The sequence below is a fragment of the Pleurodeles waltl genome, chromosome 6 (genome assembly GCF_031143425.1).
Source record: "Pleurodeles waltl isolate 20211129_DDA chromosome 6, aPleWal1.hap1.20221129, whole genome shotgun sequence".
NCBI lineage: Eukaryota > Metazoa > Chordata > Amphibia > Caudata > Salamandridae > Pleurodeles > Pleurodeles waltl.
Window position 1 is genome coordinate 1,470,576,691 of NC_090445.1, and position 144,179 is coordinate 1,470,720,869.

Consider the following 144,179-nt stretch of genomic DNA (forward strand, 5'->3'; position numbering starts at 1 on the left):
ATCTAAAATCCTTTGTGGAGGTGAATGCATCTTTGATCTATTGGAGCGCAATATATATGTGACAGTGACAAGTGGGTTCTTTGCTTGTCCTTACCGGGTGAGAGCAGAGTCCGTGGTTCTCCATTCAAATTGCTATGAGTGTGCAAATGTGCAAATCACATTGGAAAATGTGGAAGCTCCGCCTGCTTGGCCCTGCACTGCCTTGTCCAAAGGAACCCCCAGTGTGTTTCTTGCCGATTTTGGTGGCGCGTTCTTGAAGACGAGGAATATGAGAATATCCCCACCAAACAAAGAAGCACTTTCGTCATCTAGCTAAGAGGAAAGACCCTTGTTTGGTGAAGATTTACTTCTTTGTAGTCTTGTTGGCTTCTCTTTAAGAGGATTCATGTTATCACAGAATCCATTGGAAAGATGCACGAGGAACAATCACCTTGTTGCAGACCTTCACACTGAGCTATGGGGATTTGAGTCCAGTTGGACTCATTTCCATTTTTTTTAATAATAAAAAGAATTATATTTAAAAAAAACAAATACATTTTCTATTTTAAATTGGAGACAGATAACACATTCTAAGTATATTAGACTTCAAAGCCAAAAAATCTCTATCCCTCTCCCTCTCACTTTCCTTCTCTCTCTTTGTGTATCTTTCAATCAATTCTCCCACTCACACACTCACTCAGACACATATGCACCCACTTACAGACCCACTCAGACACTCACGCACCCACACACAGACCCACTCAGACCCTCATGCACTCACTCACTCACAGCCTCAGTCAGATCCTCATGCACCCAGTCAGATCCACTCAGTTACGCACTCACTCACACACCCACTCAGACGTCATACACCCACTCACACACCCACTGACACCCTGATGCACCCACTCACAGACCCACGCACATACTGACGCACCCACTAAAACACTGATGTACGCACCCTCACACCCAGACACTCTGACAGTCAGTCTTACACCCAGATACAGCCTCTCACACCTATTTTCACATCCACAGACACTGCGGCTAACTCCCACAGTGCATGAGCAAAGTGATATGCACAAAATTGGGTTGGGTAGTTGGGGGGGTTGGCTGCAGGGATTGGCTGCAGGCCAGCACTTGTGGGCAACCCCTACTGCACATGGGAAAGGCAGTGCACGGTTTGGAGCTTTTAGGGTGTTGGCCTCAGGGACGGGCCACAGGCCAGGCCCTGTTGCCAACCGCTGGCCTGCATGGTTGGATACACGTACAGCACTTAGAATTACCAAATGTTAAAAAAAACCAATGTAATTCACTGAAAAAAACTAAGGTTGCAGTGACGTCATAGTTCAGCAGCTAATTACTCCACATATTGTATCATTGATGACATATTCTTTGCCGTCTTTCATATTCTCACTGCAACATTTGCAATAAAATTATTGATGAAACAACTGTACATGGCAAGGGCGCGAGTTATGGTTACCTTGGGGTACTATATATTTTATATACTGTATTGTATACCTTAAGGAATATATGTTGTTAGAAATGGGGTCTATGTTGGCAGTCAGTTTGCACTCTGTCCAAGTAGGGACCCTCACTCTAGTCAGGATAAGGGAGATACACACCTAGAATAACCCCTGCTCATCCGCTTGGTAGCTTGGCACAAGCAGTCAGGTGTATCTCAGAAACAATGTGTAAAGTATTTATACCATCACACACAGTAACACAGTAAATATGTATCTAAATCAAACAAGACCAAAACAACAAAAATCCAACATACACCAGTCAGGATATGAATTTTTAAAGGAAAAAGACTCTTACTCCATAGAAAACAATAGATCAGCTGCTTTTACACAAAGTACCTGTTTTGCATCACAAATAAAGCCACATGGGCAAGCGTGCGTCAGAACTGTCAGCAATGCCTCGATTCCTTACTCGCAAGTGAGGCTGTGGGTCATTATTTCTCAAGTCAGTTAGGCAATGCAACATCTTTCTCTCCCGCAGAAGACTGATGCATTGATTTCCAGATGGGCAACATCAAATCCACACAGGTTCACGATGATTTTATGACAATATGCCACAAGTATCTCAGTGAGTACCCTCAGTAAGAAGGTAAGTAATATACACAAGTTATATGTACACAAATCCAAAACAGGTAAGTAAGAGTCAGAAAAGTAATGCAAACAGTGTAGAATTACAATAGGTTGCAATAGGTGAAAATAGGTCTAGGGGCAACACAAACCATATACTCCAAAAGCGGAATGCGAATCGCAAATGGACCCCAGACCTATGGGAACTTGTAGAGGGTTGCTGGGACTGTCAGAAAACAGTCAGGGTGTCCAAGATATCCCACCCCAAGACCCTGAAAAGTAGGAGTAAAGTACACCTACTACCCCAAAAGAGAACACTGGTCGTGATAGGGGGATTCTGCAAGAACAACAAACACCAGCAAGGCACTGAAGGTAGGTTCCTGGACCTGAGGACCTGCAAGGCAAGGGGACCAAGTCCAAGAGTCGCAATAGTGTCTGGGGGGGGGCAGGAGCCCAGAAAACCCCAGATGAAGGTGCAAGGAAGCTGCCTCTGGGTGGTAGAAGCTTGGAGTTCTGCAACAATGAAGAGGACTAGGAACTTCTCCTTAGAATGGAAGATGTCCAACGTCACAATGAAGGTTGCAGAAGTGTTCCCACACAGAAATACCGCAAACAAGCCTTGCTAGCTGCAAGGGTCGCAGTGGAGGTTTTTGGGTGCTGCTGGGGACCAGGAAGGACCAGGATGTCACCCCTTGGAGGAGGAGACAGAGGGGGTTCTCAACAACTCAGAGAGCCCTCACAGAAGCAGGCAGCACCCACAGAAGTACCCAAACAGGCACTTGGAAGATTTGTGAACCAGAGCTGGCTCAGAGTCACAAAGGAGGGTCCCACGACGCCAGAGGCCAACTCAGAGGGTTGGTACTGCAGGACGGAGTGCCGGGGACCCAGGCTAGACTGTGCATAAAGGAAATCCTGGAAGAATACAGAGGAGCCGGAGCAGCTGCAAATCACGCAGTACACAGGTTTGCAGTCTAGCGTGGGGAGGCAAGGACTTACCTCCACCAAACTTGGACTGAAGGATCACTGGACTGTGGGAGTCACTTGGATAGAGTTCCTGTGTTCCAGGGACCACGCTCGTCAGGATGAGAGGGGACCCAGAGGACTGGTGATGCAGTCTTTTGGTGCCTGCGTTAGCAGGGGGAAGATTCCGTAGACCCACAGGAGATTTCTTCTTGGCTTCCAGTGCAGAGTAAAGGTAGGTGACCCCCAGAGCATGCACCACCAGGAAACAGTCGAGAAAGCCGGCAGGATGCTACAATGTTGCTGGTAGTCGTCTTGCTACTTTGTTGCGGTTTTGTAGGCGTCCTGGAGCAGTCAGTGGTCGATCCTTGGTAGAAGTCGAAGAGGGAGATGCAGAGGAACTCTGGTGAGCTCTTGCATTCGTTATCTGAAGAATTCCCCAGAGGAGAGACCCTAAATAGCCAGAAAAGGAGGGTTGGCTACCAAGAAAGGAGGATTGGCTACCAAGAAAGGTAAGAGCCTATCAGAGGGGGTCTCTGACATCACCTGCTGGCACTGGGCACTCAGAGCAGTCCAGTGTGCCCCCAACACCTCTGTTTCCAAGATGGCAGAGGTCTGGGACACACTGGGGGAACTCTGGGCGCCTCCCCTGGGAGGTACTGGTCAGGGGAGTGCTCACTCCCCTTTCCTTTGTCCAGTTTCACGCCAGAGCAGGGCTGGGGGATCCCTGAACCGGCGTAGACTGGCTTATGCAGAGATGGGCACCATCTGTGCCCATCATAGCATTTCCAGAGGCAGGGGAGGCTACTCCTCCCCAGCCCTTCACACCTATTTCCAAAGGGAGAGGGTGTAATACCCTCTCTCAGAGGAAATCCTTTGTTCTGCCTTCCTGGGCCAGGGCTGCCTGGACCCCAGGAGGGCAGAATCCTGTCTGAGGGGTTGGCAGCAGCAGCAGCTGCAGTGGAAACCCCGGAAAGGCAGTTTGGCAGTACCCGGGTTCTGTGCTAGAGACCCGGGAGATCATGGAATTGTCCCCCCAATACCAGAATGGTATTGGGGGGACTATTCCATGATCTTAGACATGTTACATGGCCATGTTCGGAGCTACCATTGTGACACTACATATAGGTATTGACCTATATGTAGTGCACGCGTGTAATGGTGTCCCCTCACTCATAAAGTCCTGGGAATTTGCCCTGAACGATGTTGGGCACCTTGGCTAGTGCCAGGGTGCCCACACACTAAGTAACTTGGCACCCAACCTTCACCAGGTGAAGGTTAGACATATAGGTGACTTATAAGTTACTTATGTGCAGTGTAAAATGGCTGTGAAATAACGTGGACGTTATTTCACGCAGGCTAAAGTGGCAGGCCTGTGTAAGAATTGTCAGAGCTCCCTATGGGTGGCAAAAGAAATGCTGCGGCCCACAGGGATCTCCTGGAACCCCTATACCCTGGGCACCTAAGTACCATATACAAGGGAATGATATGGGTGTACCAGTGTGCTAATGAGAATTGGTAAATTTAGTCACTAGCCTTCAGTGACAAATTTAGAAAGCAGAGAGAGCATAAACACTGAGGTTCTGGTTAGCAGAGCCTCAGTGATACAGTTAGGGACCACACAGGGAACACATACAGGGCACATACTATGAGCACGGGGGTCCTGCCTGGCAGGATCCTGGAGACACAAGGGCTAAAACAACATACATACAGTGAAATATGGGGGTAACATGCCAGGCAAGATGATACTTTCCTACACACTCCAGTTGAAAGTCTGCCAAAAATGAGAATCTGCAGAAGGAATCGGACTTTGGGCATATTTAGAAGCCCATATCTCCATTTTAAAAGCACATTAGCGTCATTTTTTAATGAGAATGTAACGTTAGAAGGCCAAAAATGCCACAGCATATTTACAAATTGGTGCAATGCATGCATTGCGCCACTTTGTAACCATTTGCGCTACATTATGCCTGCGGCAGGCATAATGTATGTAAAGGGGGCGTTCCCCCATTAGGGGGGTGTAGGAAAGTACCATCTTTCTTGGCATGTTACCCCCAATTTTACATGTATATCAGTATGTTTTTGCCTGTCTCACTGGGATCCTGCTAGCCAGGACCCTAGTGCTCATAGTGTGTGGCCTAAATGTGTATGCCTGTGTGTGCCTAACTGTATCACCGTGGCTCTGCTAATGCTCTCTCTGATTTTAAATTTGTCACTATAGGCCAGTGACTACATTTACCAATTTCAATTGACATACTGGAACACCCTAATAATTCCCTAGTATATAGTACCTAGGTACCCAGGGTATTGGGGTTCCAGGAGATCCATATGGGCTGCAACATTCCTTTTGCCACCCATAGGGAGCTCAGACAAACCTTTACACAGGACTGCCATTGCAGCCTGAGTGAAATAATGCCCACATTATTTCATAGCCATTTTCACTGCACTTAAGTAACTTATAATTCACCTATGTGTCTAACCTTCACTTGCTGAAGGTTAGGTGCAAAGTTACTAAGTGTGAGGGCACCCTTGCACTAGCTAAGGTGCCCCCACATAGTTCAGGGCCATTTCCCTGGACTTTGTGAGTGTGGGGACACCATTACACGTGTGCACTACATATAGGTCAATACCTATATGTAGCTTCACAATGATAACTCACAATATGGCCATGTAACACGTCTAAGATCATGGAATTGTCTCCCCATTCCAAATCTGGAATTGGGAAACTAATTCCATGCATCCTGGGGAATCCACTATGGACCCCCAGTACTGCCAAACCAGCTCTCTGGGGTTTTCTCTGCTGCTACAGTTGCTGCCAACACAAAGACAGGGTTCTGCCCTCCTGTGGTCTGGGCAGCCCAGTCCCAGGAAGGCAGAACAAAGCATTTCCTCTGAGAGCAGGGTCTTACACCCTCTCTCTTTCGAAATAGGTGTTAAAGGCTGGGGAGAGGTAGCCTCTCCCAGCCTCTGGAAATGCTTTGAAGGGCACTGATGGTGCCCTCCTTGCATAAGCCAGTCTACGCCAGTTTAGGGAACCCCCAGTCCCTTATCTGGCACGAAACTGGACAAAGGAAAGGGGAGTGACCAATCCCCTGTCCATCACCACCCCAGGGGCGGTGCCCAGAGCTCCTCAAGTGTGTCTCAGAATCTGCCATCTTGTTTCCAGAGGTGTGGGGGCACTCTGGAGGCCTCTGAGTGGTCAGTGCCAGCAGGTGACATCAGGGACCCCTCCTGATAGGTGCATACCTGACTAGGTAGCCAATCCTCCTCTGAGAGCTATTTAGGGTCTCTCCAGTGGGCTTTTCCTCAGATTATGACTTGCAAGAATTTATCATGGTTCCTCTGCACTTCTCTCTTCGACTTCTGCCAAGACTCGACGGCTGACTGCTCCATGACGCCTGCAAAACTGCAACAAAGTAGCCAGAAGACTACCAGCGACATTGTAGTGCCTAATCCTGCCGGCTTTCTTGACTGTTTCCTGGTGGTGCATGCTCTGGGGGCTGCCTGCCTTCACCCTGCACTGGTAGCCACAAAGAAATCTTCAGTGGGTAGACTTAATCTTCCTCCACTCCAGCTGGCACCAAACTTCAGCTTCACCGGTACTCTGGGTCCCCTCTCATCTTGACGAGCATGGCCCCTGGAACACAGGTGGTGTATCCAAGTGACCCAGTCTATCCAGTGGTCCAACTGTCCAAATTTGGAGGAGGTAAGTCCTTGCCTCCCCTCCCCAGATAGTAATCCTGTGCACCATGTGATCTGCAGCTACAAGGGCTTCTGTGCACATTTCCAAGAAATCCTGCTTGCACAGCTGAGCCTAGTTCCTGAGCACTACGTCCTGCGTTGCTCAGCTCCCTGAGTTGATTTCCAGCGTCGTGGGACCTCTCTTTGCAGTGTTGAGATGACCACCATGTTCAGTCTTCTTGCCACATGCGCATAAATTTAAATTGAGGATTGATATGCTTTGGTGTCCTCTTAACTTGTTGAAATTTGGTAAAGTTTTAATCATTTTTTAGCTTAGGGCATTTTTAGCTTCGACTTAAACCACTTTCTACCGACAAGGGGAGGGTGTCATGTAGCCATTTTTATTGTAGCTTTTTGTGTGTTTGCTTAATGTATTAGGCCTCTGTGCACTTTGTCCTAGATGCATTTTATTTAGCCTTGCACTGTTATTTTACATTAACCAGTTTCACAGTCTTGTTTTATTTCCTTCTATCACACTGTTTAGCTTACTTCAGCACTGTGTTCTCAAACAATACATTCTTGCTCGCTCTGTGCTTCAGTCAAGGATACAGTCTGGTACATTGCCGATAGGCGTGGTAGAAGTTTAGTCTTTGTGGTTCGTAGACAGTACACATACTTACATAGAGAAGTTTTTTAGAACACCGGCGTGTTAGTTATAAAAACACTTTCTAGTCCTGATACACGTAAGAGGGAGATTCCGACCAGGAACCCACAACTAGATGGTGACTGCCCAGTTGCAGATGCTGATCCAGATCACAGGCCTTTGCTCAGGTATGAGGGTTGATGTCCTCCCGGAGGAACCAGAAAGGCAGGCTTAGAGCTTCACATGCTGTGCTCAGAATATAACTTAGAGAGAACATAATTTAGTTGCAATATGATAGCCTTATTCTTATGTTTCACTCTCCTCATTACTATTTCAATGCTACTGTGTTGTATGGTTCTGGTTATTGCGGCTCACGCCTTGTTATCTAAAATGCAGTTGTTTTATTAAACCAATCTTTAAAACTCAAACTGCCTTTGTCATTTATGTATGAGACCGCACTTTGTACGAGAGAACTGGTTGTGACCTGAGTGACCACGACTTCCCTGGGAAGCACTAAGATGTCATGCGCTCGGCTGCCCAATTGTCTCTTCCCTTTGGGAGAGATGAGGCACTGCTAGTTAGCCAGAGAATAACCCGGATTTGGGTTGACAAGAGTCCTTTACCGTGGGTCAGACTTTGTCCCCCACACTGCGAACGATCCTGTCGCCCAAAAATCCAGTAGTCTCATTAAGATAATGAGAGCCTACGTGACAAACCCATGTTCTAGGACTTCTATGGGTGCTTCCATCCTGTCCAAGGGCTCTCGACATTACTGAGGGCCCCCTCTGTCTACTCTCCCAAGTGGTGACATCCTAGTCCTTCCTGGGCCCAGGCAGCACACTTTTTCTCCACTGTGACGCTTGCAGCAAGCAAGGCTTGTTTGCAGTATTTTGCCAAGGAAACAACTCTGCAACCTCCAGCACGCAGTGGGACATCTTCTGCATGAAGAAGAACTTCCTACCTCCTTTTGTTGTTGCAAAACCTGTAGCTTCTTCCAACCAGAGGCAGCCATTTGCACCTTCATCCGGGGTTTAGTGGGCTCCTGCCCCCCCCCCCGGACACATTAGCGACTCTTGGACTTGGTCCCCTTCCTTTGCAGGTCTTCAGGTCCAGGAATTTATCTTCAGTGCTTTGCAGTCTGTTGTGGTCCTTGCAAAATCCTTTATGATGACTTTAGTATGTTTCTGGGGAAATAGTAGTACTTTACTCCTACTTTCCAGGGTCTTGGGGTGGGGTCTCCTTTACACCCTTAGTGTTTTCTCACACTCCAAGTGACCATCAACACACTACACTTGCCTAGGGGTCCATTCGTGGTTCGATTCCACTTTCTTAGTATATTGTTTGTGTTGACCCTAGGCCTATTGCATCCTATTGTGTTTTACAGTGTTTGCACTACTTTCTGACTGTTTTACTTACCTGATTTGGTTAGTTGTGTATATTTTGTGAATGTTACTTACCTCCTAAGGGAGTATATCCTCTTAGATATTTTTTGGCACATTGTCACTAAAGTAAAGCACCTTTATTTTTAGTAACTATGAGTATTGGCTTTCTTATGATATAGTACCTATGTGATATACGTGGTATTGCACGAGCTTTGCATGTCTCCTAGTTCAGCCTTGGCTGCTCTGCTATAGCTACCTCTATCAGCCTAAGCTACTAGAACACTACTACACTCTACTAAGAAGGGATAACTGGACCTGGCATAAGGTGTAAGTACCATTGGTACCCACTACAAGCCAGGCCAGCCTCGTACAGGGGGCCAAAAATATGGAGCAAGGAAATCTAAGAGATTTCCTTTCCTCATTTTTTGTGGCACTTTTAATGCCTGCTTGAACAGGCGTTAGAAGGAGGCTTTCATTGGTTACAGTGGGCCTCTGGGTGCTTTGCACGATTAGCGTCAGAATTTTTGGCTAATCCTTCAAAGCGCCAATCTAGCGTACAAAATTCTGATGCTAGTCCCCTAACTACCCCCATGGTGTGCCGCATTTTAAATATAGCCACCCATGGTGGTGTTAGTGGTGGCTAAGTGGTGTTCCACTGTGTTTAGCACCATTTTTCGCAAATATGACTTCTTGAATTACTGATACCCCCATTTATTCCTCTTTCCTTAGTCGGCCCTTGTGATCCAACATCTAATTGAGGTGAGTTTCTTACCCAAGGAGATATAGGTATCCCTCGTATTTGGATCTCTAGGGATGGGAAAAACCAAGCCCAATTCATGGAACACTCGTAATGAAGACCTAATCATATTTATATTAACTGTGATGCTTTATTGTGGTAGTCGATATTTTGGAGTCCCTATGTGGGCAGGTCGATATTCCTGTAGTTGATATTTTGGCATACAACTAATTCAGGGCCCAGAGGTCTAGGTTGCCTTGCCTATCTAAGGCAGAAAATTATCTGGCAGAACATAGGAATCTGTGCTAACACTATTATCACAAATACCCTAATGCGAATGAGCCAGGGTACTCACTGCAAATGAGGGCAGAGCAGCCTTTCCTTACTTGGAGGAACTCATGAAAAACAATCTTTCAAAGATCTCTGGAGAGACATGCCTTAATGTCATCCTACTCAAAAGCACATTAAGTAGAAAAAACTATGCCTTTCTGTTAAATGTAATGAGGTGCTTATGGGGAAAAAGGTATTTCTACTACCAGTATTTCTAAGGAATCAGAAGGAAACATTTTCTACAATATCTCACCTCAATCAGGGCACACAACTAACTTGCATCCAGGCTGCATGTTATGGCCTAACTGTTTAGGCCGTTGACCTTTGCCTTACAGCCTGTATAATCTTTGGGGCATGTCTAAGAGCTGCTAGCGCCACTAGAGAATCACTTTTCTGGACACTCCAGTGGCACAATGCCCTGCGCTGTATTTATGAGGTGGCATTAAGCCACTTTTTTGTGGCTTAATGCCACCTTGTAACTAAGGCCCCTTCACATGCAGCCATTTGCGTTGAAGGGGTGTGCAATGGATGTTGCTGTGGGAGTGCCACAGCAACACCCATTGCATTTTGATGCTGCCTCAGATTTACGAGTAATCGTAAACCTGAGGCAGTGCCAAAATCTAACTCCACCGCAGGGGTGGCGTTAGCAAGGTGCAAGGTGCAACGAGGAGGAATACTGTTATTTCTTCCAGTTTTTTGCTTTTTCTACGTGTGCTGCATTCTGCAGCATGCACAGAAAGAGCAAAATGCCATAAATGATTGTTCATGTGTGGGAAGGTGCAGCACACAAGGAAGTGCCAAATCGCCATTAGTGATTGTTTATGTGCAGGAAGGGACACCTTCCCACACATAAACAATCAACCCCCTCAACACAGACATCCTTGCACGATGGTGCAAGAATGCCTGCATTGGTGCTAGGCAGCTCAAGTTTGCTCCACCTCAGGAGGAAACACAGGGGTGCGCCTCATTCTAATAAATACTGCTCAAACATGCGTTTTTAAATTGACAGTGGGACGCTGCCGCTTTTAGTAAATCTGGACCTTCGAGTCTCATCTACTGACCTAATAATCTAATTCCCTTAAATTGTTGAGTCCTAAGCTGTAACGCACTGTGGCTTTGGTTTCAGCAAGCTCTCGTTTAGTGCTGTATAATGTCCATGTGTTGGCCTGTTTTATGGTAAGTAAATTGATAAATTGCTTTGTGTCATGTAAGCACTCACGCAAAATGTTACTAAAAATATACCTCTCCATACAGAGTCCTCAAGCTGTGACCAATAAGCCCTCTTTCATAACAATCTCTTCTTCATTCCTAGAACATGGACTCCGAGCCCAGTTTAATCCTGACAAGAACATTGGATTTAGGACTGGGAAGCCTGGGGCATACTAAAAAGATTTCTGGGAAAACTCATGTTTCTCTACACATTCATTCAAAACCTCCTTTAACTGTAGTATCTTCATTGTCTTTATCGTTGGCCGACTCTTTTCAGCTGCTGGCTTCGGGATTAGAGATTGTGGTTTTAAACACATTGCATCAGCAGAAATGATTCCTCACCTAATGGTCCCCTCACTTAATATCTCTGCTACAGCACTATTCAAAATTGTTAAGAGGGCAACTTTTGAACTGGCGAGGCACACAGTCTCATGATGATGTTGCAACTTTCTGTTCCAATGCCAGGTACAAGCGAGCAAGTCATTATCAAAAGGTTGCAGCCAGTATTATTTAATGCAATATAATCCATTTTTTGTGACAGAATGACTAATTGTAAGCAATCACAAAATTAATCCTGTTAATGTGGCATGTCGCCATTTTAAATTAGAGTGTAAAGAATTCAACAGGAATGTATCAATCTAGTTATAAAATAGGAAAGGGTTACTAATTGCGTCATCAACAAAAGAAAAAGAGTCTAGAATCATTTACTGCTGTAAAGAAACCCTATTCTAAGATAATGGAAGTTAATCAGACATACTTGGGCCCATATTTATACTTTTTAGCGCCGCATTTGCGTAAATTTTTGACGCAAATCGGAGCAAATTTACAAAATACAATTATATTTTGTAAATTTGCGCCACTCTTGCGTCAAAAAATGACGCAAATGCGGTGCTAAAAAAGTATAAATATGGGCCTTGGTGAGACAGCTTGTAAAGTAGCATGCAGCATACTCAGGCGAAAGTGTGCAATCCAGTGTCAGTGACAAAAATTAAGCAAATATTTGTCATGAGAAGAATGGCAGAAAACCGACAATTGTCTCCTAATATTATTTAAAGGCTCAAAGGGTTGTCGATATGAAAAATTACCGTGCAATATTTGATTGCAATTGTTCACAATAACAGGTACACTAGAATGTATTAGTTGAATGTTTTATGTGCTTCTGTCCAAAATAATTTTTACTACCCTGAACTTTGTCACATTATTTGCAGGCTGATGTTTTAAAATTAGCTGCTAGTTTGGGCGTTGAGGTGGGAAGGGAAGGAAGTGCTAACGAGAAGGAGGTGAATTTCACAAAAAATGAAGAATTGCTATGCCAACACAGGCGGCATGGTGTTTATTCTAAGTGGACGGTGTCTTGCTGAAAACAGGTGTTCGCTAAATAAAATGATAGGACCAAGGGACGTATGATGTAATTTGAGCTAGTGCCACGCAATTTCATACTCCTTCCAGTAACTTCTGCATTGGCTTTGACATGGCACACCAATGCGGATATTACATTTTGCAATGAATGATCTGTGCAGAAACTACATTTACTTCAGTTGCTCAGGAAGCCAATAGAAAGTTTGCTGCATGTGCCTTGTACATTCCTTCCAGGTGCTGATATTCAAAAAGTGAAGAGACTTTATAGGACTTTCATTTAACTTATATCAATCACACAAAAATTGATGGGAGGTGTAAGAAATTGGGTTGTTGGTTTTCTGGGGTGTGAGCCCTGGTCATGCAGCAATTGCAATCCTAGAGAGGATAAGGCACAAGCAAACCCCAAATTAACTTGTGCTCATCCCCCACCCCCACCCCCACCCCTGTTAGCTTGCTACAGGGCACTCAACCTTACCCTAGAGGCAATATGTAAAGTATTTGTGCAAAATATCAAACAGAAACACAGTGAGAACACTTCACAAAAGGAGGCCACAACAAAGTTAGAAAAATTGAGAAGATTTTAATGAATAAAACCAGACCAAAGCAACAAATATGCATAGTAGAACCAGAGATAGCACAAAGTGCTATTAGGGATATCTGGTCACTCTGGACAGGGGCAAAGTCACAAGTTCAGGCCAACCACAATGGAGGATGGGCAAATTACGGGGACCCATTTAGGCCCGCTGAATAAAGTACCTTAAATCCTGGTAGTGGAGAGTTGAATGGATCCACGCCGAAGAAGGGTTGTGCAGCTCAGGGGATGAATCAGTACTGAGATGCGGTGAGTATGCGGTACAAAGTCCTGTTGCATCGGCATTGAGGATCCCATCGCCAGGGCTTGTGATGTGAAAGCTGCTGCCACGAGCCATTGTGCAGTTGAGGCAATACATCAATTTGTAAGAGTGGTGAAGCTCAGATGTGGACATTCAGGCCCGTATTTATACTTTTTGACGCAAAACTGCGCTAATGCAGTTTTGCGTCGAAAAAAATTAGCGCCGGCTAACGCCATTCTGAAGCGCCATGCGGGCGCCGTATTTAATCAATGACGTTAGCCGGCGTTAGCCGCCGGCGCTGCCTGGTGTGCGTGGAAAAAAACGACGTACACCAGGCAGCGCCGGCGTAGGGGAAAATGGAGTTTGGGCGTCAAAAAATGGGGCAAGTCAGGCTGAGGCAAATTTTTCACCTCAACCCGATTTGCGTCATTTTTTTTCACTCCCAACCCCCATTGAAATGACTCCTGTCTTAGCAAAGACAGGAGTCATGCCCCCTTGCCCAATGGCCATGCCCAGGGAACTTATGTCCCCTGGGCATGTGTCATTGGGCATAATGGCATGTAGGGGGGCACAAATCAGGCCCCCCATGCCACCCAAAAAAAAAATATATATATACCTACCTGAACTTACCTTAAGTTCCCTGGGATGGGTCCCTCCATCCTTGGGTGTCCTCCTGGGGTGGGCAAGGGTGGCAGGGGTGTCCCTGGGGGCATGGGAGGGCACCTCTGGGCTCCTTCCGAGCCCAGAGGTCCCTTAACGCCTGCCCTGAGCAGGCGTTAAAAAATGACGCTAACGAGGGTAGACGTCATTTTTTTTGACCCGCCCACTCCCGGGCGTGAATTTTGCCCGGGAGTATAAATACGACGCACATGCTTCTGAGTCAATTTTTTAGACGTGAACGCCTACCTTGCATCTCATTAACGCAAAGTAGGTGTCCACGCAAAAAAATGACGCAAACTCCATGGACTTTGGTGCTAGACGCGTCTAACGCCAAAGTATAAATATGGAGTTAGTTTTGTGTCGGAATTGCGTCAAAAAAATGACGCAACTCCAGCGCAAACGGAGTATAAATATGCCCCTCAGTGTCATCGTTCAGGCTGCGGTCAACAAGAGCTGTGAGGCCCTTCGCCCGGGAAGCATTGCGCAGTGGTGGTTCTGAAGGTGATGCGGCAGACCCAAGTTCCGAGATACAGCAAATATGCAAGTCTTTTGCGATGGGTCCAATCAATGCAACAGCGGCAATGCATTGGTTCTGCTTGAGGATACACCACTCAGCCAAGGAGATGCATCAGTTCTGTTAGGGGCTGTATCGCTCAGCAGAGAGGATGTGTCGGTTTGACTGGCAGGTATTTTAGGCCCATTTCCAATGGTAAAAGACTTGGGTGGCACCACTTGGCAGGGTGGATTCACAGATGGAGGAGTCTAGGTGCAGAAGCAGGGTGGTTTGTAGTCTGTCATGTCTATGAGACTGCACGTCAAGAGTCCAACCAATTAGTCCTTGGAATCACTCTGGGTTCAAGAGATGCAGGTCCAATCCTCCTCATGCAGGCAAGAGGGCAGCAGGCAGCAGGTAAGCACAGCAAAGCAGGAGTCCAGCAGAGTGCAGTCCAGCAGAGTGGCAGTTCTTCATCAGCACAGCAGTCTTTTTTCCTGCCACAGTATCCACAGGTCCAGACTTGAAATTGTGGTGTCTGATGTCCAGTATTTACACATTGGTGCCCTGATTCTAGAAGTTGGGAGAAACTTTTATCCATTTGTTGGAAATGGCCTTTCTGCAGGGTCACCCCAAGCTTTTTGGCTTCCTACTTCTCCTTTGCTGACCTCATTTTTGATGACTTTAGGACTCTGCACACTTAACCACTGCTAATCAGTGCTAAAGTGCATATGTTCTCTCCTTAAAACATGCTGACATTGGCTCATACCTGATTGTCATATTTAATTTACTTGTAAGTCCCTAGCAAAGTGCACTAGATGTGCCCAGGGCCTGTAAATTAAATACTGCTAGTGGGCTACAGCACCGGTTGTGCCACCCACATAAGAAGCCCTCTAACCATGTCTCAGGCCTGCCATTATGGGGCCTGTGTGTGCAGTTTGACTGCCACTTAGACTTGGCATTTAAAGGTAATTGCCAAGCCTTAAACTTCCATTTTTCTACATATGGGTCACCCCCAAGGGTATGTTCTATATGTCCTGGTGTAAAACTCCAAAATTCGTTTTACACTCCTGTGAGGCCTTCTCCTTTCATCGGATAGCATTAGAGCTACCCTCATATACTGTTTGAGTGGTAGGTTCTGAGCTGAAAGGTGTAACCAGGTCTTATTTAGTATGGCCAGAATGGTAATGGAAAATCCTGCTTATTGGTGAAGTTGGATTTATTATTACAATTCTAGAAATGCCACTTTTAGAAAGTGAGCATTTCTCTATACTTAATTTCTTCTGTGCCTTCCAATCCACATCTGGGTGAGTTAGTTGACAGTTCCCTTGTGCATTGCACTCAGAAAACCCCAAACACAGGATGCTCAGTCACACCTGCATACATCTGCATACTGAATGGGTCTTCCTGGATTAGGAGAGTGGAGGGCCTGACACTTACATGTCACAGGACAGTGGCCTGCCCTGCCAGTAGTGGCCATCCCATACTGGAACCCTGGCACACAGGATAGAACTGAAAGGGGACCTTGTGCACTTCTAAGCCACTCTTTGAAGTCTCCCCCACTTCAAAGGCACATTTGGGTATTTAAACAGGGCCTCTGACCCTACCAACTAAGACACTTCTAAATAAACTTCTGCAGACAATTCTGCAGACACTTCTGGACAAGATACATACTGGGGAAGAAACTCTGAACCAGAACCTGCAACCTGCCAAGAGAAGCTGTCTGGCTGCCAAAAGGACTCACCTGACTGCTTGGCTGAAAATGACTGCTGCATTGCTGTTGTTCTGCTGCCTTGCAGACCTCAGGATCTGCTGAGAAGTGCTTTCCAAGGGCTTGTATTGAGCTTGCCTCTTGTCTCAGGGACAAAAAGACTTCAGCTCTGCAAAGAACTTCTTGTTTGGCTAAAAATAGACGAACAGCCTGCCGGAATTGACACACTGCCTTCATCGTGGTTAGAAAATCACTGCACGCCAAACCAGAATGACGCAGCCCGGCTCCCTGAGTGGAGATCAATGTAGCACCATTGTTGCAACCGCATGGCCCACTGGATCGATGCATAGCCGAGCTGGAACGACGCAGCCCAACTTCCTGCAAGATGAATCCACGCAGCGCCTGCTGTGCGACAAAAATGTCCCCGCATCGCCCACTGGATCAACGCAGCTCCTGTGACTTCATTCTTTACGCCCAGGATTTCTCTGCATCACCCGGGGTGTCCAAATATCCCCCATCCCGAAGAGGATCAAAGTCTGCACGCCAGAAATCGATGGAAAGCCCTTGTTGCATGGAAAAGCATCCACACATCGCCTATGTGCTCCCGGAGAAACTGACGCACACTTCTCCGTTTTTCACACATCTCCTCCTCTGAGGTCCCTTGCGGATAATTTCAATGCAAACCAGGTACTTTGTGCTTGCAAGAGTCACTTAGGGGCAGATTTCTACTTTTTCATTCAAAACTGGGTTAGCGCAGTTTTGCGTGAAAAAGTATCGCACCAACTAGCGCCATTCCAAAACGCCAGCTGGGAGCCCTATTTATCGAATGGTGCTAGCCGGCGCTAATGCCCTGTTAGCGTCCTTGGAAAGGACGCTAACAGGGCTGGGGAGGCATAGGGGGAACAGGGGCTTGTGCGCAGAATTATTGCACTCCACTGTTTAGAGACAAAAAAAAATTGCCTCTAAGCAGTGTAGTGCCATTTTCTGGCGCACAACCCCCATGGACATGGCTCCTGTCTTAGTAAAGACAGGAGCCATGCCCACCACCCCAATGGCCATGCCCAGGGGACAAATGTCCCCTGAGCATGGCCATTGGGGCCAGCGCCTGTGCAGGGGGCCCCAAGTCAGGAACCCTGAGCGGTGTTGGGGGAAAAAAAATACTTACTCGGACTTACCTGGGATGGGTTCCCTATCCTTAGGTGCCCTCCTGGTGAGGGTGCAGTGGGTATGTAGTGTTCCTGGGGCCAGGGAAAGGGCACCTGTGGGCAATTTCCAGGGTCTCTGACCATGGAAATATGCCTACAGGTCCCCTTATGCCTGCCCATACCCAGGCGTTCAATAATGGCGCTAAGCAAGCTCAGCGCCATTATTTAAGGCCCCCACCCCCCTTGCTGGATTTTAGCACGGGGGGATTAATATGGCACAAAGGCGATATTGTCTTTTTCTGGAGGGGAACGCCTACCTTGCATTTCATTGACGCAAGGTAGGTTTTCCCCTCCAGAATACAACATTAACTCCATAATTTAAAGTATAAACTGTAAAACTTCATACTTGTATAGTGCACTACTCACCCGTTAGGGTCTCAAGGCGCTGTACGCATACCACTGTGGAACCCCTCCTGGCATCCCAGCGCTGTTGTGGAGATTAAGGAAGCTATTGCACAGAGTGGCACCCATGAATTAGATTAGGCACCAATGCGAGGATTATCAGGTCCGAGGAAATTGAACCCAAGACCCACCGAGGTGGGAATTGCACCCTGGTCCCAGGCAAGATTCTGCATCAGGGTCTGCCGCTCTAACCATTGAGCCACACTTCTCCACTGTATAGTAAAGTATAAGTATGGAGTTCGTTTTTTTGCTGAATTAGCGTAAAATAATTATGCTAATTCAGCACAAACCAAGTATAAATATGGGCCTTATTGCTTTTTAAGAACTAAAGATTATTTTTCTCATCACCAAAGTTATATTTAAACTTTTACTTATCAAATCTTGATCGTTTTGACCTCCATTTAATCAGATAAATATTCTGTATTTTTTAAAACCTGCGTGGTGTATTTTTGTGGTGTTTATACTGTGTTATTGCCTGATTTATTGCACAAATACTTTACACATTGCCTTTTAAGTTAAGCCTGACTGCTCAGTGCCAAACTACCAGAGGGTGGGTACAGGATAATTTGGCTTTTGTGTTCCTTACCCTTAATGGAGTGAGGGTCCTTGCTTGGTCAGGGGGTAACCTGACTGCCAACCAAAAGACCCCATTTCTAACACCATTGGCTTTGAAATGCAAGCAATTCCCTGTCTCTCCTACCCCTGCTCCAAGGTGGCTGGAGTGACAATTCTGAGGCGTTAGGCCCTTAATGCATGGACAGGGCTCAGCTTATTGTGTAAGGGAGACTATGTCCAGCTCCTCCCTTCTATCCTGCCCTAGACGGCCCATCAAGTGACATCTAAGATCCCTGTGTGTGTGGCTGTCTTTAAGGAATATACGAAGTTCAACTGCCAACTACCCCCAGTCATGTGACCAGAGACAGGCTGCAGGCATGAAATGGGTAAGGCCAGAAAATGGCAACATTCAAAAAGTGGTATTTTCAAAATTGCAATTTAAAATCCGACTTCACCATTAGTTATGATTTTATATTGTGATTCCAGAGATCAAAGGAATTATCTACTCCCATTTTGGAAATTACACTTATAAGATATAATAAGCCAACTCCAAAGTTGTGATTACAGTGCAGCTGCTGCCTCCAGTCCTGTGCTTGGAAACATTCCTCCTAACGATGGGATGGCTGGAGGCCCGATCCCCCCAGGTTTCTTTTAGGTAAGAATCAACATTTTCTGAAAACTTCCAATTCATATTTCTTCACTTGCAAGGTTTTGGTGTGCTGCATGTTAGCTTTAGGCCCTCATTACAACCCTGGCGGTCGGTGATAAAGTGGCGGTAATACCGCCAACAGGCTGGCGGTAAAAAAAATGGAATAATGACCAAAGCACAAACCTCTCACACAGACAGCTACTTTAACACACCGACCGTCATTGCGGTAGAAACAAGCACTGCGGCGGTAACCACCAACAGCCAGGCGGAAGACAATGTATCACCCACCCTATTACAACGAGCCAATCTGCCACCTTTTCTGCCAACGCCATCAAAAGAACGGCAGAAACAGTGCACAAAAGGGAAACGACTCACCTCTGGACACTCAAGGAAGAACCACGACGCCATGGAGCCCGAACTACAGGTGTTACCCATTCTAGTATACCTTTTCTTACACCAGGAACACGAACAGCGGAGAAGACAACCACGGTGAGTACCGCACCTAGCACACATGGAAGGGTGGGAGGAAAAAGAGAGTGACACACACACAACACGCATCACCCCCACCACCATACACACAAACAGATGCAACAACATTACATATCCACCCTGAACCCATCAGGGGTAATGCAAGGACAAAAGGAAGTGAGTAAAATCAGTGTAATTATATAAATTTCGAGAAAAACATCCTCAAACGCAAAAACAGTATCTACAATATATATCAATGGAGGGACACTGCCCAGTCCAAAATGTCCGTGGCCCACAGGGTCATATCACATAGGCCAAGGCCCCACTTGACTCCTGCCTCAATACGGAGAGAACACTGCTGGGTCAAAAATACACAGGCACCTCGGTGGGAACGGGAAGGGGGGTCACCTCTGCCGGAAGATGGTACAACGCCACTGCTCCTGGAGAAGGCTACATGCCCTCTGAGATGTCCTGGGGAGTGCAAAGCCACAGTCTTGCAAGTGGGTGGTTTGCCCACTGCTTGGTCCTGGGGAGTGCAAAGCCACAGTCTCTCAAGTGGGTGGGTTGTCCACTGCGATGTCTTGGGGAGTGCAAAGCCACAGTCTCTCAAGTGGGTGGGTTGCCCACTGCTTGGTCCTGGGGAGTGCAAAGCCACAGTCTCTCAAGTGGGTGGTTTGTCCACTGCTTGGTCCTGGGGAGTGGAAAGCCACAGTCTCTCAAGTGGGTGGTGTGCCCACTGCTTGGTCCTGGGAAGTGCAAGGTCACAGTCTCTCTAGTGGATGGTTTCTCCACTGGTTCTGGAGTGGGCCGGTACCCTGTGTGCTTCATCTTGGCAAGGAGGGGGTGAGTGGATGCCTTCTTCCACTGGTTCTGGAGGGGGCCTTGTGCCCAGCGTGCTTCATCCTGGCAAGGAGGGGGTGAGTGGATACCTTCTTCCACTGATTCTGGAGAGGGCCTTGTGCCCAGCGTGCTTCATCCTGGCAAGGAGGGGGTGAGTGGATGCCTTCTTCCACTGGTTCTGGAGGGGGTGCTTGTGCCCAGCATGCTTCATCCTGGCAAGGAGGGGGTGAGTGGATACCTTCTTCCACTGATTCTGGAGAGGGCCTTGTGCCCAGCGTGCTTCATCCTGGCAAGGAGGGGGTGAGTGGGTGCCTTCTTTCACTGGTTCTGGAGGGGGCATTGTGCCCAGCATGCTTCATCCTGGCAAGGAGGGGGTGAGTGGATGCCTTCTTCCACTGGTTCTGTAGGAGTCCTTGTGCCCAGTTTGCTTCATCCTGGCAAGGCGAGGGTGAGTGGATGCCTTCTTCCACTGGTTCTGGAGGGGGCTTTGTGCCCTGTGATGCAGATCTTGGGGGGTGCAAGGTCACAGCCTCTCATCTGGGTGTCACACCTGCAGTTTTTGCAGGGGCCAGGACGCACTACAGCCCATGGAGGCATGACTACACACTGCCCGCTGGCAGTGACCGTTGCTCAGTGGTGGCAGTGGCGGGGCTGGTGGCCGTGCTGCCAGTAGTGGGGGGAGGCTCCAGCCCTTTCCCCGCTGCCTCGGACAGCTGCCCACTGGGGCTGCTGCTACTGGCGGTGGTGCTTGCAGTGGTGCTGGTTGTGGTGTAGGTGGCGGTGCTGGCAGGGGTGCTGCCTATGGTGGGGGGAGGCTCCAGCCCTTTCCCTGCAGCCTTGGATGGCTGAAGTGCCATGGCTGGTGTTGTTTGCCCAGATGCTGCTCCAACACCAGGCTCCATATCCATCCTGCCTGCAGCGTCTGTTCCTTTTACATTGGACTTGGCAGTTGTTGTCCCATTCCTGCCCTTGGCAGCTGGTGGTGCCTCCTTGCTTCTGCCAGCTGGTGATGCCTCCTTGCTTCTGCCAGCTGGTGGTGCCTCCTTGCGCCTGCCAGCTGGTGGTGCCCCCTTGCTTCTGCCAGCTGGTGGTGCCTCCTTGCATTTGCCAGCTGGTGGTGCCTACTTGTATTTGCCATCTGGTGCTCCCTTTTTGTCCTTGGCAGCTGGTGCAGGCACACTGGCTGTGTGGACGGGTGTCTTCACGGTGCCTCTCACAACTGCGGTGGCTGCAGAAACGACAGTGGCCGTGGACTGGGTGGCTGAGGTGCTAGCCTGGGTCCTGACCACCATTGCCTGAAGTGAAGGACAGGGGAGGGGTAGGGAATAGGTCAATGGTGAGAGGAAAAGCTCTTTAGGGACACTGGGGCTGGAAGAGGGTGAAGGTTTGGGAGTGGAGGAAGAGGAAGTGGTAAGTAAGTAAGTGGTGTCTTTCTGCTGTGTTTGGGTGCAGGTGCATGGGCTGGATGCTGGATGCTGTCGTGAGGTAGATGGCTGTTCGGTGTCTGAATGCTTGCATTTGTGTACTTTGGGAGGAGGGGGCACAGACACAGTGGGAGAGGACACAGGGGATATGTGCATGGATGTGGGGGTGGTGTCTGCCAGTGAGGGGCGTGTAGTGATAGGCGTGATGGTGATGGAGGTAGTGGATGAGGATGTAGTGCATGCAGGTGTGAGTGGAGACTCTACTGGGAGGGAGGTGGGTGATGAGGAGGAGGGGGATAATGGAAACTTTGGATGTTGGCTTGTCTGCATCTGGATGGTGCTTTTGTGAGTGCCTATGGGATGCCGTGTGGTGCTTGTGTTTGCCTGAGCCACTTCTGTGTGTTGATTTGGGTGCATGCTGGTCTGAAGGTGTGCTTGGGATAGGCTGGGGTTGAGGGGAATGGGACTGGGTAGAGGAAGTTGGAAGGGGGAGGCTAGAGACAGGGACAATGGCTGTCATCAGGGAGTTGGCCAGAGCCTGAAATTATCTGTGTTGGGCCGCCACGTCAAGGTGAATGCCCTCCAGAAATGCATTTGTTTGTTGCAAATGCCCTGCTAGACCCTGGATGGCATTCACTATGGTTGACTGCCCAACAGAGAAGGATCGCAGGAGGTCAATAGACTCCTCACTGAGGGCAGCAGGGCTGACTGGGGCAGGGCCTGAGGTGCCTGAGGCGAAGGAGATGCCCACCCTCCTGGGTGAGCGGGCACAGGAAACACACTGAGGGGCTGCTGGGAGGACGGTGCTGGTACGGGAGGTAGCGGTTGTACCTGTAGGTGGAGTGGCCACAGAGGTGTCTGCCACCACCAGGGAGCTTCCATCAGGAGGAGTTGTTGCTGTCCGAACTGTCCCCTCCAGTCTCCGCCGTGGTACTCCCCTCACCCTCCGTCCCACTGGTGCCCTCACCGTCGGTGGATTCGGCCTCATGGGCCATGTGGGATGCAGATCCCTCCTTCGCCGGTGCCTCTACTCCTCCGCCAGATGATGCTAATGCACACAAGGACAGGGTGACAAAACAAAAAGGGGTGGAAGAGAGAGAGGATACACTTGGTCAATGCCTGCAACAACAGCACTGTTGGGGTACACAACACACAGGGAACAGCCCTATGCACTAGGCCATGCACTACAGTTACAATGCTAGTCACCAGGCCATGGAGTACAATGCCTATTGCCAATAGCAGCACAGCTGAAACCCACAGGACCCTGCCCAGTAGTAGATGCCCACTAGCATATTTGAAGTTGGAGTGCATCAGACCCTGTCAATCATGGAACCTACCCTGCCATGTTCGCTCTGGCCTAGGGGCACCCACAGACCCACATCCCCCACCCAGATAACACCTCAACATGCGCAATTTTCTGATTCTGAAACTGTACTTACCCCCTTGTGGCTGCTGTGATGCCTTCAAGGGCCCATCCAACTCCGGATAGGCCACCGCCAGAATGCGGAACATCAGGGGGGTCAGGTTACGACGGGCACCCCTTCCTCATTGAGAGGCCATCCCCAGCTGGACCTCTGCCGTCTTCCTTGTCCAGCGGCGCAGGTCCTCCCACCGTTTATGACAGTGGGTGCTCTGCCTGTCAAAGATCCCCAGGGTCCGCACGTCCTTGGCAATGGCACGCCAAATACCCATTTTCTGATTGGCGCTGACCTGCAGAAAAAGATACACAGAAAAAGGTATTAGTCATACCATCCGGCCTGTTACACACATGGCCCACCACATCCCTCCCATCCCCTTACGCACAGACATTGACTACCATACATGCAGCACTCTGCCTAGGACCCCTCAGCCACCCCCTACACAAGGCTTACACACACAGCACTCCATGCATTCATGACCCATGCATCGTGCTCACAGTGTACTCACCTGTTCGTCTGGAGGACCATGAAGTACACGGTACTGGGGTGGGACCCCATCCACCAGTCTCTCCAACTCCTCTGAAGTGAAGGCAGGGGCCCTTTCCCCAGACACTCGAGCCATGGTCGCTTCCAGGCACAGATCACAGCAGCACTTGCAGTGTAGGTCCTCTCCTGTTGAAGGTCAGGTGGCAAGTGAGTGAACAGAAAATAGCAGTCACGTCCGTAGCGGTGCGTATCGTCACCGCCAACGTACATCACCATTGGCTACTGGAACCCATAGGGCCCAATGATAACCAAAGAGGTGTTGCACGGTGGTAGTCGACCGCCTCCTGCAACGGCGCACAACGTCAGCGGAATTACCTCATTTCCACTTGTCCCTCCACACATGTCAGGCGGCGGCCATTTCAGGGGGAAAAAGGCCATGGCACCTAACTGCGTCACAGCAGACATAGGCACATTTACGGAACTACACATTCACATGCTGTTTCTGTCACAACATGCAAGGAATTTTACTCTGAGGATATGTTTGAATATGACCATCTGCTCACTGTTTTTCACCCTAGAGTTCAACCGCTGAGGATGAATAGGACATGGAGACATAGCCCTGTGTACAGACCTCTGGTGGACCTGCCAACAATGAAGGACAGGCACATTGTCCTCACCTACAGACTTGATAAGGCCACAATCCAAGAGCTGTGTGCCCAATTGAAGCTGACCTGATCTCAGCTATCCATCACCCCACTGGGGTCCCCCCTGTTATGCAAGTCCTATCAGTGCTCAATTTCTTGGCAAGTGGCTCCTTTCAAGCGAACGTGGCCATGGCAGCAGGAATGTCACAGCCTATGTTCTCAAACGGGCTGACCAGAGTGTTGTCTGCCCTGATGAAACACATGTGCAGCTACATAGTCTTCCCCCAGGTGGAGGATTTGGCCACAGTGAAGGCTATGCACTGGGACATATCCCCAACACCATTGGTGCTATTGATGGTAAACATATTGCCTTTGTCCCCCACTGGAGAAATGGACAAGTGTACAGAAATCAAAAGAGCTTTCCCTCTATGAATGTGCAGATAGTGTGCCTGGCTGACCATTACATCCCCCTTGTCAATGCAAAGTATCCTGGGTCTGTGCATAATGCCTTTCTCCTGAGAAATAGCAGAATCCATATGTAATGGCTCAACTCCAGAGGCACAGGGTGTGGCTAATAGGTGAGCCCATGGTCCCCACCCAGTGTCTGTTGGTATAAGGGTGTGGGGTTGGCCCTAAGGGTGAGTGTCTGGCTAACAGGTATCCGTCGATATTTACAGGTGATTCTGGTTACCCTAACCTCCAGAGGCACCGGGTGTGGGTAATAGGTGAGCCCAAGGTCCCCACACAGTATAAGTTGGTGTCTGGGTATGGGGTTGTCCCTAAGGGTTAGTTTGTGTCTAACAGTTGTCCCTCGATATTTTCAGGTGACTCTGGTTACCCCAACCTCTCATGGCTACTGACCCCAGTGAGGAATCCAAGGACAGGTGCAGAGGAACTTTACAATGAGGCACATGGGCGAACAAGGAAGATCATTGAACACACCTTTGGCCTCCCGAAGGCCAGACTCAGGTGCCTCCATCTGACAGGTATCCCTGTGCTACTCATCCCAGAAGGTCTGCCAGATCATTGTTGCATGTTGCATGTTGCATGTTGCACAACCTAGCCTTGAGACGCCAAGTGCCTTTTCTGCAGGAGGATGAGGCTGGAGATGGTCTTGTGGCAGTGGTGGAGCCTGTGGACAGTGATGAAGAGGAGGCAGTGGAAGAGGATGTGGATAACAGAACATCTATAATACAACAGTACTTCCAGGGACACACAGGTAAGACACTGTAACCTCAATTTCCATTGCTGTTTCAAGTTCCTCTGGCTGGCTGCTGTTCCCACTACAAAGGCCACATATTGTACCCTTTAACATGTCCATTTGCAGATATTTGTGCCCTCCTGTGGCTCCTGGTATATTAACTGTAGCACATTACAGGTCATAACTATGTATACATCACTGTATAGTCTATTTGCAATGTCTACTGATTGTTAAACAACTACATCCTTAAATCATTTGACCGACTCCATTCTTGTTTTTTCCAAGGGTGTTTATTTCAGTGCTGAGAAGTAAATGGGGATATGCAATGGGCTTGGGTGATGGTGGAGGAAAGTCCAGGATATGGTCCAGTCTATTGGTATCACAGGTGCATTGTCCAAAGGGGCATGGGAAGGGGAGCAATGTCAGTTCAAGGTGGACAGGGTGACAGAGTGGGACACAAGGGTGACAATCAGGGGAGTCTTATTTCCTTGTGGGGATCCTTGCACTGTTCTCTGGCTTCTGCCTGGTTCGCATGGACAATTTGTGGGGTGGTTCTCCTTCTGCAGGGGGTGGGGTGCTGGTGGCCTGTTGTTCCTGTGGCGGGGCCTCCTGTCCACTAGCGTCAGCAGAGGTGGAAGGCTGTTCATCTGTGTGGCTAGTGTCAGGGGCCTGTTGGTGTGCCACTGCCTCCCTCATGGTGTTGACCATGTCACCCAGCACCCCTGCAGTGGTGACCAGGGTGGTGTGGATGTCCTTCAGGTCCACCCTGATCCTTAGGTACTGTCCCTCCTGCAGCTGCTGGGTCTCCTGCAACTTGACCAGCATATGGCCCAGGGTCTCCTGGGAATAGTGGTATGCTCCCAGGATATTGGTGAGTGTCTTGTGGAGAGTGGGTTCCCTAGGCCTGTCCTCCCCCTGTCGCACAGCAGTCCTCCCAGCTTCCCTTTTGTCCTGTGCCTCTGTCCCCTGAACCGTGTGCCAACTGCCACTGACCCCAGGTCTCTGAAAGTCCTGTTTTTGTGGGGTTGCCTGGGGTCCCTGTAGTGGTGGACACACTGCTGATTGACATGTCCTGGGGACAGTGGTATGGGCCCACTGGAGGGGTGCAGTGCTGGTGTGTCCTGAGTGGGGAAGCTCTGTGGTAGGATGGGACTGTGTCTGGGTAACCAACTGTCCAGAGGTCCCTGATGGGCCAGATTGGTCATCCATATCCAGGCGTGCAGAGCTGCTGTCATCACTGTGGGCCTCTTCTGAGGGGGGACTGGATGGTGCTGGCACCTCCTCTCCAGTGATGTTGTGTGGGTGGCCTGTAGGGATCTAAATGCAGTGTTATTGTTACTGTGTGTGACATCTTGTGCATGGGTATGTTTCCCTCTATGGTTGTTATTACCAAGGCAGCGTTGGCTTGTGTGAGTTGTAATTTGGTTGGCTAAGTGATTGTCATTACTGTGCATGCTGTGGTGTTGGGTGTCCATGCAGGGCTGTGAGTGGTGTCCATGCATTGTTGTTGCTTGCAGTGCTGGGTACTGGGAGGGGTGGGTTGTGATGGTGGGGTGTATGTGAGGTGGTGGGGTGATGGGGTGAGGGTAGGGGTGGGGGTATGTGATGGTATGCAGGTGGGGGGTGAAAGTAGTTAAGATTTGTCTTACCAGAGTCCAATCCTCCTGCTACTCCTGCCAGGCCCTCAGGATGCATTATTGCCAAGACTTGCTCCTCCCATGTTGTTAGTTGAGGGGGAGGAGGTGGGGGTCCACCGCCAGTCCTATGTACAGCTATCTGGTGTCTTGCAACTATGGAACGCACCTTCCCCCATAGGTCGTTCCACCTCTTTCTGATGTCATCCCTGGTTCTTGGGTGCTGTCCCACGGCGTTGAACCTGTCCACGACTCTCCGCCATAGCTCCATCTTCCTTGCAATGGATGCCTGCTGCACCTGTGATCTCAATAGCTGTGGCTCTACCCGGATGATTTCCTCCACCATGACCCTTTGCTCCTCCTCAGAGAATCTGGGGTGTCTTTGGGGTGCCATGGGTGTAGTGTGTGTGGTGTGTGTGAGGGTGTGTGGGGTGATGTGTTGGGGTGTGTTCTGTGAGGTGCGTGGATGGTGTATGGGTGATGGTGTTCTGTGGCTCTGGTTCTGTGGGTGCTCCTGGCGTGTCTCTCTCTCTGTTGTAAATTGTTTGTAGTGATAAAGGGTTGTGGGTAATGTGGGTGTGTTTTATAGTGGTGTGGATGTGGTGTATGTATGTATGTCAGGTGTGTGTAGTTTGTATTAACCAATGTGGTGTTGTTTTGTATGTGTGTGTGTATTTTGAGCGTGGCGGTATGCACCGCCAATGATTTATCCCAGTCGAATGTCCGCCGCAGTGATTCATGGGTCATAATGCTGTGGGCGTATTTCTGTTGGCGTAACGGTGTGAGTTTTGGTACCGCCATTTTATCACTGAACTTTGGTGTGGTGGACTTGTATGTGTGTCTGTATAGTGGCAGATTTCTATGTGTGGGCCATAATATGCGGTATGTTGGCAGCAGTCAGCATGGCAGTAAGCAGCACTTACCTCCAATGTCATAATGAGGGCCTTAGTCAGTCTCTTGTTGGCTTGACCCACTGTGTGACTAGTATAAGCTCCAGTTCAAATGCGGCTACCTTGTAGTAGGCTGGTGGGTATATAGGGAAAAGATGTTGTTTTAGGAATTCTAGAAAGAAAATGACTGAAAGGGCTCTATCTGTTCAGAGGGAGAACTGTAAACAGGGAGGTATTTGGAGCTACTTCTACTCATTCCTTCGGTTCATATTACATTATAGAAGAAAATACTCAAACTGAAGACTTTTAATAAAGTGCTGTTTCTCTAAACACCCATGTTGCATTCAAGATTGTGTGGAGTGATGATGGCTGTTGCGTAGCACTTAATACCATTTTTATGGTACATAGCATTTTCTCCATCGAGGTACCCTACAATGCAAATCTGCACATGCCATCTGTTGATGTAATTTGATGGTGCTTGTTTGATTACATTAGTGCAGACTATGCAAACTGTTTGGCTTGAAGGTGGGTTTGTTAAGTTTGTTGACCATGTTGAACATGTTGTTTTTTTTTTTGTTGTTTTTTTTTGTCCTCATCTCACTAAGCCGTGCCAATAACGAGAGGATCCATCTCTGTTTGCCCCAGGTATCTAGCCCCTGATATCAAAGGGCCATTCCACCTGACGTTCTTTTCCATGGATCCCCTTATAACCTTGGCAAATCCTTCCCATCTCCGCCCAATATCCTAGATGGACAGTAGGACTAGATGTACCGAAGGGGGAATCAGATATAATCATCGGACTTCGTGACCAAACTAAACACCAATCAAGTAAGAATTTGACAAATGTTTTCCCATCCTACCCATAAAACATCTCTTTTACTAATCGGCCCGGCTCTGTCCAGTTTATATAATCGATCTATCGAGTTCAGCCACTCCTGCACTGTAGGAGGTTGTGAACATATCCAGTTATGGCAGATTTGCCGCTGGTCAATAAGCATCAAAACAAACAAAAGTTGTTGCTGTGATTGGTCTCTCAGCTCACAAACTCCAAATAACACTAAAGCAGAATTCAATGTTATTTCTTCCCCAAATATCCTATTTAAGACATTCTGCACATCTACCCAAAAATTAGCGAAGCCAGAACAATCCCAGAACATATGAATATCGTCTGCATCAGTGCCTTCGCATCGTGGACATTATTTCTGAATTCTACTTATAAGGGATAACCTTACTGGAGTCCAATACACTCTGTGCAATGTAAACAAATGATTCCTCCTCATTGCCGCTGATTTAACCGTGGTCCAAAGAATTGAGCATGATTTTTGCCACATCAATATTATATCCCTATTTGGGAAGACCTCTCCCCATTTCTGGAGTGGGAGGGGGGATCCTCCTCAACTGCCTCCATCAAGGCTTGATACCAGAACGCAATTTCCTTAGGTAGGGGTCTCTGAATTAATTTCTCTTCCCAACAAGATCTGCCAATTTCTCCTTCTTGTAACGATTTAATCCAGCTGGCCAACTGATAGTACTTAAATTTAGAGATGGACCCCCCCGCTCTCTCCAGAAATGTGGCCCATGGTATCAAGTTCGCACCCTCTATAATCTGTCCCCATCGTAGTACCCCACTCGCTTTCAGTGGATTTGATAGTTTATCATGAAGACATACCAGGGTACCAGGTGAATCCCAAATTGGAGCTGAACCAGAATAGTAAGTTATCCGCAGTAGGTTGCGAATCTGTAGCCAGGTCTTACAGGCCTACCGTAAAATCTTGAGTCTAACTTTTTTGAAAAACCTTGGGTGGCCAAATTTATACAAAAACAACTCAGCCCCTTCCTCCACATATGCAGTCAACGCTGCCCACATTGGGGTATATTCTGACTTTTTATTTAAAAGAATTCTACTATTCTTAAATTGAAAAGCCAAATAATACTTATAAAAATCAGGTGTTGCTAACCCCCCACGTTCCTTCTTCTTACATAACTTTTTCCAGGATATCCTTATTCCCTTTTGTGCCCAGACAAACGAGGACAAGTCTCCCTGAAATTTTGTGAACCACTTGCCCTTAAATTCCAACGGGATGGTATTAAATAAAAAGGTGAATTTTGGCAGAATTATCATTTTCAAAATGTTGGATCTGCCTAATAAAGACAGCGGGAGAGCCGCCCATGTTCTAAGGAGTTTCTTGGCCTCGAAATGTATTTTCTCAAAATTTGTCCTTGCCAAATCCCCCAAATCTTTTGTAATCTGAACTCCTAAATATCTAATTTCCTGTTTAACTAGCGGGGATTCATATGACATATTCCAACACATAATCTCTGTCTTCTCAGCATTAACATTATAACCTGACATTCTACCAAAGCCTTCTATCGCCAACTTTATTGAGGGAAGTGAAAAAGAAAGATCCCTAGTGTAAATCATGAGATCGTCCGCATATAATGCAACCTTCTTCTCCCAGCTCTTACTCTGAAAGGGAAGAATTTCCCCTTTATTTCTAAGCAATATTGCTAGTGGCTCAATGTATAAATCGAATAACAAAGGGGACAAGGGACAACCCTGACGCGTCCCTCTGAAAATGGCTACTTCTTGTGAAAGCACATCATTAATCAGAATTCTCGCTGTTGGTGACCTATATAGTTCATTAACTGCTCTAATAAAAGTAGTCCCTAATCCCAACCTTTCCATAACAACCTGCAAAAATAGCCAGTTTACCTGATCAAATGCCTTGGCTGCATCAAAAGTTATTATTGCCAGAGGGAGCCTCTCTGCTAAGGCCAAGTCCATTGCCGCCAACAAATCATGAACTAATTCCTGTAGCTGTCTACCTTTAATGAACCCTTTCTGATCTGGATGGGCTAATCCCGGAATAACCTTCCCCAGCCTTTTGGATAACAAACTTGTATAAATGTTATAGTCTGAGTTCAGTAGTGAAATAGGCCGATAAGAAGAGCACTGTGTTGGATCCTTACGGGGCTTCAAAATCAAACAGATTACCGCCTCCATCCAAGAGCTCGGTGCATGCCCCCCTTCCAAGAGCATATGGTTAAACAATTTCAATAAAACCAGAATTAATTCTTCCCTCAGTACCAAGTATAACTCGTTCGGGAGATCATCTGGGCCCAATGCCTTTCTTCTCTTCAAACCCTTGAAAATTTCAATTAATTCAGACCCGGTTAGCTCTCCTTCTAAGAGATGTAATGCTGAGCTCTCCAGACACGGCAACCTAACCGTAGCCAAGAAATCCCTAACCTCCTCAGAGTTCCACAACTCAACTGAATACAAGTTTTGAAAAAAAGAAACAAAAGCAGCTTTTATTTCTGATCTTTCTACACAAGTCTGCCCGGTAACCTTAGACCTAATTGAAGAGATATGTTTCTTTGAATGGTCAGATTTTACTTTCCAAGCTAGTAATTTACTGCACCCTTCCCCGTATTCGTAATGCGCATACTGACTAGCTTCCCATTTCTTTCTTTCTTGAGCTTCTAATAAACACTCTAAATTCGAGTAGGCTTCCTCATATTGTTGCTCAAGTAACATTAATTGATCCTTGTTCTCCATTTCCTGTGCGGCCTGTATAGAATCCTGCAAAATCGCTATTCTGGTCTCAACATTACATAATTTCTCTCTCTCCTCCTTGTGCCTAAATACAGCCAAACTAATCAACCTCCCCCTTATATAGGCTTTATATGCATCCCAAACTATTTGCAAACTAGCAGACCTCTGATTCACTTCAAAAATCTCTATTGTATCTTTTCTTAATGTCTCGATAATCAGGTCATCCAATAATAGTGAACGACTTATTGTACATCGGAGCCTAGGAACTTGCGCCGTTAAGGAGAGATACAACTTAACAGCCGCATGATCTGATGGATGTGCCGGGGCATGCGCAATAGAGGAAACATTTCCTATCAGGCTATTCTGCAATAAAAAAAAGTCTATTCTGGACTTATGCCCATATTTCTTATTATGAAAAGTAAATCTGGGCCCTACACCCCCCTTAACCTGCCACCCATCCACTAGCCCCAGGTCGGTTATCGCCTGTTTAACCAATAACCTACATCTAGGGGAATTAGACGTCACCCGGGTAGTGGATTTGTCAAAGACCAGATTCAACAATATATTAAAGTCCCCGCCTAACACCACCGGGTATTTAGTTTTCAAAAGAAGGTTATACAGTTCTATAAATGAGGTAGAATCGTCCGTATTGGGACCATAATAACCTGCAATCGTAAGCCATAAACCAAAAAAGCAAACCTCAGCAACCACCCATCTACCCTTTGAGTCAACGTGCACATACCCTATGATTAATCCCTTCGCTATTTTCTCTTTAAAAACAATAGCAACACCTTTGATCGGGCACGACTGATTGGTCACTATCCCCCGCGATATCCACTGTGTATTTTGAAACACATTTCCCCATTCTTCTCGTGAGAGATGCGACTCTTGTAATATAATCACATCCTCCTCCGCCTGCCTGAGAAACTCCAAAATCTTCCTTCTTCCACGCTCGACCCTAAGCCCATTGATATTCCATGAGCTTATTTTTAATAGTAAATCCTCCTGCTTACCCATCCTCTAAAAAGAAAAAAAAGAACATTTCTTTGATCCTCCCCTTCTTTATTCGTGAAAAACCCATTTTGAGCACTTTTATATTTTTTTCTTTTTCCCCCCATGCTCCCACACCCAAAACAACACATTCCCCAAACCCCACCAGATCCCCTTATACCCCTACCCCAACCACCCGTGGGAACCCTCCCTACTGTTAATAGGACAACCATCGTTATCCCATAGAGCCCTCCGCACACCGGGCAATCTTCAATCATACCAATACAATAACATTATTGCAACAACTTTATCCATTCTATAAAGGCCCCAACCTTCTCTGGCTCTCTTATATTATGAGTTTTATTCTGCCACATAATCCGCAGGGCCGCGGGAAACCTCTACTGCACCGTTGCCCCCCAGGAGCGAAGCTCTTGCATTAATTTCCCCAGCTCCCACTGTCTGTCCAAAGTCACTCTGGAGACATCTGACCGTATTCTGAAGGACCAGTCATCCTTAACAAAGTTTCCCACCTTCAAAGCCTCAGACAAAATCTTCTCTTTTATTGAGTAAGTGGCAAAATTCACTAGGATTCTTCTAGGGGATTTCCTTCCCGGGTTCTTTTTGAACGGGTCTCAGTGTATCCTTTGAATATCGTCCTCCAGTTTCAGGTGTGCTAAACCCGGCATTGTATCTTTTATCAGTGAAACCAAATAACCCTTGAGGTCCGCTCCTTCCGCCCCCTCCGGTACTCCAAGAACTCTAATATTGTTTTTTCTCATGTTGTTCTCCAATAACTCTAGTTTATCCTGTAGAGCCTTCTCCCCACGCTTAAGATACAAAATATCTTGAGAGTTGGCCAGCACCTGGCTTTTTTGCTGCTCCATGGCCTCCTCCACCTTGCCAACCCGATCTGTTAACTGATTAATCTTCGTCTCCAAAATCATGCACGCTTCCTGTATCTTAGCCTGATTGTTTTCAGAGATCTCAAACTTCTCCTGAATCTCCTTCGTAAGGGGAAGCAAGAGCTCATACACTCCCCCATCACTGGGATCCACAAGGGCTGAGGCGTTAGACTCAGAAAGGGGGCCCTGTACGGACAAGGAATCTTCCTTGCCCCTTAAAGAGCTACCCCCTATTGTAGATAACTGGGCCATCTGTGCCTCCCACTTCTCCAGGGAGTCCCGTTCCAGTACCGCCGAGCCCCAAGGGGCCGATTGTGCTTCCGTAGGGGCAGGAGAAATCTCGCTTATTGCCTCCACGCCTGGCTGGAAGTATTTAGTTATTGACCCTGGGGTAACACTTTTTCCCCCAGAGCCTCCTCCGTATAGTTCTCCAACTCCCCCAGACTCCCCTTTGCTTGAGATTGACCTCTCCTTTTAGTTAGGCATATGTTGTCTGTGGGTATATTGCACTCCGGCACCCGGGATCCAGGCTTCCCTTTCCGTATTGTCCCAAGCTTACCAGTACCAACCTGAGGACCTTTCAAATAATGCTTAACCGGTGACATTAATGCTGGAGCAGTTGTCTCTCTTCCTACGCCTCTCTCCGCATAACCAATCATTTACGCCTTTTCCTGCCGCGACCGCTGCCCGAACAAAGGTATGAGCCATATTTAAATACAGTGAGTACACCCTCTCACTGTCTATCTAGCAGCGAGGGAAAGAGAAAAAAACTTTCCAGAACCTCCCCCCCCTGCAGAGGCCAGGCTCACCTTGGGTCTTCTGCCTACTTAGAGGCACGATAATTTCCCAGTCTATGTCTCCTGAGAAGGGCTCTTACCTCCAGAATGTCAGATGCTGCCCAGGAAGATATATCTTCTGCGAAGCTCTAAGCCCAGTAACAAAAAAAAACCAAAACAAAAAAAAACTCTGATCAGGTTTCCTGAGAGGTAGGGGTTTAACAAAGAAAATCTCCGTGAGGCAGAAAGCGTGTTTACAGCATTCCACAGACAATGTTCTTCGAGCTCCGGAGCCGCCGGCACTAGCGCTGCCTCAGCGGCTCCGGCAAGCCCCTCCTCTTCCTCCTACGTTGCGTCAGCTCTCCCGGTGCGGAGGACTCGCGGCTCAGCTACCTAGCTGGCCGCCATATTCCCCTGGAATCGACCTCCCGTTGAACATGTTGTTGTCCAAAGTATAGCATCTGTTGGGGTCAGGGAGGATGGAAAAAGTATGCAAACTATTAGGAGCAGCATTTTCCTCTTTCAGACAATACAATATGCTGCTCCTCACCAGTGGCATCACATTAAAGGAATTTATGGCATGTGCAGATCTGCATAATAGGGTTCCTCGATGGAGAAAGCGCTACAGCACTAAAAAGGAAGGTCCCACCCCATTGGAGGTCAACTCATCAAGTTGAGCGTCACAGGATAGAGTGCTGGGGACCTGGGCCACGCTGTCCATGGAAGAATTTAGCACATAGTGCACAGAGGCCTCAGGTGGTGAAGAAGACGCGGTGCAAAGGAGTACTGTCGTACTCGGGGAAGTCAACCTCTTACCTCCTCCAAATTGGAACAGCAGAACCTTAGGACAGTCTGTGTCGAAACCACCTGTGTTCCAAGGAGCATGCTCGTCGCCAGTAGAGGAGTCCAAGAGAACGGGTCATCATCTTAGAAGGTGCCTGCAGGAGCAGGGGGTGACTCTGTCACTCCACAGGAGATTACTTCTGTCCTTCTGGTGTAGGGTGAAGACAGGGAGTCCCCAGAGCGTGCACACCGTGGAAACTGTTGCAGTTGCTGGCTGGAGCTGGAGCTGAAGTTGCAGAGGAAAAGTAGCCCTTCTGGATAGTTTGTTGGATAGTTTGTTGCTGTTACAGCGGTTCCTGCAACAGTCTGCGATTGATCCGAGGTCAGAGGATGAAGTAGTAGTTGCAGAGGATTCCTGCTGAAAACTTGCAAGTAGAATCTGAAGAGAAACCCACAGGAGAGATTCCAAATAGCCATGAGAGGGGGATTGGCTACCTTATCAGGTAAGGACCTATCAGGAGGGGTCTCTGACATCACCTGCTGGCACTGGCCACTTAGAGGCCTCCAGAGTGTCCCCCACACCTTGCAAAGCAAGATGGCTGTAGTCTAGGACACACTGGAGGAGCTCTGGAAACCATCCCTAGGGTGGTGATGGACAGGGGAGTGGTCACTCCTCTTTCCACTGTCCAGTTTCGTGCCAGAGCACGCTGCCTACTTACCTCCGTTTTTGTTGCTGAAAATTGTTTGGTCAACCTTAGGATTATATCACTGCTAACCAGTGCTAATGTGCTTGAGCTCACTCCCCTAAACACGGTTACATTGGCTCACACCTGATTTGCATACTTAGGCCCATATTTATACTTTTTTTGCACTGCATTTGCGTCATTTTTTGACGCAAAAGTGCTGAAAACTTACAAAATATAACTGTATTTTGTAAGTTTGCGCCACTTTTGTGACAAAAAATTACGCAAAAGCGGAGCAAAAAAAATGATAAATATGGGCCTTAATTTACTTATAAGTCCCTTGTAGAGTGGTATACCATATACCGAGGGCCAGTAAATTAAATGCTGCTAGTAGGCCAGTAGCATTTATTGTGTCATCCACACCAATAGGTGGTACCAAATATTTAAATTTTGTTTTCTCTTACCACAATGAACATTTGAATATAATTCTGAGATGCTTCTTCTTTCCACACTGTGTTTGGATGTTCCTGGGCAACAACTCAAAGTGACTAACAACAAGTGTATTGTTAAGTGGGAAACACTCAAGACCTCCCCCTCTATGATTCCCTCCCTGTATAAAATGTTGGCTAACCATATAAAAACGATGCTCTTATTTGGCCATGACTATGAGAAGATCGTAGAAGTGCATTTGAACCTTTACAATTCCCTTAAAGGGCTATTTGTTCAAGAACTCGCAGGAAAGGTGGAGTCCAAGCGAAACAGAGGGTGGTATACTAATAGATGTAGGGAAGCCAACAAAGCGTCACTTAAAGCACTCAAAAGTGGGGATAGAGACTTAGGCCCTCATTACAACCGTGGCGGTAAATGCCGCCTACCGCCGTGCTGACAGCCGCCAACATTCCGTGACAGTGGCGGTAATCTGCTATGGGTATTATGACCCACACAGAGAAATCCGCCACTATACAGACACCCACACAAGTCCGCCAGCCCAAAGGTCACTGATAAAATGGCGATAGTAAAACCCACACCGTTACGGCAACAGGAATAAGCCCACAGTATCAGGACCCACGAATCACTGCAGCGGTCTTTCAACCGCGATAAACCATTACTGGTACACACCGCTGTGCTCATAATACATACACACTAACAAAACTCCACCACTAATTGGACAATTCAAACTATACACACCTGACACATATACACGCACTACACCCACACACCCACAACACCATAACACACACACACACATTACCCGCAACCCTTTCAATGAAAAAAAAGATAGCAACAGAGAGAGACAAGCCAGGAGCACCCACTCAATCAGAGGCACAATACATCATCATCCATACACCATCCACACACTCCAAAACACAACACCCCGCACATCAACCCACACATCCTTACACATACCACTGACACCACTTCCATGGCAACCCAAAGACACCCCAGGTTTTCAGAGGAGGAGCTAAGGATCATAGTGGAGGAAATCATCCAGGTAGAGCAACAGATATTCGGATCACAGGTGCAGCAGTCGTCCATTGCAAGGAAGATGGAGCTATGGCGGAGGATCGTGGACAGGTTCAATGCTGTGGGACAGCACCCAAGAACTAGGGATGACATCAGGAAGTGGTGTAATGACCTACGGGGGAAGGTGCGTTCCGTGGTTGCAAGACATCAGGTAGCCGTACAGAGGACTGGCGGTGGACCCCCACCTCCTCCCCCACAACTAACAACATGGGAGGAGCAAGTCTTGGCGATTATGCATCCTGAGGTCCTCGCAGGAGTAGAAGGAGGACTGGACTCTGGTAAGTCAAATCTTTACTACTATGTCCCCCACCCTACCTGCATGCCATCACAAACTCCTACCCCTACCCTCACACCCATCACTTCACCACCTCACCCATCCCTCAGTATCACAACCCACCCATCCCAATACCAAGCCCTGCATGTAACACCAATGCATGGACACTCATCACAGACCTGCATGGACACCCATCACCATAGCATGCCCAGTAGAGAGACTCACCCATCCCATAAAATCACCAAGAACACAAGGCAAAGCTGAAAGGGAAATCACAACCATACAGGGAAAAACACCTATGCACAAGATGGCACTCAGAGATACCCTAACACTGCATTTGCATCCCTATAGGACCCCTAGTCAACGTCACCGGAGAGGAGGTGCCAGCTACATCCAACCCCCCCCCGAAGAGGACCACAGTGATAACAGCAGCTCTGCACACCTGCATCAGGATGACAAACCAGACCCATCAGGGACCTCTGGACAGTCGGTTTCCCTGCCGCAGTCCCAACCCACCACAGAGCCTCCCCCCTCAGGAAACACCAGCACAGCACCCACCCAGCGGGCCCATGCCACTGTCCCCAGGACACGTCAATCAGCAGTGTGTTAACCACTACAGGGACCCCATCACAACCCACAAACCCAGGACGATCAGGCACCTGGGGTCAGTGGCAGTGGGCACACGGTTCATGAGACAGAGGCACAGGACGTCAGGGAAGCTGGGAGGACTGCTGTGCGACAGGGAGAGAACAGGCTCAAGGAACCCACTCTCCAGGAGGCACTCACCAACATCCTGGGAGCATACCACTATTCCCAGGAGACCATGGGCCAGATTCTGGCCAAGTTGCAGGAGTCCCAGCAGCTGCAGGAGGGACAGTACCTAGGGATCAGGGAGGACCTCAAACTCATCTATACCATCATGGTCACCATTGCAGGGGTGCTGGGTGACATGGCTAATACCATGAGGGAGGCAGTGGCACATCAACGGGTCCCTGACACTAGCCAAACTGATGAAAAACATTCCACCTCCACAGGTGCTAGTGGACAGGAGGCCCCGCCACAGGGACAACAGGCCACCAGCACCCCACCCCCTGCAGAAAGAGAACCACCCTGCAAACGGTCCCTGCGATCCAGGCAGAAGCCAGAGAACATTGCCAGGACCCCCGCCAGGATATAAGACTCTCCTGATTGTCACCCTTCTGTCCCACTCTGTCACCCTGTCCACCTTGAACTGCCATTGCTCCCCTTCCTATGCCCCATTGGACAATGCACCTGTGATACCAAGAGACTGGACTCTACCCTGGACTTTCTTCCACGATCAGCCTAGCCCATTGCACATCCCCCTCTACTTATGAGCACGTAAATAAACACCCTTGGAACAAATACAAATCTGGAGTCTGTTAAATGATTCAAATATGTATCAGTTGAACATAATCAAAGCATTGCAAGTCAAATGTACAGTCAATTATACTTTGAAACTACCTTTGGTGGGCAGCAGTACACATAGCAGGAGCCAGAGTAGCTACAGAGATCTGAAAATAGGGACGCCAAAGGGTACAGTAAGTGGCCATAGACATAGGGAAATCAGGCTGCCATGTACAATGTCCAACAGATAACTGATAAGTTAAGTTACTGTGTCTTACCTGTGTGCCACCGGAAGTACTCCTGTATTATGTTGCTTCTGTTGTCAACATCTTCTTCCTCTGCCTCCTGTTCCTCACTGTCCACAGGCTCCACCGCTGCCACACGCCCATCTCCAGGCTCATCCTCCTGCAGAAAAGGCACCTGGCGTCTTAAGGCAAGGTTGTGCAACATGCAAAGATGATCTGGCACACCTTCTTGGGTGAGTAGTCTAGGGATCCACCAGTCAGATGGAGGCACTAGAACCTGGCCTTCAGGAGGCCGAAGGTCCTTTCAATATTCCTCCTTGTATGCCCATGTGCCTCATTGTAATGTTTCTTTGCCCTTGTCCTGGCATTCCTCACTGGGGTCAGTAGCCATGAGAGGTTGGGGTAACGAGAGTCACCTGCAAATATCGAGGGACAACTGTTAGACACAAACTAACCCCTAGGGACAACCCCATACCCAGACACCAACTTATACGGTGTGGGGACCTTGGGCTCACCTATTAGCCACACCCGGTGCCTCTGGAGTTGTCCCATCACATATGGGATGCTGCTATTCCTCAAGATAAAGGCGTCATACACAGAGCCAGGGAATTTGGCATTCACATGTGAAATGTACTGGTCCACCCAACACACCATCTGCACATTCATCAAGTGGTAGCATTTTCTGATCCTGAACACTTGTTCATTTCTCCGGGGAGGGGGAACAAATGCCACATGTATACCATCAATGGCACCAATGATGTTGGGGATATGTCCCAGGGCATAAAAGTCTGCTTCACTGTGGCCAAATCCTCAACCTGGGGGAATACCATGTAGCTGCACATGTGTTTCAGCAGGGCAGACAACACTCTCATCAACACGTTGGAGAACATTGGCTGAGACATCCCTGATGCCATGGCCACTGTTGTATGGAAGGAACCACTTGCCAGGAAATAGAGCACTGACAGGACCTGCACTGGAGGTGGAATATTTGTGGGCTGGCGGATAGCTGACATCAGGTCTGGCTCCAATTGGGCACACAGTTCTTGGATTGTGGCACAATCAAGTCTGTAGGTTATGATAATGTGTCTGTCCTCCATTGTCGCAAGGTTCACCAGGGGTCTGTACACCAGAGGATGCTGCCATCTCATATTCAGCCTCAGCGGTTCAAGCCTATGGAAGAAAACGGTGAGCAGAGCAGACGGTCATATTCACACATCTATTGCACTAATGATGAATTTCTTCCTTTACAGAACCAATATGTGAATCCGACAATCAGTTGATGTGCCAATGTCTGCTGTGACGCAGTTAGGTGCCATGGCCTGTGCCCCCCTGAAATGGAGGCTGCCTGACCTGTGAGGAGGGACAAGCGGAAATGAAGTAATTGAGCTGGCGTTGTGCGCCGTCGCGGTAAGCGGGCGATGACCGCCGCACAACTTCAGATTGGTAATCATTGGGCCCTATGGGTTTCAGGAGCTAATGGCGATGTATGCCGGCAGTGACGGTACGCACTGCCGCGGATGTCACTGCCATTTTCTATCTGTTCACTCACTTGCTAACTGACCTTCAACAGGAGAGAACCTACACTGCAAGTGCTGCTGTGAGCTGTGTGTGGAAGCGACAATGGCTCATGTGTCTGGGGAATGGGCCCCTGCCTTCACTGCGGAGGAGTTGGAGAAACTGGTGGATGGGGTCCTACCCCAGTACATGCTACTCTAGGGTCCTCCAGACAAACAGGTGAGTAAACTGTGAGCATGATGTGTGGGCCATGAATGTATGGAGTGCTGTGTGTGTAAGCCACATGTTGGGTGGGGCAGAGGCGTCCTGTCCAGAGTGCAGCATGTAAGGTGGTCAATCTATGTGCGTCAGGGTTTGGGAGGGATCTGGTGGGCCATGAGTCTGACGGTCTGAACGGTTGACTAATCCACTTTTCTGCTGTCTTTTCCATGCAGGTCAGCGTCCATCAGAAAAAGGGTATTTGGCGTGCCATCACCAAGGAGGTGTGGACCCTGGGGGTCTTTGACAGGCAGAGCACCCACTGCCGCAAAAGGTGGGAGGACCTGTGCCGCTGGGCAAAGAAGATGGCAGAGGCCCAGCTGGGGCTGGCCTTCCAATGAGGAAGGGGTGCCCATCATACCATGACCCCCCTGATGTTCCGCATCCTGGCGGTGGCCTATCCAGAGTTGGACGGGCACTTGAGTGCATCACAGCAGCCACAAGGTGGTGAGTACAGATTCAGCATCCTGAATTTGCACGCGTTAAGAGTTACCTGGGTGGGGGATGTGGGCTATGGGTGCCCCTAGGCCAGGGCGAAGATGGCAGGGTAGGTCCTTTGTTGGGAAGGCTCTGAAGCACTCCTACCCCAATATTGTTAGTGGACATCTACAACTGGGCAGGGTCCTGTGGGTTTCAGGTGTGCAGCTAATGGCGTTAGGCATTGTACCCCATAGGCTGGTGACTATCTTAGTAACTGGTAGTGCATGGCCTAGTGCATAGGGCTGCTCCCTGTGTGTTGTGTACGCCAACAGTAGAGTTGTTGCTGGCATTGACCAAGTGTATCCTCTGTCCCTCCCCCCTTTTTGTTTTGTCACCCTGTCCTTGTGTGCATTAGCATCATCTGGTGGAGGAGCAGAGGCACCAGCGACAGAGGGAGCTGCATCCCACATGGGCCAGGAGGCCGAATCCACCGAGGGTGAGGGCACCAGCGGAACGGAGGGCGAGGGGAGCACCAATATGGGGACAGGAGGGGAAACACAGACAGCGACTCCTCCTCTGATGGAAGCTCCCTGGCGGTGGCAGACACCTCTGTGCCCACCCCAACAACAGGTACAGCCGCCACCCCCCCTACGAGCACCGCCCTCCCAGCAGCTACTCAGCGTGTTTTCCTTGTGCGCTCACCCAGGAGGGTGGGCATCTCCTTCGCCCCAGGCACCTTAGGCCCTGCCCCAGTCAGCCCTGCTCCCCTCAGTGAGGAGGCTATTGACCTCCTGAGATCCCTTGTTGTAAGTCAGTAGCGATTAGATTAAGTATTAGCAGAAGACATCTTGTATTTAGCAACTATTGTGAACATTTCACGGAATCCATTTTGTATTCATGGCGGCCATTTTCTCTGCCATGTGCTCGCCATGTGCTTTGTCCTACCTTTCTGTTAACTACTCTTGAAAATCTGTCTAGTGACAAGTTATATTTAGCATCTCCCACTTTCGCACATGCCCAGTAAGATCTGCAGCTGTTAGTAATCAGTAACAGACAGTAATGTGTCAACTAGTCCTTGAAAACTGTTAGCCCCCCCTACCTGTCGACTGTGCATTTCCATATGACCTTATATGTATGTAAGTCTTGCTTCTATAATTGTACCACCTTCTTTTAGCCCCTGCGTGGGTATAAAAGGATCATGCTCTCTTAGTTCAGTGTGCTACTTCAAACATTACCGAAGGGTGCTCTTTGAACTGTAGTAACACCTCATGAGGTTTAATAAACTTTGTATTTTATTTCAGTTTCTGTGCCAACTTCTTCTTCCTATATGGTCTGAGGACTTGGTGCCCGAACAGGGACTCATCGGCGACTCGGACGCCCAACGGATTGGTCGCGATGAAGGATTGGGATCTCGCTGCGGACGATCAATGCCTGAGGAGACCCGAGTCTTGGCAACCACGGCGTTTTTCCCTTCTTTCTGATTTGCATCCAGGTGGCGCCGGTCCTCGACTGATTTCCTTTTTGTTCATTCATCATGCAGTGAACATTTGGTCGATTTTAGAACTTGGCAGTTGGAACCTGGACGCCCTGTGATTGGTAAGAGCCGTGATTATAATATTGCATATTCTACACTATTTTTGGCATGGCTCTTTTTAGCGCACTTCGTAGGATGTGTTGCTTTTGTAATGGTACGAATTTGAGACTGGAAGAATCGAAACCGGCACCCCCAGAGGGGATGCCCAATAGAGATATGTATGTTAAACATGGTCTTTCTTCTATAATGTACAGCACATTATGGAATAAATACACTCGTGCGGATCCTGAGTTACGTTGGCCTATGCATGGGTCATTTGATTTGCGAAAGATTGAGAATGTGGAACAATGTATGTGTAAGCGAAGGTCTAGGCAAGATATGTTTGACTGTGTATGAATTTGGGAGAAAGAAGTGCGTGGACGAGTTAAGTGTGAGCAAGCCTTGCTTGAGAAAGAGCAGCGGAAGAATGTATATGTGAAAGCATTGGAAATGAGAAAGAAAGAAATAAATGACTTAAAGGAGCTAGAAGAGAAGCACGTAAATTACAGGTAACTGGCCAATACACTGTTAGGCAACCTCCCTATCCTATCCTTAATAAACCACACGATGATTTTTTGTTACTAGATCGCCCTCCTCCTCCGTATGTCGTTCCTTCTGCCCCTCATGAGTTAGCTGAGGTCTCGGGTTCGAAGCAACAGAAGATACGAGACAGTCGCTCTATGTTACCTGCTGACCGTGGATCTGAGCTTAGATCTATTGCTTGTAAAACAATTTGTAGCGTTGTCTCTGCTTCTGAACTTTTAGACAACATGAAAGGGTGGACGCAAAAGGAGCAGCTATATTTTACTGAGGCATTTGGCACAGAAGGTATTGAACTATTTCGGAAATAGTCTGTAGAGTTAGAGCCCAATGATGTAGCAGCTGATCATAAGCATATGCGTGATGGTCTTTTTGTTTTCTCCCAGGTGGCTGATGCAATCAGGCATTTGGTGAAATTATGTGTTGTGGCAGTCGGTTTGCAAAAGGAGAAAAGGGCCGTGGACGTAGTTGCACGGACATCTCAGACCGGCGGGGTGCAAGCTTCGAACTTCGGAACAGATAAGACTATGATAGTTCACGCAAAACCAATGCGGGAGGCTGCGCCTTTGTATGTTCCTCCTAAAGGATTGGGTACAAGTGATGATAAAACTTCTGTTGATGCTAAGGGTTATTTTATTTATAATTGGGTGTATACTCCTTGGAATAGGGCAGATGTAATGGCACCTAAAACAGCATTACCTGACCCGCAGAAAAATCCAGCCACCTTTTATGAGGAAGTTGAGGGAGCAATTAGTTCTTGTACTATGACTTTGGCTGACATTGATTTATTTTTTGGATTGATATTACCACCAGATATGTGGAGAACTGTTCGTAAAGTTGATGATCGTGTTGTTTTTGGGGCGTCATGGAAAGAATTAGAACAGATGGACGGGGATAGGGAACCTGAGAAAAAGCCATATCAGTTGATTCTAGATCTTCCCTCAACCATATTAGTTAAGTTAAAAACGATTATTCCCCCTAAAAAGACAGATTGGACTGTTTTAGCATCTTGTAAGCAAAAGGCAGATGAATCGGTCTCTGATTTCTTTACACGGTTTAAAGAAGCATTTTATGATTTTAGCGGCCAGTTATTGTCAGATGATACGGGCAGACATTTGTTTGTCGATAAATATGTCGCAAATCTGTTACCAGGAATAGCTAGTTGTCAAAAAACTAGTGAAAGTTAATGGACTACCTCTACTCCGGTTTCTCTTTTGACTATGGCTCAGTATTATGAACGTCAGAAATTAGAAGCAAAAGGTAGCGAGGATAAAAAGATTAAAGAATTAAAGACAAAGGTTATGTTGGCTCAAGCTTATGGTCCGCCTTTTAGAGGTAGTGATAGAGGTGGACGTGAATCTTATGGTTCTTCTTACACTCGTTAGAATTTGTCTGTTGATCAGTGTGCATATTGTAAGAAATTTGGGCATTGGGCTGCCGATTGTCCAGCACTACGTGTTCGGCAGTGTTCACGTGGTCAGGGACAAATGAGAAATCGCTCAGGATATTCAGGGCCTAGAAGAAGCACGAATGATCATGCTAGGGTTGATGCTAATGTACGAGGGCAGGATGGGTTTAACACTTTTGATAGACGGAACCAATACCAGATATCTAACTATGTGCAGCCTGATTTCCAAGATTCTGCTTATGAATAGGATTGCCTAGAATGGGATAAGGAATCAGTTGAAGTTCCAATAGATCAGAGGGGTCCCTATGTTACAGCACATGTTTTGGGCTCTACTGATCAGTTTCTGGTTGATACAGGAGCTACTCGTAGCACCTTGTTTAAACAATTGATTCCAAGGGCTCCCCTGTCTGGCTTAACCATTACATCAATAGGTTTCGATGGAACACCTTCCCCTAGCCCATTGTCACAACCACTTGCATTACATGTTGATAAATTTACTGCTCCATGTCCATTTTTGCTTTCTCCAAATACACCAGACAATATTGTGGGTCTTGATATGCTCAAGTATTTCAGGGCTACAATACGATGCTCTCCCGAAGGGGTGCGTGTTTTTTTGAATGATAATCATCCTGTGATGGAAAGAGTTTGTCTTGTTAAAGAGGATATTGCATTACCTTCACTCCCTAGTACTTTGTGGGCTACTTCAGATACTTTTGTGGGACAAATGATTATTCCACCGGTACATATTAGTGTCAAGGAGGGAGCTGTATTGCCAAGTTTGCCTCAATACAAAATTTCACAAGAGGGCGAATAACCACTCGCATGAATTGTGCATGATCTTATTGCAGTTGGAGTTGTTGAGGAAGTTCCGTATAATGTTTGTAACAGTCCGATTCTTCCTGAAAAAGGATACTGATACTAGGATTTCCCGATTCATTATTGATTTACGAGAAGTCAATAAGATTGTGGTACCACAATATCCTGTGGTATCTGACATCACGACACTTCTTACTTTGGTTCCCTCGACAGCAACTACGTTCTCGGTGATAGACTTGAAGAATGCTTTCTTTTCGATCCCTATTCATCCTGACAACCGATATTTGTTTGGTTTTACTTTGAATAAATGATCATATAGATTTTGCAGAGTTCCTCAAGGCTATACTGAGAGTCCTAGTATTTAAAGTCAAGCGTAAAAACGACAACTTGATTCTTTTGTTTTGCCTGAAGGTGTGGCTCTCATACAATATGTTGATGATATTTTGTTGGCAGCTGATACCCCTGAGCAATGTGAAAAGTGCACTTTGTCCTTACTTTCTTTTCTTGCTTAACACCATCATAAAGTGTCACGAAAGAAATTACAATATTGTAGACCAAAGGTAACCTAGTTAGGTCACTTTTTGTCTAAGGAGGGCAGTGCACTTACATCAGATCGTATTCAAGCAATTTTAGACACACCAGTACCCTCTACTCAGAAAGATGTTCGTGCATTCCTTGGTCTTACTTCTTTTTGTAGGCAATGGATATTAAGGTTTTCACACATTGTCAAACCTTTGCTAGCACTTTTGACTAAAGATACTCCAATGCCCCTCCCATGGACAGATGAATGTGAGACTGCTTTCCGGCAGCTACGACAAGCCCTTTGTTCAGCACCAGTGTTAGGTACTCCAGATTACACGAAGCCTTTTGCTCTTTACGTACATGAGAAAGATGGATGTGCATTGTCAGTTTTAGTACAGACACATGGGGATAAGCAGCGTCCCTGTGCATATTTTTCAGCAGTACTTGATCCTGTCACTCGAGCGTTGCCTTGGTGTTTTCGTTCAGTTGCCGCAACAGCTGTGTCAATACGTCAGAGTGAAGGGATAGTTTTGTCACATAAGCTGTTGGTGTTAGTAACCCATGCGGTTGATGCTCTTTTAAATCAAACAAAGACGCAACATTTAACTAGCGCTCGCCTGACAGGATATGAATTGACATTGCTGACTCCTCACATTACACTGAAGAGATGTGCAACACTAAGTCCAGCCACTTTGTTGCCATATCCGGTGACTCAGCCTCAGTCACAAGAAACACATGATTGTATATTCCTTACCGAAGAACAGACAAAGGGTCGTACTGATTTACAAGATACGCCCCTTCCAGATGTAGACAGGGAATTGTGGGTTGATGGGTCTTGTTTGAATTTGCCAAACGGTACGACCTCAGCTGCATATGCAATCACCACAATACACACAGTAGTGGAGACAGCTTGTATACCACAGAAGTCAGCTCAAGCAGCTGAACTAATAGCTTTGACATGAGCATGTGAGCTTAGTACTGACTTATGTGTGAACATTTATACAGACAGCCGCTATGCGTTTGGAATGGCTCATGATTTTGGTTTGCTTTGGAAGGAGAGAGGCTTTCTCACATCCCACGGGATGCAGATAATGCACGGAAAATTAGTGCATAACCTCTTGACTGCATTGACATATCCAAAGAAACTAGCTATTGTGAAATGTAGTGCACACAAGAAAGTGACCGATAAGATAGGGCAAGGTAATGCCCTTGCGGACCGCGTAGCACGTGAGACTGCGATGCAGTGAAGTACTACTTCTATGTATGTAGTGAAGTCACAAGCTGAACATTGGCATAATGCTAGACAAGACGTATTAGATATACAGAAATCTGCTTCTGTGAAAGAACGTGAGCAATGGTCTGAAGAAGGAGAATTGGACGATGAGGGCTGTTGGCGGAATAAGCAGATGGATAAATGGAAATTGCTTATAGCATTTGTACAACCTATGGTTCAGATGGCACATGGGCTGGCACATGTTGGAGCTTCAACAATAACGAAGTTCCTTACGCAAGTTTGGGAGTATCCATAAATTTCCAGTACAGCTAAGAGAGTAGTACAGTCTTGTTTGATCTGTTTACAATACAATCCTGGAAAAGGGACACGAACTCCTGCGGGAGGGTTTGCTACACCAACTGCACCTTTCAGAGTTCTACAAATGGATTATATTCAGCTTGAACGCTGCAACAATTTAAAGTATGTCTTGGTGGTGGTATGTGCCTTCAGTAAATGGATAGAGGCGTACCCCACAAAGGATAATACTGCCATTACCACAGCGAAGGTGCTTTTGAAATAATTTTTCCCTAGGTTTGGTTTTTGCAGACTTTCATGGAATGATAACAGACCTCATTTTGTTGGGGAAGTTATTAAGTATGTCCTGAAAGGATTGGGGATCAAACAGAAGTTCCATGCGGTTTTCCACCCACAATCAGCAGGGTTGGTGGAAAGGGATAATGCTACTTTGAAGCTGAAGTTAGCGAAGATACAGGCTTCCACATCCTTAACTTGGCCGGATGCATTACCATTGGCACTATTGTCTATTGGGTCAGTGCCACACTCTCGAATAGGCCTTACCCCCTATGAAATAGTATTTGGAAGGCCAATGAACATTTGGGGAGTTCCTAAGCCAAATTCTGTATATGATGTATCTTGTGTCCTGATGAATGATTATTTGGCACAGTTAACCGACAATTTGGTTTCTATTCATCAACAGTTTCGAGAAGCACTTCCTGACAGATCTACAGGTGAAGGCCATGAACTCCGACCTGGTGACCAGGTGATGATTAAGTCCTTTGAAAGATCAATCAGCTTGGAACCAAGGTGGCGAGGCCCAGAGCAGGTGCTCCTTGCGACAAGGACAGCAGTTGGAGTGAAGAACCGAAAGAATTGGGTCCATAGTACTCACTGCAAGAGAGTGCTACCTACCTTGGTGAAACCTGCTGTGCTGACCGGTCATCGAGAGATTTTGACTACGGAGAAAGGCCGTGCTATATCACCTGACGAATCTGCGGAGTTCTTCCGGGACCATACGATTTCTGGAGTGTCTCGATATAATTTGAGACCGAGGAAAGACCCCGTAGTGCTGGAGAAAACTGGTTGAGCTACCTCCCTGGGTTAGTGAAACGGAGAGCCAATGTGGCAATGGGGGGATCAGCCATGCATTAGAGTAGTGACACCCTTTTTGGCCCGTGGTGAAGAAATCAGCGGCTGCCCAGGGATAAGAGCTCCAACTATTGTTTTTAATTAATTTCTGAAAGGGTCGATTATCACTGTTGCTAAAATGAATTACAAACTGATCATTAGTACTATGGGGTTTGTTGTTGTTTTGGTGGTTATAGCAATAATCACGTGGTTTGTTGAAAAGAAGGCTCCTGCTCGTGAGTTTTTTGTTGCTACTACTCCAGTACCAGAGGATCACTATTATTTTACGCTTCCCTATCAGGAGCAGAAGCACCGTCAATCGTACTTCAATAATACTTTCATTCAGATGTTGCATCATACTCATAATGCTACAAATACTACTAACTGTTGGGTATGTGGAATGATACCTGCGCATCAAAAAAAAGGAGGAACACTTGTCATTCCTCTTCCTTTTTCGCGCTATGGTTCTTGTCAAGCTTGGTATACGGTTTTGTTTGCATCTGGAAAATGTACAGAGGACGGACTTCTTTTTCGCCTTAATAAAGTATGCTACCAAGACAAAGATGGGTATCCCCAAGCCAAAGGAACTAAATGGGAATGGGAAGAGTATCAACCAGACAATGTTTCAATACCATATGTCTTCACAAATATAAGAGACTATGACAATAAAGAACAATTTGTGATTTCTGTTACAAAAACTAAAGCAGATTTATGTATACCTACCATTGGGCGAATTCCAGTGGGGATAAGTGATTGTACCTTGATTTTAACTATTGAGGGTTTAAATAATAGTAGTTTTACAGCTTCGCATAATACATATTTTGTTTGTGGTAACTATGGATATTACCAACTACCTGTTGGGTGGTCAGGTGTGTGTTATGTATCTTTTCTATTATCCCCTGTGTTTTTGGCACCTGCATCATATCACCGAGATTTTAAACTGTTCAATGAATCATTAAAAATAGATATAAAAGGACAATAAGTACAAATGAGGTAGACCAAACGGACACTAGCCTGCAACAATATGTTGATTTAAATTTAGGGTTGTTCTCCTTTGTGGGTGCTGCGTTAAACAGTAGGAAAGGGAGACGATTGACTAGGGTTGTGGAAGCTGTTACCAATCAGGCAGTTCTGGCACTTGGGAATATTACAGAAGAGCTCCAAATTGCGAGGATTGTAGCGCTCCAAAATTGTATGGTACTATATGTGTTATTAGCTGGTTGAGGTGGTGCATGTTGCATCATCGGTAGTAGTTGCTGCGTTTTCATTCCAGATCACTCACCTTCAGTATATGATGCAATATCTAAATTGCATAAAATTGCTGCTGAAATCCACAAAGAGACTGGTACTTGGACTTTTTCTCGATGGTTTTGGACTCTTGTTTCCGCTTGGGGATGGAAACTACTGACTATCCTGTGTGTAATGATTGCAATATTTTTCACATGCTGTATCTGTATTCAGTGTGGTCCAATGTTCTGCTCCATGTGTATTACTGCTTGTATGCCTACCAAAAGAAATATTACGGAAATGAAAGCACAACACATGTTAGATAAGGAAATAGCTGAAATGATGAGCATAAATATACAAGATGAATGTTTAGATTATCCCAGAAAGACGAATGTCTTCAGCTAATGCTGAAAGGGTCGTCTGTTGTAAGTCAGTAGCGATTAGATTAAGCATTAGCAGAAGACATCTTGTATTTAGCAACTATTGTGAACATTTAACAGAATCCATTTTGTATTCATGGCAACCATTGTCTCTGCCATGTGCTCTGTCCTACCTTTCTGTTAACTACTCTTGAAAATCTGTCTAGTGACAAGTTATATTTAGCATCTCCCACTTTCGCACATGCCCAGTAAGATCTGCATCTGTTAGTAATCAGTAACAGACAGTAATGTGTCAACTAGTCCTTGAAAACTGTTAGCCCCTCCTACCTGTCGACTGTGCATTTCCATATGACCTTATATGTATGTAAGTCTTGCTTCTATAATTGTACTACCTTCTTTTAGCCCCTGCGTGGGTATAAAAGGACCATGCTCTCTTAGTTCAGTGTGCTACTTCAAACATTACCGAAGGGTGCTGTTTGAACTGTAGTACCACCTCATGAGGTTTAATAAACTTTGTCTTTTATTTCAGTTTCTGTGCTAACTTCTTCCTATGTGGTCTGAGGACTTTGTGCAGAGAAGGGTGAACCCCTTGCACTAGTAGGCCTTGCAGAGGCTTACTTCGACACCCTCACTGTTGGGCAGTCAACCATTCTGAATGCCATCCAGGGTGTCAAGAGGCATTTGCAAAAACAAATGCATACCTGGAGGGCATTCACTCTGATGTGGCGGCCCAACAAAGAGCATTTCAGGCTCTGGCTTCCGCACTGATGGCAGCCATTGTCCCTGTCTCCAGCCTCACCCCTCCAACTTCCTCTACCCAGTCCCACTCCCCTCATCCCCAGCCTATCCCAAGCACACTTTCAGACCAGCATTCTCCCAAATCAACACACAAAAGTGGCTCAGGCAAACACAAGCACAACACTTCATCTCACAGGCACCACACAAGCACCATACCCATGCAGACAAACCAACATCCACTGCCTCCATTGTGTCCCCCTCCTCCTAGTCATCCACCTCCCTCTCAGTAGCGTCTCTACTTACACCTGCATGCACTACATCCTCATCCACTACTTCCATCACCAGCACGCCCATCACAACACACCCTTCATGAGCAGTCACCACCCCCACAACCATGCACACGTCCCCTGTGTCCTGTCCCAGTGTGTCTGTGACTCCTCCTCCCAAAGTACACAAACGCAAGCACCCACCCACCCAAAAGCCATCCACCTCACAACAGCATCCACCCCATGCACCTGCACCAAAACTCAGCAGACAGACACCTCCTACAACCACTCCCTCTTCCTCCACTCCCAAACCCTCTCCCTCTTCCCACCCCAGTGTGTCTAAGAAGCTTTTCCTGGCAAACATTGACCTCTTCCCTACCCCCCCCAATCCTTCTCCTCGGGCCAAGGTGTCCAGAACCCAGGCCAGCACCTCAATCACAAAGCCGTCGTCTGCTGTGGTACCTGCAACTCACCGAGGCTCAAAGGGGGCACCCGTCAGCCCAGCCAGTGTGCCACCAACCCCTGCAAAGGAAAAAAGCATTCCGCCACCTGCCAAGGTGAAGAAGGGGCCAGCATGCAGAAAGGGCATGAAGCACGAACCACCGAGCAAGGCCTCCTCAAAAACTCCAGCTGCCAGAGGCAAGGTCACACCACCATCTGCCAAGGTGAGGAAGGGGCAGAAAACACCAGGCAAGGCACTTCAGCTGTCAGAGGCGCAGGTGAAGGCCTGGTGGCTACCAGCACAACCGCAAGCCCTGCCAGCTGCACCGAGGCCAGCACCGCCAGCAGCCCCGCCGCAAGCACTGCCACCTTCATTGCCACCTGCACCGCCGCTAGCACCACGACTGTCAGCAGCAGCAGCCCCAGTGGGCGGCCGTCCGAGGCTGCAGGAGAAGGGCTGGAGCCTCCGACCACCACTAGCAGCAGCCCCACCAGCACCGACACTACCACCAGTTTGCAGCCTTAGCTGCCGCAGGATGGAGTCTAGCCCTGCCTCCAAGGACTCTCATGCCACCTGTTCTGTGCAAATCTCATTCCTCCGACACCCAGGTGAGGGAATGTGAACTGCCACACCCCAAGTGTTTTTTCACTGGGCACAATGCCCCCTCCAGAACCAGTAGAGAAAGGCATCCACTCACCCAATCCTTGGCAGGATGAAGCATACTGGGCACAAGTCCCCCTCCAGAACCAGTGGAGAAAGGCATCCACTCACCCAATCATTGGCAGGATGAAGCACACTGGGCACAAGGCCCCCTCCAGAACCAGTGGAGAAAGGCATTCACTCAACCAATCCTTGGCAGGATGAAGCACGCTGGGCACAAGGCCCCCTCCAGACCAGTGGAGAAAGCATCCACTAGAGAGACTGTGGCTTTGCGCTCCCCAGGACCAAGCATTGGGCAAACCACCCACTAGAGTGACTTGAGAGGCTGTGGCTTTGCACTCCCCAGGACCAAGCAGTAGGCAAACCACCCACTAGAGAGACTTGAGAGACTGTGGCTTTGCACTCCCCAGGACCAAGCATTGGGCAAACCACCCACTAAGGAGACTTGAGAGACTGTGGCTGTGCACTCCCCAGGACCACGCAGTGGGCAATCCACCCACTAGGGAGACTTGAGAGACTGTGGCTTTGCACTCCCCAGGACATCGCTTTGGGCATGGAGCCCCCTCGAGGAGCAGTGGCGTTATTCCATCTTCCGGCTGAGGTGCCTCCACTTCCCCGTCCCCCTGGGGTGCCTGTGTGTTTACGACCTGATTCCCCTGCAGTGTTCTCTCCATATTAAGGCAGGAGTCAAGTGTGGGCTTGGCCCATGATTGTTGGGCCGTGGCCCACGGACATTTTGCATGGACAATGTACGGCCTTATGTACATATTGTATATTTTTGTAAATACTGTTTCTCAAATTGTTAGGTATGTCTGCCTCTTTCTAAAATATTAATGATTTAACTCATTTCCTTTTGTCCTTGCATACTTCCAGAGGGTTATGGGGTGTAAATGTTATGTTGCTGCATGTATTTGTGTGTATGGTGTTGGGGGTAAGGGTGGGGTTCAGGGTGTTGCGTGTTGCTTGTGTGTGTCACTCTCTTTTTCCTCCCTCCCTATGTGCCAGGTGCATCGCTCACCGTGGTCGTCGTCGCCTTTCGTATTCCTGGTAGATGAGGAGGCAGACCAGCATGGCCAGGACCTGTAGCTTGGGCTCCATGTCGTCCTGGTTCTTCGTTGAGTGTAGAGAGGTGAGTGGTTTGCCTTCCAAGTCCTGTTTCCGCCGTACTTTTGATGGCGTTGGTACTGCCCCGGAAAAGCTGGCGGATAGGCGGGTTGTGATGTGGTGGGTGGTGCATTGTCCTCCGCCTGGGTTATGGCGGTGACCACTGCAGTGTTTTTTGCTACTGCCGTGTCGGTCAGAGTGTTAAAGTGGCGATCTGAGTTGGCGGTTTCTGCCGTGGTCGTGATCCCAGTTTTTTTTACCGCTGGCCTGTTGGTGGTATTACCACTGCTTTATCACCAAAGGCTAGGGTTGTAATGAGGGCCTTAATACGCCACTCCAGGGTAAGCTATAGGTTGGAGTTAATTCAGGACAGCAGGCAATGGGAGGTGAAACATTGGGAATATCTCTTGGGGGCTGCCATGTGTGATGATCAAAGACAATTCTGGAAATTGGAAGCACATGACAGTGGGTTTTTCCAGTCCCTGTTGGGGTCATCAATTCATTCAGACAAATGGGTTTTACATTTTGGAGTGCTGTATTCCACCCTTGAAAATCCCAGACCAGAAGTGAAAAGTGATGTTGTGGGGGGAGAGAGCGACTCCACTCAAGTTTACTTTAACTGAAACTTTGGCCATTAACTCACTTAAGTGATTAAGTGATAAAGTCCCAGGGGACTTGTATAAGTCCAATCCAGATATTTGGGCACCTTACATTAACCTGGTTTGTAATGTGGCAGCAACAGGTGTGCCAATTCTATTCACTTGGAAGGGGGCAGAAACAGTTCCTCTTTTTAAAAAGGTCAACCCTAGTGACCCAGTAAATTAGCGGCCAATCTGTTTCATCTACAATTTAAAAAAAGTTTTTTCTAAACAGATTTTAGACAGGCTGTTAGAATGGGTTGAGTAAAGTGAGGTTATATCTAGCCTTCATGCAGGATTCAGACCTGCAGTAAGTGCTGTGGACCAGGCTTTGAGATTTGTATTAATGAAATGGAAGATTGGGGCTATTGGTGGGGGAGAACTATATGTTGCTGTCATTGATCTTCAAGCAGCCTTTGACCCAGGGGCAGCCCCTCCACAAGAGTGGAGGAGTGTTGCCCCACTAAGAAAAATGTCCCCAGAATGGAAAAAATAAAATAGTAATAAACTTTCTTTATTACAGTTTTATCTTTCAGCACCTGTTCTGAACCGAGCATCAGGACGGGACAGGGCAATTACTGCAGTGTGGCAGAAGGGTCCATGGCACTCTTTTAAAGTGTGCATGTCCCTTTAGCCAGCTGTCTTGCAACGGCCAGCCTGACATGGACATATTAAACATCTCTAACCCACCTGTCTTAAGACAGCTGAGTTAGAGAAAGCACAGGCCTCCAGCATTGTGAGTGCTGAGAGAGCCTGTTCCCATCAATCCTGACGCTGCATTCATGTTTACCAGCATGAAAGCAGTGCCAGGAATGGCTAGTGCAGTTTCGTGGGTCCCATGTTGCGTGCGTCCCAGGAGAGAATGAAAGACATTTGAAGGAAGACACCCATCGCAAGAAGGTAAGTGTTGTTTTTTTAAAATTTATTTTATTATTATAAACCCCTCTCCAACCTCCCATTATGAATAAGAGTGAGCCATGGCTGCTTTGACCTAGTTCCCAGGGGAAAGCTTTGGGGCACGCTTCAGAAGATAGGTTTCCATCCTGAGCTTTTAAATTTAATTATCCACTTACATGAATACACTTTTGCACAAATTAGAAGCGGCAAAAAAGATGAATTAACAGATCCAGTCAAGATTGAGAAGGGTGTGCGGCAGGGATGTGTTTTAGTGCCTGCTCTTTTTCTTCTATACATTATCAATTGTATCAAGTATTTGAACGAGTGTGTGAATGACTCTCCCAGTTTGGCAGGTCAGAAATTAGCGGGGTTGTTTTATGATACCCTTATATGTGTGGAATTCATTGTTTTAGCCTATTTAATGTTGCATGTTTTTAAATTTTGTACACTGATTTTGATGATTTGAGTGAATGAGTGCACTGTTTCTGGTTTTATTTATTTGTTTATTTATATATGTATCTTGTGTTCTGCTTTTTTATGAATTGTTACTCTTAACAATTATAGAAATGATTTTGATATATCAATAAATGAAAGATGGGTGGCACAATCAGTACTGCAGGCCCACCAGTAGCATTAAATTTACAAGCCCTTGGTACCCCCAATGCACTGCACTCGGGGTTTGAAGGTAAATTAAATTTGCCAGTTGTGGATACACCAATGTTATCATGTTTTAAAATACAGAGTATTTTGGCACTGGTCAGCAGGCAGTGAAAAATTGCACAGAATCCTAGAAGCCAGCTAAAATGAGTCAGAAAAACAGGACGTCAGAGGAGGAAAAGTTTGGGGAAACCTTGTCCAGGATGCCAGGTCTTGCAGGAAACCTTGCCAACCTGCACATCCGTGAAAAGCAGACATCTAGGGATATCCAGTGTAGGCTGACTTACATGAGTCTCACCATGTTTGTTTGCCCAGCATCCATGCTAACCACAAATTTGAGTAAAAAAAACATTTTCCTCACATTTCTGTGATGGAAAGCTCTAGAATCTGCCAGGAGCCACCTCCTTCAACTCAGCATTTCCCCAAGTCTCCCAATCTAAATTGTACCTCACTTGTGTGGGTAGGCCTAGTGCCTGCAACATGAAACAGCCCACAACACAACATGGACGGGTCACATTTTTCCACTGAAATCTGACCCTTTTTTCCAATGTGGGTAGCTCTATATTTTGGGCCCTAACTCAGCCAGCAACTAGGGAAACCCACCAAATGAGTATATTTTTTAAAACTAGACATGTGGGAGAGTCCTGGTTGGTTGACTTGTGCGGCTCTCTGTAGATTTTTTACACATACCCCCTGCAAATCTCAAACTTTGCCTAAAAAATAAATGTTCCTTGCTTTTCTGTGAGGAAAAGTTCTGGAATCTGCAGTCAGCCACAAATTTCCTACCTTTCAGCATTACCCTTAGTAGCTCAAGAAAAAACGTGCGTCAGTTGTGTGGGTAGGCCAAGTGCCCCCAACATAAAAGTGTGCCAAATCCACTTAAAACCAATGTGTTTTTTGCAATGTGGGTAGCTGTGGATTTTGGGCCCCAACATTTTCCCAGAGCACAGCGTTGCATTCCAATGAACTGCTCGCAGTCAAGTTGCCGGATAGGCGTGATGTGTATGTGCTCACTACAATTAATGATGAGAACACTTCACCAGTCATAGGGCTGTGCTCTGGGATTTCTGGAGCTTCTTACAAACAAGGTCCTGTAGGAATCCTTTGTGGTGACAACAAACTGTACTACAGGTGACAGTGCCAGCTTTGTACAGCTCACTGAACAGCAATACTTCCTTATAGAAGTTGTCCACAGAAAGTTTATAATCTTTGTGAAGGGTTGGCTGGACGAGCTCCCATACAATCTTTCCTGTGACTCCTAGCATGGGAGGGCAACCTACAGGGTTTAGAGTGGAGTTCTTCTCTGTATACACTCTCAAGCAGTACACATACCCAGGAGCCATAGTGAGCTTGTTTTCTTGAAATGTACTGCCTGAACAGCAGCCACCCTTTATTCAGGATCAAGGACTCATTGATGGCTATTTTCTTTCCTGGAGTCTGCATCTTTGGAAACCTGCTTCAAAAAACAGGTTGAATTTTGAACAACCTGTCATGGTCTGGATTGTCCCGGGACAAGGCAGAAGAATTCTCATTGAAATGCAGCATGTGCTGCAACAGCACAAAACAATCTCTGCTCTTGTATGGTGCGATGATGGATGTTAGAGATTGGGGGGCATAATTACAGGAAATGACACATAGATGCTGCAATGCAGCGATGCGTCAAAATTGTTTATGCTGCAGTACAACTGTTTCTTAGTCCATGGATGCATTGTATTTACAATATGGGGCACCATTGCGTGAGGAGCCAGTCAGCATTGAAAAATGTGACGTGAACCTGTGAGATGTTATGTTAGGAAATCTGATGCTACTGGTGGAAAAGTGACACCAGGCTGGTTTGCATCACGTAAGGAAACACAAGCTGTTCTAGCATCAGTTTAGAGTACTGAATGTGTGAAAAAAAGGTAAAACAGCACTGGATTGGGCTTAAAGAAAGGAACACTGCCCTGAAGCAGCCATGGAGAATAGAGCAGACTGCAGAGTCCAGGACAACAACCCCAATGACCCCAGAACCAGTCAGGATGTCCAGACAGACTCTCAGGGGAAGGGGAGAGGAAGAGGAAGTGCAAGCTTAGTGAGGAGAATAACATCCTGATCACTTAAGTGACAGACCACCAACACTAGCTCTTTGTCACCTCAAGATTGCCATGCGCAAGGAAAGAGGCCATATCGCTATCCATTGTGGACAAGGTCAACAGTGTGGCAGAAGTCAAGAGGACAGTGACTGACTGTAAGAAACACCTTCATGATTGCAATCATCGGAAAAAGCAGAAACTGTCCAGAAATTTCAATGCAGCATTGTGGACTGGAGGTGGAAGTCCGGCGCCCCAGGAGCAGCTGGATGAGTTGGAGAGGATGGTGGCAGCTGTCATCCTAGAGGAGTTGGTGGCCGGAGTCCCTGGAAATGGCAGTGCTGCCTATGATGAACAACAAGACCTACATGGTAAGTTGCAACGAGGGGCAATGTGGCAACTTGGTAATGTTGTATGGTGCAGGCAGTTATTTCACAGCTCTCTAATGCACTGTCTTCAGGCCAAAGGGTAGTATGTTGGTTCATCTATGTTTAAACATCACATAAATCTAATTCGCACTGACCAGTTACAATTTGCACAGTCATTCCTGCTTTGTCACCTTCCTCCCTTATTGTGTGAAGTACAGCATTAGTCTATATTTACCTTTCTTTGCATACTGGCACTTGCAGTGGAGTGTACATCATCACTCAGCACAACTATAACTCCCAGAATACAAAGCAAAAAACATGGACTGAACGATACATCATGTATGCACACTGCGACCCTGCATAACGTGACTTTGACCGCGCAGGCCATCTTGCACCATGAAGCTTCTCGGTCTCACTTCGGACCATGCACACTAATCTTGAATGTAAATGGAATTGATTAGAGAAGAAACCACTCATCTAAGAATGGGGTCATGTGTGGTCCATGGGAAGTATCTATAGGGACATGGCAAGAGACCCATCTACACCCTGCATGAAACTATATTGCACCCAGCTGGGTTTGGAGAGAATGCAAGAGCTGCACACTAGAGGCGCATGTGTTTACAAACTAATTATGATGACTGGGCCTGGTGGGCCCCTGCTAGTGCTGTGCATGGTAGACGCCAACTGTGCTTGTAAAACTTCCATTCGCTATGAATTGGGAGACTGTGCATACCAAGGAGGTAAGAATGGACAGGGTAGCATTACCAACACAGATGCACTGCTGTGTCTGACTGCGCCACACTTGTGTCACAGCTAGGTAGGGATGGCAGACAACGGCCCATTGGGTCCTACATCCTACTTGTCATGTGGACCTGGGGGAAGATGTAGCACATTTCTGAAGTGAGTCTGATGCAACATTGTCTCATATATAAGTTAGAGGCTGTGAAACAGGGAAAAGACTAGGTATACTAAGAACTACTGAGCCGCCACAAATAACAGGAGTCATGGAAGGTCCCAGCCTTAAGTGGGTGGGCCTAGTGATGTGGGAAACATAGGTAGGTACTTGGCACTATTTCCAGCACTACTTCCATGTGGTTTGATGCCTGATCTTTTGCCCTCAATAAAAATCAAACATATAGCTCCAGTGGATATGGTCACGTCTAATATACCTGTTATAGGCACATGAGAGTGAATGTAGGACCTGGGTAGCATCACTGTGTGGCACTAGCTCCTGTCCAAGGACCCAAAAGTGGGTAATAAAGGAGGGATGTACACATACAATGGTATGGGCCTGAATCAAATGGCACGTGACACTCTGCAGCTGGCCAACTCTGATCATGATGAAATGGGGTGAATGTCAGTGATCGTAATCTACACAGTAGTACATGACCCATCCTCTCACCGTTGCATTGCCACTGTGTTGCAAAGCCAGCAGATCATCCTTGCTGCTGTGCTGCTTTACATGTTGCCACAGAGAAATGCTGCAGTAGACATGGGATCCACATCTTCAGTCCTTGCTGTGTGTATGCCTACCTCTACTCCGGCACCTACAACACCCCTCTCACGGAAGGCACCACACACACACACGAGAGGAGGAAGATATGTACTGCACCTCTTTCACCCGCAAAAGTACCTGTTAGCATTTCTCTGTGTCACATACCAGTTTTTCATTTGCCCTGTGCTTATGAACATGCCAGTGTAAAAACAACTGGCACTGCCTTCTATTTCATTCTCCACTTTTGATCTCACACATTTGTGGACTGCCAATGTGGCCAATCTACCCTAATGGCAATGTGGTCCTCCTCCTCACTTAAGCACTCCTCTCTTCCACATGTCCCATGACCTGTTGCCCCCATGGACTCCGTCTGAACATCCACTGGCTCTATACATCTTTTGGGGTTGTTGTCTTAAGAAATGTTCCTGTAAACCTCCTAATTATTTGTACATGTATATAAACATTTAGTACAACCTGTGCGTTGTATGTGTGTTTGAGTGAGGACTAAGTTGAACATGGTGTATTGTTTGAGGAAAATACACCATCTACTTGCCAAAGGGACATCTGTGGATTGGAGCTGGGGACAAAGCTATACAGATGGAGTGAAACATATTTTGTTAACACAATATGTATGTTGACTAGCACCCAGTTACTCAAGCTCACAAGCATGAATTGCAAAAGGTATCATTCAGTCAATGATAAAGGTGATTTCAGTTACTCACAGGTGGCTGGTCTATCCATGGATATTAGCAACCAAACAAGATTGCTGTGACAAGCAAATGATTCACGGAGGGTGTAAGGGGCAGGCAGTAGTGAGTGAGTAAAAAATCCTTGGATTAGGTAGAATGTTTTAAAAACAACATCCCTCTAATACATGTCACATGACTAACCAATAGAGAGCAACTGTTTGTGAATACCTGTGTTGGGTTGTGTATCCACTCACATCCAGATTATGGCATATACTGCTCAGTGATGCTTGTAGATGTTTGTAAATAGCTCATGTGATTCCTTAGCCAACTTGACAGGTACCTGTCCATAGGTAAATCACCTTGTCACACATGTTTCCTTACACTGCTAGCAAAGGCGTGTACTTAACATTACCCGAGCAGACATGTTAACTCCTACATAGTAAATCAATGTAGACTTGTATGTAGAAAACAATGATATTTAATAAGATCTTAAAAATGTAAATCACTAAAAGTACCTAACCTACAAAACCTAACTATTGTAACCTAACCTACATTACCCTATCCTAAACACTAACTATAACTAATTTAACTTAGTCTGCCTATTCTATACATCTAACACAACATGATAAACATCAACCCCTAACCCCTTAAAACACATCTTCAGACATATACAACAGAAACAACATCTATACATCAAGTAGCTACACATACAGTCATAAACAAATATATATATTTTATGATTTTTTAATAATATTGTATTTTTTTGCATTTTTTCAGGAACACATACACCACACATCAGCCTCCCACCCACAAAAAGGATAAATACCCCAAATCCCTAAAATTGCACCCACCTCTACTAAAACCTATAAACTAGTATACCTACCCTATTCTACAACAACTAACCTAAACTAAGCTATTAAAACATCTTATAGTAAAAACAACTATATATAAGGGGAAGGGAAGAAAGGGTCGCTTTGGCATATTTGTGGCATGATTGTCTCCCCACAGCCCTCTTAATTTCAGTGAGTAGTATAATCACACTGTTCATCTTATGCTCCATCCCTGCCACTCTCAATTTTAGGTCTGAAATTTCCTTTTGCATAACCTGCTCAAAGGTGCCAATGGGCCCTGTGTGTGGAGTATGGAGTACATGTTGTCCTATGTGTTTGCCAGTCGATGTGCTAGGAACTGGTCCTGCAGAACCACCCTGGTCTGCTACAACTGCCTTGCCTTTGGTAGAACTGTCAACTGCAGGTGGTACCTGTGGGAAGACGCCCCATTTCCCGGATGTCTTCTCCTCTTCATATTTCTTGGCCATTGCCTGATAGGCTGTGCTGACAAGCCAGATGTGGTGGTATCCCGGATAAAGTGCTGCCCCATCTGCTCAAGGGTCATGCTGTCTGTCTAATCAGAAAGAAGAACTACCATACAAAGGATAAGTTGGAACTGGTACAATAACAATGATATGTTAATTCTATCTCCCAACATCCTATGTTGCACTTCATATGCCCCTAAATTATCAGAAAGGTCAAAGTGAGCCTAGTATCTATCATCTTCTAATTTACTACTACCAAGGCTAAACAAATGTTTCTTAACTTAAATGCTACATCTTAGCAAACCTAGGTATAACCATGTCAGAAATGTGTATTGTTGGAGCTGGCCCTTTTTGCAGGTTCATCCCCAGACATTTTGCCTCCTTCCTCCTATTTTTTCTTACCTCTTGCTGTTGGCTTTAGGTCTCTGAGCACTTTATCACTGCTGATCAGTGCTAAAGTGCAGGTGCTCTCCCTTCTAAAGTTGGTATGATTGTCTTATACCTAATTGGCAGATTTAATTTACCTGTAAGTCCCTTGTACAGTGGTATCCCTGTGCCCAGGGCCTGTAAATTAAATGCTACTAGTGGGCCTGCAGCGCTGCTTGCGCCACCCACAGTAGCCTTTCAAACCCGTCTCAGGCCTGCTAGAGCAGGTCCTGCATGTGCAGTTTTCTGCCACAGGGGATTGGCATCTAAATTTACGTGCAGGCCCAGAATTCCCCTTTTACTACATGTAAGTCACCCCTAAGGTAGGCCCTCTCTAGCCCTATGGGCAGGGTGCTATGTATGTAGAAGGCAGGACATGTGCTTGGTTCGTGGCCTGTCCTGGTAGTGACAAACAGCCTAATTAGTTTCTCACTGCTGTGACTGCTGCCTTCTCATAGGATTGCATAGCAAATGCCCTTCCTTATGACTAGGGAGTATTGTCTGATTTTTTAGGAGTAGTGTAGGCATGTTTGGTATTGTTGTAATGGTAGTGAGAAATGCTGCTTACTGGTGTAGGTGGATTTTTTTATTACTATTACAGAAATGCCACTTCTAGAAATTGAGTATTTCTCTGTGCTTATAACTCTGGTGTTTTGCAGCTTGACTCCAATCCACGTCTGGGCAGAGTGACAGTTGGGCTTTGTGCATACTTTTCAGACAGCATGTACACAGGAAGGGTTGAGGTGTCACAGAGGTGCATCTGCATTTTGAATGGTCTTCCTGGGCTGAGAGAAGGGGAGATGGGGCACAGTTGCATCTGTAAAGGTACCCCCAACTGGTGTCTGGGGCCTGTGCTGGAGGAGTGAGGGGACACTCCTGGAATCAGTAGTAACTGGTTGGAACCTCCTCTCCCATTCTTTGTTAAACCTTGTGCAAAGCTGAGTGTAAGTACTGCAGGTTTTCCCCATGAAAAAGAGACACTGAAACACTTTTAACCTACTTGGAACTAGACACAGAATGCTGCTGGAGAGACTCTCCAGGAACAACCTTGGGCTGCTGCTGCTGTGCTGACCTGTGACCTGCTGTATCACTAGGAGGAACTGCCGGACTGCATCCCCCTTGTACTGGCCTGTTGCTGGGCCCTGCTGCCCTGTGCTCCATTTTGGAGTCCCCAGGGTCTGGGTGCTGTGGGACCTGGCCCCTGCAATTTTCTACCTGAAGCACATGAGGAGCGATTTATTTTTATGACATAGCGCCTGGAAAAGCGCTTTATTTTCTATTGACACAGCGCCCCGAGAGAGCATTCCTTTGTGTGTTGAAGCACCTGGAGAGCTCCTTCTTTTACAAATATCACACCTTGAAGAGCGATTCACTGCTGGACAATCACTGCTCGAGTCGGGCGCTCGGTTTGCCGAAGCACGCTGGGAGCGCAATGAGTACAGTGCACCCGGGCATGCAAAAATGGAACTGGCGTGCATGCAGTCTTAGTGGTGGCCCTAGGGTGAAGCACTCTGAGAGGAGCACCCCCAGAGCACCAGTAGGAACGGCTTACTGACCAATCTTACCACCGCGGCCCGGGACAGGGGACTGTTTGCGCACCGTGTCAGGTGCGGCCGAGATAAGCCCCTGGAGCACCCGAGCGCAGGGGAGAGCTCTTTGAGGAGTTGTGCAGGGCCTCTGACCAGAGGGCTCAGCCACGGGGACCCCGGGCCTCTGAGAGTAACACGTAGTCTCCAGAGATGCCAGGGAGCTGGGAACAGTGTGTACCTCGCCAGATGGGATGGATGCCTCATCAGAGGCCCCCACCTGGTCAAGGACTGGCAGAGAATGGGGTGGCCCCTGAGTAAGGAGTGGTCTGGAGGACTGCCCTTTCCAGAATAGTGACAAGTGACCAGGGAAGCAGGACACTGGGGAATGAGGGTGAGTCCCTCTCCCCTGGTCACTGCGTTAGGGGCACAAATGCTCCCACAGTGCTTTTTGCCCTCGCAAGAGTCAGTGAGGCCCCTGCTGTTTGGCTTCATAGATCGATAAGCAGCCCGGGATGGTGACCCTCGACAGCGGTCCCCGGCCTGCCCATGGTTTCTCCAGCCACACGCATGTGTCCTATGATGGGGTGGGGCCCCCATCATGAGGTATTTCTCATGTCATGTACTGCTAATGTTCCTGTTATGGCCATTCTATGCTAACCTGTTTTTATGTCTTCCTGTGTGTTTCCTAATATTCCTGGTATGGCCATTTATGAGGATCTTGTGACATGCATCATTGTGGTAATGTTTTTCCTGACTACTGCTTCTGTTGCAGAATAATCAATAACCTGTGTGTTATATGTGACTACTGCTAATTTCTGTAACGTACTGTATAATGTTCTGACAACTGCTTGCGTTGCAGGATATTACTGGCATGTTGTGTTTGGTCTAATGATGTTGTGTACTATACAGTTTATTTTTTTATAACTTGGTGTTGTGTTTCCCTTGTGGTGGGGATAGTGCATCACGTGTGTTGTGTGTGATGTGCAAACGCTTTACACATTGCCTCTGGGAAAGGCCTGACTGCTTGTGCCAAGCTACCAAGGGGGTGTACAGGGGTTATCTTTGGTGCGTAACTCCCTCGCCCTGACTAGAGTATGTGGGTTCTGCCTGGCTTAGGTGCCTACCCTAGCCAACCAGCAACCTCATTTCTAACAAGTATGCTTAAGAACAATGCTGGTTTGTACCTATGGTATGCTACACATTTAGGTCCTCATTACAACCCTGGCGGTCGGTGATGAAGTGGCGGTAATACCGTCAAATTATGACCATGGCGGAAACAGCTTAAACAGCCACACCGACCGATAGGGCGGAATCAACAGACACCATGGCGGTAGCCGCCAACAGCCAGGCGGAAGACAATGTTCCGCCCACTGTATTAAGACACACCAATCCACCACCTTTTCGGGGCGGTGCCAACGACATCAAAAGCCTGGCGGAAACACTGCACGGAAGGGAAACGATTCACCTATGGAGACTCAGGGAAGATCCATGCTGCCATGGAGCCCGAACTGCATATGTTTCCAATGCTGTTCTACGTCGTGCTCCACCACGAACACCAACAACGGCGAAGACGACCACGTGAGTACAGCCACCTAGCACACAGGGGAGGGAGGGAGGAAAAAGAGAGTGACACACACATGCAACAACCCCACCCCCAACATCATACACACAAGCAGATGCAATAACAAAACATATTTACCCCGTGCCCCTCAGGAATAATTCAAGGACAACACGCATAGATTAAAGTGAGTGTAATAACATAAATAAAGTAGTAATACATGCATCCAATCCAAAAGTATGTGCATATTTACAAATCAAGGGACACTGCTCTCTCCTCATTGATTGTGGGCCACAGGACCACATTACAAAGTCCAAGGCCCCACTTGACTTGTGCAACAAGACAGATAGAACACTGCGGGGCATCAGTTCGAAAATAGGCAGGCACCTCAGGGGGACGGGGAACCGGTGGGCACCTCACCCGGCAGATGGAACAACACCACTGGTCCTGGAGGGGCCAACATGCCCTGTGCTTGGTCCTGGGGAGTGCAGGGCCACAGTCTCTCAAGTAGGTGACTTACCCACATGCTCTGGAGGGGGCAACATGCCCTGTGCTTGGTCCTGGGGAGTGCAAGGCCACAGTCTCTCAAGTGGGTGACTTGCCCACATGCTCTGGAAGGGGCAACATGCCCTGTGCTTGGTCCTGGGGAGTGCAAGGCCAAAGTCTCTCAAGTGGATGGCTTCTCCACTGGTCCTGGAGGGGGCATTGTGCCCTGTGATCTTCATCCTGGAGAGGATGGGGTGAGTGGATGGCTTCTCCACTGGTTCTGGAGGGGGCATCGTGCCCTGTGATGCAGGTTTTGGGGAGTACAAGGTCACAGTCCCTCAGCTGGGTGTCATACCCACAGGATTTGCAGGGGCAGGCCGCACAACAGCCCATGGATGCAGGACTACACACTGTCTACCGGTGGTGATGGCTGCTCAGTGGTGGTGATGCTGATGTTGCCACTGGTGGTGGGGGTAAGCTCCTGCCATCCCCTGCTGCCTCAGACGGCTGCCCACTTTTGCTGCTGCTGCTGGTGGTGGTGCTGGTGGAGCTGGTGGTGCTGCTGATGGTGGTGGGGGAAGCTCCTGCACATCGACTGCAGCCTCGGACGGCTGCTGCTGGTGGTCGTGATGGTGGAGTTGGTGGTGCTGCTGCTGGTGGTGGGGGTAACATCCTGCCCATCCCCTGCAGCCTTGGACGGTTGCCCACTTGTGCTGCTGGTGGTGGTGCTAGTGGTTCTGCTGCTGGTGGTGGGGGAAGCTCCTCCCCATCCCCTGCAGCCTTGGATGGCTGCACCACCATGGTTGGTGGTGTTAGCTCCGACTGAGTCCCGGCACCAGGGCCCTTGTCCTTTCTGCCTGCTGGTGCAGGCCCCTTGCCCTTCTTGGCAGCAGCTGGGGATGGCTCCTTGGTCTTCTTGGCAGCAGCTTGGGGTGGCTCCTTGGTCCTCTTTGCAGCAGCTGGGGGTGGCTCCTTGGTCCTCTTGGCAGCAGCTGGGGGTGGCACCTTGCTCCTCTTGGCACCAGCTGGGAGTGGCTCCTTGGTCCTCTTGGCAGCAGCTGGGGGTGGCACCTTGACCTTCCTGGCAGTACTTGGGGTAGGCAACCTTTCAATGTGGCTGACTGGTGCCTGGGATCCTTTCCCACCAGAAGTTTCTGTGGACACTACTAGGCCCGTGGACTTGGTGGCTGAGGTGCTTGCCTGGGTTTTAGTCACCCTTGCCAGACATGAAAGACGGGGGGAGGGGTAGGGAAGAGGTCAATGGTGGAGAGAAAAAACTTCTTAGGGACATTGGGGCGGGAAGAGGGAGAAGGTTTGGAAGAGGAGGTAGAGGGAGTGGTTGTAGGAGGTGTCTGTCTGCTGTGTTTGGGTGCAGGTGCATGGGCTGGATGCTGTCGTGAGGTAGATGGCTGTTGGGTGTCTAAATGCTTGCGTTTGTGTACTTTGGGATGATGGGGCACAGACACAGTGGGAGAGGACACAGAGGACGTGTGCATGGATGTGGGGGTTGTGTCTGCCAGTGAGGGGCGTGTAGTGATAGGCGTGATGGTGATGGAGGTAGTGGATGAGGATTTAGTGCATGCAGGTATGAGTGTAGATGCAACTGGGAGGGAGGTGGAGGACAAGTAGGAGGGGGACACATTGGAGGCAGTAAATGTTGGTATGTCTGCGTCTGGATGATGTTTGTGTGAGTGCCTGTGGAAAGATGTGTGGTGCCTGTGTTTGCCTGTGCCACTCTTGTGTGTTGTCCTGAGTGCATGCTCGTCTACCTGTGTGCCTGTGATAGGTTGGGGTTGAGGGGAATGGGATTGGGTAGAGGAAGTTGGAGGGTGAAAACAGAGACAGTGGCTGCCATCAGAGAAGAGGCCAGAGCCTGCATTGATCTCTGTTGTGCCACCAAGCTAGTGTGAATGCCCTCCAGGAATGCATCAGACTGTTACCGTTGGCTGCCAGCCCCTGGATGGCATTCACAATGTTTTACTGCCCAAAAGAGATGGATCTCAGGAGGTCAATAGCCTCCTCACTCAGGGGAGCAGGGCTAACTGGGGCAGGGCCTGAAGTGCCTGGGGCGAAGGAGATGACCACCCTCCTGGGTGAGCGGGCATGGGCAACTCGCTGAGGGGCTGCTGGTAGGGCAGTGCTGGTACGGGGGTGGCAGGTGTACCTGTAGCTGGGGTGGGCACAGAGGTGTCTGCCACCACCAGGAAGCTTCCATCAGAGGAGATATCTGTGTCCGAACTGTCCCCCCAGTTTCTGCCGTGGTGCTCCCCTCCCACTTTGTCCCACTGGTGCCCTCACCATCAGTGGACTCTGCCTCCTAGGTCTTGTGGGATGCAGCTCCCTCCATCACTGGTGCCTCTGCTCTTCTGCAAGATGATGCTAATGCACATAAGGACAGGGTAACAAAACAGAAAGGGGGGGAGAAACAAAGAATACACTTGGTCTATTGCTGCACCAATACCACTGTTGGCCTACACAACACACTCACACACAGTGAACAGTCCTACGCACTAGGCAATGCACTACCAACAACAATGCTAGTCACCAGGGCATGGGGAGGGACACATACCGCCGACTGCAGTATACCTGGGACCCACACACCCCTGCCCAGTAGTGGATGCCTACTAGCTAGGTTGGAGGAATTTCACATCAGAACCCTGACCAACATGGGACCTACTCTGCAATGTCAGGCCTGGCGTAGGGGCACCCACAGGCACACATCCCCCACCCCGGATACCACCCCACCAGGCGTAAGTAGTAATGATGGGCACTGCACTCACCCCATTGTGGCTGCTGTGATGTCCCCAGGTGCCCATCCAGCTCCGGATAGGCCACCGCCAGTATGCGGGCCATCAGGGGGATCAGGGTTCGACAGGCACCCCTTCCTCGTTGGGAGGCCATCCTCTGCTGGGCCTCCGCCATCTTCCATGCCCAGCGTCTCAGGTCCTCCCACCGTTTCTGACAGTGGGTGCTCTGCCTGCCGTAGACCTCCAGGGTCCACACGTCCTTGGTGATGGCACGCCATATACACTTCTTTTGATGGGCACTGACCTGCAGAGGAAATATACACAGGGAAAGGTGTTAGTTAGACTGTCCTGCCTGTTACACTCATGGCCCACCATAGCCCTTTCCATCCCATTACACACAGACATGGCCCAGCATACATGCTGCACGCTGCCCAGGGCCCATCCACCAACCTGACCCCACACGAGGCCTTCACACACAGCACTTCATGCATTCATAGCCCATGCATCGTGCTCACAGGGGGTTATTCTAACTTTGGAGGAGTGGTAATCCGTCCCAAAAGTGACGGTAAAGTGACGGATATACCACCAGCCGTATTACGAGTTCCATAGGATATAATGGACTCGTAATACGGCTGGTGGTAAATCCGTCACTTTTGGGACGGATTAACACCTCCTCCAAAGTTAGAATAACCCCCACAGTGTACTCACCTGTTGGTCTGGAGGCCCATAGACCAGTCAGTACTGGGGTACGACCCCATCCACCAGTCTCTCCAACTCTGTTGAGGTGTACGCAGGAGCCCTTTCCCCAGTCACACGGGCCATGGTAGGTTCCAGACAAAGGTCACAGCAGCACATGCAGTGTAGGTCCTCTCTTGTTGAAGGTCAGGTAGCAAGTGAGGGAACAGATAGAAAATGGCGATGACGCCCACAGCAGTGCAAACCGTCACTGCTGGCGTAATCACCATTGGCCACTGTTCCCCATAGGGCCCAATGATAACCAATGAGGAGTTGCACGGCGGTTCCTGACCGCCTCCCGCAATGGCGCACAACGTCAGTGGAATTACCTCACTTCCACCTGTCCCTCCATACAGGACAGGCCGACAACATTTCGGGGGGGGGGGGGGGGTAGGCCATGGATCCTAACTGCATCACAGTTCACAATTTTACATTCAGGACTTATGTCACTAATAAATGAAAAAAATCACATTATGCATTGAACTGTAGTGGTTACAATGTACAGATAATGACCGTATCCTCACTCTTTTGCCCCATAGATTGCAACTGCTGCAGATAAATAGGAGATGGAGACATCCCCTGTGTACAGAGCCCTGGTGGACTTGGCAACAATGGAGGACAGGCACATCATCCTCACCTACAGACTTGTCAAGGCCACAATACCTGAGCTGTGTGCCCAACTTGAGCCATACCTGATATCTGCTATCTGTCACCCCGCTGGGAACCCCCCTCTTGTGCAAGTGCTATCTGTACTGCATTTCCTGGCAACTGGTTCTTTCCAAGTGACAGTGGGCTGGGCAGCAAGAATGTCACAGCCAATGTTCTCAATAGTGCTGACAAGAGTGTTGTCTGCCCTGATTAAACACATGTGCAGCTACATCGTTTCCCCCAGGTGGAGGATTTGGTCACAGTGAAGGCTGACTTCTATGCAATGGGGCATATCCCCAACATAATTGGGGCGATTGATGGAGCAATTGTCCTCCGCCAGCAAAATGAACAGGTCTTCAGAAATCGAAAAAGTTTTCACTCAATGAATGTGCAGATGGTGTGTTTGGCGGACCAGTACATCTCCTATGTCAATGCTAAGTATCCAGGCTCAGAGGAATAGCAGCATCCCAAATGTGATGGCCCAACTGCAGAGGCACAGGGTGTTGCTAATAGGTGAGCCCTGGTTCCCATCCAGTGGATGTTGGTTTATGTGTATGATGTGGGCCATAAGGGTTAATGTGTGTTTAACAGTTGGCCCTCACTATTTTCAGGTGACTCTGGTAACCCCAACCTATCATGGCTACTGACCCCTGTGAGGAATCCCAGGACAAAAGCAGAGGAAAGCTACAATGAGGCACATGAGCGAACAAAAAGGATAATTGAACATACCTTTGGCCTCCTGAAGGCCAGGTTTCGTTGCCTCCATCTAACAGATGGATCCCTGTGCTACTCACCCAAAAAGGTCTGCCAGATCATTGTGGCATGCTGTATATTGCACAACCTTGCCTTGAGACGCCATGTGCCTTTTCTGCAGGAGGAAGAGGCTGGAGATGGCCATGTGGCAGCAGTGGACCCTGTGGACAGTGAAGGTGAGGAGGATGAGGATGAGGACAACAGAACTGCAGTGATTAGACGATACTTCCAATGACACACAGGTAAGACAGTGTAACTCCACATTTCATTGACAGTTTTATGTTTGACATTGTCACTGGCAGGCTGTGCCCACTCACTGTACCCTATGGAAACTCTTTTTGCAGATGTTGGTGCCCCACTATCATTCCTGGTGTGTTCACTGCAGCCAACTAGAAGTCTTTCCTATGTAAACATTACTCTATAGTTGAATTGCAATGTTTAAACCTTGTTACATTAATACAGACTTAAATCATTTGACATACTCCATACTTGTATTTTTTCAAAGTGTGTTTATTGCAGTGCTCTGACAAAAAGGAAGAAGTGCAATGGGCTGGGGTGAGGATGGAGGTAAGTCCAGGTTAGAGTCCCGTCTATTGTGTGCACAGGTGCATTGTCCAAGGGGCCATAGGAAGGGGAGCAATGGCAGTTCAAGGTGTACAGGGTGACAGAGTGGGACACAAGGGTGACAATCAGGAGAGACTTATTTCCTTGGCAATAGTCTCTGGCTTCTGCCTGGATCATAGGGAGGTTCTCCTTCTGCAGGGGGAGGGGTGCTGGTGGCCTGTTGGTCCTGTGGTAGGGTCTTCTGTCCACTAGTGGCCGAAGAGGTGAAGGGCTGTTCAGTAGTGTGGCTAGTGGCAGGGGCCCGCTGGTGTGACACTGCCTCACTTATGATGTTGGCCATGTCTGCCAACACCCCTGCAATGGAGACCAGGGTGGTGTTAATGGACTTCGAGTCCTCCATGATCCCCAGGTACTGTCCCTCCTGCAACCGCATGTTCTCCTGCAATTTGTCCAGGATCTTGCCCAGCGTTTCCTGGGAATGTTGGTATGCTCCCAGCCTCACAGTGAGTGCCTCCCAGACAGTCACTTCCCTGGGCCTGTCCTTCCCTTGGCAGACAGCAGTCCTCCCAGCTTTCCCGTTGTCCTGTGCCTCTGTCCCCTGAACCGTGTGCCCACTGCCACTGACCACAGGTCCCTGATTTTCTTGGGTTTGTGGGGTGGCCTGGCGTCCCTGTAGTGGTGGACACACTGCTGATTCACGTGTCCTGGGGACAAAGGTATGGGCACGCTGGGTGGGTGCTGTGGTGGTGTTGCCTGAGGGGGGACTGTCCGGAGGTCTCTGATGGGCCAGGTAGGACATCCAGATCCAGGTGAGCAGACTCACTGTCATCACTGTGGGCCTCTTCTGTGTGGGGACTGGATGCTGCTGGCACCTCTTATCCGGTGACATTGGCTGGGATACCTGTAGGGATGTACATGCAGTGATATTATTTCTGTGTGTGACATGTTGTGAATGAATGGGTTGCCCTTTATGGTTGTTATTGCCCTGGCAGCTTTGCCTTGTGTGAGTTGTTAATTTGGGAGGCTAGCTGATTGGCTTTAGTGTGCCTGCTTCAGTGATAGATGTCCATGTAGGTCTGTGAGTGGTGTCCATACATTGGTGGTGCATGCAGGGCTTGGCATTGGGATGAGTGGTTTGTGATGGTGGGGTGCAGGAGGTGGTGAAGTGATGGGAGTGAGGACGGGGAGTGGGTATGTGATGGCATGCAGGTAGGGGGTGATAGTAGCAAAGCGTTGATTTACCAGAGTCCAGTCCTCCTGCTACTTCTGCCAGGCCCTCAGGATGCATGATTCCCAAGACTTGCTCCTCCCATGCTGTTAGTTGTGGGGGAGGAGGTGGGGGTCCACCGCCAGTCCTCTGTACAGCGAGTTGGTGTCTTGCTGCTATGGAATGCACCTTCCCCCGTAGGTCGTTCCACCTCTTCCTGATGTCATCCCTTGTTCTGGGGTGCTGTCCCATGACGTTGACCCTGTCCACGATTCTCAGCCATAGCTCCATCTTCCTAGCAATGGATATCTGCTGCACCTGTGCTCCAAATAGCTGTGGCTCTACCCGGATGATGTCCTCCACCATGACCCCTAGCTCCTCCTCAGAGAATCTGGGGTGTTCTTGTGGTGCCATGGGTGGAGTGTGAGTGGTGTGGGTTAGGGTGTGTAGGGTGATATGGTGGGGTGTGTGATGTAAGGTGCGTGGGTGGGGTATAGGTGTGAGTGGTATGTGGCTCTAGTTGTGTGAGTGCTCTTGCTAACTCTCTCTTTTGGCAATTGGTTGTAATGGTAAAGGGTTGTGTGAAATGTGGGTGTGTGTTTTATAGTTGTCGCAGAGGCTCCCATTATTCTAATGAGACTAATGGATTTTGAGTGGCAGAATCGCCCGCGGTGTGGGAGACTAAGTCTAACTCACTGCGGGTGACACCTGTTGCTCCAATCCAGGTTTTGCTCCGGCTAGCTAGTAGTGCCTCATCTCTACCCAAGGATAGGGATGACTGGGCAGCCGAGCGCATGACATACTTGGCTTCTCAGGGAAGTCGTGGTCACTCAGGTCTCATCCGTTTCTCTCATTTACAATTCAGTCTCATATATAAATGACAAACTAAAGCAGTATGTTTCAATAATGAGTTTAATAAAACTGTCGTAGTTTGGACTCTTGCTCTAGGCAAGACTGCTGGTTAAAGGATGACAGTACTTTTGTTTGTAGGTGACTATGCCTATCCTACAACAAGTTGCAACTGTTGTCCCAACCTTACCGGCTCACTAGCAGCACCTTACCAGAAACACAATAGTAAAAGGTGATTTGTGGCAGCCTTTATGCAGGGACTCAAGAATAAGACATCTCAGGGAGTGTCGTGGTTAAACGGAGATTACCCCTTTCTCACAGATATATCATGTCTCATACAAACACAGGCAATGACAAAGATGCAGTAAAGTTTCAAAAGTTTTTATTTAACATAACTGAAATTTGCGATAAGTTGCATGGGCTGCAATGGGGGGGCGTGGCCAAAATGGCGACCGGGCTGGTCGCATAGTTCGTAGCTCTGATCCCGGCCCGTGTCAAATATCCTCTAACAGGCGCCCGCACTACTGTTCGTGCGAGACGCCGTATGCTCTACCTGAGATGCCGGCGCTGCTCTGACTGGATCCGACCGCGGCGTTCCGGGTGCCGCGGGGTCGGCTGCGGTCCTGGGTGCGGCCGCCGAGGCCCGTGGAGCCTGGACCTTTCCTGCCGGGGCCGATGCGACGCGGCACCTTTAGTGCCGAGGCAGCTGCGTCGCGGGACACGGACGGGTTCCCGACGCGCTGGGACTTGACCCGTCTCCCGGGGCAGGAAGGCGGGTGCCGAAGAAGGTGAGGAGGCGCTTGATCCCCTGCTCCGGGACCACGCGCCTGGGGGCCGCGTTCGACCCGATGCGCTCGGCCCGATACGGCCACACTCCCGTGTGAAGCCGGCTGGCTCCACATGACAGGTACCGCTGGGACGTGCGGCCACCATTGAGACTCGGGGGTGCCGTGCGGGCTGGAGCTGCGTTCCCCGCGAAAGGGGAGGGGATCCCACCGGCTGCCCTTGAATCTTGGCTCTACACCCCCAAAAAAAATCGGATGGCATTGAACAGGCGTTTCCTTGCGCATTAAGCCTGGGCTAACAAATAACCAAGTACTAAGGAGGAGAGACAATTGGGAAAGCAAATAAATAACAATTTAAAAAAAACAAAAAAAAAAAAGAAAAGAAACAAGAAGAGTTGGGACCACCAAAGTTCAAGTAAACTGAGCCCTACCAATCCCAGCTTCCAAGCAGCAACACAGCAATAAAACGGACCCCTTCAGAAAATAATACGTATAACAGGGCACTACAGTATATCCTCCTGCGGCACTGCACCGGCGGCGCTAATCGAGCCGCAGCGTTCCCACCAAGGCTCTCACCAGACATAAAAGCCCTGAGGCTCTCCACTACAAAGAGGATACACCACACAAACAAAGTATTGCTATCTTATCTTCACTACTCCAAACAGTGCTGCTGACCCCAAGTTAGGGGCCCTGCTTCTTTGCAAGCAACACGAAATCCTGACGGTCACGGTGCCCTAGAACCCGTAAGCGGTATAACTTCTTTGCCTGATACGCAGCAAGATTTCTATTTTTCAGGAACAAGCCTCAGCAGTCCTAATCAATCGAAGCCACTTCAAAAACAATAGTTAACAGCAATACCGTCACGTAAATAATCAATGGGCAAACCAAAGACCCCACGCGTACCTTCTGGGAATATGGATTCTGATGCCCCACCCCCACCTGCGGAGGCCTCGACCACACAACAAGCACTACAAAAGATGGAAATAACACTCCAAACGCACACAACGCAATTTGAAAAGATTTTACAAGCCATACTGGACACCAAAATTACTCTGGAAGCAAAAATAGGTTCGGTAATCGAAGACGTCAACATATTGCGTGCAGACCAACATACGCTAGCTGAAAAGGTCGCAGGCTTGGAAGCAGACACGTCACACCTCTCACCAGCGATAACCAAACTCCAGTCGCAAATGGGGGCTGTAACAGCTGAACTAGGGATTCTGAGGCGCAAAGCTGAAGAAGCAGAAGGAAGGTCAAGACGTAATAATATCCGCTTCGTGGGCTTTCCTGAGCGCGTTGAGGACCCATGCGCAGAACTGTTCATTGAGCAATGGCTAATAGAAACAGTACTGAAGGACAATGTCCCGAAATTCTTTTCAATAGAACGCGCCCACAGGGTTCCCGGAAAACCCCCACCACCTGGCACTCAGCCTCGCCCACTAATAACAAGACTCCTCAACTACCGTGACAGGGACCTCGTACTGCAGCTGTTCCGAAAAGCAGGCCCAATGCGCTTCGAAGGGGCAATCATATCGGCCTATCCAGACTTTACAGCAGAGGTACAGAAAAAGCGTAACTCATTTTTTCGGGTCAAAGAGCGACTAAGAGACCACAATATCAAATACGCTCTGTTGTTCCCGGCCAAACTTCGAATACAGGACGACACCCGCACTTTCTTTTTCACCTCACCAGAAGATGCATGGACTTGGCTACATGCCAAGGGACTCGCTGACCCTCCCAATACAAGAAATTCCAAAGATAAAAATCACCCTCCTAGTGGCAAACGCAAACCCAGCAGGCAACCAGACACTAAACCTACTCCTGAACAGTCTCGCGTGGAACGCTCTCTATTATTGCAAACCACATCCCTTTTCGCCAATGCATCCCCGGGGTCTGTATCGACGCACTCGGGATTAGAATCCGAGCTTGGGATACTCTCTGACTCTACAGACTCCGCCTGTGCCCCCAATCTCACTCCACGAACAGCAGACGACATCTGCTAATATATACCAATCTCGGACACAACGGCACACGACATCCTACAGAAGTAGTCACTAATCGTCTACTACGCTGACCTCATTTCCACCGCACTGCTGCCCCCGACCGCAGCAAAAGACTCATGGCTGGTCCCAGAAAGTAGCAGCTTCAACAAGAACATAATGGGTCGGAACCAGCATTGATTTGAACTTATTTACTTGAAACACCCCTGCACCATATGGAACGTTCTATCTGGTTGGCAAGTATTGTATCGTTAACGCCCTTGCCACAACCACAGTTACTGTTAGATATAGTTAATGTTATTGTTTTAATTAGCAGAATCATATCTATGAGGCATAATTTAGATTATAGTATTCGTAGTAAAAGCTGTTTGATTGCTAATGATAAGTACATACTAGGCAGCTGCAGTATAAATTGGCCAAGCATAATGGGCGTGAAATACACTATAGTTGTAAAAGGAGTGGGCCCACCAAACCCACAAAATCTGGACATACAAGTACAAAAGTTCCATGGCAACCCAAAGACAACAGTATAACCCGCAATATAAAATACTCACATGGAATATAAGGGGCATGGCATCCCCGCGTAAACGACAACAGATCCACGCATACCTCAGGAGACATCAAATACATTTTGCCATGTTACAGGAGACACACCTGGCTAAGTCCTCTTTGGAGAACACAAAAGTAAAATGGAAGGGGCAATTATATGGTACCATTTTTTCAACATATGCTAGGGGAGCGGCGATCTGGATAGCCCCCGGGGTCCCTTATGTTACGTCCCGCATACAATGTGACCCAGATGGCCGATATGTCCTTTTGGAAGGTGCCCTAGACGGGGAACCCATGGCATTAGCATCAATATATACCCCCAATTCAAATCAATGGGAATTCCTACAGACACTTAACAGTAGTAAACTTAATGATCCGGAGATGGATACTATTTGGGGCGGTGACTTTAATTGCGTATTAGACATTCACAGAGATCGCTCTATCCCTCCGTTAGATAATACCCTAGCTAAACGTGCTTCACTCGAACTTGCAGAGTGGGCCTCCAACAATAGGCTAAGAGACATTTGGAGAACTGCCCACCCCACACACCGTGAATATTCTTTCTACTCCCCTGTGCATAAATTGCACACTAGAATAGACATGATGTTTGCGTCAAAAGATATAATCCCAAAAATAACCACATCAGGCTATCTGGCTCGCACCATATCTGATCATAATCCGCTTCAAGCTACCCTGAGAACGGGCCGCACACACACGTGCATTCCCACATGGCGTCTACAACCAGATGCCCTCATAGATCCCCCTTATCATGCTGAACTAGCTAAGTGCTTATCGGATTACTTTGCTTTAAATAAAAACACAACAACAGCGCGCGCCACGGAATGGGACGCTCATAAAGTGGTTATACGCGGCCACTGCCTTGCAGCCTCGCTGGGGGTCAAAAGAATGCTTAATAAGGAATTACTAGAGATAGAATTAAAAATGCGCAGGGCAGAGACCGAGACCACCACTAGCGGGCCCTCGCTTGAAACACTAAATTCGCTGAAATCTGACTACAAAGAAGCGGATGACAGGCTCAGCAGACATGACTATAGACATTTTAAAACCCGTCAACACGCAGAAGGCGATAGATCGGGCAAGCTATTGGCATGGTTGGTCCGTCAACCATTACAGTCCTCACCCATAGGCGCGATAAGAACACACTCAGGGGAAGTGATTAACACACAAGCCGGAATCAATGAGTCTTTTCATATGTATTATCGTTCACTATATCAGCCCACTCACCCTCCAAATGAACAACTTCTTTCTGAACTCCTCTCATTGATTCCCCAAAATACGAATATCATTGACAGCGCAGCCATACTGGACGGTCCCATCACTATCGAAGAACTACGCTTAGCTCTTTCTCAAATGGCGCGCGGCAAAACTCCTGGCTCAGACGGACTACCAACGGAATATTACAGTTCACTATCTGCTCATCTCCTGCAGCCCCTGACTGAGGTATTTAACGAGGCACGTAATAGAAAGCAGCTGCCAGACTCCATGCGCGAAGCATTGATAGTGGTGCTACCAAAACCAGGACGCGATCCACTTGATGTCAAATCCTATAGACCACTCTCCCTATTAAACACTGACTGTAAACTCCTGGGGAAAATTCTAGCAAATAGACTACTCCCTTATTTATCAGACTTAATTCATCATGATCAATCTGGATTTGTACCAGGGAGGAACACTTTTTTAAATATAAGACGCCTAATACGTATATTACACAGTACCACAGAAACTGAGGCAGTGGCTGTGGCATTGGACATAGAGAAGGCATTTGATACGCTCGGATGGGAATATCTCTTCCGCACTCTGAAGGCGTTCGGCTTTCAAAGCGGTTTCATTAACTGGATTGCCACTCTATACACTAAACCAATAGCTCGCGTCAAAACGGGCCAAATGATATCAGACGCGTTCCCCATCGGCAGAGGCACCAGACAAGGTTGCCCTTTATCCCCTTTATTATTTGCTATAGCTATGGAGCCATTGGCAATTAAACTTCGTAGCTGGGCAAGCAGGTGGGGCATCCTAGAATCCAACACATACCATATTATTTCCCTATACGCAGATGATGCTCTAATATATTTGCGTAACTATACCTCCTCCCTCGCAGAAGTTATACAAATCCTGGATAACTTCGCTTTATCATCTGGTTTATGTGTTAATTGGGCGAAATCATGTATTTTCCCGCTCACTCGTATACCTACGGAACAGCAATCGGTATTACCACTACATCAACTGACATGGGCATATCAGACTTTTAAATATCTGGGGATTCAGGTTTACCACTCTATGACAGACCTACGCGAGGGCAATCTCGATAGGCTGCTACGCTCAACTCGGGGATCCATGGCATTTTGGAGTTCCCTCCCACTATCACCCATGGGCCGCACGGCCATAGCAAAAATGTTAATATTACCCAGATTTTTATACTATTTTACAGCGCTCCCATTATCCCTGCCACGTTCATTCTTTCATAAACTACACTCTCTGCTGACTGATTTGCTGTGGGGCAGAGACAGACGAAGAGTAGCTCTAGCCATTACACAATATCCACAGGAGGAAGGCGGACTTGGCATGCCGAACTTTGAATTATACTACGCAGCAGCCCAACTCCAATGGGTAGCCACGTGGCTTAGCGACCCACCCACCCCAGAGTGTACAGCGATAATGTCTTGTGTGGCACCACAAACGATACTGTCATCACTTATGTCCAAACCTCCTTACCCATCTAACAGAAATCCCCTAGTAGTAACGGCTAGATACTGCTGGCGGAGATATGTCCAGGGCAAAACCTTAACTCCCCCTTATTCACCTGCAATACCTTTGGCTCAGGTACCAGGTGTCCGAGCTCTTTCCCATCACCATGATATACGGATAACCAAGGCACTGAACATGGGAGACTTGTACTTGAACTCTAAAGCAAGCACTTTCGCAGAGCTCGTGACTGCTGGTATCATGCAACCTGGGGCCTTCTTAACATTTAATGCTATTAACAAACTTCTACAAAACTTTTGGGGGAGCAACCCAAACGAGCCTGATGAATCCCCCCTACTCACCTCATTACTCACTATAGGAAACATTAAGGGCTGCATTACTAAATTATATAAAATACTCCTAACAGATACCTGCACTGCTTTGACCCAAGTTAAGAGCCGCTGGGATGAGGTCCTCCCCACACCAGTTGATCAGAAATCCTGGAAAGCTGCCCTCACCACGATTAAATCTGTATCCCGTAATGTTAGACTAAGATATACTCAATTCAATTATATCCATCAAGCATATCTATCTCCGTCCCGCATCAACAAAATATACCCAAACTCTAAGCCAGAATGCCCTAGATGCGCTACCCCTGCTGCTAATTTCTACCATATGGTTTGGGAATGCCACACAATACATACTGGCTGGTGCCGCATCACCGAGACGGTTGCAGACATAATAGGAAACACGCTTATTCCCACACCAGAATCCTGCTTATTGGGCATACGTCGCCGGGACAAGAATGAAAAACACACTCACAAGTTTATAGATCTTGCGTTTATAATATACAAGCGTTCGATCGCTACACACTGGAAGGCCCCTAACGCCCCCTCATTCCGCACCTGGCTTTCAGCCTTACACAGCTCCACACTAGCGGAGGCACACACTCTAAGACAGCTGCAACTCAGAGGCCAGATACAGGAGGGAGCCACACAGTGGGATCACTTTGTAATACAAATAGAGGCTAGAGATGATGATTACCCCCCTTGAAACACGCGACACGTACAGAACGACCTACACGTAAACACTTAGCAACCACGATAAGTAATAAATCATATCTGTAGTAGCGTCCCAGCCAGCCTCGCCATATCAACCCGGAAATATATAGTTGGATAACAAGCGCAACTTCATCCAGACACGAATATACAAACTGACAAAAGATCCCGAAGCCCTGCTACCCCAGCCTTTGCCCCATTGCAAACTATATAGCATGTAAACAAGCACTAACATATTTCACGCCTATACAGTTGAATATTATCGTAATCACTTAGAATACCATTAGATATACTTAAATAAAACCATAGATATGCCTATTGTTATTGTTTTAAAATGTATCAAGTTAAGTTACACGCCAGTACATTAAAAATGTAACCGTACTGTATGGGAATTACAGGTACGTGCAAGGACACATGAAAAGGGAAAAATGTTTATTCTCTTACTAACTCAAGCTATATGTACTGCCGCTCGTGTGTTGTGTTTAATAAACAGATTTAAAAAAAAAAAAGTTGCATGGGCTGCAATGATTAGGATAATGAATAATGCAAGGAACAGAATTGTGAAGACGAGAGTCATTATTACAAAGACCCCCACCATCTTGCAATGCATAAGAAAGACATACGGCATGTAATATGCCCTAATACCGTAATGTGATAGGCCTAACCTCCTACCTAAAGGAGAGCTGGGTTTGCTAAACCTAATCTGCCAATACCATGTCCATGAGAGGAGCCCCCAACCCTTGTTACCTTGGAATGAGGTCTCTATCTCAGACTCCACAGGGACACGAATACTGGGTCAGCGGCAAGACGACGTGCAGCATCGATATCAGCGATGGTGGTGATGCCCTCTGGTCAGAATCCCTCTGATTTTCTGTCTAAAGTGCGATGTATTTATACAGATCTACAAGGACCCCTGATGTATGTGTGTTCCCAAACAATAGATAACAGACATGCCTGGGACGGCAATTAATATAAACAATCCCTCAAAAGTGTAGAGAGGGAAAAACCCCTAAGTGTGAACACCTACTGTTTGTTTGTCTTTGTTGCTTGATCTTGACGCCTTAGCGCGGTGACACTGATAATGCAAAAAATAACAAGTGGCCTAACTATAAACAAGGCAGCCCTCTTAGAAGAATTAAATAATTAAATGAGCTAAGACAGAGCAAGCTAAGTAGGCTAAAAGTCACTAGGTGACGGGGGCACGAGTCTGCAAGCCAGAGGCTAAGCTAACTTCTGTTATCCCATTAAAACGAACTAGGATTCACTACAAAACGACTGCATCTTAGATAGCAAAGCGTGAGCTGCAATAACCAGGACGACACAACATGACAGTATTAAAATTGTGACGAGAAGAGTGAAGTATAAAAACAACGCTATCATATTGTCATTACAATCAATGGACTGGCTCCTACCTAGGTTATGATAGAGCACAGCATGTTAAGCTCTAATTCTATCCTTCAGGTTCCCCTGGGAAGACATCAACCCCCATACCTGAGCAAAGGCCTGCGGTCTGCGTTAGCATCTGTAGCGAAGCATTCAGCAATCAGCATTCAGTCATGGTTTACTGGCTGGAATCTCCCTCTAATGTGTAAAGGACAAGGAAGTGTTTTTATAATAACACAGCTGCTGTTCTGAGAAAATGTCCCTACGTGAGGGTGTGTGTTTTCTACGAATGTTGGAGACTAAACTTCTACCACGTTCACCGGCAATGTACTGTGTTGTAGTCTTGGAAGAAGCACAGAGTGATCAAGAATGTCTTGTTTGAGAACAGAGTGCTGGCCTAGGCAAAAACAGTTAGATAAACGGAAAATAAAACAAGACCGTAAAAATGGTTATTGTAACAATAAAAAGACGAAGCTGAATAAAATATATCTAGGTTAAAGTGCACAGTGGCCTAGAGCGTTAAAATAACATGCATAGAGCTATAACTAAAATGGCTACACAACACCCTCCCCTTGTCGGTTGAAGGTGGTTCAAAGCCTAAAGACATATAAAATTGTTACTAAAACGCTCAATCTAAGATATATATATATATAAAAGCAATGTCAATGATGACAAGTCGAAGGGACAAGTGAGCATGTGAAGGGACAATTTAAAACATGAGCATGTGACATAAAACCGAATCTCAAAAGGCAAAGTCAATTTTAAAAGGTTCCAATCGATTCTGGGATGATAGAGGACAGGAGATCTTCCACTTCGGCCGATGTTAAAGATGGAAAGTCATTGTCAAAAAGATCAAGGAGCAGTTGTGTTCCATAGCCTCAGCCTCAGCCAAGGCGGCATTCCGTGATGTGCCCAGTGATGAGTCGTGAGTTACATCCTCCAGGAAGGGCAACTCATAAGTAGCTTCTCGTAGCAAACGCAACCTCAATGCGCACGCCCGGTAATGGGCCCTCAACGAGAACATCAACAGATCAGCATCCAATGTAGACAAGCGCTGCGTCAAAATACAGATTTCCAGTGCGTGTTCGAAAGAGCACCAGAGGCACCAAAACACGGGCTGCACACAATGCAACACCAGTCTGAATGACAATGACCAGCCACACTACAATTGCTCCAGAAGTGTTGCTCCAAAATACTGCATCATGCATTGACGACACAGCTGCGCTGATGGGAGCGCCTCCATTCCTCCTTGCTGCGGTGGGACAGCCGTTGCGCATAAAAAATAGCAACAGCAAGATGCCAGCTAATAAAGCCAAAGTTATTGGAAATCCCCCGAAAATACTATAGAAGACTGAGTGGATTGCTGATGGTGTTAAACCGAATATGGAGGAGAAGGTGTGAATGAAACCAAAACCAACAGCTTTAAAAAAATGTGCAAATCCAGTTGTACTGGACGCATTAAATATTCGTCCCACGAGTTCACCAAAGTGTCTAGGAAAGTTTGTATTTAAAAGGGACTGTATTTCTGCTGACGAGCTTGCCACCTGAAGTGTGTAGGTCTTGCGTGCAGATGTAAGGGCCACATGCTTTTGAAACAATAAAGCCTTGAGTCTGCTTAAGCTGTCAAAATTCACATTTGAAGTAGCAATGTGAGACCAAATGTCAGCTACCTCTTTAATTTTAATGGGGGGGGGAGTACGTTCCTGCAGCATGTAACGACCTTAGAGACCGAAACAAAGTAAACTATTCCGTCTCGCATACCACAACAGTCTGCACCATTAGGGAGGACGTGGCTGCCGTTTGAAAGCACCTGGAACGTAGGTCTATTCAAGGGGACTGGAACTCCCTTCAGATAACAAGCTAAGTTTGCTGCAGAAGACGTTACACGGCCCATGCAAGGACCGCTCTTTACAAACCATCGAATGGCTGACTGAAGTCTCACATTCACTACCGCTAAGAAAGACTTCTTTCCTGCCACTGAGACATTTGTATGAGAAGGAAAGCTCCCACACCTCATGGATGTAACTATCTCCCAGCCTTTCATATCTGCCTACCGGAATGTGTTTTAAACAGGAGGTGAATTGAAGTGTAGAAATAGGCAGATTGATGACCCCGTGTACTAGCCACTCAGCAGGTGGCATTTCAGCCACAGTAAAAGACAACTTTTCTAATTTCTCAACATTTAGCATGACATAAGTTGCTTCTTTCTTAGCCATTAGTTGTTGTTGTTGCGTTAAATTAAAGGAAGAAAATATCTCCCTCGCACTGACATGCTGCCAGGGAACGCGACCCACCTTCAATGTTTGAAGTGTCCAACCCAACTGTATAATGGACCTTAGCTGACTTTGTCCATGATATAAGGAAGACATTTCTGTTTGTATCATGTCTATAGCAGAAGAAACAATGGGCCTGATTACAACTTTGGAGGAGGTGTTAATCCGCCCCAAATGTGACGGATATACCACCACCCGTATTACCAGTTCCATAGGATATAATGGACTTGTAATACGGCTGGTGGTATATCCGTCACTTTACTGTCACTTTTGGGACGGATTAACACCTCCTCCAAAGTTGTAATCAGGCCCAATGTTATGTAAAGTGTATATCCGGTCGGTATTACTCCCATTATCCACAACAGCTAATGTCTTTTTCAGATTTTCCTGGTCTATTTGCCTTAACCGGGCAACTGCTTCTTGTTGGGAAAGCTTCCAAATTCCACTATATACTTCATATAACAAAACACTTCCTACGGTGTTTTCCGGGGCCTAACAAGAAGTCCTGTAAGTCAGTGTTATTAGACAGGAGACTGAGGTGTTCTCTAACCGCATCTAGTGAGGAAGTTCTTACCCATTGCTGGCATAATTTCCCTACACTATGGCCCTCATTACAACCCTGGCGGTTGGCGGAGAAGTGCCGGTCTTACCGCCAACAGGCTGGTGGTAAAAGAATTGGAATCATGACCATGGCGGTTACCGCCATGGTCATCCGACACTTCTCCGATCCGACCACCAGGGCGGAGACGACCGCTGGGCTGGAGACTTGGGTCTCCAGCCCGGCGGCCGTCACAAGACCGCCAGCGGCATCCTGACCCGGCTGACCGCCGGATTTCATGGGGTTGGGCACTGCCATGAAATCCATGGTGGTAAGCACTATCAGTGCCAGGGAATCCCTTCCCTGGCACTGATAGGGGTCTCCCCAACCCACCACCCCCGAGTCCTTCCCGAACACCCCCACCCCCCTGCCACCCCCCAACCCCTGACATCACTACACAGACACACACCTAACACGCATGCAGACACCACCAATACACATACCCGCACACACACGAACAAACATGCACACACACAGTCATACACGCACACCCACATTCAGACATACACGCACACATCCATACAGACATACATACAGGCAAACACGCACACATTTCCAAACACACTACACCCCATGCATGCATACATGCACTCACACACCCCCTCTTCATACTCACATGCACACCCCCATGCACGCACACAACACACAACATCCCCCCCACCCCCTCCCCTAACGGACGATCAACTTACCTGGTCCGTTGATCCTCCGGGAGGGGACGGGATTCATGGTGGCTGCTCCGCCGCCAGCACCCCGTCAACAGAACACTGCCACGCCGAATCACATAACGTGATTCGGTGGGCGGTGTTCTGTTGACGGGGCGGTGGAGGTGGAGCAACCTCCACTTCCCCGCCGACCACCAGTATGGCTGCTGGCGGCTCTCCGTCCGGAAAAAGGACAGAGGGCTGCCAGCAGTCATAATTCGGCGAGCGGTCTTCAGCACGGCGGTCCCTCGGCGGTCTTGTGAAAAGACCGCTGAGGTTGTAATGACCCCCTATATGTTGTAACTATACCCGCATGTTCGGATGATATATCGCAAGGGTCAGGCCTACTAGTTCTAAAACCCCCAGAGGAGTTGATAAAACATTGATGACAACCATTGGTATCTATTGGCCACAATAACCACCCACCGGGACGTGTCAGTGGAACATTAAGGGGCTGATTCTGACTGTGGCGGGCGGTGGAGGCCGCCCGCCACAGTCCCGCCGACAAATGTCCGCACCGCGGTCAAAAGACCGCGGCGGCCATTCTCACATTTCCGCTGGGCCGGCGGGCGCTCTCCAAAAGAGCGCCCGCCGGCCCAGCGGAAATGCCCCTGCAACGAGGATGCCGGCTCCGAAAGGAGCCGGCGGAGTTGCAGGGGTGCGACGGGTGCAGCTGCACCCGTCGCGTATTTCAGTGTCTGCTTTGCAGACACTGAAATACTATGCGGGGCCCTCTTACGGGGGCCCCTGCAGTGCCCATGCCATTGGCATGGGCACTGCAGGGGCCCCCAGGGGCCCCGCGGCACCCCCTACCGCCATCCTGTTCCTGGCGGGAGACCCGCCAGGAACAGGATGGCGGTAGGGGGTGTCAGAATCCCCATGGCGGCGGAGCGCGCTCCACCGTCATGGAGGATTCCCCCGAGCAGCGGAAAGTCGGCGGGAGACCGCCGACTTTCCGCTTCTGACCGCGGCTGAACCGCCATGGTCAGAATGCTCGAGGGAGCACCGCCAGCCTGTTGGCGGTGCTCCCGTGGTCGGTGACCCTGGCGGTCACCGGCCGCCAGGGTCAGAATGACCCCCTAAATGTACTATTCTGGATCCATTTGTCCAGTTGATCTTCAGTTGCATTTGTATATTTTAGCCATTTATAAAACTTTTCAGGGGCAGGTATACTGGGTGTGTTTAATTCCTTAATTTTAGCTAAGCCTAAACAACTTGTGTGTTGTACTGTTTCATTTAAGAATATCATTTGTACAGGCATGAGGCATGCTCTAAATAAAGTTTCCTTTCCCCCTAATTTGCCAATGTCTAGTTCCCCATACACTTTTCAGACCAATCAACTTCTGCCAATATTCACAGCCTTCTATTGACAACTGGGAAACAAAGGATTCCGAATATTTAAATGTAGTATTTGTCAATAGTATATGTATATCTTTAGTAGGTGGTACTTTAAAATAATATGACTCAGCATATTTTACACTGTGCCTAGAAAAATATGTAAACTTTTCAGACTATCGCCCTCATTACAACATTGGCGGTAAAAGCTGCTTACCGCCGTGCAGAAGTCCGCCAACACACCGCCGCGGAAAATCCGCCACAGCTATTATGACCCACAGCTCAGAATCCGCCAAAATTCAGACACCCACACAAGTCCGCCACACCAAAGGTCAGTGATAAACTGGCGAAAACAAAACCTCCACAGTCACACCAACAGAAATACACCCACACTATCATGACACACGAATCCACGCGGCGGTCTTTCAACCGTGGTATTCCATCGGCGGTACACACCGCCGCACTCAAAAAACACACACATTTACAAAACACAGCCACATTGGACAATTCAAAATACACACACCTGATACACATACACACACCACTCCCACACACCCATTACAATATAAAACACACACCCACATCACCCACGAACCCCTACGACCACAATTACAGAGAGAAGGCCAGAGAGAGACACCACAAGCAACTACCAAGCATCCACAGGCACACAATACCATCACCCACATAACTTCCACGCACCTCACACAACACACTACTAAATATCACCCCACTTATCACTACACACACCACCCCACACATCACCCACACCACCCCATGGCACGGCAACGACACCCCAGGTTCTCTGAGGAGGAGATCAGGTCATGGTGGAGGAAATCGTCCGGGTAGAGCCACAGCTATTCGGATCACAGGTGCAGCACACCTCCATAGCTAGGAAGATGGAGCTATGGCGTAGAATAGTGGACAGGGTTAACGCAGTGGGACAGCACCCAAGAAATCGGGATGACATCAGGAAGAGGTGGAACAACCTATGGGGGAAGGTGCGTTCCGTGGTCTCAAGACACCACTTTTCCGTTCAGCCGACTGGCAGCGGACCCCCACCTCCTCCCCCACAACTGACAACATGGGAGGAGCAGGTCTTGGCGATTCTGCATTCTGAGGACCTCGCAGGAGTAGATGGAGGAATGGAATCTGGTAAGTCAAATCTTAACTATTACATCCCCCACCCTACCTGCATGCCAGTACATACCCACACCCTCACCCCCATCACTCCAACTCCTCACAAATGTCCCAACATCACAAACCACACATCCTAACACCAAGCCCTGCATGCAACAACAAAGCATGGACACCCACCACCAAAGCATGGCCACTGCACATACCCATACACCCCCCTAAACCACCATCACACAAGGTCCCACACAGGAATGCAAGCACTGGGGTACACGGTCACCCACCTATTGCACACCATAGCACACACAGATGTAATAAATATCCTTTTATACCCCTGCAGGACCCGTACCCAACGTCACCGGACAGGAGGGTCCACACATGTCCACACCACCAACAGAAGAGGCCCACAGTGATGACAGCAGCTCTGTCTAACTGGATCTAGATGACCAGCCCGGCCCATCAGGGACCTCAGGACAGTCGGTTCCCCTGACACAGTCACAGGCCACTACAGAGCTTCCACTCTCTGGAAACACCAGCACAGTACCCACCTGGCGGGCCCATACCTCTGTCCCCAGGACACGTCAATCAGCAGTGTGTCCACCACTACAGGGAACCCAGGCTAACCTACCACCCCAACAACAACAGGGACCTGGGGGCAGTAGTAGTGGGCACACGATCCAGGGGACGGAGGCCCAGGAACACAGGGGAACTGGGAGGGCTGCTGTGCGACAGGGGGAGGACAGGCTAAGGGAACCCACTCTCCACGAGGCCCTCTCCAACATCATGGGAGCCTACCACCACTCCCAGGAGACGATGGCAACGGTACTGGCCAAGTTTCAGGGGACCCAGCACCTGCAGGAGGAACAGTATTTGGGCTTCAGGGAGGAACTCAGATCCATCAATTCCACCCTGGGCACCATCGTAGTGGTGCTGAAGGAAATACTCAACACCAGGAGGGACACTGTGGCACAACAAGGGGCCCCTGACACTAGCCTGGACAATGAACTGCCCATCACCTCCGCCTGCGCTAGTGGACAGGAGGCACCACCACAGGACCACCACACCAGCACCCCACCCCCTGCAGAGGGAGAACCACCCTGCAAATGGTCCCTGAGATCCAGGACAATGACAGAGAACGATGCCAAGACCCCCGCCAAGAAATGAGACCACCCTGAATGTCATCTTTCTGTCCCACTTTGTCACTCTGCCATGGACATTCCTCCACCATCACCCCTCACCATTTTACAACCCCCTCCAATATTGAGCACTTAAATAAACACCCTTGAAGCACAACACAATCTGGAGTCAGTCTGTGATTTTGAAATAGTGTATTAGCAATTACAGTGGCAAAATGCTATATCAAATGTAATGTCAACATACCTATGTCACACAGCTCTAGTCCATGAGGAAACAAAGCAGATGTCACACTGTGGGACCCACATCTGTGAAATCGTAAGGGAAAGTGACAACTCAGTGACCATACACTGGGTGAAAAGGACAGACAGTAGAGAGGTAGAAGTGTTAAAGCACATGTAGTAGGCAGGTTTGTATTCTTACCTGTGTCTCACTGGAAATATTGCAGGATCACCAAGTTCCTGTTGTCGATGTCCTCTTCTTCTGCTTCCTCGTCTTCACTGTCCACAGGCTCCACAGCTGCAACAACACTGCCATCTGGACCTGTCGTCGCAAAGCTAAGTTGTGAAGCATACAGCAGGCTACGATGATCTGGCACACCTTTTTTGGTGAGTAGAATAGGGATCCACCTGTCATATGGAGGCACCTGAACCTGGCCTTCAGGAGGCCGAAGGTCCACTCTATTATCGCCGAGTTTGCCCATGGGCCTCATTGTAGTGTTCCTCTGCCCTTGTCCTGGGATTTCTTACAGGGGTCAGTAGCCATGACAGGTTGGGGTAACCAGAGTCACCTGCACATGGCGAGGGACAACTGTTAGACACACACTAACCTGTAGGGATATCCCCAGACAACCATTCCCACTGACTTGTTTCCAGGTGCTCACCTAATAGCCACACACAGTGCCTCTGGAGTTGCCCCATCACATAAGGGATGCTGCTATTCCGCAGGATGTAAGCGTCATGCACTGAGCCAGGGAATTTGGCATTAACATGGGAGATGTACTGGTCTGCCAAACACACCATCTGCACATTCATGGAATGATAACTCTTCTGGTTTCTGTACACCTGTTCACTCCTGCGGGGGGTACCAAAGCCACATGTGTCCCATCAATGGCACCTATGATGTTGGGGATATGTCCCAGGGCATAGAAGTCTCCTTTCACTGTAGGCAAATCCTCCACCTGAGGGAAAACGATGTAGCTCCGCATGTGTTTCAGCAGGGCAGACAACACTCTTGATAACACATTGGAAAACATAGGCTGGGACATCCCTGATGCTCTGGCCACTGTTGTTTGAAATGACCCACTTGCAACGAAATGGAGTACTGACAGCACCTGCACTTGAGGGGGGATTCCTCAGGGATGGCGGATAGCTGACATCAGGTCTGGCTCCAGCTGGGCACACAGTTCCAGGATTGTGGCACGGTCAAGCCTGTAGGTAATGATCACATGCCTTTCCTCAGTTGTTGACAGGTCCACCAGCGGTCTGTACACCGGAGGATGCCGCCATCTCCTCACATGTCCCAGCGGACGGTGCCTATGAAGGACAACAGCGAGCACAGAATCAGCCAACTCAGAGGTATGTACCCACAGCTTACACAGAACACAAATCATAATCCGAAATTTGGCCTGTATGAGTGTTGAGGCAAGGCCTAGGTATATGTGATGCAGTGAAAAATTAAGCCATGTGGGCCCCTGAAATGGCGGCTGCCTGACCTATAAAGTGGAACAATAGGTTGTGAGGTAACTGCGCTGGCGTTGTACACCGTCGCGGTAGGCGATCGAAGACCGCGGCGCATTTCTGCATTGGTTAACATTGGACCCTATGGGTCCCAGGAGCCAATGACGATGTACGCCGGCGGTGACGGTATGCACCGCCGTGGAGGTGACCGCCATTTTCTATCTGTTCAATCACTCGATACCTGATCTTCGACATGAGAGGACCTACAGTGCAAGTGCTGCTGTGACCTCGGTCTGGAAGAAACAATGGCTCGTGCGTCTGGGGAAAGGGCCCCTGCCTTCACATCGGAGGAGTTGGAGAAACTCGTGGATGGGGTCCTCCCCCAGTACACGCTACTCTACGTTCCTCCAGACAAACAGGTAAGTACACTAGGAGCATGCTGTATGGGCTATGCCTGTGTGGAGTGGGGTGGATGAAAGATGGGGGGGTGAGATTGAGGCGTGCATGAAACGACGGTGAGTGCATGTGCCACATGGCAAGGGTAGGGATGGAGGCCAATGACTGTGACGGTGCATTTGGTAATAACTTTTCTTTTCCCCCTGTACAATTCATGTAGGTCAGCGCTGACCAGAAAAAATATATTTGGCGTGCCATCGCCAAGGACGTCCGGACCCTGGTGGTCTACCACAGACGGAGCACCCACCACCGTAAGAGATGGGAGGACATTCGCCGCTGGAGCAAGAAGACGGCGGAAGCCCAGCTGGGGATGGCCTCCCAACGTGGGAGGGGTGCCCGTCACACCAAGACCCCCCTGATGTTCAGGATTCTGGCGGTGGCGTACCCGGAGTTGGATGGGCACTTGGGGGCATCACAGCAGCCACAAGGGGGTGAGTACACTCTCATTCTGCTGATTTTGCGCCCAGTGGAGGTGTCTGGGTGGGGGAGGTGGGCTGTGGGTTTCCCTAGGCCAGGGCGAGTGTGCTAGTTAGGTCCCCTTGTTCTGGCAGACCCTATGGCACCCCACCCCACCTGTGTACAGTGCCAAGTACACCTAGTCAGGCTCCTGTGTCATCCAAGTGTGCAGATGTCGTCCATAGCCTTGTAGGCCATGTCCCAGGGATTGAACAGTGGAGCCCAAGTGTGTGGCGTAGTGCAGGGGGCTTCTGTGTCTGTCGTGTCCGCCAACGGTAGCGGTAATGCATGCACTCAACATATTTTTCTTCTGTCGTCGTCCCCCTTTTTGTGGTCTCCCTGTTCTTGTGTGCATTAGCATCATCAGGAGGAGGAGCAGTGCATGGGAGCAGGAGGGAACTGCATCCCACATGGCCCTGGAGGGTGAGACAATGGACTCGGAGTTCACCAGTGGGCCGGAGGGCGAGGGGAGCTCCATGTCGGGGACAGGAGCTGACACCAGTGACACGGACTTGTCCTCTGATGGGAGCTCCCTTGTGGTGGCGGCAACATCTGTGCCCCCCGCATCTACAGGTACAGCCGCCACCCCCCCCTACCAGCACCGCCCTCCCAGTAGCCCCTCAGCCTTTGCCCCGTGCCCGCTCACCCAGGAGGGTGGGCATCACCTTCGCCCCAGGCACCTCAGCCCCTGCCCCAGTCACCCCTGCTGCCCTCAGTGAGGAGGCCATTGACCTCCTCAGGTCCCTCACTGTTGGGCAGTCTACCATTTTGAATGTCATCCAGGGTGTAGAAAGGCAGTTGCAACAAACAAATGCATTCCTGGAGAGCATTCATTCTGGTCAGGCGGCCCTTCAGCGAGCTTTTCAGACTCTGGCCTCAGCACTGATGGCAGCCATTGTCCCTGTCTCTAGCCCCCAACTCCAACTTCCTCCACCCAGACCCAATCCCCTGTACCTCTGCCTATCCCAAGCACACCTTCAGACCAGCATGCACACACGTCAACACACAAGGGAAGCTCTGGCAAACATAAGCACCACACATCCCACAGGCACTCACGCAAGCATCACACACATGCAGACACACCAACATCCACTGCCTCCACTGTGTCCCCCTCCTCCTCGTTTCGCTCCTCCCTCCCAGTCTCGTCTACACTCACACCTGCATGCACAACATCTACTGCCACTACTTCCATCACCAGCACACCCACCACCACACCCCGCTCATGTGCAGTCACCACCCCCACTGCCATTCACACGTCCCCTGAGTCCTCTCCCAGCTTGTCTGTGATGCCACCTCCCAAGATACACAAACGCAGGCACACACCCACCCAACAGCCATCCACCTCACAACAGCCTCCAGCGCATGAACCGTCACCCAAAGTCACCAAACAAACACCTCCTACAACCACAACCTCTTCCTCCAATCCCAAACCCCCTCCAGCTACCCGTCTCAGTGTTCCCCAAAAACTTTTCCTGTCCAACCTTGACTTCTTTCCCTCACCTCCCCCACCCCGTCCGTCTCCTAGGGCCTGACTCTCCAGGTCCCAACCTAGCACCTCAGCCACAACATCTCCGGGACCAGTGGTGCCTGTAGTCACCGGAACCTGGAGTGCACCGGCCACCAGGGCAGCCAGTGTGGCACGGAGCCACAGCACAGACAGTCCCCCACCTGTCAAGCATCAAAAGTTGGCCAGTGCCCGGCGGGAGAGTGGGAAGACTCCAGCCACCAAAGCCGCTCCCAGGGGTACAGGAGTGTTGAGTCAGCTGCGACACCTTCCAAGGTGGGGAAGGGCCACAAGAAAGTCAGCAAGTCTGGGAAGAGCAGCACCGCAGAGAAGACAGCCATCATCCCCGCTGCCCAGCAGGCGACCGCCATCATCCCCGCTGCCCAGGAGGCCACCTCCACCATCCCTGCTGCCCAGGAGGGCACCGCAAGCACCAGCCCAGCTGCCCAGGAGGCGACGGCCATCATCCCCGCTACCCAGAAGGCCACCGCCACCAGCCCTGCTGCCCAGGAGGCCAGCACCAGCCCAGCTGCCCAGGAGGTGACCGCCATCATCCCCGCTGCCCAGGAGGCCACTGCCACCAGCCCTGCTGCCCAGGAGGCCACCGCCACCAGCCCTGCTGCCCAGGAGGCCACCGCCACCAGCCCCGCTTGCCAGGAGGCCAAAGCCACCAGCCCAGCTGCCCAGGAGGCCTCAGCCAGCACCAGCCCCGCTGGGCCACACAGGACCGCCAGCACTAGCCCTGCTGGGCCATAAAGGACCGCCAGCACCAGCCCCGCTGGGCCAGACAGGACCGCCAGCAGCTGAGTCACTGCAAAGGACCCCGCCGCCACAAGCACCGCTGAACAGGGAACCGCCGCCACAAGCACCGCTGAACAGGGCACCGCGGCCACAAGAACCGCTGAACAGGGCACCGCTGCAACAAGCACCGCTGAACAGGGCACCACCTCCGCCACCACAAGCACCGCTGAACAGGGCACCGCCGCCACAAGCACCGCTGAACAGGGCACCGCCGCCACAAGCACCGCTGAACAGGGCACACAAGCACCGCTGAACAGGGCACCGCCGCAACAAGCACCGCTGGCCCATGAGCGCCAAGGACACTGACGCTACTGAGTCCGTCACGAGCAGGATGAAACACTCTGGGCACAAATCCCCCTCCAGAACCAGTGGAGTATCACATCCACTACCTCTGTCCTTGGCAGGATGAAGCACTCTGGGCACAAAGCCCCCTCTGAACCAGTGGAGAAAGGCATCCACTTGAGGGACTGTGGCTTTGCACTCCCCAGGATGGAACAGTGGGCAACCCACCCACTGTAGAGACGTGAGAGACTGTGGCTTTGCACTTCCCAGGATTGAAAAGTGGGCAACCCACCCACTGTAGAGACTTGAGAGACTGTGGCTTTGCACTCCCCATGATTGAACAGTGGGCAACCCACCCACTGTAGAGACTTGAGAGACTGTGGCGTTGCACTCCCCAGGATGGAACAGTGGGCAAACCACCCACTGTAGAGACTTGAGAGACTGTGGCTTTGCACTCCCCAGGATGGAACAATCGGCAAACCACCCACTGTAGAGACTTGAGAGACTACGGCTTTGCACTCCCCAGGATTGAACAGTGGGCAAACCACCCACTGTAGAGACTTGAGAGACTGTGGCTTTGCACTCCCCAGGATAAAGCAGTGGGCATACCACCCACTGTAGAGACTTTAGAGACTGTGGCTTTGCACTCCCCAGGATGGAACAGTGGGCAACCCACCCACTGTAGAGACTTGAGAGACTGTGGCTTTGCACTCTCCAGGACTGAACAGTGGGCATGTGGCCCCCTGGTGGATTTGGCGTTGTGCACTCAACCGGCTGAGGTGCCCCCCTTTCGCTTCCCTGTGAGGTGCCTGTTTTATTGCTATCTGATGCCCCTGCAGTGTTCTCTCCGTCATGTTCGGGGATTGAGTGTGGGCCTTGCCCCTACCGTGTGGGCCCAGTGTTCCACGGACTTCAATGGAGCACTACCTGGACTACTATTCTTGGTGTATATTTTGTTTATAGTGTATATATATATTTTTGCGTACTGGATTTTAATATATTAGAATGGTTACACTCATTTTCTTTGGTCTTTGCATTCTTCCGGGGGGGGTGTTGGGTGTAACTGTAATGTATCATGCTGTATTAGTGTGTGTGTTGTCGTGGGTGAGGGTGGGGGTTATGCGTATTGCATGTGTGTGTCCCTGTTTTTTCCCTCCCCTGTGTCGTAGGTGCAGTACTCACCGTGGTCTTCGCCGCCGGCATTCGTGCTCCTGGTAGAGGAGCAAGAAGATAAGGGCTGGCAGGATCTGGAGCTCTGGTTCCATGGCGTCCTGATTCCTCGTGGGGTATGTAGAGGTGAGCGTTTTCCCTTCAAAGTCCTGTTTCCGCAGTGTTTTTGTTCGTGGTGAATCCGCCCCGGAAAAGGTGGCTGATTGGTAGGTTGTGATACTGTGGGCGGTACATTGTCCTCCGCCTGTCTGTTGGCGGTGACCGCCAAGCTGTTTGTTTGTACCGCCGTGGCGGTCTAAGTCTTAAAGTGGCTGTCTTTGTTGGCAGTTTCCGCCACGTCGTGATTCAATTTTTTTTCCGCCGGCCTGTTTGCGGTTTTACCGCCGCTTTAACACCGACCGTCAGGGTTGTAATGACCACCTATGTTTTGGAACTCCCTTGTGGTGGAGTCGGACAATGTTCCCATTGTGTATAATTAAAAACAGTTCTGGGGCTGCTCGCTCTATGTATGACATGGTGCCCATAATAATTATGGCAAAACCTATCACCATAACTTTTTTTAGATTGATTAAACATCTTTGTTTTCAGATACAGTATAATACTGCAGTTCAGCCATCATAGAATCAACTGTTTTCACATCCCAATCATCAGAAACAATGCCTGGTATTATTATATAGTTCATTGATAGTTTGAACACATATGGTATTTGAATGACTTCCGTGGGATGGTATATGTCAAACATTACTTTGTCCCAAACAATCCCATCAGGAATTGGTACTGTGAAAATGTTTACACATGATAAGTCTCTTTGGACCTTGTGTGATGAAAAATGTGGTTTTCAGACCTCCTCCACTAATTCAACTGTTGATTTTTCAGGGAGAAAATGACCATGTACTAACAAGAAGAAAGTAATAACAAAACCAATCCAAAGTAGGAAAGCTAGGACAGTCAAAGAAAGCCATAGATAGTTCCATGGAAAAATCAAATATGTTTTTTTAGCCAGTTTGTTAGCTTACGTGCTTTTGACAATTCAGGTGTCGAAGAGGCGAATGAGTCTGAGACGTCATCATTGAAGTCGGCAAAATATCCAGAAGCAGTACGTGCAAAAGCTGGTGCCGTGGTCATTGGTGGAGTTGGTATTTTCCATGGTGGTACACAATAAATAGCACCATCCGCTTGTGTTGAAGTTGAGTCAAATCGGTCAATTATTTCTGTATTATTCGATGTTAGTGGAACCAATGCAAAATCTTCTTCCACCCTCTCCAAGCTCGGAGAGGTGTCAGTGTTGCTGTTAACAACTTGTAGAGGGACTTCTTGACCAGTAGTGAGAGGGATTCGGGAACTACTGGATGATCCTCTTGGTCTGTTGTGCAGGATCGGCCACATGGTGTAGTTTGACATTGTGGATGGAGACAAAATGATTTTCTTTGGCACCTGCCAACGGAGGTAGAATTACAGTTCTGGTACCTTGTATCCCCAATACTGGGACTGGTGCTCGATAGTAAGGGCCAAATTCCTTTTTCACAGCGACTTTTTCACGAACAAGATCCCCAACTCTGGGAATCCAGCTGGTAGGTGTTACAGGCACATCCTTGATTCCTGTGGAGGCAGCACTGATAGAAGAATTATCATCACAGAACTGTTGCAGTTCCTGTAAGACAGTGACACGTTCATTTATGTCAAAAGGTGTTTCTGCTGCCTCCATGCCAGGACCATCAAGATCCGGAACATACATTTGAGTTCCGAACAAGCACTAATATGAAGTACGACCCCCCAGGGACCTTCTAGGCAGGTTATTAAGTGCTCTCTGGACTCCATGTAGGTGATTAAGCCAACTGAGACCCAAACCTAAGACTCTGGCTGGTAAGGATTGCTTTAAATCACGGTTTAATCGCTCCACAACACTATTTCCCTCTGGATGAAATGGAGACGAGTACTGGAGTTAGAACCCCAACGAAACCATGGCATCCCTGAATGCCTTTGAGGCGAAAGCAGGACCCTGGTCCAAATGGAAAGCCGTACCCGCATATGTACCGATAAAGACTCGCAAATCTTTAAAAACAGTCCGAGTGTCAGCCAAGCATTGTGGCCACACCCATAAAAAGCATGAATCAACAGCGACTAATATATACTTGTATGCACTATCCGGTGTTAGGGGACCGCAATGGTCCAAGAACACACATTGCAATGGTTTGTTTGAAATCAAGAGGGGTGTCTGCGGCGGGCGTTTGGCAGTGGAAACCTTGATTTGTTGGCAGATGTCACAGCAAAGTACATACTGCTTGGTCTCTTTGTAGAGGCCTGGCCACCAATAACAGGTTTGCAAGATTGAAATTGTAGTCGCCACACCAGCATGGGCAGATGCCACCCCCTCATGCGCTGCTTTAATCAATTGTGATCTTATATCCCTATTGGGAATGTCTTGTACCCCTACGCCTGGTATCTTAACCTCAGCGTTCAGGATACCTCCCATTCAGTAGGAATATTTGTCAGGAAATCCTTTTGGATAGGGCATAACACTAGCCGCAGCTGTCACGGCAGCCCATATGTCTGCGTCCGGTTTTGAACTCAAACGAGTCACTGCAGCTACAGCAGCCACAGCCACTGCTGACTTTGCAGCTTCATCAGTCAATGTATTTCCAGCAATGTGTAGCCCAACGTGCTGGTGTCCAAATGTATGTACATCATGGACATTTGGTAGCATCTCTTTCAGATCTGCTACTTTCCCCCACATAAGTCTGTGTTTAATGGTGTTGCCTTTGGAATCTCTGAACCCATTCTGGCACCAGTAATGCAGATATTCATTGAAGGACTGGACACAATAATATGAATCACAAACAATCAGCGTAGGCTGTGCAGGATCCGTATGTTCCAGTGCCATCAACACCAGTTTTAGCTCTGCCAATTCTGCTGTGCAATCCCCAAGGGTTTGCGTAAATGTATGTAGGGGACAAAATTTATCGTCCTCCATGTAGCACAGCAGCAGAATATTGGTGTTTTGTGCCAATTTCAGGTTGTGCTAAGCCAACGCTGTACATGACTCTATGATATTGTTCGATAGGCAATGTATTTGCTGGAACTGGGTATTCTATTTCATACTGCAAAAATTCTTGAGTTTGTAATTTTGGGTCAAAAATGTAGTCTACATCAGTGGCTGTCAAAGACGTAGTCCATTGTATCTAGCATGGATGTAATGCTTTTGCATTAGGAATGCTGGCTTTTGTAACAGCCTCCAGGGCTGGCATCGGAGAAACGACAATAATGCGTTTTCCTTGGGAAAGAGGTCGTTCTTTCATGACAGCCATCTGTACAGCAGTGAGGAATTTCTCAGTGGGAGCAAAGCGTTGTTCTGCCGCTGAATATAAGTGTGATTTGTACGCAATCAGGACTGTCTCACCTTCATTAAATGTCACATAGGTGAAACCGATGGCACCAGCTATTACTCTGATGACCAAATGTGTTTTGTTGTCCCTTGTGTGTAAATATTGTGGTGCAAGCATGTCTGCTTGCAATTCTCTAAGAATGCGTGTATGTTCAATCGTCCAGAATTTGCTTGAAAAATCAGGATGTATCAAGTCATATAAGGGTTTTATGCATGTAGCATAAAATGGAATGTGAGTTCTGCCAAAATTTAGGAAATCCAATAGAGTTTGGTGTTTTTTAATCATATTTGGGGGGTTGTATCTGTGAACATTTTTCTAAGAATTGTGGTGCTAGGCTCTTTCCTTTCCTTGACAGCTCATATCCCAGAAACAGGATGCTGAGGAAGGCAATTTTTTTTTTTTTTTTAATTTAATTTGTATCCAAATTCAGCAAATCCTACAACAATGAGGGCTACCCGTCTTAAATGTTGTAGCAATTCATCATCCGTAAGATAGATATCATCTACATAGGACAATGCTCCAGGATCAATCTCCTGCAAAATTGCTGTCACACGAGCTGCGAACAGTCCTTGGCTGTCCTTATACCCCTGAGGTAAACAACAGATTTTTTTCTGGGAGCCTAGTGCATTGAAACTTGTGAAGTCTCTACCCTCAGGTGCTATATTCTGGCAGAAGAAACCAGTGGAAATACCCAGTTTTGTTTTGTATTTTTTATGCACTATATTGTTCATTAATGCTGTGCTATGTGAGTTTTGTAGAGCATAAGTGCGTGTATGACTGTTTAAGTGTCTGTAGTCTAAGACAATTCTATATGAATGGTCTGGTTTAGCTACTGAGAACAATGGATTATTCATTGAGGAGACACAGGGTTCAATTACGCCCTGGTGCTCCAATTGTGTGAGTATTTATCTCACAGGTGCTTTTGCTTCATGTTTTATTGGATACTGAGGTTGGGATTGAGGTTCATTTTTGATTGAAATTACATGGTAGGGGTATTCTTTATATCATCCTACGTGATTTCGGTATAACACAGGTGCCTGTGCCAAAGCCCAATCAATGGCATAGGATTCAGCAAGTTCCTCTGGAACAAGGGGCGAGAAGGAAGGCTCAATGATGTCTTCTCCATATGGGCAGGTACGGACAAATTCAGGTGGCCAATCTTGTTCGGCCAACAAAACATCATATATGTTTACTATATGATCCCAAAAAGGTTACGTCTGTTATGCTCTGAATGTGTCCTTCTAACTGTAGCGTTACTTTATATACCCTATCAGGCGTGGAGACACGCATGTCCGCAGTCTCTACTTGTATAAAGTCATTAGTTGCTTTCACCTCCAGATGCTCTAGAAGCCTCCACCTGTGACCTCTGCCTCGCTGTCTTGCAGTGCTAGTGCCCACTTCTGGTTCTTCAAGAGGACCCTCTTCCTGAGTGCCATGTCGGACTGCGACTGCTGCCACTTTTTTCTTTTTGAATTGGGGTTTTTGTTGGGCGGGTTTCTCTTCCTTTTTAACATAAACCTCCAATGAGCATTGTGATTCCTATCTAGGTTTCAGGTACTCTGTTCTTTGCTCTGATGGCCCACCTCTTTCATTTAGTTTTTCCGATGAGTCCTGAAAGGAACAAGATTGGTGTGTATCAATATATTGCTATCTATCAGGCATTTTTATATTATCTCTATTTCTGAGATTATGGCCCTCATTACAACCCTAGCGGTAAATCCCGCTTTCCGCCATGCAGAAGACCGCCAACATACCGCTGCGGCTGCAGAATTCCACTACATGTATTATGACCTACAGCTCGGAATCCGCCACAATACAGACACCCACAAAAGTCTACCACATCAAAGGTCAGTGATAAACTGTCAATACCAAAACCGACACGTCACATCAACAGGAATACGCCCACACTATCACGTCCCACGAATCAACGCGGTGGTCTTTCAACTGTGGTATTCCATTGGTGGTACACACCGCTGCGCTCAAAATACACACACATTTACAAAACACACCCACATTGGACAATTCAAAATACACACACCTGATACACATACACACACCACACCCACACACCCAACCCAAGAAAAGCACACACCCACAAACCCTTACAACCAACTTTTAGAAAGAAGGCCAGAGAGAGAGACTACCTAAAACAACACCAGCATCCACAGACACACAACACCATCACTTACACAATATCCACGCACCTCAAACAACACACACCAACACATCCCCTCACACATCACAACAGGCACCACCTCACACATCACCCACATCACATCATGGCACCTCAAAGACACCCCAGGTTCTCTGAGGAGGAGCTCAGGGTCATGGTGGAGGAAATCATCCGGGTAGAGCCACAGCTATTCGGATCACAGGTGCAGCAGACGTCCATTGCAAGGAAGATGGAGCTATGGCGCAGAATTGTCGACAGGGATAACGCAGTGGGACAACATCCAAGATACGGGATGACATCAGGAAGAGGTGGAACTACCTACGGGGGAAGGTACGTTTTGTGGTATCCAGACACCAGATTGCTGTACAGAGGACTGGCGGTGGACCCCCACCTCCTACCCCACAACTAACAACATGGGAGGAGCAAGTCTTGCCAATTATGCATCCTGGGGGCCTGGTAGGAGTTGCAGGAGGATTGGACTCTGGTAAGCCATATCTTTACTACTCTATCCCCCACTCCCCACCTGCATGCCATCACATACCCCCACCCTTACCCTCACACCCATCACCCCAACAACCCACAGATAACCCACTAACACAACCCACACATCCCAAAACCAAGCCCTGCATGTAACACCAATGCATGGACACCCATCACCAAAGCATGTCTAGTACAGAGACTCACTCATGCCCCAAAATCACCGATCACACAAGGACCAAGCCAATAATGCATGTACAAGAGTAGAGGGTCACTCACCCATTGCACAAGATGGCACACAAAGGTACAATAACTATGCATTTACACCCCAACAGGACCCATACCCAACGTCACCGGACAGGAGGTGCCAGACATATCCAGTCCCCTCACAGAAGAGACCCACAGTGATGACAGCAGCTCTGCATGCCTGGAACAAGCTGACCAGCCCGGCCCAGCAGGGACCTCTGGACAGTCGGTTCCCCTGACACAGTCACAAACCACCACAGAGCCTCCCTCCTCAGGAAACACCAGCACAGCACCCACCCAGCAGGCCCATACCTCTGTCCCAAGGACATGTCAATCAGCAGTGGGTCCACCACTACAGGGAGCCCAGGCAACCCCACTAACACAGGACGATCAGGGACCTGGGGGCAGTGGCAGTGGGCACACGGTTCAGGGGACAGAGGCACAGGATAACAGGGAAGCTGGGAGGACTGCTGTGCGACCGGTGGGGGACAGACCCAGGGAACCCACTCTCCACGAGGCACTCTCCAACACTATGGGAACTTACCACCATTCAAAGGAGACCATGGGCACAGTACTGGCCAAGTTTCAGGAGACCCAGCGGCTGCAGGAGGAACACTACCTGGTGATCAAGGAGGACTTGAAGTCCATCAACAACACCCTGGTCACCATTGCAGTGGTGCTGGCAGACCTTCTCAACACCAGGAGAGATACAGTGGCACAACAACAGGCCCCTGACACGCCTCGACGATGAACAGCCCTCCACCTCCGCTGGCACTAGTCGACAGGAGGCACCGCCACAGGAACAATAGGACACCAGCACCCCACCCCCTGCAGATGGAGAACCACCCCGCAAACGGTCCCTGAGATCCAGGAACAAGACAGAGAACATTGCCAAGACCCCCGCCAGGAAATAAGACCCGCCTGAATGTCACCCTTCTGTCCCACAATGTCACCGTGTCCATCCTTAAATTGCCATTGCTCCACTTCCTATGCCCCTTTGGACAATGCACCTGTGAAACAAATAGACTGGACTCTGCCATGGACAAACCTTCACCATCACCCCAGCCCATTTTACAACCCCCTCCACTTATTTGCACAAGACTAAACACACTTCAATCACAAAACAATCTGGAGTCAGTCTGTGCTTTCACAAATGTGTAATTGCACATCTCTGAAATATAGCAATGTCAATGTACTTGTGCACCTACCAATGTTACACAGCTGTAGGCCAGAAGCAACATAGCAGAGGGCACAAAGTGGGACCCAGATCAGTGAAATGGAAGGTCAAAGTGACAAGTCAGTGTCCATATACTGAGTGAAAATGACAGACTTATGCTAGCGCCAACAATAATATGAGATGTGGGAAGCAATAATATCTTCTTACCTGTGTCTCACTGGAAGTATTGCATGATGATGTTGTTTCGGTTGTCGATTTCCTCTTTTTCTGCCTCCTCTTCTTCACTATCCACAGGCTCCACAGCTACCACAAGACCACAATCTGGCCCATCCTCCTGCAGAAAAAGGCACCTGGTGTCGCAAAGCCAGGTTGTGCAGCATACAGCAGGCCACGATTATCTGGCACACCTTCTTCGGTGATTAGTATAGGGAACCAACTGTCAGACGGAGGCACCGGAATCTGGCCTTCAGGAGGCCGAAGGTGCGTTCGATTATCCTCCTAGTTCGCCCATGTGCCTCATGGTAGCGTTCCTCTGCCCTTGTCCTGGGATTCCTCACTGGGGTCAGTAGCCATGACAGGTTGGGGTAGCCAGAGTCACCTGAAAATGTTGAGGGACAACTGTTAGACACACACTAACCCTTAGGGACAACCCCGTACCCAGACACCTATGTCAACTGTATTTGGATCTTGGCCTCACATATTAGCCACACATGGTGCCTCAGGAGTTGCCACATCACATAAGGGATGCTGCTATTTCTCAAAATGTAAGCATCATGCACAGAGTCAGGATACTTGGCATTGACATGGGAGATGTACTGGTCTGCCAAACACACCATCTGCACATTCAACGAATGGTAGCTCTTCCGGTTTCTGTACACCTGTTCATTCCTGTGTGGCGGGGACAAATGCCACATGTTTCCCATCGATGGCACCAATGATGTTTGGGGTATGTCCCAGGGCATAGAAGTCACCTTTCACTGTGGGCAAATCCTCCACCTGAGGGAAAGCGATGTAGCTGCGCATGTGTTTCAGCAGGGCAGACAACACTCTGGACAACACGTTAGAGAACATTGGCTGGGACATCCCTGATGCCATGCCCACTGTTGTTTGAAAAGACCCACTGTCCAGGAAATGGAGCACAGACAAGACCTGCACTAGATGGGGTATCCCTGTGGGATGGCAGATAGCTGATATCAGGTCTCGCTCCAACTGGGCACACAGTTCCAGGATTGTTGCACGATCAAGTCTGTATGTGATAATGATGTGTCTCTCTTGTATTGTCGACAGGTCCACCAGGGGTCTGTACACCGGTGGATGCCGCCATCTCATCACCTGCCTCAGCAGTTGTGCCCTATGGAGGAGAACAGCGAGCAGAGAGTCATCCAACACTGAGGTATCACAATGTGCTATTTGCAGAAACGTTATTAATCCGCAATGTGCCAGAATCTGTCTGTATTCCCGGCCTAGATAGGTGTAACGCAGTTATTATCATTCCCATGTGGCCCCCTGAAATGGCGGCTGCCTGACCTGTAAGGTGGGACAAGGGGACATGAGGTAACTGCGCTGGTATACACCATTGCGGTGGGCGGTCAAAGACTGCGGTGCAATTCTGCATTGGTTAACATTGGGCCCTATGGGTCCCAGGAGCCAATGACGATGGACGCTGGTGGTGACGGTGCCACCACCACAGATGTGACTGCCATTTTCTGTCTGTTCACTCACTTGATACCTGGCATTCAACAGGAGAGGACCTAGACTGCAAGTGCTGCTGTGACCTGTGTCTGGAAGCGACAATGGCTACAGTGTCTGGGGAAAGGGCCCCTGCCTTCACTTCACTATCCACAGGCTCCACAGCTACCACAAGACCACAATCTGGCCCATCCTCCTGCAGAAAAAGGCACCTGGTGTCGCAAAGCCAGGTTGTGCAGCATACAGCAGGCCACGATTATCTGGCACACCTTCTTCGGTGATTAGTATAGGGAACCAACTGTCAGACGGAGGCACCGGAATCTGGCCTTCAGGAGGCCGAAGGTGCGTTCGATTATCCTCCTAGTTCGCCCATGTGCCTCATGGTAGCGTTCCTCTGCCCTTGTCCTGGGATTCCTCACTGGGGTCAGTAGCCATGACAGGTTGGGGTAGCCAGAGTCACCTGAAAATGTTGAGGGACAACTGTTAGACACGCACTAACCCTTAGGGACAACCCCGTACCCAGACACCTATGTCAACTGTATTTGGATCTTGGCCTCACATATTAGCCACACATGGTGCCTCAGGAGTTGCCACATCACATAAGGGATGCTGCTATTTCTCAAAATGTAAGCGTCATGCACAGAGTCAGGATACTTGGCATTGACATGGGAGATGTACTGGTCTGCCAAACACACCATCTGCACATTCAACGAATGGTAGCTCTTCCGGTTTCTGTACACCTGTTCATTCCTGTGTGGCGGGGACAAATGCCACATGTTTCCCATCGATGGCACCAATGATGTTTGGGGTATGTCCCAGGGCATAGAAGTCACCTTTCACTGTGGGCAAATCCTCCACCTGAGGGAAAGCGATGTAGCTGCGCATGTGTTTCAGCAGGGCAGACAACACTCTGGACAACACGTTAGAGAACATTGGCTGGGACATCCCTGATGCCATGCCCACTGTTGTTTGAAAAGACCCACTGTCCAGGAAATGGAGCACAGACAAGACCTGCACTAGATGGGGTATCCCTGTGGGATGGCAGATAGCTGATATCAGGTCTCGCTCCAACTGGGCACACAGTTCCAGGATTGTTGCACGATCAAGTCTGTATGTGATAATGATGTGTCTCTCTTGTATTGTCGACAGGTCCACCAGGGGTCTGTACACCGGTGGATGCCGCCATCTCATCACCTGCCTCAGCAGTTGTGCCCTATGGAGGAGAACAGCGAGCAGAGAGTCATCCAACACTGAGGTATCACAATGTGCTATTTGCAGAAACGTTATTAATCCGCAATGTGCCAGAATCTGTCTGTATTCCCGGCCTAGATAGGTGTAACGCAGTTATTATCATTCCCATGTGGCCCCCTGAAATGGCGGCTGCCTGACCTGTAAGGTGGGACAAGGGGACATGAGGTAACTGCGCTGGTGTACACCATTGCGGTGGGCGGTCAAAGACTGCGGTGCAATTCTGCATTGGTTAACATTGGGCCCTATGGGTCCCAGGAGCCAATGACGATGGACGCTGGTGGTGACGGTGCCACCACCACAGATGTGACTGCCATTTTCTGTCTGTTCACTCACTTGATACCTGGCATTCAACAGGAGAGGACCTAGACTGCAAGTGCTGCTGTGACCTGTGTCTGGAAGCGACAATGGCTACAGTGTCTGGGGAAAGGGCCCCTGCCTTCACTTCAGAGGAGTTGGAGAAAGTAGTGGATGGTGTCCTCCCCCAGTACACGCAACTGTACGGTCCTCCAGACAAACAGGTGAGTACACTGCCTGCTTTGAGTGGTGTGGATGGAAGATACTTTGGGGTGCTGATGCCTGCATGTACGGATGGTGAGTCTATGTGCGTCAGGGCAAGGGTGGGTACTGGTGGGCAATGAGTATGACGGTCCGAACAGGTGAGTAATTTCCTTTCTCCCTGTACCATTCCTCTAGGTCAGCACCCACCAGAAGAAGGGTATTTGGCGTGCCATCGCCAAGGTCGTCCGGACCCCAGGGTCTACCACAGACGGAGCACCCACTGCCGTAAAAGATGGGAGGACCTGCGCCGCTGGAGCAAGAAGACAGCGGAGGCCCAGCTGGGGATGTCCTCCCAATGTGCAAGGGGTGCCCATCGCAACATAACCCCCCTGATGTCAAGATCCTGGCGGTGGCGTATCTGGAGTTGGATGGGCGCTTGAGGGCATCACAGCAGCCACATGGGGGTGAGTACACTCTCATTCAGCTGACTCTGCGAGCATAACGAGGTATCTGGGTGGGGGAGGTGGGCAGTGGGTTCCCCTAGGCCAGGCCGAACTTGGTAGGCAAGTTCCCTTGTGAGGCAGGCTATGTGGCACCCCAACCCCACTAGTGGTAAGAGCCAGCTACACCTAGTCCGGCTCCTGGGTCTTCCAGGTGTGCAGCAATTGGGCTTAGCAATTGGGCTTACCCCATGGTCAGGTGAAATTTCTAGGAACAGTTAGGGCATGGCGTAGTACAGAGGGCTGCTCCATGTGTGTTGTGTCCGCCAACGGTAGTGGTGTTGCATGCACTGAAAATGTTTTTCTTCTGTCTCCCCCCCCTTTTTTTTTGTCTCCCTGTTCTTGTATGCAATAGCATCATCAGGCGGAGGAGCATTGGCACCGGAGCAGGAGGGAGCTGCAACCCACTTGTCCCTGGAGGGTGAAGCAACGGAGACTGAAGCCACTAGTGGGGAGCTCCACGACGGGTAAAGGAGCATACACCAGTGACAGCGACTCCTCCTCTGATGGGAGCTCCCTTGCGGTGGCGGGCAGCTCTGTGCCCACCACATCAACAGGTACAGCCACCACCCCCCTTACCAGCACCACCCTCCCAGCAGCCCCTCAGCGTGTGTCCGTGCCCGCTCACCCAGGAGGGTGGGCATCTCCTTCGCCCCAGGCACCTCAGGACCAGCCCAAGTCAGCCCTGCTGCCCTCAGTGAGGAGGCTATTGACCTCCTGAGATCCCTCACTGTTGGACAATCTACCATTTTGAATGCCATCCAGGGTGTTGAGAGGCATTTGCAACAAACAAATGCATACCTGGAGGGCATTCATTCTGGGCAGGCAGCCCAACAGAGAGCATTTCAGGCTCTTGCCTCAACACTGAAGGCAGCCATTGTCCCTGTGTCCAGCCTCCCCCCTCCAACTTCCTCCACCCAGACCCAATTCCCTATACCTCAGCCTATCCCAGGACACCATCAGACCAGCATGCACACACATCAACACACAAGAGTGGCTCAGGCAAACATAAGCACCACACATCCCACAGGCACTCACACAAGCACCAGCCACAGCCTCCACTTTGTCCCCCTCCTCCACGTCCTCCTCCTCCCTCCCTATCTCGTCTCCACTCACACCTGCATGCACTACATCCTCAGCCACTACCTCCATCACCAGCACGCCCATCACCACACACCGCTCACATGCAATCACCACCCCCACTACCATTCACACATCCCACATATCCCCTGTGTCCTCTCCCAGTGTGTCTGTGAGCCCTCCACCCAAAGTACACAAACGCAGGCACACACCCACCCAACAGCCATCCACCTCACAACAGCCTCTGTCCCATGTACCTTCACCAGAATTCAGCAGACGCACACCTCCTACAACCACAACCTCTTCCTCCACTCTCAAACCCCCTCCATCTTCCCGTCCCAGTGTGTCTAAAAAACTTTTCCTGGCAACCCTTGACCTCTTCCCTTCACCTCCCGTCCTTCCCCTAGGGCCTGGCTTTCCAGGTCCTAGCCCAGCACCTCAGCCACCAAATCCCCAGGCACAGTGGTGCCAGCAACTGCAGGGTCATCGAGTGCGCCACCCATCAGGGCTGCAGGTGTGCCATGTAGCGAGGGCAAGGACATTCCGCCACCTGCCAAGGTGAAAATTGGTGCCCGCATCCCGGAGGAAGAAGCCGAAACTACCAGCCACCAAGGGCTCAGCAAAAATGAAAGGGGATAGTTGCAAGACAACTGCGGCACGATCAAAGGTGGGGAAGGGCCAAAAGCAGAAGAGCAGGTCAGGAGAGGGCATGGTGGCATCGACTGAGGGACCAGTGTCACACCTTCTGTCCACGACCACACCAACCTGTATGGCGGTGAACACCGCTAGCTGTCTCGCCACCACAACCGCCACCTGCACCGCCACCAGCCTGTCTACAGCCTTAGCGACAGTCCCCAGCCTCTTCCCCAGTGGGCAGCCGTCCGAGGCTGCAGGAGACGTACTGCTGTGTCCCTCAGCAGGAGCTGACTCATGCACTGCCGTCATCACCGCTGCCACAGACACCGTGGCAATCACGGCCGCCACAGACACGGCCACAAGCACCGCCACCGGCCCCGTGACGTACTTGGACAGTGGCACCACCGCTGACATGGCTACCATCCCCAGTGGCCAGTCGTCCGAGGCTGGACGGGAGTTCCTGGACCCTGGGCAGCTTCCATGAGGCATGACTTCCATCACTGTTTGCACCTGCAGGTGGAAGGCGAAGCTGCAGCAGTGTGGGGTATGTCGCTGCCTCCATGGCGTATCATGCTACCTGTTCCTCGCCAATCTCATGGCACGCACACCCAGGTGAGGGAATTGTTACGGCCACACTGCACGTGGAGCACTGTGGGAACCATGCCCCACTACCTCAGTCCTTGGCAGGATGAAGCACTCTGGTCACAAGGTCCCCTCCAGAGCCAGTGGAGAGATACATCCACTACCTCAGTCCTTGGCAGGATGAAGCACTCTGGGCACAAGGCCCCCTCCAGAACCAGTGGAGAATGACAACCACTACCTCAGTCCTTGGCAGATTGAAGCACTCTGGGCACCATGCCTGCTCCAGAACCAGTGGAGAGATACATCCACTACCTCAGTCCTTGGCAGGATGAAGCACTCTGGGCACAAGGCCTCCTCCAGAACCAGTGGAGAATGATATCCACTACCTCAGTTCTTGGCAGGATGAAGCACTCTGGGCACAAGGCCCCCTCCAGAACCAGTGGAGAATGACAACCACTACCTCAGTCCTTGGCAGATTGAAGCACTCTGGGCACCATGCCTGCTCCAGAACCAGTGGAGAGATACATCCACTACCTCAGTCCTTGGCAGGATGAAGCACTCTGGGCACAAGGCCTCCTCCAGAACCAGTGGAGAATGATATCCACTACCTCAGTTCTTGGCAAGATGAAGCACTCTGGGCACAAGGCCCCCTCCAGAACCAGTGGAGAGATACATCCACTACCTCAGTCCTTGGCAGGATGAAGTACTCTGGGCACAAGGCCCCCTCCAGAACCAGTGGAGAATGACATCCACTACCTCAGTCCTTGGCAGGATGAAGCACTCTGGGCACAAGGCGCCCTCCAGAAACAGTGGAGAGGTACATCCACTACCTCAGTCCTTGGCAGGATGAAGTACTCTGGGCACAAGGCCCCCTCTAGAACCAGTGGAGAATGACAACCACTACCTCTGTCCTTGGCAGGATGAAGCAATCTGGGCACAAGGCCCCCTCCAGAACCAGTGGAGAATGACATCCACTACTTCAGTCCTTGGCAGGATAAAGCACTCTGTGCACCATGCCCCCTCCAGAACTAGTGGAGAGATACATCCACTACCTCAGTCCTTGGCAGGATGAAGCACTCTGGGCACAAGGCCCCCTCCAGAACCAGTGGAGAATGACGTCCACTTGAGAGACTGTGGCTTTGCACTCCCCAGGATACAGCAGTGGTCAAACCACCCACTGGAGAGACTTGAGAGACTGTGGCTTTGCACTCCCCAGGATGAAGCAATGGGCAAACCACCCACTGGAGAGACTTGAGAAACCGTGGCTTTGCACTCCCCAGGATAAAGCAGTGGGCAAACCACCCACTGGAGAGACTTGAGAGACTGTGGCTTTGCACTCCCAAGGATACAGCAATGGGCATGGAGCCCCCTTGTGCATCAGTGGCATTGTGCGTTCATCAGGCTGAGGTGCCCCCCTCCCCCTCCGCCTGAGGTGCCTGTATATTTTCGATCTGATGCCCCAGCAGTGTTCTCTCCGTTTCCAGTCAGGTATCTAGTGTGGGCTTTGTCCTTGCATTTTGGGCCCAGTGGTCCACAGACAATGATTGGTACACTATCCGGACTTGTGTATTTGGTGTTCATATTTGTATATACTGAATTTTGAATTTTGACTATCTGATTTTTCATTCTTGCACTGGTTGCAATCATTTCCTTTTGTCCTTGCGTTCTTCCAGGGGGTGGGGGGGTGTAGGAGGCTTATAGTGGGTACCTTGTGGTACTTACAACCTGTGCCAGGTCCAGTTATCCCTTATTAGTAGAATAGAGGTGTTTATAGCAGCTTAGGCTGATAGAAGGTAGCTATGGCAAAGCAGCTTAGGCTGAACTAGGAGACATGCAAAGCTCCTACTATACCACTTATATCATATAGCACAATATCATAAGAAAACACAATACCCAGAGTTACTAAAAATAAAGGTACTTTATTTTAGTGACAATATGCCAAAAGTATCTCAGAGGATACCCTCACTTAGGAGGTAAGTAATATACACAAGTTATATGTACACAAACCCAAAACAGGTAAGTAACAGTAAGAAAAGTAGTGCAAACAATGTAGAATCACAATAGGATGCAAGAGGTAAACATAGGTCTAGGAGCAACACAAACTATATACTCCAAAAGTGGAATGCGAATCACGAATAGACCCCAGACCTATGGGAGATTGAAGAGGGTCGCTGGGACTGTAAGAAAACAGTAAGGGTGTCCAAAATACCCCACCCCAAGATCCTGAAAAGTAGGAGTAAAGTTACCCTACTACCCCAGAAAGACAGGATAGTCGTGATAGGGGATTTTGCAAGAACCACAAGCACCAGCAAAACTCTGAAAACGGATTCCTGGACCTGAGGACCTGTAAAGGAAGGGGACCAAGTCCAAGAGTCGTGATAATGTCCGGGGGGCAAGAGCCCAGGAAACCCCGGATGAAGGTGCAAAAGGGCTGCCTCCGGGTGGAAGAAGCCAAAGATTCTGCAACAACGAAAAGGGCTAGGAACATCTCCTTTGGATGGAAGATGTCCCACAGCATGCTGAAGGTTGCAGAAGTGTTTCCAGGCAGAAATACAGCAAACAAGCCTTGCTAGCGGCAAGAGTCGCAGTGGAGGTTTTTGTGTGCTGCTGGAGACCAGGAAGGACCAGGAAGTTGCTTCTTGGAGGAGGAGACAGGGAGGGCACTCAGCAACTCAGATAGCCCCTGCAGAAGCAGGCAGCAACTGCAGAAGTACCGGAAGACGCACTTGGAAGATCTGTGAACTCAGAGTCACAAAAGGAGGGTCCCACAATGTCGGAGTCCAACTCAGCGGGTTGAGCACTGTAGGACGGAGTGCTGGGTACCCAGGCTAGGCTGTGCACAAAGGAATCCTTGGAGAAGTGCACAGAAGCCGGAGCAGCTGCAAATCGTGCAGTACACAGCTTTGCTGTCTGGCGTGGGGAGGCAAGGACTTACCTCCACCAAATTTGGACAGAAAGGCCACTGGACTGTGGGAGACACTTGGACCCCACTCCCGTGTTCCAGGGACCTCGCTCATCAGGATGAGAGGGGACCCAGTGGACCGGTGATGCAGAAGTTTGGTGCCTGCGTTGGCAGGGGGAACATTTCGTTGACCCACAGGAGATTTCTTCTTGGCTTCCAGTGCAGAGTGAAGGCAGACAGCCCCCAGAGCATGCACCACCAGGAAACAGTTGAGAAAGCCGGCAGGATGAGGCGCTACAATGTTGCTGGTAGTCGTCTTGCTACTTTGTTGCGGTTTTGCAGGCGTCCTGGAGCAGTCAGCGGTCGATCCTTGGCAGAAGTCGAAGAGGGAAGTGCAGAGCAACTCTGGTGAGCTCTTGCATTCATTATCTGAGGAATAGCCCAGAGGAGAGACCCTAAATAGCCAAAAAAAGGAGGTTTGGCTACTAGGAAAGGAGGCTTGGCTACTGAAAGAGGTAAGTACCTATCAGGAGGGGTCTCTGGCATCACCTGCTGGCACTGGCCACTCAGAGCTGTCCATTGTGAACCAACACCTCTGAATCCAAGATGGCAGAGGTCTGGGACACACTGGAGGAGCTCTGGGCACCTCCCCCGGGAGGTGCAGGTCAGGGGAGTGGTCACTGCCCTTTCCTTTGTCCAGTTTCACGCCAGAGCAGGGCTGGGGGATCCCTGAACCGGTGTAGACTGGCTTATGCAGAGATGGGCACCATCTGTGCCCATCAAAGCATTTCCAGAGGCTGAGGGAGGCTACTCCTCCCCAGCCCTTCACACCTATTTCCAAAGCGAGAGGGTGTGACACTCTCTCTCAGAGGAAATCCTTTGTTCTGCCTTCCTGGGACTGGGCTGCCCAGACCCAGGAGGGCAGAATCCTGTCTGATGGGTTGGCAGCAGCAGCAGCTGCAGTGGAAACCCCAGCAAGACAGTTTGGCAGTACCTGGGTTCTGTGCTAGAGACCCGGGGGATCATGGAATTGTCTCCCCAATACCAGAATGGTACTGGGGTGACATTTCCATGATCTTAGACATGTTACATGGCAATGTTCGGATTTACCATTGCGACGCTACACATAGGTAGTGACCTCTGTGTAGTGCAAGTGTGTAATGGTGTCCCCGCACTCACAAAGTGAGGGGAATTTGCCTTGAACTATGTGAGGGCACCTTGGCTAGTGCCAGGGTGCCCACACACTAAGTAACTTGGCACCTAACCTTCACCAAGTGAGGGTTAGACAAACAGGTGACACATAAATTACTTATGTGCAGTGAAAAATGGCTGTGAAATAACGTGGACGTTATTTCACTCAGGCTGCAGTGGCAGTCCTGTGTAGGAATTGTCTGAGCTCCCTATGGGTGGCAAAAGAAATGCTGCACAGGGATCTCCTGGAACCCCAATACCCTGGGTACCTAGGTACCATATACAAGGGAATTATATGGGTGTTCCAGTGTGCCAATGAGAATTGGTAAAATTAGTCACCAGCCTGCAGTGACAATTTTAGAAAGCAGAGAGAGCATAAAGTGAGGATCTGGTTAGCAGAGCCTCAGTGATACAGTTAGGCACCACACAGGGAACAGATATAGGCCACAAACTTATGAGCACAGGGTTCCTGGCTAGCAGGATCCCAGTGACACATATCAAACACACAGACAACATAGGGTTTTCACTATGAGCGCTGGGCCCTGACTAGCAGGATCCCAGTGAGACAGTGAAAACACCCTGACATATATTGACAAACAGGCCAAAAGTGGGGGTAACAAGGCTAGAAAGAGGCTACCTTCCTACAGGGGGTGTGTATGTAATGTTGCTGCATGTATTTGTGTGTATGTTGTTGTGGGTGAGGGTGGGGGTGGGGGTATTGCGTGTTGCGTGTGAGTGTCAATCTCTTGCTCCCCTCCCCTGTGTTGTAGGTGCAGTACTCACCCTGGTCGTCGCCACTGCCGTTCGTACTCCTGGTAGAATAGAGAAGATTCACCAACATGGGCAGGACCTGTTACTCGGGCTCCATGGCGTCCTGGTTCCTCGTTGGGTGTCGAGAGGTGAGTGTTTTTCCTTCTGTGTACTGTTTCCGCTGTGCTTTTGATCGCTTTGGTTCCGCCGCGTAGAAAATGGCGGATAGGTGTCTTGAAATGCAGTGGGCGGTACTTTGTCTTCCGCCTGTCTGTTGGCGGTTACCGCCGCAGTGTTTGTTTCTACCGCCATGGCGGTCGGAGTGTTAAAGTGGCTATCTATGTTGGTGGTTTCCACCATGATCGTGATCCCATTTTTTTTTCCGCCGGGCTGTTGGCTGTATTACTGCTGCCTTAACACCGCCCGCCAGTGTTGTAATGAGGGCCTATATCTATTTTGTGGGGTCTCCATTTGTGGAGATTCCGCCATCTCTTTTTTAGGAGTTTGTTGTTTTTCATCCCATCGTTTCTTATTACCCTCAGGAGCTTGCTTTGGAAAATCTTTATTAGATATGCCCTGAAATTGTGGTTTAGATGGTCTGGCCCCTAAACTGTCTCGACCAATGCTAGAATAGGTCTCTGCGATAATCTTAGGCAGCTCGCGTTCCTGATCCTGTTGCGGAACATCACGGAGCCGCATGCGCACTGCCAGTGCGACCGCTTCCCCTTTAAGGTTACTTAAAATGATTGAGGATACTGTGGCTAAATTGCCGATCAATTGCATCCCCAAATCTAGGGCCGGGGCAGCCCCGTATTCATCTTGAATTTGTTTCAAAAACTCTGCGAAATTGGGAAGTGTCGGTGTACCGTGTACGGTTGTATAGAGTGCGGCAAATACCGTGCCCCAGGTATTACAGTTATCCACTGTAGGGATCATCCCAAATGGCAAGCACATTGTTAATATTCTATGTTTATCCTGAGGTCCCGTATGGGGAAATACTGCCTCCAGTGCATTTATTTTTTGTGTTAACCAAAACGGAGTTTCCTCTCCTTTGCCGGGTACTTTACCCATGATTGAATGTACAGTCACGGGGTTTATACCTGGCGGTACTGCATGTGGATGTGCTGGAGCAGCACGTGCTGGGTTTGTATTTAATGTCTGCATTACGAATTGTACTAATCGTCTATATAACACTGTTGATTCTGTATATAAGTGACAAACCTCAGCTACCGCTAAACTTGCAACTGCAGGATGTGGTGTATAGGTGGCCATTAAAGGCCAGGTAGGGCCATCGTTACTTGGAGGACTTAACCTTACTGGTAAAATTGTCTGGGGTAGGACACCATAAAGTTAATTATTATGTTCTTGATAAGATAATGGTATTTCTAAATATGTGTATGCTCTGTATTGTCCAGGTGCATTTGTAAGTGTATAATGATGAAATGTATTTGTGTTCCCATCAACTGCTAAAAATGTGACCCAAGAATAAGAGTTCTGTTCTATAAGCTGCATGGGCACCCACCCCTATTGTGACTGGACCCCCCTGGGCCGTTAGGACATGTGCTAATAAATGTGCAGCCAGAGATTCTCTCATATTAACTGCTATTTGTTTCTGCTGTGGATTCACCATCATAGACAGACTATGGCCCTCATTACAACCCTGGAGGTCGGTGTTGAAGCGGCGATAATACCGCAAACATGCCGGTGGAAAAAAAATGGGATTACGACCGTGGCAGAAACCGCCAACATAGACAGCCACTTTAACACTCCCACCGCCACGGTGGTAGAAACAAACAGCGCGGCTTACACCGCCAACAGACAGGCGGAAGACAAAGTACCGCCCACTGTATTACAAGAGGCCTGTCCGCCACCTCTTCCGGGGCGGACCCAACGCTATCAAAAGCTCGGTGGAAACAGTGCACAGAAGGGAAAACACTCACCTCTCGACACCCAACGAGGAACCAGGACATGGAGCCATGGAGCTCGAACTTCAGGTGTTACCCATGTTGGTTTACCTACTCTTCTAGCAGGAGTACGAACGGTGGTGGCGGCGACCACAGTGAGTACTGCACCTACAAAACAGGAGGGGGGAGGAAAGAGAGTGATACACACACGCAACACCCCCACCCTCACCCACAACAACATACACACAAATACATACAGCAACATTACATATGCACCCCCTACCCCCTGGAACAACGCAAGGACAAAAGGAAATGATTGTAACAATTGTAATCATTCAAAATCCATTAGTCAGAACTCCAAATTCAGTATATACAAATATGTACACCAACTACACAAGTCCGGATAGTGTACTAATCATTGTCCGTGGACCACTGGGCCCAAAATGCATGGGCGAAGCCCACACATGATACCTGACTCAAAATTGAGAGAACACTGTTGGGGCATCAGATCGAAAATACACAGGCACCTCCGGGGGAGGGGGCACCTAAGCCTGATGAACGCACGACGTCACTGCTGCACGAGGGGGCTCCATGCTCATTGCTGTACCCTGGGGAGTGCAAAACCACAGTCTCTCAAGTCTCTCCAGTGGATGGTCTGCCCACTGCTGTATCCTGGGGAGTGCAAAGCCACAGTCTCTCAAGTCTCTCCAGTGGGTGGTTTGCCCACTGCTGTATCCTGGGAAGTGCAAAGCCACAGTCTCTCAAGTCTCTCCAGTGGGTGGTTTGCCCACTGCTGTATCCTGGGGAGTGCAAAGCCACAGTCTCTCAAGTCTCTCCAGTGGGTGGTTTGCCCACTGCTTTATCCTGGGGAGTGCAAAGCCACAGTCTCTCAAGTGGATAACAGTCTCCACTGGTTCTAGAGGGGGCATGGTGCCCAGAGTGCTTCATCCTGCCAAGGACTGAGGTAGTGGATGTCATTCTCCACTGGTTCTGGAGGGGGCCTGGTGCCCAGAGTGCTTCATCCTGTCAAGGACTGAGGTAGTGGATGTATCTCTGCACAGGTTCTGGAGGGGGCATGGTGCCCAGAGTGCTTCAACCTGCCAAGGACTGAGGTAGTGGATGTCATTCTCCACTAGTTCTTGAGGGGGCCTGGTGGCCAGATTGCTTCATCCTGCCAAGGACTGAGGTAGTGGATGTCATTCTCCACTGGTTCTGGGGGGGGCAGGACTGAGGTAGTGGATGTCATTCTCCACTGGTTCTGGAGGGGGCATGGTGCCCAGACTGCTTCATCCTGCCAAGGACTGAGGTAGTGGATGTCATTCTCCACTGGTTCTGGAGGGGGCATGGTGCCCAGAGTGCCTCATCCTGACAAGGACTAAGGTAGTGGATGTCATTCTCCACTGGTTCTGGAGGGGGTCTGGTGCCCAGAGTGCTTCATCCTAACAAGGACTGAGGTAGTGGATGTCATTCTCCACTGGTTCTGGAGGGGGCCTGGTGCACAGAGTGTTTCATCCTGCCAAGAACTGAGGTAGTGGATGTGATACTCCACTGGTTCTGGAGGGGGCATGGTGCCCAGAGTGCTTCGTCCTGCCAAGGAGTGAGGTAGTGGATGTCATTCTCCACTGGTACTGGAGGGGGCCTGGTGCCCAGAGTGCTTCATCCTGCCAAGGACTGAGGTAGTGGATGTCTCTCTCCACTGGTTCTGGAGGGGGGGCTTGTGTCCAGAGTGCTTCATCCTGCCAAGGTCTGAAGTAGTGATGTCATTCTCTACTGGTTCTGGAGGGGCCATGGTGCCCAGAGTGCTTCATCCCACCAAGGACTGAGGTAGTGGATGTATCTCTCCACTGGTTCTGGAGGGGGCATGGTGCCCGGAGTGCTTCATCCTGCCAAGGACTGAGGTAGTGGATATCATTCTCCACTGGTTCTGGAGGGGGCATGCTGCCGAGTGTGCTTCATCCTGCCAAGGACTGAGGTAGTGGATGTATCTCTCCACTGGTTCTGGAGGGGGCATGATGTCCAGAGTGCTGCACTTGCAGTGTGGCTGGTACAATTCCCTCACTTGGGTGTGCGTGCCACGAGATTGGCGAGGTTCAGGTAGCATGATACGCCATGGAGGCAGTGACATACCCCACACTGCTGCGGCTGCGCCTTCCACCTGCAGGTGCAAACAGTGATGGATGTCATGCCTCATGGAAACTGCCCAGGGTCCAGGCACTCTCCTCCAGCCTCAGACGACTGACCACTGGGGATGGTAGCCATGTCAGTGGTGGTGTCTGTGTCCAAGGGCGGCGTGGGCCGTTGGCGGTGCTTGCGGTGGTGTCTGTGGCGGCGGTGCTGGCGGCGGTGCTGGTGGGGTGAATGGGTCAGCACCGGCTGAGGGACACAGCAGGACGTCTCCTGCAGCCTCGGATGGCTGCCCAGTGGGGAAGAGGCTGGGGACTGTCGCTGTAAACGTGCCAGGGGCGGTGCAGGGGGCGGGGCTTGCGGCGGTGTCTGTCACCGCGGTGCTTGCGGCGGTGTCTTTGGCAGCAGTGCTGGCGGTGGTGCATGGCTCAGCACCGGCTGGGAGACACAACAGGACGTCTCCTGCTGCCTCGGACGGCTGCCCACTGGGGAAGAGGCTGGGGACTGTCGCTGAGGCTGTAGACGTGCCGGGGGTGCAGGTGGTGGTGCAGGTTGCGGTGCAGGTGGTGGTTGTGGTGGCGGGGCAGCTAGCGGTGTTCGCCACCGTACAGGTTGGCGTGGTCGTGTACACAAAGTGTGACACTGGTCCCTCAGTCGGTGCCACCATGCCCTCTCCTGACCTGCTCTTCTGCTTTTGGGCCTTCCCCAGGTTTGATGGTGCCGCAGTTGTCTTTCCACTATCCCCTTTGGTTTTTACTGAGCCCTTGGTGGCTGGTAGTTTTGGCTTCTCCCTCCATAATGTGGGCACCTTTTTCACATTGGCAGGTGGCGGAATGTCCTTGCCCTCACGGGCACACTGGCATCCCTGATGGGTGGCACACTCAATGACCCCACAGTTGCTGGCACCACTGTGCCTGGGAATGTGGTGGCTGAGGGGCTGGCCTGGCCCTTGGGGAAGGGCGGTGAGGAGGTGTGGGGAAGAGGTCAATGTTAGCCAGGAAGAGTTTTTTAGACACACTGGGACGGAAAGAGAGAGGGGGTTTGGGAGTGGAGGTAGAGGTAGTGGTTGTAGGAGGTGTCCGTCTGCTGAATTTGGGTGAAGGTGCATGGGCCAGTGGCTGTTGGGTGGGTGTCTGCCTGCGTTTGTGTACTTTGGGAGGAGGGCTCACTGACACACTGGGAGAGGACACAGGGGATGTGTGAATGGTAGTGGGTGAGTGCACGTGAGCGGTGTGTGGTGATGAGCGTGCTGGTGATGGAGGTAGTGGCTGAGGATGTAGTGCATGCAGGTGTGAGTGGAGACGAGACAGGGAGGGAGGAGGAGGACGTGGAGGAGGGGGACACGGTGGAGGCAGAGCCTGAAATGCTCTCTGTTGGGCTGCCTGCCCAGAATGAATGACCTCCAGGTATGCATTTGTTTGTTGCAAATGCCTCTCGACACCCTGGATGGCATTCACAATGGTAGATTGTCCAACAGTGAGGGATCTCAGGAGGTCAATAGCCTTCTCACTGAGGGCAGCAGGGCTGACTGGGGTAGGGCCTGAGGTGCCTGGGGCGAAGGAGATGCCCACCCTCCTGGGTGAGCGGGCACGGGACACACGCTGAGGGGCTGAAGGGAGGGCGGTGCTGGTAAGGGGGGTGGCGGCTGTACCTGTTGATGCGGTGGGCACAGCGTTGCCTGTCAACGCAAGGGAGCTCCCATCAGAGGAGGAGTAGCTGTCACTGCTGTCTGCTCCTGTCCCCGCCATAGAGCTCCCCTCGCCCTCCGTCCCACTGGTGGCTTCAGACTCTGTTGCTTCTCCCTCCAGGGCCAAGTGGGTTGCAGCTCCATCCTGCTCTGGTGCCAATGCTCCTCCGCCTGATGATGCTATTGCACACAAGGACAGCGCTACAAAACAAGAAGGAGGGAAAGACAGAGGACACACATATTCAATGCCAGCAACACCACTACCATTGGTGGACACAACACACACTGAGCTGCCCTATGCACTAGGCCTTGCCCAACCACTCACTATGGTAGTCACCAGCCCATGGGGTACAAAGCCTAATGCCAGCACCTGCACACCTGACACCCACAGGACCCTAATAACCAATGCAGAGATGCGCGGCGGTCTTCGACCACCTACCGATACGCTGCACAACGCCAGTGCAGTTACTTCATTTCCCATTGCCCCTCCTCACAAGTCAGGCAGCCGCCATTTCAGGTGAGCACATGCATGGCACCTAACTGCGTCACAGCACATATTGGCACATATACTGCCTCACGATTTGACACACGGCTTCTGTAACATTATTTCTGACACAGTTGTGCTATCTATGTGGTAAATGACCTTCTGCTCACTGTTCTCCTCCATAGGCTCCAACCACTGAGGCAGCATTTGAGTTTGAGATGGCGGCATCCTCCGGTGTACAGACCCCTGGTGGACCTGTTGACAATGGAGGACAGACACATTATAATCATATATCGACTTGATCTTGCCACAATTCAAGAACTGTATGCCCAATTGGAGCCAAACCTGATATCAGCTATCCGCCAGCCAACAGGTATCCCCCCTTTTGTGCAGGTCCTGTCAGTGCTCCATTTTCTGGAAAATTGGCTGCTGCCAGACTAGAGTGGCCATGGCATCAGGGATGTTTCAGCCAATGTTCTCAAACGTGTTGAGCAGGGTGTTGTCTGCCCTGCTGAAACATATGCGTTGCTGCATCGTGTTCCCCCAGATGGAGAATTTGGCCACAGTGAAAGCTGATTTCTATGCCCTGGGACATATCCCCAACATCATTGGTGCCATTGATGGTACACATGTAGCATTTGTCCCCCCACAGAGAAATGAACAAGTGTACAGAAATAGAAAAAGCTGCCATTTGATGAATGTGCAAATGGTGTGTTTGGCGCTCCAGTACATCTCCCATGTGAATGCCAAGCAACCTGGCTCTGTGCATGACGCCTATATCTTGCGCAATAGCAGTATCTCTTATGTGATGGGCCAACTCCAGAGGCACCGGTTGTGGCTAATATGTGAGTCCAAGGTCCCCACACAGTATGAGTAGGTGTCTGGGGTTGTCCCTGAAGGTCAGTGTGTGTCTCACAATTGTCCCTTGATATTTGCAGGTGACTCTGGTTACCCCAACCTGTCATGGCTACTGACCCCAGTGAGGAATCCCTAGGTGGGTTATTGAGAGGACATTCGGCCTCCTGAATGCCAGATTCTGGTGCCTCCATTTGACAGATGGCTCCCTGTACTACTCACCGAAGAAGGTGTGCCAGATCATTGTGGCATGCTGTATGTTGCACAACCTGGCATTGAGATGCCAGGTGCCTTTTCTGCAGGAGGATGAGCCTGGTGATGGTCTTGTGGCAGCGGTGGAGCCTGTGGACAGTGAGGAAGAGGAGGCAGAGGAAGAAGATGTTGACAACAGGACAAACATCATCCTGCAGTACTTCCAGTGACACACAGGTAAGAGACTGTAACTCCTCTTCACATATCAGTTTACTTTAGGACATTGTACATGGCAGCCTCTTAACCTCTGTCTAAGGACACTGACTGTTCCCTTTGGATTTCCTTTTTTCAGATCTGTGTACCCCATTCTGCCTTCTGCTATGTGTACTGCTGACCAACAACTGTCATACATTGGTATAAGTATATGAATATACACCTTTCAATGCTTTGCTAGTGTTGTAGTAATACATCTGTGAATCATCAGACTGACTCCAGATTGGCATTTGATTAAAGGGTGTTTATTTAAGTGCTAATGAGTATAGGGGTATGTGCAAGGGGCTGGGTGATAGTGGAAGAAGGTCCATGGTAGAGTCCATTCTCTTGGTATCACAGGTGCAATGTCCAAGGGGGCTTAGGAAGTGGCGCAACATCAGTTCAAGGTGGACAGGGAAACAGAGTTGGACAGAAGGGTGACAATCAGGAGGGTCCTATTTCCTGGCGGGAGTCTTGGCAATGTTCTCTGTCTTCTGCCTGGATCGCAGGAACCGTTTGCGGGGTGGTTCTCCTTCTGCAGGGGGTGGGGTGCTGGTGGCCTGTTGGTCCTGTGGCGGTGCCTCCTGTCCACTAGCGCCGGCAGAGGTGGAAGGCTGTTCCTTGGTTTGGCTAGTGTCAGGGGCCCTTTGTTGAGCCACTGCCTCCGTCATGGTCTTGCCCATATCAGCCAGAACCCCTGCTATGGTTACCAGAATGGTGTAGATTTTAGTGAGGTCATCCCTGATCCCCATGTACTGTCCCTCCTGCAGCTGCTGGGTCTCCTGAAACTTGGCCAGTACCGTGCCCGTGGTCTCCTGGGAATGGTGGTATGCTCCATGATGTTTGAGAGTGCCTCATGGAGGGTCGGTTCACTGGGCTAATCCTCCCCCTGTCGCACAGCAGTCCCCCCAGCTTCCCTGTTGTCCTGTGCCTCTGTCCCCTGAACAGTGTGTCCACTGCCACTGACCCCAGGTCCCTGATCATCCTGGATTAGTGGGGTTGCCTGGGGTCCCTGTAGTGGTGGACACACTGCTGATTGACGTTTCCTGGGAAAAGTGGCATGGGCCCACTGGGTGGTTGCTATGGTGGTGTTTCCTGAGGGGGGATGCTCTGTGGTGGGTTGAGACTGTGGGAGGGGAACCAACTGTCCCGAGGTCCCAGATGGGCCAGGCTGGTCATCGTGATCCAGACGTGCAGAGCTGCTGTCATCACTGTGGGCCTCTTCTGTAGGGGGACTGGATGTAGCTGGCACCTCCTGTCCGGTGGCGTTGGGTAGGGATCCTGTTGGGATGCAAATGCATTGTTATTGTATCTGTGTGTGCCATTTTGTGCAATCGGTGTATTTCCCTTATAGAATTGTGCTTTCCCTGTCGCCTTGGCCGTGTGTGATAGCTGATTGTGTGGGGTGGGTGAGTCTCTCTAGTGTGCATGCTGTGATGATGGGTGACCATGCAGGTCTGTGATGGGGGTCCATGCATTGGTGTTACATGCAAGGCTTGGTATTGGGATGTGTGGGGTGTGTTAGTGGGGTATATGTGAGGTTGTGGAGTGATGGGGGTGAGGGTAGGGGTCGAAGTTACTGACGGCATGCAGGTAGGGTGGGGGGATATAGTAGTAAAGATTTGACTTACCAGAGTCCAGTCCTCCTGCTACGCCTGCGAGGCCCTCAGGATGCATGATCGCCAAGACTTGCTCCTCCCATGTTGTCAGTTGTGGGGGAGGAGGTGGGGGTCCACCTCCAGTCCTCTGTACAACAATCTGGTGTCTTGATACCACGGAACGCACCTTCCCCCGTAGGTCATTCCACCTCTTCCTGATGCCATCCCTGGTTCTTGGATGCTGTCCCACAGCGTTGACCCTGTCGACGATTCTCCGCCATAGCTCCATCTTCCTTGCAATGGAGGTCTGCTGCACCTGTGGTCCGAAAAGCTGTGGCTCTACCAGGATGATTTCCTCCACCATGACCCTTAGCTCCTCCTCAGAAAACCTAGGGTGTCTTTGAGGTGCCATGATGTAGTGTGAGTGATATGTGTGAGGTGATGTGTGGGGTGATGTGTTGTGATGTATAATGTGATATGCGTGGATGGTGTATGAGTGATGGTGTTCTGTGCCTATGAGTGAAGGTGTGCTCTTTGCTTTTCTCTCTCTGCTTGTTCTATTTTTTCATTGAAAGGGTTGTGGGTAATGTGAATGTGCGTTTTATAGTGGTATGAGGGTGAGGGTGTGGTGTGTGTGTATGTGTGTCAGGTGTGTGTATTTCGAATTGTGATGTGCTTTTGTAGGTGTGTGTGTGTTGGAAAATGGGTTATTGGTAAAGGCAGGTAGGTAACTACACTTAGCAATGTGCCACTAACCTCCACTAAGGTCCAGTTAAGTCTCAGTAAATTAACCCCAGCTCAACCCTTGGTAGCTTGGCAATGAGCGTCAAGGCTTAACTTAGGCGACAGAGTGTAAAGTATTCAAATATCACAAAACAGTAATTAAATAAAACACAGGAAACAGTTTAAAAATCCAAAACCAATTTATAAAAATAGATTATATTTTTATCTTTAAAATGACACAAAAACAAATAAAATCGGATAAGGGGAACCGAAGATAGGAATTTTTAAAGAATTATTGTTTTTTAGCGCCTAGAAACAAAAAGCGCCAATCGGGTCATCTGGTTTCACCTCGACCAGGGCAAAGTCAAAGTTTAAGGCCGACCGCGATGGAGCCCTGCTCAGCTACAGGCCGCGTGAGGCCTCGGTTAAAAGTTTACCTTCACACTTAGGTGGTCATTCCGACCTCGGCGGTCTTTTCAATAGACCGCCGAGGGACCGCCGTACGGAAGACCGCCAGTGCTGGCGGTCTTCTGCATAGGCCATTATGACCGTTGGCAGCGCTCCGCCCGTTTCCGGACGAAGAGCCGCCAACAGCCATACTGGCGGCAGGCGGGGAAGTGGAGGTAGCTCCACCTCCACCGCCACGCCAACAGAACACCGCCCAGCGAATCACGACCTGTGATTCGCTGTGGCGGTGTTCTGTTGGCGTGGCGGTGTCGGCGGAGCTGCCCCCATGGGTCCTGTTCCCTCCCGGAGGATCACCGGAACAGGTATGGTGATAGCCTGTTAGGGAAGGGGGGTGGGGGGGTGTTGTGAGTTGTGTGCATGCATGGGGGTGTGCGTGTGTGTATGTTGAGGGGGCGTGTGAGTGCGTGCATGAATGCGGGGGTGGTGTGTGTATGTGCATGAGTGCGTGCATGAATGTGTGCGTGTATGTGTGTGTATATGTTGGGGATCGGGGTGGGGAGGGGGTCCTGCAACCTTTTGGGGGTGGCAGGGGTGGTGGGGGGGTAGGGGAGGGAGTCAGGGTGGGGGTTGGGGGTGGAGGAGACCCCTATCAGTGCCAGGGAAGGGATTCTCTGGCACTGATGGTGCTTACTGCCATGGATTTCATGGCGGTCCCAAACCGCATGAAATCCATGGCGGTAAGCCGGGGTCAGGCGGGTTGGAATACCGCCGGCGGTATGTGACGACCGCCGGACTGGAGACCCAGGTCTTCAGCCCGGCGGTCGTTACCGCTGTGGCGGTCGGAACAGTGAAGCGGCGGCTGGCCATGGCGGTAACCGCCATGGTCAGAATTCATGGAAAAAGACCGCCAGCCTGTTGGCGGTCTTACCGCCGCTTCACTGCCGACAGCCACGGTCGGAATGACCGCCTTAGTCTCTTTTTCGAAGATTTTCTTCAGCGGGACGAACCTGCCAGTCCAATCCGACCTCCTGGAGCCCTTCTCCGGATACGCGATGCGGGAATCCTCGGTGGAGATTTTTACCTTCGGACTTAGTCATTTTTTCGAGGTGAAAATCCTTCGACCGGGGCAAACCTGGATCTTGATCCGACGTCCCTGGAGCCCTCCTTGGATACGCTGGCTGGGAGGTCCCGGTCAACTTTTTACCTTCGGATATAGGGCCTGATTCTAACTTTGGAGGACAGTGTTAAACCGTCCCAAAAGTGGCGGATATACCACCTACCGTATTACGAGTCCATTATATCCTATGGAACTCGTAATACGGTAGGTGGTATATCCGCCACTTTTGGGACGGTTTAACACCGTCCTCCAAAGTTAGAATCAGGCCCTTAGTCTCTTTTTCTGAGATTTTCTTTACCGGGACGAACCAGCAAATTAGGCCGGGTCGCGGTTGAGGCAAGCCGGCTAGAGTTGCCGCAGCGGGTCTGTCCCTCTATGGAGCTTTTTTTCAAAAGTTCTCCAAACTTCTGGGGCTTCTCCCAGATGTCCTTTTAAGGTTCTTTTGAGGTCCACAGCTCACCCTAAGGGTCCAGAAGTTCTGAGATGGTCCTTGGGGGTGCGGACTACAACTCCCAGAATGCACCTGCCGCAAACTCCTTTTTGGCCACTGGGCAGTGGCCAGCTGATTGATATCTTCAGGAGTTGGTGCAGGGGACTCTGGTTAGCAATTTTTCACCTGTAGCAAACAGGGAGTCCCTCCTTGAACCAGTTGAAGCCCGGCAAAGTCCTTCTTGTGGTGAAGCCCAAGTGTGCAGCTGGTGCAGTCCTTCTGAGTGCAGGCTCCAGGTGCAGGCCAGGGGTCCAGCAGGGCAGTCCTTCTTCTCCTTTGGTTCTTCCTTGTTGGAATCTGATGGGGATCTGAGGTGTGGCTGCAGGTCTGCCAGTTTTATCCTTGCTCCTGGGTGAAAAGCAGGGGGGTCCTGGTTCTGCAATCAGGTGCAGGGTTCTTCCCCCTGTGATGACCACTTCCTGGGAAGTGTGGCAAAAATCTATCCTAGGAGGCAACATTCTGCAAAAATCCATCATGGCTGAATCTGATTTTTGGAGGTTACATCTGGCTGAGCCCACCAACTGGTGTGGCTAAAACTCATAAACACACCCCTCTCCTGCCCTCTCCTAATCTAATCAAGGGGGCACCTAGTTGTCTGGGGTTGCAGGATGTGGGGGTGTTGCAGGTTGCTTCAAATGTCCTTCTCTGCCTTTGAAGACCAGTTTGGCAGCCTTCTCCCTTCCTGCCTCACCATCTGCTGAGAGGAGATTCCCTCCCACACGCACATTCCTTTGTGTGAAGCCAGACGACTTCACACCTCATCAATGCAGCCTGGCCAGGCTGCTAGGGGCTGGCCAATCAGAGCATAGCAGCAAAAACAATGCAGGGCTGAAATTGGCAACTTTTCAGGTAAAGTTTAAAACTCTTTACCTGAACAAGTTATATTAAATCCCACAACTGGAAGTTGTGGGATTTATTACAACAATTAATTTGATACCAAACTCTTGGTATGCATCATTAAAGGAGACTTTAAAAATGTAAATAAAGTCTCCCCATTCTAGCCTACGAAGGCCATTTACTACAATGAGGGAAAAACAAATTTGTTTGTTTTTACCTCACCAGGGCTTATAAAACTATTTTTATAAAGTCCCTGCTTATAGTTACATGGCACCCAGCCCTTGGGGCACATCTGGCACACCTTAGGGGTGACTTATATGTAAAAATAAGGTAGTTTAAGACTTTGAAAGTACTTTTAATTCCAAAGTCGAATTTGCATATACATTTAATTTAAAAGCAGCCAGCAAGGCAGGCTTGCCTTTAAAATGACACTGGGCACTTCAGCAGTGCACCTATGGGTGCACTACCTATGCTGTGGTCCCTAAACCTACATGCCCTACCATATACTAGGGACTTATAGGTAGGTTAACTTAGCAAATTATAATTAGCCTAATTTGTATATCCATTTTACACAGAGCACTGGCCCTGGGACTGGTAAGCAGTACCCAGGGCACAGCCAAGAGTCAGTAACCACCAGTACCTGTCCAAAAAGTGTGGGGGTGACCAGGGCAAAAAGGAGGACTTTCCTACACTGGCCCTCCCCCAGATGGAAGGTGATGGGTACTAACCTACACCCTAGTAGTCCTCATCAGCTATGTGGAAAAACCTGGAAAGGCCATCTGCATTGGCATGGGCAGTCCCAGGTCTGTGCTCCACTGTGAAGTCCATCCCCTGTAGGGAAATGGACCACCTTAACAGTTTTGGGTTCTCCCCCCTCATCTGCATCAACCATCTGAGAGGTCTGTGGTCAGTTTGTACACGGAAGTGAGTGCCAAACAAGTATGGCCTCAACTTCTTCAGGGACCAGACCACAGCAAAGGCCTCCCTCTCAATGGCACTCCATCTTTTCTCTCTGGGGAGTAGTCGCCTGCTGATGAAGGCAACTGGTTGATCTTGGCCCTCTTCATTAACTTGTGCTAACACTGCCCCAATCTCTTCCTCTGAAGCATCTGTTTGCACTATAAACTCCTTGCTATAGTCAGGGGCCAGTAACACTGGTGCTGAACACATAGCCTGTTTTAGGGTGTCAAAAGCTTTCTGACACTCTGGAGTCCAAATGACCTTCTTGGGCTGTTTCTTGGAGGTAAGCTCAGTCAGAGGGGCCACTATGGTCCCATAATTCTGAACAAACCTCCAGTAGTACCCAGTCAGGCCAAGAAAGGCCCTGACTTGAGTCTTGGTTTTAGGAGCCTCCCAATCCAGGATAGTCTGGATCTTGGGCTGGAGAGGTTGTACATGGCCTCCACCAACAAGGTGGCCCAGGTATACAACTGAGCTTTGCCCTATCTGGCACTTGCTTGCCTTGATAGTCAGGCCTGCTTGAATCAGGGCCTGAAGCACTTTCTTCAGGTGGACCAGGTGGTCCTCCCAGGTGGAACTAAATACAGCTATATCATCCAGATAAGCTGTACTGAAATATTCCAACCTGGACAAGACTCTATTCACCAACCGTTGGAAGGTGGCAGGAGCATTTTTCAGGCCAAAGGGCATCACCTTGAACTGAAAGTGGCTCTCTGGTGTGGAAAATGCTGACCTCTCCTTAGCTTCTGGACTTAAAGCAATCTGCCAGTATCCTGAGGTCAGATCAAATGTGCTCATGAATTTGGCAGCCCCCAACCTATCAATGAGCTCATCAGCTCTAGGTATGGGGTGAGCATCAGTCCTAGTGACTGCGTTTAGACCTCTGTAGTCCACACAAAATCTCAATTCCTTCTTCCCACCTTGGGGATTAGGTTTGGGCACCAGTACCACTTGACTGGACCAAGGACTGTCAGAGGGCTCAATTACCTTGAGCTCCAACATCTTAGCCACTTCAGCTTTGATGTTGGCCTTGACCTGGTCAGACAGCCTGTATAGCTTGTTCTTGACAGGCAAGCTGTCACCAGTGTCAATGTCATGGCCACACCAATTGGTGAGTCCAGGAGACAGTGAGAACAGACTAGCAAACTGTTCCAAAGCCTGTTTGCAGTCTTTTTGTTGCTGGTCTATCAACTTGGGAGAGAGCACCACTCCCTCCACTGACCCATCTTGTGCATTTGAGGACAGGAGGTCTGGCAGAGGTCCACTCTCCTCCTCCTTCCCTTCATCAGTGACCATCAACATGGGCATGTCTGCCCTGTGCTGGTTGGGTTTCAGCCTGTTAACATGCAGGATCCTATGAGGATTCCTGGGGGTGCCAAGGTCCACCAAGTAGGTGACCTCACCCTTTTTCTCCAGAATTGGATAGGGCCCAGTCCATTTGGCCTGAAGTGCCCTAGGAGCCATGGGCTCCAAAACCCACACCAGCTGTCCTGGGTGATACTCAGGCATGGTAGCCTTCTGATCATACCAGAGCTTCATGAGCTCCTGGCTGGCCTCCAGGTTTCTGCTTGCCTTCTTCATGTGCTCAGCCATGCGTGACCGCAAGCCCAGCACATAATCTAGCACATTCTCCTTGGACTCTCTGAGAGGCTTTTCCCAAGACTCTCTCACCAAGCACAATGGGCCTCTTACAGAGTGCCCAAACAGTAACTCAAAGGGGCTGAATCCAACCCCCTTCTGTGGCACCTCTCTGCAGGCAAACAGCAGGCATGGGAGGAGAACATTCCATCTCATCCTGAGTTTGTCAGACAAACCCATGATCATGCCCTTCAGGGTCTTATTAAATCTTTCCACCAGACCATTGATCTGTGAATGATAGGGGGTGGTGAACTTATAAGTAACACCACACTCATCCCACATGGCTTTCAGATAGGCTGACATAAAGTTTGTGCCCCTATCTGAGACCACCTCCTTTGGGAACCCCACTCTGGTGAACACACAAAGTAGGGCCCTAGCCACTGTGGGAGCAGTGACTGTCCGGAAGGGTATTGCCTCAGGGTACCTGGTGGCACGGTCCACAACCACCAAAATGTACCTGTTACCTGAGGCAGTTGGCGGGTCTAGGGGACCAACAATGTCAATCCCCACCCGCTCAAAGGGAGTCCCAACTACTGGCAGTGGTATCAAGGGAGCCTTTGGCTTGCCCCCTGTCTTGCCACTGGCTTGGCAGGTGACACAGGAGCTGCAAAACTCTTTGACTTTTTCTGACATTTGGGGCCAATATAAATGGTTGACCAGCCTGTTCCAGGTCTTGGTCTGTCCCAAATGTCCAGCTAAGGGGTTATCATGGCTTAAGGTAAGGAGGAATTCTCTATACTTCTGGGAGACCACTACTCTCCTGGTGGCCCCTGGTTTGAGGGTCCTTGCCTCAGTGTAGAGAACTCCATCCTCCCAGTAAACCTTGTGGGTCCCACTGGTATCCCCTTGTTCTTGCCGGGCAGCAGTCTGCCTCAGGCCCTCAAGAGTGGAACACTCTCTTTGTCCCTGGCACAACTCTTGTCTGGTGGGCCCACCTGCCCCTTGCAATTCTGCCAAGTCAGGCAGAGCTTGCAGGGGAAGTGGCCCTCCCTCAGAGGTCAGATCCTCCCCCTCAGGGTTGGATTCCTCCTGACCCTCTGTACTTGTAGGGGCTGGCAAGCCAGACCCAGTGCCCTTTCTCTTCTTCTTGGAGGCTTGGCCCATTGTTCCAGGGTCCAAGTGTCCAGCACTTCCCTGTTGTGCTGCCTGTGACCTGGTCACAGCACACACCCATTCAGGGAGGTCCAGCATCTGTGCATGGACCCTTCTCTCCACCTCTGACCATTCAGATGCTTCAAGATCATTTCCCAGCAGACACTCTACTGGGAGGGCAGGAGCTACAGCTACCTTCTTAGGGCCAGTCACACCTCCCCATTCCAGGCTCACCATGGCCATGGGATGAAGTTGGGTTCTGCTATCTGCATAAGTCACTTGGTAGAAGACACCAGGTAAGACCTGTTCTGGAGAAACCAGCTTCTCTGTGACCATTGTCACACTGGCTCCTGTATCTCTCAGAGCTTCCACCTCAGTCCCATTGACTTTAGGCCTCTGCCTATACCTCTCCATACTGGGAGGTAAGGTGGCCATAGTTGCAATGTCCACCCCACCCACGGATACTAAGGTGACCTCTGTGTACCCTGATCCCAGCCCTGGGCCAACTTCCACCCCCAACCCTACACTAGCAATCCCCTGGGATTGCCCACCAGTGGGGGGCTTCTTGGAGCAGATAGCATCTCCTCTTTTGTTTCCAGGTTGATGACACTCAAAACACTTGCCGGCCTTAGCAAGCTCCTGAAACTTTCCTGCTTTAGCAGGATCATAATTCTTTCCCTGATACCCTTTCCCCTTAGAATTGGAATGGCTCGGGGCTCCCCCACCCTGAGAAGTTTTTGGGGAGTCTAGTGAGGACTCCTTGGGCTTTTTATCATCTTTCCCTTGGTTATTCCACTGAGAAGAACCATGTCCTCCCTTTTTCTGATCACCCCCTGGGTTTTTCTAGTTAACCCTAGTTCTTAACCAGTCATCTGCTGCCTCCCCCAGCTCTCTGGGGTTGGTCAACTTACAGTCAACTAGATACTGGCGGAGCTTCTCTTGGACACAATTGGTTAGAAGGTGCTCTCTCATAATCAAATTGTACAGCCCCTCAAAGGTACTTACCTTGTTTCCCTGTATCCAGCCCTCCAGTGCTTTTACTGAAATGTCCACAAAGTCCACCCAGGACTGGGCGCTTGTCTTTTGGGTGTCCCTAAACCTGAGCCTATACTGCTCTGGGTTCAGATCAAACTTTTTAGTCAAACATCTCTTCATACTGGGGTATGAGTCTGCCTGCTCCCCCCTCAAGGTTAGGAGCCTATCCCTCCCAGAGTTGGGAACCAACTCCCAAAGAAGTGAACCCCAGTACTGAGGCTTGACTCTCCTCATCTGGAGGGCCCTCTCAAAGGCCCCCAGCCACTTATCTATATTATCCCCCTCTATATAGGCAGGAACACTCCCTTGGGTAATCTGGGCAAAAAAAAAACACCCATGGACACCTCAGCTTCTTTGTCGCTGCCACCATCTCTTTTCTCTTCCCTTGCCCACTTTTTCTTTTCTAGGGCCAGCTTTTCTGCCTCCAAAGCTATGAATGCTAGCTGGGCCTCCAGCTCTCTTTCCATGAGGGACAAGTTCTCTCCTCCTGAAGGGACCCCCTTCCCCTAACTAGCTTTGGGTCTGCCCCTAGTGACTGTATGTAATGAGGACCGGTCTTCCTCATCCTCACTTAGGCTCAGATGCCCTCCCTCCCCTGAGTGGTTGGAGCTAGCATCCTCCCCTACTTCTCCCTCCTCTGGAGCTTCTTCTGAGTCTACTTCTTGGGACTCAGCCCATGCTGTCAGGGATTTGATCAGGACATGCTTCCTGAGGTCAGTTGTTGCAGGCAACCCTCTTTCAGTACACAAACCCCTAAGCTGGACTACTGTCAGTGTGGGTAGGCTAGCCAGATGAAGCTCCATGGTTCCCTAGTTTTGTGTCAACAAAAACTTTTTGCAAAAATTGGAAACAAGAATTTAGAAAAATCACAAAAATGCAATAATTGAAATTAATCCAAATTAAAAATTAAAAATTTTTTTTTCACTAGGACAATTTAAAGGATTTTTAATTTGTTTTACTTAAAACTGTAATGTGATACTGAACACAAGTACAGGATCCCACCACTGCTCACCAAATATGTTGGAAAATGGGTTATTGGTAAGGGCAGGTAGGTACCTACACTTAGCAGTATGCCACTAACCTCCACTAAGGTCCAGTTAGGTCTCAGTAAATTAACCCCAGCTCAACCCTTGGTAGCTTGGCAACGAGCGTCAAGGCTTAACTTAGGAGACAGAGAGGGTCATTCTGACCACGGGAGCACCGCCAACAGGCTGGCGGTGCTCCAATGAGCATTCTGACCGCGGCGGTTCAGCCGCGGTCAGAAGCGGAAAGTCAGCGGTCTCCCGCTGACTTTCCGCTGCTCATTGGAATCCTCCATGGCTGCGGAGCGCGCTCCGCAGCCATGAGGATTCTGACCCCCCCTACCGCCATCCAGTTCATGGCGGGAAAGCCGCCATGAACAGGATGGCGGTAGGGGGGGTCGCGGGGCCTGGGCGTGGCATGGGCACGGCAGGGGCCCCCGTAAGAGGGCCCCAAAATGTATTTCACTGTCTGCCTTGCAGACAGTGAAATACGCGACGGGTGCAGTAGCACCCGTCGCACCTTCCCACTCCGCCGGCTCGATTACGAGCCGGCATCCTCGTGGGAAGGTCGTTTTCCCCTGGGCTGGCGGGCGGTTTAACTGGAACCGCCCGCCAGCCCAGGGGAAAACTCGTAATACCCGCCGCGGTCTTTTGACCGCGGCGCGGTAATTTGGAGGGCGGGATCCTGGCGGGCGGCCTCCGCCGCCCGCCAGGGTCATAATGAGGCCCAGAGTGTAAAGCATTCAAATATCACAAAACAGTAATTAAATAAAACACAGGAAACAGTTTAAAAATCCAAAACCAATTTATAAAAATAGATTATATTTTTATCTTTAAAATGACACAAAAACGAATAAAATCGGATAAGGGGAACCGAAGATATGAATTTTTAAAGAATTATTGTTTTTTAGCACCTAGAAACAAAAAGCGCCAATCGGATCATCAGGTTGCACCTCGACCGGGGCAAAGTCAAAGTTTAAGGCCGACCGCGATGGAGCCCTGCTCGGCTACAGGCCGCGGGAGGCCTCGGTTAAAAGTTTACCTTCACACTTAGGGGGTGATTCTGACCCCGGCGGTCACGGGCCGCCGGGGCCAGGGTCGGCGGGAGCACCGCCAACAGGCTGGCGGTGCCCCGCAGGGCATTCTGACCGCGGCGGTTTGGCCGTGGTCAGATGCGGAAAACCGGCGGTCTCCCGCCGGTTTTCCACTGCCCTTAAGAATCCTCCATGGCGGTGCAGCTCGCTGCGCCGCCATGGGGATTCTGACAGCCCATACCGCCATCCTGTTCCTGGCGGTTCTCCCGCCAGGAACAGGATGGCGGTATGGGTTGTCGTGGGGCCCCTGGGGGCCCCTGCAGTGCCCATGCCAATGGCATGGGCACTGCAGGGGCCCCCATAAGAGGGCCCCACTTTGTATCTCAGTGTCTGCATTGCAGACACTGAAATACGCGACGGGTGCCACTGCACCCGTCGCACTTTCCCACTCCGCCGGCTCAATTCTAAGCCGCCGTCCTCGTGGGAAGGGTCTTTTGCACTGGGCTGGCGGGCAGCCTTTTGGCGGTCGCCCGCCAGCCCAGTGCAAAAGCCAAAATACCCTCAGCGGTCTTTCGACCGCGGAGCGGTATTTTGGAGGGGGGAAGTCTGGCGGGCGGCCTCCGTCGCCCGCCAGACTCAGAATGACCCCCTTAGTCTCTTTTTCAAAGATTTTCTTCAACGGGACGAACCTGCCAGTCCAATCCAACCTCCTGGAGCCCTTCTCCGGATACGTGATGCGGGAATCCTCGGTGGAGATTTTTACCTTCGGACTTAGTCGTTTTTTCGAGGTGAAAATCCTTCGACCGGGGTAAACCTGGATCTTGATCTGACGTCCCTGGAGCCCTCCTTGGATATGCTGGCTGGGAGGTCCCGGTCAACTTTTTACCTTCGGACTTAGGGGGTCATTACAACCCTGGCGGACGGTGTTAAAGTGGCAGTAAGACCGCAAACAGGCCACGGAAAAAAAAGGGAATTATGACCGTGGCGGAAACCGCCAACAAAGACAGCCACTTTAACACTCCGACCGCCACGGCGGTACAGACAAGCAGCGCGGCGGTCACCTCCAACAGACAGGCGGGAGACAAAGTACCGTCCACAGTATCACAACCTACCAATCCGCCACCTTTTCCGGGGCGGATTCACTGTGGATAAAAACACAGCGGAAACAGCCATTTCAAAGGGAAAACGCTCACCTTAAACACTCCACGAGGAAGGAGGGCACCATGGAGCCGGAACTCCAAATACTCCCTGCGATAGTCTTCCTGCTCCTGTACGATGACCATCAACGCCGGTGCCGAAGACAACGGTGAGTACTGCACCTACAACATAGGGGAGGCAAAAGTCAGGGACACACACACGCAACACCCCCACCCCAACCCTCACCCACTACAACACACACACCAATGCATATCCAAACATTACAGTAACAACCCCCAACCCAACCGGAAGCATGCAAAGACAAAAGGAAATGAGTGCAACCATTGTAATGTATAAAAATACAGTAAGCTAATATATACAGATATATATACACATTCAACAAAATATACATCACGATTAGTAGTGCAGGTCTTCAATGTCTGTGGACCACTGGCCCCAAAATGCATGGGCGAGGCCCACACTAGATACCTGAGCAAAACGGAGAGAACACTGCTGGGGCATCAGATCGAAATACAACAGGCACCTCAGGGGGAAGGGTAGGGGGGTACCTCAGCCGGATGACAGCACCACGCCAGATCCACGAGGAGGCTCCATGCCCATTGATGTATCCTGGGGAGTGCAAAGCCACAGTCTCACAAGTCTTTTCAGTGGGTGGTTTGCCCACTGCTTTATCCTGGGGAGTGCAAAGCCACAGTCTCACAAGTCTTTTCAGTGGGTGGTTTGCCCACTGTACCATCCTGGGGAGTGCAAAGCCACAGTCTCACAAGTCTTTTCAGTGGGTGGTTTGCCCACTGTACCATCCTGGGGAGTGCAAAGCCACAGTCTCACAAGTCTCTATAGTGGGTGGTTTGCCTTCTGCTTTATCCTGGGGAGTACAAAGCCACAGTCTCACAAGTCTCTCCAGTGGGTGGTTTGCCCACTGTACCATCCTGGGGAGTGCAAAGGTACAGTCTCACAAGTCTTTGCAGTGGGTGGTTTGCCCACTGTACCATCCTGGAGAGTGCAAAGCCACAGTCTCTCAAGTCTCTCCAGTGGGTGGTTTGCCCACTGCTTTATCCTGGGGAGTGCAAACCCACAGTCTCTCCAGTCGATAACAGGCTCCACTGGTTCTGGAGGGGGACTGGTGCCCAGAGTGCTTCATCCTGTTAAGGACAGATGGAGTGGATGCATTTATCCACTGGTTCTGGAGGGGGACTGGTGCCCAGAGTGCTTCATCCTGTTAAAGACAGTCGGAGTGGATGCATGTCTCCATTGGTTCTGGAGGGGGACTGGTGCCCAGAGTGCATCACTGTCCCCTTGACGGTCCCAGTTCCGTCACTGCCCCTGCCACACATGGGCTAGCGGTGCTGGAGTTGGCGGTGCTTGCCCTGTTCAGCGGTGCTTGCCATGGCGGTCTTTGCCCTGTTCAGCGGTGCTTGCCCTGTTCAGCGGTGCTTGACTTTGCAGTTTCTGACCTGTTCAGCGGTGCTTGCCATGGCGGTCTTTGCCCTGTTCAGCGGTGCTTGCCCTGTTCAGCGGTGCTTCACTTTGCAGTTTCTGACCTGTTCAGCGGTGCTTGCCATGGCCGTCTTTGCCCTGTTCAGCGGTGCTTGCCCTGTTCAGCGGTGCTTGACTTTGCAGTTTCTGACCTGTTCAGCGGTGCTTGCCATGGCGGTCTATGCCCTGTTCAGCGGTGCTTGCCCTGTTCAGCGGTGCTTGCCATGGCGGTCTTTGCCCTGTTCAGCGGTGCTTGCCCTGTTCAGCGGTGCTTGACTCTGCTGTCTCTGACCTGTGCAGCGGTGTTTGCCATGGCGGTCCCTCATTGCCCTGCTGGGCTGTGGCTGCCGGGGCCCTCCTGGGCACTGACTCTGGCGGTGGTGACCAGTGACGATGGGACTGCCCTCCTGGGCACTGACTCTGGCGGTGGTCTCCTGACCAGTGACGATGGGTCTGCCCCCCTGTGCACTGACTCTGGCGGTGGTCTCCTGACAACTGACGATGGGACTGCCCTCCTGGGCACTGACTCTGGCAGTGGCAACCTGGCCAGTGATGATCGGGTTAGCGGAGGCCTCCTGGGCAGCGGGGATGATGGCGGCCTTCTCCGCCATGCCGCTCTTCCCAGACTTTGGCGCTTTCTTCTGCCCCTTCCCCACCTTGGGAGGAGTCACAGCTTAGTCGACACTCCCCCCGGGACTCTTGTGAGCGGCTTTGCCGGCTGGAGTCTTCCCCCTATCCCATCGGGCACTGTCCAACTTCTGGTGCTTCACAGGGGGGGACTGGCTGTGCTTTGGCTCCGTGTCACACTGGCTGCCCTGGTGCCCAGTGCACTCCACATACCTCTAACAGGCACCACTGGTACCGGAGATTTTTTGGCTGAGGTGCTAGTACGGGACCTATGAATTGGAGGGGGGGGTGGTGGGAAAGAGGTCAACATTGCTCAGGAAAAGTTTCTGACGAACACTGGGATGGGTAGCTGGAGGGGGTCTGGGAGTGGAGGAAGAGGAGGTGGTTGTAGGAGGTGTAACTTTGGATGATTTGGGTGCAGGTGCATGTTCTGGAGGCTGTTGTGAGGTGGATGGATGTTGGGTGTGTGTGTGCCCGCGTTTGTGTACTTTGGTAGGGGGTGTCACAGTCACACTGGGAGAGGACACAGCGGATGTGTAAATGGTAGTGTGGGTGGTGAGTGCAAGTGAGCGGGGTGTGGTGGTGGGTGTACTGGTGCGAGTCCTAGTGGCTGTAGTGGTAGTGCATGCAGGTGAGAGTTTTGACAACACTGGGAGGGAGGAGGGAGACGACGACAAGGGGAACACAGTGGAGGCAGTGGATGTTGCTGTGTCTGTATGTGGGTGATGCTTGTGTGAGTGCCTGTGGGATGTGTGGTGCCTATGTTTGCCTGAGCTTCCCTTGTGTGTTGACGTGTGTGCAGGCTGGTCTGATGGTGTGCTTGGGATAGGCAGAGGTACAGGGGATTGGGTCTGGGTGGAGGAAGTTGGAGATGGGGAGGCTAGACACAGGGACAATGGCTGCCATCAGTGCTGAGGCCAGAGATTGAAGGGTTCGATGATGGGCAGCCTGACCAGAATGAATGCCCTCCAGGAATGCATTAGTGTGGTGCAACTCCCTTTCGACACCCTGAATGGCATTCACAATGGTAGACTGCCCAACAGTGAGTGACCTGAGGAGGTCAATGGCCTCCTCACTGGGGCAGCAGAGGTGACAGGGGCAGGGGCTGAGGTGCCTGGGGCGAATGTGATGCCCACCCTCCTGGGTGAGCGGGCACGGGCGAAGTCTGAGGGGCTGCTGGGAGGGCGGTGCTGGTAGGAGGGGTGGCGGCTGTACCTGTAGAAGTGGGGGGCACAGATGTTGCCGCCACCATAAGGGAGCTCCCATCGGAGGACGAGTCCGTGTCGCTGGTTGCTGATCCGGTGACCGCCTTGAAGCTCCCCTCGCCCTCCGTCCCACTGGCGTATTCAGAGTCCGTTGTGTGGCCCTCCATGTCCATGTAGGGGGGGGGGACGACAGAAGAAAGACAGGTTGAGTGCATGGCTTACCCCTACCGTTGGCGGACAATGCAGACACAGCAGCCCCCTACACTACGCCGCGCTGTTGGGCTCTACAGATGCAGTTCCTGGGATATGGCCTACATGGCTATGGTGGACATCTGCACACATAGAGGACACAGGGGCATGTATACCTGTACTTGGCACTCTACAGAGGTAGGGTTGAGTGGCACATGGCCTGCATTATGGCGGGGCCTAGCGTACAGAACTCGCCCTGGCCTAGGGAAACCCACAGCCCTCCTCCCCACCCAGACCCCTCCACTGCGTGCAAAGTCAGCTGAATGAGAGTGTACTCACCCCCTTGTGTCTGCTGTGATGCCCTCAAGCGCCCATCCAACTCAGGGTAGGCCACCGCCAGGATCTGGAACATCAGGGGGGTCATGGTGCGACGGGCACCCCTCCCACGTTAGGAGGCCATCCCCAGCTGAGCCTCCGCCGTCTTCTTGCTCCAGCGGCGAATGTCCTCCCATCTTTTACGGCAGTGGGTGCTCTGTCTCTGGTGGACCCCCAGGGTCCAGACGTCCTTGGCGATGGCACGCCAAATATCCTTATTCTGGTGGACGCTGACCTCCATGACATGGACAGGGGAAGAAGAGAAGTCATTACCAACTGCGCCGTCGAAATGAGTGGCCCACATCCCTGCCCTTGCCATGTGGCACATGCATTCACAGTCCTTCATCCTCACAGAACTCTGCCCCCTTCCTTCTTATGACCAGCCCTCTCCACCCAGGCATAGCCCATACAGCTTGCACCCTATGTACTCTCCTGTTGGTCTGGAGGACCGTAGAGTAGCGTGTACTGGGGGAGGACCCCGTCCACGAGCTTCTCCAACTCCTGTGCAGTGAAGGCAGGGTCCCTTTCCCCAGACGCACGTGCCATTGTCTCTTCCAGACTGAGGTCACAGCAGCACTTGCAGTATAGGTCCTCTCCTGTCGAAGATCAGGAATCGAGTGATTCAACAGATAGAAAATGGCGGTTACGTCTGCGGCAGTGACGTCCGCGGCAGTGCGTATCATCACCGCCAGCGCACTTCGTCTTTGGCTCTTCGGACCCATAGGGTCCAATGTTAACCAATGCAGCATTGCGCCGCTGTCTTTGACCGCCTACCGCGACGGTGTACAACGCCAGTGCAGTTACCTCACATCCCATTGTCCCAGTTTAGAGGTCAGACAGCCGCCATTTCAGGGGCCCACATGGCTTCATTTACAACTGCGTCACACATACCTAGGCCTGGACTCAACACTCTTACAGACAACTTTTTGGATTATGTTTCGTGTTCTGTGTAGCTGTGGGAACATACCTCTGAGTTGCTTGACTCTGGGGTCGCTTTTGTCCTTCCTAGGCACCGTCAGCTGGGACATGTGAGGAGATGGCTGAATCCTCCGGTGTACCGATCGCTGGTGGACCTGATGACAATGGAGGAGCGACATTTAATCATCACCTACAGGTTTGACCGTGCCACAATCCAGGAACTGTGCACCCAGTTGGAGCCAGACCTGATGTCAGCAATCCACCATCCCACAGGAATCCCCCTCAAGTGCAAGTGCTATCAGTGCTCCATTTCCTTGCAAGTGGGTCATTTCAAACAACAGTGGCCATGGCATCAGGGATGTCCCAGCCTATGTTTTCCAACGTGTTGTCCAGAGTGTTGTCTGCCCTGCTGAAACACATGAGGAGTTACATCGTTTTCCCTCAGGTGGAGGACTTGCCTACAGTTAAAGGTGACTTCCATGCCCTTGGACATATCCCCAACATCATAGGTGCCATTGATGGGACCCATGTAGCTCTGGTCCCCCCCCACAGGAGTGAACAGGTGTACAGGAACCGGAAGAGTTATCATTCGATGAATGTACAGATGGTATCTTTGGCAGACCAGTACATCTCCCAGGTAAATGCTATGTTCCCTGTCTCTGTGCATGACGCTTACATCCTGCGGAATAGCAGCATCCCTTATGTGATGGGTCAACTCCAGAGGCACCGGGTGTGGCTATTAGGGGACTCTGGTTACCCCAACCTGTCATGGCTATTGACCCCAGTGAGGAATCCCAGGACAAGGGCAGAGGAACGCTACAATGAGGCCCATGGGTGGACTAGGAGGGTGATCGAACGCACCTTCGGCCTCCTGAAGGCCAGGTTCAGGTGCCTCCATATGACAGGTGGTTCCCTATTCTACTCACCAAGGAAGGTGTGCCAGATCATCATCGCCTGCTGTATGCTTCACAATCTTACTTTGCGACGCCAGGTGCCTTTTCTGCAGGAGGATGGTCCAGATGACGGTGTTGTGGCAGCTGTGGAGCCTGTGGACAGTGATGAGGAGGAAGCAGAGGAAGAAGACATTGACAACAGGGACTCAGTCATACAGCAATATTTCCAGTGACACACAGGTGACAACACTTTCTTGACTCCTACAAGTACTTTCACACTTCTACCTTTATCCTGTCTGTCAATTTCAACCAGTATTTGGTAACTGAGTTGTACATTTCCATTACGGTTTCACAGGTGTGGTTACCAACGTGTGTCATCTGCTTGCATCCTTCATGGACCTGTGATGTGTGACATAGGTATGTTGACATTACTATTGAGAACGGATTTTGTCACTGTCATAGCTAATACACTTTTACTCAATCATAGACTGACTCCAGATTGTTTTGTGGTTCAAGGGTGTTTATTGAAGTGTTAATATTGGAGGGGGTGGTAAAATGGTGAGGGGTGATGGTGGAGGAATGTCCATGGCAGAGTCCAGTCTATTAGTCTCACAGGTGCACTGCCCATATGAGCATAGGAAGTGGAGCTGGGGCAGTTCCAATATGGACAGGGTTACAAAGTGGGACAGTGGGACAGTGGGATGACAATCAGGGTGGTCTCATTTCTTGGCGGGGGTCTTGGCATCGTGCTCTGTCCTGTTCCTGGATCTCAGGGACCGCTTGCGGGGTGGTTCTCCGTCTGCAGGGGGTGGGGTGCTGGTGTGGTCCTGTCCACTAGCGCCGGTGGAGGTGGTGGGCAGTTCATCGTCCATGCTAGTGTCAGGGGCCCCTTGGAGTGCCTTGGTGTCCCTCATGGTGTTCTGTATGTCCTTCAGCAACCCAGGGCGGAGCTTATGGTTCTGAGTTCCTCCCTGAACCCCAAATACTGTTCCTCCTGCAGGCGCTGGGTCTCCTGAAACTTGGCCAGGACCGTAGCCATCGTCTCCTGGGAGTGGTGGTATGCTCCCATGATGGAGGAGAGGGCCTCGTGGAGAGTGGGTTCCCTTGGCCTGTCCGCCCCCTGTCGCACGGCAGCCCTCCCAGTTCACCTGTGTTCCTGGGCCTCCGTCCCCTGGACCGTGTGCCCACTACCACTGTCCCCAGGTCCCTGTTGTTGTTGGGTTGGTGGGTTATCCTGGGTTCCCTGTAGTGGTGGACACACAGCTGATTGACGTGTCCTTGGTACGGAGGTATGGGCCCGCTGGGTGGGTGCTGTGCTGGTGTTTCCAGTGGGTGGAAGGTCTGTGTTGGGCTGTGCCTGTGCGAGTGGAACCGACTGTCCCGAGTCCCACGATGGTCCGGGCTGGTCATCTGGATCCAGTTGGCCAGAGCTGCTGTCATCACTGTGGGCCTCTTCTGTGGGTGGGGTAGAGATGTCTGGACCCTCCTGTCTGGTGACGTTAGGTAGTGGTCCTGCAGGGGTGTAAAAGTATGATTATTGCATGTGTGTGTGTCATGGTGTGCAATGGGTGGGTGAGCGTGTACCCCAGTGCTAGCATTCCTGTGTGGGGGCTTGCGTGATGATGGTTGGGGGGGTGTTATGGGTATGTGCCGTGGGCATGCTTTAGTGATGGGTGTCCATGCTTTGTTGTGTCATGCAGGGCTTGGTGTTGGGATGGGTGGTTTGTGTTATTAGTACATTAGTGAGGAGTTGGAGTGATAGGGTAGGGGGTGAGGGTGGGGGGGGTGATAGCATGCAGGTAGGGTGGGGGATATGATAATTAAGATTTGACTTACCAGTCTCCATTCCTCCAACGACTCCTCCGAGGCCCTCAGGATGCATAATGGTCAAGACCTGCTCCTCCCATGTTGTTAGTTGTGGGGGAGGAGGTGGGGTCCGCCGCCAGTCCACTGTACCACGATGTTGTGCCTGGAGACCACGGAACGCACCTTTCCCCGTAGGTCGTTCCACCTCTTCCTGATGTCGTCCCAATTTCTTGGGTGCTGTCCCACTGCGTTGACCCTGTCGACTATTCTTCGCCATAGCTCCATCTTCCTAGCTATGGAGGTGTGCTGCACCTGTGCTCCAAATAGCTGTGGTTCTACCCGTACGATTTCCTCCACCATGACCCTGAGCTCCTCCTTGGAGAACCTGGGGTGTCTTTGCCGTGCCATGGGGTGGTGTAGGTGATGTGTGGGGTGGTGTATGTGGTGATGAGTGTGGTGATGTGTAGTGGTGTGTGGTGTTTTGTGCGTGGATGTTGTGTGGGTGATGGTGTTGTGTGCCTCTGTGTGGTGGGGTTGTCTATTCTGTGCTCTCTCTCTGGCCTTCGTCAATAATTTTGGGTCGTAGGGGTTTGTGTGTGATGTGGGTGTGTGTTTTATATTGTAATGGGTGTGTAGGAGTGTTGTTTGTATGTGTATCAGGTGTGTGTCTTTCGAATTGTCCAATGTGGCAGTGTTTTGGAGATGTCTGTGTATTTTGAGCGCGGCGGTGTGTACCACCAATGGAATACCGTGGTTCAAAGACCACCACGTGGATTCGTGGGTTGTGATATCATGGACGTGTTTCTGTTGGCGTGACAGTGGAGGTTTTGTTTTCGCCAGTTTATCACTGACCTTTGGTGTGGCGGACTTGTGTGGGTGTCTGAATTTCGGCGGATTCCGAGATGTGGGTCATAATAGCTGTGGCGGATTTCCGTGGGCGCGGCGGTGTATTGGCGGACTTCTGCACGGCGGTAATCGGCTTTTACCGCCAATGTTGTAATGACCCCCTTAGTCCCTTTTTCGGAGATTTTCTTTACCGGGACGAACCAGCAAATCAGGCTGGGTCGCGGTTGAGGCAAGCTGGCTAGAGTTGCAGCGGCGGGTCTGTCCGTCTATGGAGCTTTTTTTCAAAACTTCTCCAAACTTCTCCAAACTTCTCCAAACTTCTGGGGCTTCTCCCAGTTGTCCTTTTAAGGTTCTTTTGAGGTCCACAGCTCACCCCAAGGGTCCAGAAGTTCTGAGATGGTCCTTCGGGGTTCCGACTACAACTCCCAGAATGCACCTGGCGCAAACTCTTTTTTGGCCACTGGGCAGTGGCCAGCTGGTTGATTTCTTCATGAGTTGGTGCAGGGGACTCTGGTTAGCAATTTTTCACCTGTAGCAAACAGGGAGTCCCTCTTTGAACCAGTTGAAGCCAGGCAAAGTCCTTCTTGTGGTGAAGCCCAAGTGTGCAGCTGGTGTAGTCCTTCTGAGTGCAGGTTCCAGGTGCAGGCCAGGGGTCCAGCAGGGCAGCCCTTCTTCTCCTTTGGTTCTTCCTTGTTGGAATCTGATGGGGATCTGAGTTGTGGGTGCAGGTCTGCCAGTTTTATCCTTGCTCCTGGGTGAAAAGCAGGGGGGTCCTGGTTCTCCAATCAGGTGCAGGGTCCTTCCCCCCTGTGATGACCACTTCCTGGGAAGTGTGGCAAAAATCAATCCCAGGAGGCAACATTCTCCAAAAATCCAAAATGGCTGAATCTGATTTTTGGAGGTTACATCTGGCTGAGCCCACCCACTGGTGTGGCTAAAACTCATAAACACACCCCTCTCCTGCCCTCTCCTAATCTAATCAAGGGGGCACCTAGTTGTCTGGGGTTGCAGGATGTGGGGGTGTTGCTGGTTGCTCCAAATGTCCTTCTCTGCCTTTGAAGACCAGTTTGGCAGCCCTCCCCCTTCCTGCCTCACCATCTGCTGAGGGGAGATTCACTCCCATAGGCATATTCCTTTGTGTGACGCCAGGCCACTTCACACCTCATCAAGGCAGCCTGGCCAGGCTGCTAGAGGCTGGCCAATCAGAGCATAGCAGCAAAAACAATGCAGGGCTGAAATTGGCAACTTTTCAGGTAAAGTTTAAAACTCTTTACCTGAACAGGTTATATTAAATCCCACAACTGGAAGTTGTGGGATTTATTACAACAATTAATTTGATACCAAACTCTTGGTATGCATCATTTAAGGAGACTTTAAAAATTAAAATAGAGTCTCCCCATTCTAGCCTATGAAGGCCATTTACTACAATGAGGGAAAAATGAATTTGGTTGTTTTTACCTCACCAGGGCGTATAAAACTATTTTTATAAAGTCCCTGCTTATAGTTACATAGCACCCAACCATAGGGGCACATAGGGCACACCTTAGGGGTGACTTATATGTAAAAATAAGGTAGTTTAAGACTTTGGAA